Source organism: Myotis daubentonii, chromosome 2, assembly GCF_963259705.1.
Source record: "Myotis daubentonii chromosome 2, mMyoDau2.1, whole genome shotgun sequence".
In the NCBI taxonomy this organism is placed as follows: Eukaryota; Metazoa; Chordata; class Mammalia; order Chiroptera; family Vespertilionidae; genus Myotis; species Myotis daubentonii.
Window position 1 is genome coordinate 143,082,478 of NC_081841.1, and position 144,179 is coordinate 143,226,656.

The 144,179-nt window shown below is 40.0% G+C and overlaps 2 pseudogenes; one reads left to right on the plus strand and one right to left on the minus strand.

The window, feature by feature from the left end:
• Positions 1 to 15,656: 15,656 nt before the first annotated feature.
• Positions 15,657 to 114,712, plus strand: LOC132226707 (NEDD8 ultimate buster 1-like; annotated as a pseudogene).
• Positions 112,157 to 112,570, minus strand: LOC132226354 (mitochondrial import inner membrane translocase subunit TIM16-like; annotated as a pseudogene).
• Positions 114,713 to 144,179: the final 29,467 nt, after the last annotated feature.

Consider the following 144,179-nt stretch of genomic DNA (forward strand, 5'->3'; position numbering starts at 1 on the left):
CTACGTGCAAACTTAATTCCATCTACAGCCTTAATTCTCTTTCAATATGAAACCTAAACTATTCACATATTTTGAGAATAAGGACATGCACATCTCTCAGAGAAACATCTCTGCCTACTACAAATACCTAAGAACCTGATTATGGTGTAAACAAAAGTTCCAGCAATCCTTCTGTGAAATTAAAAGAGAGTTCATTATGATTTGAAATCAAGGAATATAGCCTTTGATATGAACTGAAGGTGCTCTCCAAAGTGGGGAAGATAGAGTAGGTTTTTTAATTTTTTGTAATTTTAAAGATTTTAAAATTGATTTTGAGAGAAGAGAGAGAGAGAGAGAGAGAGAGAGAGAGAGAGAGAGAGAGAGAGAGAGAGATAGATGTTAGAGAGAAATATCAACCAGTTCCCTCCCTCACCTGCCCCAAATGAGGATCAAACCCACAACCAGGGTATGTGACCTGACTGGGAATTGAACCTGATGTACAGACAATGCTCCAACCAACTGAGCCACACCAGCCAGGCCAGGGCAGGTTTTTTAAAAACACAACTTGCAAGGGGTTGACTAACAAAGAGATGGGTTGCTAGGGAAACAAGGTCATAATCTTAGGTCACACATTTTCTCATTGGAGGGGCAATTGGTCCTTCAATGTTCAGCTGACTCAGTGGTCAGTAAGTGGGGTTCTGAGATAAGAAGAATGAGTAAGATATGATTGTGTATTCATCAATGTCCTAGTTTCAATTCATTAGTCATCAGCCCAGTAGTCATCTCATTTGTTTAAACAGTTTATTTTGGGAAATAAAATTGCTTAGGCACAGTCCAAAGGTTATTTTGCCTTGTTTTCATATTGCAAAAGTTTGATAAAAACAATATGCTCTGGCCTGGCAACTCTGGTTCCATTTTAAAATGGCTCCATTTATATATTGTTTACAATGGTACGGCATGTAAAACTTAGCTTATAAGAGAGTTGGTTTTTAAAAATTTCTGAGGAAACATAGAGTTTTAAAGTAAGATTTGGGGCAAGTTGCCCTTCCTTAGAGGAAAATAATTTAAGCCAGACCCTTACTTCATGAAAGATCTTTTTTAAAAAGAAAAAGTACAAACAAACAAAAATCACCACATAGTATTTATATGGAAAAAATAAAACAAGAATACAGACAGAGAAGCATCAATCGGATGCTCAAACCTCAAAGGGAAGGTAGGGGAGGGTGGGGGTAAGGGGAAGAGATCAACCAAAGGACTTGTATGTATGCACATAAGCCTAACCAATGGGCACAGACAGTAGGGGTGAGGGCATCAGTTGGGGGATTGGGGGGGCAATGGGGCAATAAGGGCACATATGTAATACTTTAATCAATAAAGAAAAAAAGAATACATTTATAATACTAAGAATTGAACAGTACAGTATATTCAAAACATACAAATTAATCAATGAAGCATAAAGAGAAATTTTAGAGTGGATAAGATAGAAATGCAAACAATCACCTGCATATCAACAATTAAAAGGCACAATCACAATGGGAAGTACAGACAAGATGCTGAAACTTTTACTTTGTAAAGAATTCTTGAAGTCTATGAGAAAAATACTAAAAATAGAAAACCATTACCAAAAAGGAAAAGGTCAATTATAGAAAAATAAAATTTAAAAGCATTAGACTAATGAAGAAATTATTTTAATGGTTTAAAAAATCAAAAACAAACAAAAATAACCTCTTCTTTATGATCTTTATCTTATAAAAAATTAAATATGATAATACTATGCAATCATTAGGTTGTAGTAAAACAAAAACTAAGAATATTTTTAAACATGTAATGAGAAATTTTAAGTGGAATTTCATGATATATTTGAATTATAAAAACATTGCAAAACACAGTTTTTCAAACCAGCTGTATTTCTTTTATGCCACCTGGTAAATTGTTATCATTATGGTAATTACTGTTACCATAAATTTCTACCAAATACATGGGATAGTGCTGGGATGGGAAGGGTTCTGGATTAGTATTTATACTGCTCTCTATTCTGGGAAATTGCCTTCAGAAAACCTTCAGAAAATCTATTACAATGATAATCCTTAGTAGACAAAGAACAAGAAGGATGTAAAAAGAGAAAAGAAGCAGTGTGGATTTTAGGGGTTATACCAGGAACCCTGGGCTTTGGGGCCGATTTGGCACGCTTCCTCCAAATGTACTATCAAAGCTACCAGCTTGAGCAGCATAATAGGCTTGTGATACTCACTGCTAAGCACCAAAATAAGTATAATTAATTTTTAATTAAAGTTATATAAAATGTATACCTATAACTATTGAATTCATAACAATGTTTCTAATTCTTTTAAGATTCTTTTAATCTTAAAAAATAATTCAACTGATTTTTTTCACTTCTGTTCGACATATTACAGAGTCTACAGAGTCTGAGATGGTTATTGTTGGTCTTTTGTTTTTTGAAAAATAGCTCATTTTAATCTAGCTCTATAAAAATGATGAGATGTTGATAAAAAGTAATTTCCTGAATCAAATTCATTCCAGGCACTTCCTAAAATGTCACTTATTATTGGAAAAAAAAAGGCTGCTTCTATTCAAGTCAGATATGACCTGAAGAAATAGCTGATAAACTTCAATTACCTTAATAACATCTGTCTAATGCCTCTTGCATTTTTCCTTCTTTCTCTGTCTAGTACCCTTTATTCCAATTGTGAAATCTATCCTTTCAGTATCACATTTTTTTTCCCTTGGCATCTGTGAAGGATTGAAATTCATTTTGAGAGCTCAGAATGCCTAGAAGTCATAGGTAGGTTTAGATAAGTGAGGTGTTTTGTCATTTTCCCTGTTATTTATTATTTTGCCCTTATCTCCCTTAGTAGAATAAAGTGCATTGCTTCTAGCTTTTTTAGATGCAATAGGAATGAAAAAAGCTTTTAAAATAATATGTTCCTAAAATCACATTATAATAGATTTGTAGGGTTTGGGGTTTTTTTGTTTGTTTATATGGGATAGGGGGTATTATTTTTGTTATTTTATGTTTGTTAATAAAAAAATAAATGGCAAGAAATCATAAACAAAATGACTTTAGGACGAGCACCCAGTCAAAACAGTTACAGTTAGGGAGCATCTTGATTCATCTGAACATGATCAGTTGTCTGTGTATGCCTGTCTGTGATATATATTCAGCTGACTATTCTATACATATAGTACTTTGTAAATTCTTAATAAGTAGGTCGATAAATATTTGTAGTCACCACTAATTTACTTTCATTTTGTCTTTTCATTATCTGCAATAGTTCATCAGGAATGTGTAGCTTAGTTCTATATTAGTCCTAATTGAGCTTCTTAATCTTTACACTTTCTGGGATTTTCTAAGATGCAATATTAAGATTGCACATGAAATCAAAAAGAATTGAGGGCACTAGTTATGTGATAGATGTAGGATAAATGTCCTTGGAGAGCAATGTCTTATGGGGGCCAGGGAAGTTCTGACATTACCTATCTTATGGGCTTTTGTTTATATTTATAACAAATAAAGGTGACAAAGAACTACTTTTTCTTATAAATATAAAAGAATTCTTCAGTTTTATTCCCATTTTATTCCAAAAGGAAACTTGGATTTTCTTCATATTACACATACATACAAAAGCATCATTTTAACAAAAGCCACCTATGAGTGTTTTCAGGTAATGTTTTTTGTCTGAAAGTGCTTTATAGGTAGTAAACATAATGATCAGGTAGGAGGATTTCTGCACACTCTCTGTGTGACTATTCCCCCATGTTCAAAGGGTTGTGACACTCCTAACCAATTGATCTTGTGGTACTTGACTTATGGACCGGCACCTCTCCCTTAATTAGCCTTCTACCCTGCAGACTTTTCACTCCCATCCAAGTGGGCTAAAATAATCATTATTATATATCACATTGACTTTGTTACACATGTCTTTAAATGGGTTTGTATTCTCCAGAACTTCAAATCTGATTTGACTTGGTCACCGGAGTGTCAAGGCCGCCTGAGTGGCTATTTCTGCCTACCTCATCTCCTCCCATGAGGCGCTATCCTACCTTTCAACTTGAAACAGTATAATGATTATGATACCTAGACCTCTCTGCTCTTTACTTCTGTCCTCTCAGTCATTTTTTATCTTCTCTTATACAAAGAGCAAAAGAACAGTTACTAGTAGCCTGTTGTCCAAATTATTTTATAATCTTTGCTATTTTCAGGGAATTACATTCATTCTTCAGAGAAGAGCTGATAATACTCTCTGCATTCTTTCTCTTAATAATAATATTAAAATTTGTCTTAATATCAAATTATTGAACAATGTTCTCTTTAAAAAGCTAATTTAATAAGTTTCTTTATGTGATGCACATAATTTAACTTAATGCACACACAGGTATCCTATCCATAGGTCAAGAGATGACTTTACTTTGCAAAGCCAAGTTCCCCCTGACCTAGCACTGAGAATCTTTTTGGGTCATTTAGGAACAGTTAAAATGTCAATTTTCCTTTTATTTTTTTCTATGTTTCAGTAATGCAAAGGTCAAGTTACCTCTTCATTTAAGCAAAATAAATAAACCACTGTACCCATTATGTTTATCCTGATGAAACATATAGCCTCTAAAAGCATTAAGATAAGAACAAAAAAGGTAAAGAAGATCCTAATGAAATAATATCTATTCATTAGGGTTGTTGTTGTTGTTGTTGTTTATAATTTTATACATGAAAAAGCATAGGCAAAAGGTGCTGAGACTTGCTGCAAGACAGCATGGCTACTTAAAGGCCAGCAGGGGTGCATTCTGCAGTGCACTGACTGCAAGAGGAGCAGTCCTGGAGGCCAGCTGCTGCAGTTGGAATCATGACTCCTGGTATAGCAGACAGTCTTTGCTAATATAATTTTAGACCAGTTCTGTAACCTCTCTGTGTTAGTTTCTTTAGAAAATGGGCATTGCAGAAGCACATTGCTTATTTTGGAATCTGAGGAGAATTAAAGGTGTGGAATGTTGACTCTGTTCTTGGCCTTCAGGGCCCACCCTCAGGACTGTTTTCATTCGTTCTCCTTTCATCTGAGTCTTATCCACTCTCTGCCCCTTTAAAGCATGCAACATCTCTATGTAGTTATACTTTTGCAAGCCAGTCATCTAGAGCCCAAAGAGGATCAAAATATTGACTTAATCAAATTCCCCAAAGGTGTTATTTAACATTTAATAATAGTAATCTCTTTTCAAATGACATTAAGAGAAAGACAAATCCCATATGATTTTGCTTATATGTGGAATCTAAAGAACAAGATAAATGAACAAAAAAAAATTGAAACAGACTTATAGACAAACTAGAGGCCTGTTGCACAAAAAGATTCGTGCAATAGGCTTTCCCTTCCTCTGGCTGCCGGCACCGGTTTTCCTTCAGCACCCAGGACCCAGGCCTTTGCTCCAGCAGGAGCCACCTTCAAGCCTTCGCTGCCTGCCCAGCCACCCCGGGTCAGGTTGCACACAGGATGCCCAGATGGTGGCCAGGCGGGCCAGCCAATTGCTGCTACACTGCCCGGCTGCCCCAGGTCGGGTCGCACATGGGATGCCAGCCACCCCAGGTCGCAGATAGCAGGCCTGGATGGGAGCAGGGAAGGTGGGATGGCGCTGTCCCACCCTGCCTGCAGTATGCAAATTAGCCACCATCTTTGTTGGAAGTTAATTTGCATATTGTGCTGATTAGCCAATGGGAAGCATAGCGAAGGTAAGGTCAATTACCATGTTTGTCTATTATTATATAGGACTAGAGGCCCAGTGCACAAAAATTGGTGCACTTGGGGGGAGGGAGGTCCCTCAGCCCGGCCTGTGCCCTCTCACAGTCTGGGACCCCTCGGCAGATAATGACCTGCTGGCTTAGGCCTGCTCCCAGGTGGCAGAGGGCAGGCCCAATCCCTAGGTGCAGCCCCTGGTCGGGCTCAGAGCAGGGCTGATTGGGGATTTGGGGTGCCACCTCCTGTCATGCACAGAGCAGGGTGGATCGGGAGGTTGAGATGCCACCCTCAGTCATGCTCAGGGTAGGGACCATTGGGGGGTTGGGGCACTGCCCCCTGTCACACTCAAGGCAGGGTCGATGGGGAGGTTGCAGGGCCACCCCCTGTCACGCACAGAGCAGGGCCCATCAGGGGGTTGGGGCGCTGCCCCCGTCACGCACAGAGTAGGGCCGATAAGGGAGTTGGGGCACCGCCCCCTGTCACACACAGAGCAGGGTGGATCAGGGGGTGAGGGCGCTGCCCTCTATCATCCACAGAGCAGGGCCGATCAGGGGGTTGGGGCGCTGCCACGGTCACACTCAGGGCAGGGCCCATGGGGAGGTTATGGCGCTACCCCATCACACACAGAGCAGGGCCCGTGGGGTGGGGTTTAGGGCGCCGCCTTCTATCACACACAGAGCAGGGCTGATCAGGGGGTTGGGGCGCCGCACCCTGTCACACACAGAGCCGCAGGGCAATCATGGAGTTGGGGGGCTCCCCCCTATCAGGCACAGAGCAGGGCTGATCAGGGGGTTGGGGCATCTTCCCCTGTCAGGCAGGGAATGTTGGAGTCCTCCGTCACTGAAGCAAGCATGCTTCATGTTAGTTTCAAGCTGCCTGGCTGCCGGCCGCCATCTTGGCTGGCAGTTAATTTGCATATTGCTCTGATTAGCCAATGGGAAGGGTAGTGGTCGTACGCCAATTACCATGTTTCTCTTTTATTAGTGTAGATGGTCTGATGGTTGCCAGAGAGGTGGAAAATTGGGTGAGAGAGGTGAAGGGATTAAGAAGTATAAATTGGTAGTTATTGGGTACAAAACAGGCCACATGCTAATCTGACTAGCTCAGGGAAGGCTTGATTGGCAGGAAAAAAATCTTGCGGGGTGAAATAGGAAGGTTTAGGAAATTTTAAAAAATTAAGGGGTCCATGGAAAAAACACAGGGCTACAGAGTTGCAAAAGTTACATTTCCATAAGACAAGAGAGCTTCAGAAGTTACATTTCTGTAAGACAAGGGAGCTGTGAGTAGCAAAAGGTACACATTTACAGAATAAAGGGAAGGAAGCCCCTCATTCAAATAGGGAGGAAGAAAGCCCAGAGAGAATAAAACAATAAGGGAGAAGAAGGAGGAAACCTCCGGTACTTCAAGTGAGGCTTGAGTTTAGGAGTTGCTATAGTGACCAAATCGAAGGGGACTAGTGTCCAATCAGAGGGATATTGAAGCACAAAAAAACTGCAGCCTTTATAAACCTTAGGGAAAAGGGACTTGGGGGACTATTTCCCCCTCTCCACGTGGGAGTCTGTACTTGTTTTTCAATAAATTTCCACCTTTACTATACCACCTTCCATCCATTGTTTCATTCTTCGACTCTGACAGACAAAGAGCCTGGGAAAAACCATCCTGCCTGGGGGAACACTGCATTTTCCAGTCCAAAAATCCGTATCAGCAGTCTTGCAAACTCAGAGACATAAAGTGACCACAAATGATGGTCTGAAATTAAAGCTTCAACTAAAAGCAGTTTATGGTGGGTAGTCACATCCTAGGCCTGTATCTTCCCTGACAAAAATAAACTTTGATCTTAACTGAGCCTATGGCCTTAAAAAAAAAAATCCTATATAATAAAACCCTAATATGCAAATAGACCAAATGATGGAACAACCAGCAGAATGACCAGTCACTATGATGTGCACTGACCACCAGGGGGCAGACCCTCAATGCAGGAGCTTTCCTCGGTTGGGGGCAGCTTCTGCATTGAGCATCTGCCACCCCTAACCCCGCAGAGGGAGGTGACCGTCAGTGGTGATTGGGGGGCGGGGCCCGATCACCCCACCCACCAGTCACCCCATAGATAGCTCTGATCGCCAGCCAGGCCTAGGGACCCTACCCTATATATTGGGAACAGTCTCTTAGATTTAAAATTAAAACCTGGCAAGGCTACTCTAATACTGAAAAAACAGGATGATGCAGTGGTGATATGCATGAACTCTGGCTTGCACATTTTGTGTGGTCAGCCCTGATTCTGACACTTATAACGGTGTGACAAAGCCAATTACCTAACTTCTCTCTGCTTCAGTTTTTCCACCCATAAGATGGGGAAAATGGTACTACTGCCTCAGAAGGATCATGTTATGTACTACTTTTTATAATCAGGGCAAAAAATGTAGCTGCCCATACAACAGCAAGATGCCTTTCACCTGAATGAAAAGTATGGTCACTGGTGCATGCAGCGTCCCAGATTGCGAGAAGGATGTCTGACTGCCGGTTTAGGCTCAATATCCCATGAAGGTTCCCAGATTGCAAGAGAATACAGGCCAGACTGAGGGACCCCCCTCTCTGTGCATGAAAATATATATATATATATATATATATATATATATATATATATATATATATATATATATATATATATATATATATATTTATTTATTTTTATTGATTTCAAAAAGGAAGGGAGGGGTAGAGAGAGAAAGATAGAAACATCAAGGGTAAGAGAGAATCATTGATTGGCTGCCTCCTGCACGCTCCCTACTGGGGATCAAGCCCACAATCCGGGCATGCGCCCTTGACCAGAATCAAATCTGGGACCCTTCAGTCTGCAGGCGATGCTCTATCCACTGAGCAAAAGGAGCTAGGGTAAGCCTATTGTCTTATTATATCTACTAGGGGCCCGGTGCACGAAATTCGTGCACTGGGTGTGTGTGTGTGTGGGGGGGAGTGTCCCTCAGCCCAGCCTGCCCCCTCTCACATACTGGGAGCCCTCAGGTATTGACCCCCATCACCCCCCAATCGGAGGATCGGCCCCTTGACCAAGCCTGAGGCCTCTGACAGAGGTGTCAGGCCTGGGCAGGGGACCCTCATTTCCCCCCATCACTGGTTCTGCCCCCAGCCCAGGCCTGATGCCTCGGCCAGAGGAGTAGATCCCCATCACCCTCCGATCGCCTGATCAGCCCCTTGCCCAGGCCTGATGCCTCCACCAGAGGTGTCAGGCTTGGACAGGGGACCCCCATCTCCCCCTGATCACTGGCTCTGGCCCCCGCCCAGGCCTGAGGCCTCTGGCCCAGGAATCAGGCCTGGGCAGGGGACCCCCATCTCCCTCTGAACGCTTGCTCCACCCTCTGCCCAAGCCTGACGCCTCTGACCCAGGCTTCAGGCCTGGGCAAGGGGACCATCATATCCCCCCTATCCCCGGCTCCGCTCCCCACCCAGGCCTGATGCCTCGGCCAGAGGAGTTGACCCTCATCACCCCGATCACCAATCACCGGATCGGCCCCTTGCCCAGGCCTGAGGCCTCCGGCAGAGGTGTCAGGCCTGGGCAGGGGAACCCCAGCTCCCCGCGGTTGCAGGCTCCGCCCCTGCCCAGGCCTAACACCTCTGGCCTAGGCGTCCGGCCCAGGCAGCGGGGACCCGCAGCTGCAGCGGCCCCGCAATCGTGGGCTTCACTTTAGGCCCAGGCAAGGGACCCCTAGCTCCCGGGACTGCCAGCTTCGACCGTGCCCAGCTCCCATCGCTGGCTCCACCCCTACTTTCTGCTATCACTGGCCAGGGCGGCAAAGGCGCCTGATTCTCTGATCATGGCTGGGGGGCAGGGCAAAGGCGGCCCCAGGGCCACCTTTGCCCTGCCCCCCAGCTCTTAGCTCCCCCCTGGGTTTCCAATCACTGTCAGTGGCAGGGGGCTTCTTCCTGCTTTCCCTTTCGCCTCCCTGCATTGTGCCTACATATGCAAATTAACCGCCATCTTGTTGGCAGTTAACTGCCAATCTTAGTTGGCAGTTAACTGCCAATCTTAGTTGGCAGTTAACTGCCAATCATAGTTGGCAGTTAATTTGCATATAGCCTTGATTAGCCAATGAAAAGGGTATCATCGTACGCCAATTACCATTTTTCTCTTTTATTAGATAGGATGATAACATGCCTTGGAATGTCAAGGTAACTTCTCTTTTTCTGGACCCCTCATGGACCAACCAATGCACCAGGGCAGAGACCATAAATTCCCTCATTGCTATTGTTATCCTGTTAATTGTTGATGAACTGCCCTGTAACCACCTATGTAAAAGAAGTATGAGTCTGTCATTTTATTTTTTATCCAATCCTAGAGGTCTCCCCCTATGTTTCTTTCTCCTGCCTCCCTAGTCTATCACCAGTGAATTTTATGTAACCCACTTAAGTCTCTTATTTTCATTGTAATGAAAAAAAGAAAAGCAAGGTGAAAAGCTTCCAGTCTCCAGAGCATTATCTCAATCCATTGAGATTTGGCTTCCCTGCAATTTTCTACAGTTTGGCTCAAATAAACTCACAAAAATTCTTTACAGGTTTGAATGTTTCTTATGTTAATATTATGAAATATTCACAGAGTGTAAAGTACAGCATAGGGAATATAGTCAATAATATTACAATAACTATGTATAGGACAAGTGGGTATTGGAAATATCAGGGGGAACACTTTATAAATATATGATCATTTAACCAGGATGCTGTACACCTGAAGCCAATACTATATAATAAAAGCCTAATATGCAAATTGTCCCCTCGGGTGGTAGTTTGGGAGTTTGGCTGCTTACTATGACGTGCGCTGACGACAAGGGAGTGGAATGGGACATGGAAGGCATTGGCAACACGGTGCTGGCAGCAGGGGCAGATGGGCTCCCAAAAGAGTGGGACCATGGTGGGATAGCAGAGCAGGTCAGGGGGTGCCAGGCCAAGGTTGGGTGCCAGGCAGGGCTGCTGGGGTGTGAGCTGGGGCCCTGATTTCTGCAGGCCACCCCGAGGGACCCCACCCATGCACAAATTCATGCACCAGGTCTCTAGTATAAAATAATATTGAAAGTAAACTGTAACTAAAAAGAAAATAAAAAGAGAAATTACTATTTTTAGTAAAAAAAAACTTATTTTACTATTTATTATTATTTTAAATAAATTTTTATTGATTTCAGAGAGGAAAGGAGAAGGAGGGTGAGAGAGAGATAAAAACATCAATGATAAAAGCGAATCATTGATCGGCTGCCTCCTGCACACCCCACACTGGAGATGGAGCCCACAACCCGGACATGTGCCTTAACCAGGAATCAAACGGTGACCTCCTGGTTCAAGGTCAACACTCAATCATTGAGCCATGTCAGCTGGGCTAAAATTCATTTTAATAATAAATAATTTTTAATATGTTGTTGGTTTTATATTATATCCCAAATCAATAGCTTAATTTTATCTATTTTAAATATTTGTTGGAAGAGGTTTACAATGGTCAGAATCAGCATGAATTACTGTTATATAGAGTGATAATTTCTAGGTTCCAACCTGATTATCTAAGTGTATCTTTTTCATTCTCTCTTTGCCAGCATCCTTTAAAATGAATAATGCCTTCTCTAAGGCAACATTTCTACATCTAAAGTCTAATAGACCTTTCTCTTTACTTTGTATTCTTGTTAAGCCTTTATAATGGAGAATGCTTTCCTTTGTGTCCTGCATTTTCCCTTATCTGAGGAGAAAGCTGCCTTCTGGCAGTTCCTTTAAATTCTAGGAGGTTGCTGTAACCTTGTTTGTGATTAGGTTGCTGGCAATCTGCTACTTTCCTGCATAATGCATTTCTAAAACACTAATGAAAGAAAAATGAACCAAACAGTGATTTCTCTTAGGTTTGGATGGGGTGGCAGGTGGATCTTTTGGTTCTCAGGGAGAAAACAAGTACACTCCTTCACTTTCAGTTCATATTATTTTGGAATATTATATGTGCTTTTATTTGAGTTTTGTCCACCCCCCCCCCCGCCCCCAACACACACACTTATTTCAGGAAACACAGTGGACTAGCTTAAAAAGAATGCCAAATTAAACTACAAGGGGGCCAAAGTTTTCTGAAGCTATTAATTTTTATTTTTGACAATTATATATATTAGTTTGTGGATTTACTGTAGCATTTGTATCATCACTGCTTAACCTTTTAAAATGTTTCTCTACTACTTGGTAAGAGTTAAAGAATGAAGTGCAATAAAATACACAGAATTTAACAGATCACTGCTTTTTTGAAATAAGAATTATTTTGAGATGGTTATTTTTAAGAAAGAGTAGACACAGGGACAGCTCTGAAAACCAGTAAGTTACTCTTTTGTAAGAGACAATTACATGTATAAGAGAAATCTCCATTTAGTCTTCCCAATAGCTATGTCAAGTTTTAAATTATTGTTTAAGAAATGAACACACTGCTGGAGAGTATTGAAACGTGGGGTGCGGGGGGGGGGCAGATCTCCCCCTTGTGAGTTTTTGTCTCACGAAACTTGAAGAATAAAATTCATGAACTAAAAGAACTTGTTAGTAAAAGGGTAGAAATTTATTGGAAGCAAATACAGACTCCTGTGTAGGGAGGGGGTCCCAAGGGGGTAACCCTCTAACCCCCTTTTTTCTCAGGCTTATAAAGGCTGTAGTTCTTTGTCTCTCATGCTCCCTTCTACTTGGACCCCTTCCCCATTTTATGACTGTGCTTTTCTAATTGGTCAGTCTTTTCAAAACCCAAGTGGTGCCCTGTACTCTCTCCCCCCCTTAATTGTAGCATTTCTCTATTGCCTGTGAACACATGTTTCCGTTTTCCCAGCATTTGTCAGCATTTCTCTATCCTCTGGGCAAGTATGTTTCCTTTTTCCTCATACTCTGTGATTTTTCCCTGTCTTCTGTGAATGTATGTCTTCCTCTTCCCGGATTTATCCTGGGGAACCTTTCTATTCTCTGTGAATGTATGCCTTCTGGTGGCTCCAAGCCCTTACCTATGCATTCCTCCCCCATGGGCCCTCTTTATTCCTAAAGTTCCCTAAACCTGCCTATTTTATCCCTAAAATTCCTTTCATCATTATGCTAAGTGAAATAAGCCAGAGAAAGACAAGTACCAAATGATTTCACTCATATGTGGAATTTAATAAACAAAATAAACTAACAAACAAAATAGAAAAAAACACATAGATAGAGAACAGACTAACCGCTGTCAGAGGGGGGTTGGGGGCTGGGTGAAAGGTGAAGGGATTAAGCAAAAAAAGAAAGAAAGAAAATTCATGCACACAGACAGCAGTATGGTGATCACCAAAGGGAAAGTCAGGTGGGCAGAAGGAAGTAGAATGGAGTATAGGGGGAATAAATGTTGATGGAAGGAGACTTGGAGTGGGGAACACACAGTAAAATATACAGATGATGTATTATAGAATTGTACACCTGAAACTTACATAATTTTATTAAGCAAAGTCACTACAATAAAGTCAATAAAAAAGGAAAAACAATTAAACATACCAGCAACTAGAACATTTACTTAACTTGAAAATGGAATGGATTTTTGGCAAATTAGCAAGCAATAATCCCTATAAGACAATCCAAATATACATAGTTTAACTCGTTTTTTTCTATGGAGAAACAAAATGTATTATAATTTTATATATCTCTTTAAATATGTATTAGCTATACAGGGTTTTAACTCATTGGTTAGGTACATAATTATCAAACTTTTATATATAAAATATATCTTTAATTTATCAAAGGGAAGCTATTTACATTATTAATTTGAATTATGCTATAGGCATTTCTTATACTCTTTGAGATTTCTAAAATTAAACAATTGGAAACCATATTTTTTTTTTTGAAATTAACAATCTGAGATTCAGAGAAATTAACTATATGTATATGTGCTGTGGAATGGCTGAAGGATAAATTCCTCTGTAAATCTGAATGACTGTGCCATGTATGTTTCTGCAAAGCATTTTACATACTAGGTAATTTATTTTCTACATTAAAAATAAATAAAAAAAAGGTATTAGAAAATTTGTGTGTGCGACCCTAATTAGAATTCTAAAATACTCAGGTGGTTGTTGGAAAATCATTGAAACTTAATAAGAAAGAATCAGTTTTGTAAAAATATTGCCTTGATTTAGATATGTATGTGTTGTTTTTTTTTATATTATTATTCTCCTTTGGTAATGGTAATATTTAGCATAAAAATATTTACTTTTATTTCTACTGAGGTTAGGTTGTTAAACACACTAATTAAAATTGTTTTTGTTGCTTCAAATTAGTCTATAATAGTTTAACATCAATAAATCCAATAATATGTTTTATTGTTCAGGAACAACATTGGCACCTATGCTATGAAAATTAACCTACAAAAAGAAAACTCTGGCCTTTGCCCTGGATGACTGTGGGGTAATCTCTAGACCCCTGAGAGGTTTTGCCTGACAATTGTCTTTTGCCTGGTGATTGTGACCACCAGATGGTCTTATAATATGAATTATGATTAATTAAATATCAAAATATCAGTTCTGACCTTCTGAGACACTCGTGACTAAAGGTATTTGCCCTTCCTCTGCAAGGGCGTGGGGAGCCATGTAGACAGTGTGCAATTGATCCTCAATGAAAACTCTTTGCGTGGAAGCCTGGGGTGAGTTTCCCTCGTGTGTAGCACTTACTCGGTGAGTATAGTCACGCATCATGTACAGGAATAGGTAACACCATCCAGTGCTATACAGGGAGAGTATGATCAGAGCCGCTACTTTTGGACCCTTCCCAGACTTGGCCCTATGCGCCTTTTCTTTGGTCTGGGTTGAACTTTTAATTTTTCTTCATAATAAACTGTAACTATGAGTGTAATAGCTTTCTTTGCGTTCTGTGTGACCTTCTAATAAATAACTGGAAATAAGGGGGTTTTGAAGCCCTCTGCAATGGCAAATAATGTCGTAAGTGTCAAGCAAGGGCGGTCTTAAGGGAACTGTAGCTGCACTCTTTATAATTTGGCTAATTTTGGTTGACTCCCAATTTAGGCCATCTATACTAATAATAGACTAGGGCCATCACAACCAGACGGAGGACCAAACTCCACCTGGATTGGGGCGTGGCCAGCCTTCAAGCCCCAGGTGACCTCTAGCCCAGGCTGGCCAGTGCCAGGATGGGGGTGGGGAGGGGAGCGTGGGATTCCAAACCGCCAGTGGCCCTAGCCCAGGCCGGCCAGGGCCCCAGAGGAGACCCCGCCAGGATCGGGGTCATGGCTGGCCTTCAAACTGCAGAGGGCCCTAGCCCCAGGAGGCATCCTAGCTGAGGACGCCTGAGTCTGTTCTGGACCTAAGGCCAGGCTCTCCCTGTGAGCGACTTGGAAGCCACCAGTGTCTAACTGCCAGTCTCTGGGAGGTGGGAGTGCGTCCACTGTCCACCAAAAAGTAGGACCTTCGAACCGTTCACAGTCTCAGTGCAGGCACTGGTGAGTGGCTGACAGGATGGAGGCCAGACCAAAACAAAACAGCAGAATCACCCTGCCCACCTCGGCGGGTGCAGCTGCAGTCCACGAGGGCCTGAGCAGTGTTTAAAGTGCTACCTTCTCCCGGGTCCTGTGCTGGCACTGCCGCCTTGCTCACCCTCAAGCTCCCCTGAGTCCTGACAGCAAAGTGTGTAGGGCATCCTGCAGGAGTTGTGCCGTTCTGGGTGCTTTTGCCCAAAGACACCCTTTGGGATGAATTCAGAGCCACATCTCACTTGCCATGAGACTGGATGAACCATGTAAAAGGAATTCGACAAAAGCTTTCCACATCTCAGTTTATTCTTTTGGATCCATAAAACGACCTTAAAAATAGCATTCAGGCCACCGAAGAGAGAATGCACTTTCTGGCCAGGCATGCAGGATTCTTTTGCCCAACAGGTTAGAGGAAGCAGAGAGCTGGCATAGTGAAAATGGCCCTGGTGCCCTATGAGGAGACCGCGGGAATGGGGTTGCAGAAATTCCACAAGACTCTTGCCACCTTCTCCTTCGCAAACCACACCATCCAGATCCACCAGGACTGGAGGCAACTGGGAGTCACAGCCGTGGTTTGGGATGCGGTAAGCAAATCCTGGGGGGCCTCTGAAAACATCTGCAATTGATTATAAGACTGGTCTTTATTTAAAAAGAAATAAAAGAACAGTTTTGTTGAGACATAATTCATATACTATACATGTCACCTAAAGTGTACAATGTACTGGTTTTTTTTAAGTAAATTCAGAGTGGTACAACCATCACCATGCTCAATTTTTAAATATTTTCACGACCCCATCCCCTCCAAAAAAAAACTTCTACCCACTAGAATCACTTTCCTGATCATCTTCCCCAAAATAGATTGCATTTTAAGGGTGGGTAAAGGAAAGTTGAGGGAAGTTAGAATACTGCACAAAGGATATCGTAAAACGACAAAGCCCAAAGTGAAGATCATGTGTTTTCTTTTCATATATATATATATATATATATATATATATATATATATATATATATATATATATTTCATAGAGAAAGGGAGAGGGAGAGATAGAAACATCAATGATAACAATCACTGATCAGCTGCCTCCTGCAGGCCCCCTACTGAGGATTAAACCCTCAACCCAGGCATGTGCCCCTGACCAGAATCAAACCTGGGACCCTTCAGTCCACAGGCCGATGCTCTCTCCATTAAGCCAAACCAGCCACGGCCATGTATTTCCTTTAAGTTCTGCATGGTTGTAATGGTACACAAATCTATACTAATAAAAGGGTAATATGCTAATTCGAGTGGTCGTCTTCCAGACGTCCTTCCAGACAAAGCTGTAGTAGCTGTGAGGGCTGAGGCTCAGGTAGCTGTGGGCAGCTGGGAAGGGCTGAGGCTCAGGCTGGCAGTGGCAGCAGCAGGGATAATGGGGGTGGAGCCTTCCCCTGATCTGCCAGGTCGCCTCCTTCAGAGGGAGGCTAGACTGGGGGCCAAGGCACAGGTAGTTAAGGGTGATCAGGCCAGTAGGGGAGGGCAGTTGGCGGCTATTGGGCTGGCAGGGGAGGGCAAGGTAGGGGTGATCAGGCAGGCAGGCAGAGGGGTTAGGGGCAATCAGGCAGGCAGGCAGGCGAGTGGTTAGGAGCCAACAGTCCTGGATTGTGAGAGGGATGTCCGACTGCCGGCAGTTGAACATCCCCTGAGGGGTCCCAGATTGGAGAAGGTGCAGGCTGGGCTGAGGGACAACTCCCCCTCCCCCAGTGCACGAATTTCATGTACCAGGCCTCTAGTGGTAGTATAATAATTTTATTTCTGATGATTTGGAAGCTTAAGTTCAATAACATTGTATAATAAAGTGGGCCCTTGACTCACTGATTAAAAATAAATATATCTTTCATTAGTAAAGTATATAGCATTTGATATTTAATGAATTCAAAAAATTTAAGGTATTTATGAATTCAGTGAGTAGAAACTAGATCCTTTTAAGACTATAACATCAGTTTTGAGCAGTTCAATTTAAAATATCATTGATGAGAAATTAAGATGTAGCCTAAAATATTGAAGCAACTTTGATGCTGTGCAATAACTTGGTTTTCTATGCTCAAAATTAAACTTTGTCAAATTATTTACGACTTTTTTACAAATATTTTGCATATTATGTTTTACTAAATTATCAAAAATAATGGGAAAAGATTATATTGACTGTGTACCTATAGGCCTCTTCTCAAGTAATTATTGTATCAACACTGTGAGAGCTCATACTCTCTTCAGTATTTAGAATTCAGAATAAATTTAGAGAAGTATAGAATTTCGCTAAATCTATATAACTTGTAAGTGGCTGATCTAGGACTTATATTGAGTTAGTGAGATCAGAACAAAGGAATGTTTATAGCATTTTGATAATCCAATTAAATTATATATTTCTTAGTTGCTATCTGTTTGCACTCAGCTATTTCTCCACCATTTTTATCTTCCCTTCTTTATCTGGGCTACACACTCAGAAACAACATTTCCTTAAAATTCTTAATATCAAGATTTAAGATTATATTCTTAAAGGAATGATACTGCATAAAATTGGAAGACAGAATAAGAAGCAAAAGCCATCATTTTCTCCTTCAAACAACTATGGGTTAGTACAAAGGCAAATGGCATGTGGGAGGTTCTGCCATGACTAATGGCAAATTCTGTGAAAATCATATTTTTAAAATGCGGTTAGCTGAGATCACTGTGGCAAATTTCTGACTTCCTAAGAGCAAGTAATGGTTTTCCCAAATTTTTGTTTCCTTTCCCCTTCCAGTAGTTCCAGTACCTAATTCCCTATGTGAAATTTCTTCTTAATAAAAAAAATCTGGACTGATTTATTTTATCCTGATCAAACTGTGACAGAGGTTTGTGGAAAACCTATTATTTTTATCATGTCTCTATACAGCAGGAAATAACTATTTATATATTAGTAGGAATAGATTGTAACCAGTTGGTCTTGGAAAACTTTGCCAAGTCAAGTACCCAGAATTTGAAATAATTCTGGCTTCACAATATTATAGTAATAGAAGCTTTCTAAGAATGGCAGAATTTGGGGTTATTAGAAATCTAAACTGTAATAATATAAACCCATGAATAACTGTTTTTTTATGTTATCATTGATAGATATCCATACAAATTCTGCTTTAACATTTGGAATAATCTACTCATTTTGAATCTAGATTGGAAAGCTTGATACAAAATGCTTTAAATGCTAGTCTAGAAATCTTTCATTTTATATATTGTCCTTCAATACCTACTTGACTATTTGGGAACACATTATTTACTGTGAGAAATGAGCATAAACCAAGAATCAGAGGTCATTATATTAAATATAGTGTAGATATAGGTTTTTCATACTCTTTTAAAATTTTATCTTTATTGTTGAAAGTATTACACATGTCTTCTTTTTTTTTTACCCATTGACCACTTCTAGCTCATATCTGCCCCCAGCCCAGCCCTTCATCACACTATTGTCTGTATCCATGCATTATGCATATAAGTTCTTTGATTAACATATACTAGTAAGTTCTTTGGTTAATCTCTTCCCACTCACCCGCCCCCACCTTCCCTCTGAGATTCCACAATCATGCACTTTTTAATTTTTTTAGCTCTGATTATCCTACTTAGTTTCTTCTAAGTAGCATTATATGGATTAGTAACAGCAATACAGAGGCAAACAAACAAAAAGAAGGCTAGAGAAGAAATTGAAGATGCTCCTGCCAAAAAGAAAACATTCCCACAGGATATTATAATTTAGATCACTCAAATCTACTTCAGATGAAGTCAAACTGATGCACTCCATTGCCAGTAGCTTAACATTTATCAACAAAACTGGTAATTTAATAACAGTAGCAGCATCTCTCAATCACAGATATTTTTGTCATTAAATAAGCAGTTCTATTTCTATTTAATAGCAAAAATGGAGAGTGAATGGAAATTTGTCTGAATATTTCTTTCATGACTGATACAGGCTTTTTAAAAAAATATATTTTATTGATTTTTTACAGAGAGGAAGGGAGGATAGAGAGTTAGAAACATCGATGATAGAGGAACATCGATCAGCTGCCTCCTGCACACCCCCCACCGGAGATGTGCCCACAACCAAGGTACATGCCCTTGACTGGAATCGAACCCTGGACCCTTCGGCCCACAGGCCAACACTCTATCCACTGAGCCAAACAGGTCAGGGCTGATACAGGCATTTTTAATTGAGGTAAACCTGGGAGGATTTTGCCCTCTTTAACATTTTTTTTTTTCAAAATTGAGAGAGACTATTTCAAATGTATATGAAAACCAAAGAGCCATTACTAAGAACTATCTGTGATTCTACATTATTATTTTCTTCAATTGGAATCTGACCAGTATTTATTATAACTTAGAAACTGCATAAAACCTTGGGGATACTAAGACTAACAAAACATTGCTTTTTCCCACCTGGAACCATTTATTTACTTATTAAATTTATGGGGTGACATTGGTTGATAAGGTTATATGGGTATCAAGTGTACATTTCTATCATGATCTTCTGTCACCATATATTTGACCCTCTTTACCGTTTATCCTACCTTTTCCTTCTGATAACCACCATATTGTTCACATTGTTGGTGTCTGTGAGTTTTGACTTTTTTGTTTTTCTTGCCTATTCATATGTAGTTTTAGGTTTTATATTGCACATATGAGTAAAATCATGTAGTTCTTAAATTTTCTGTATGACTTATTTCACTTAGTATAATATTCTCCAAATGGCAGTCCTTCAACTTTTTTTATGTCTAAGTAGTAGTCCATTGTATATATTTACCACAACTTCTTTATCCAATTATCTGTCAAAGGACATTTTTTTCTTGTCTTGGCCACTGTGAATAATGCTTCACTGAATATAGAGGTACATATATCTTTGTGAATAACTTTTAAAATTTTGGCATAAATACACAGAAGAAAGGTTGCTGGGTCATATGGTAATTCTATTCTTAATTTTTTGAAGAACTGACATACTATTTTCCATAGTGGCTTTACCAGTTCACATTCCCACCAGCAGTGAATGAGTCATAGCAAAGGTTGACAATTCACCAATGGCCTTCCAAATGCACCAATGAGTTAACTTTTTGTGCTATAAAGTATGTTAAACTATTTCTCCTACCATTTTTTACATCATTTATTTTGGTTGACTTTTTAACCCTCAGGCATATCTTTAGTAGTGTCTTTTGTAGATTTCTTAATACATTTCTGTTGTTTAGCCTCTGCAAACATCATGACATATCACTGTAAAATATTGGAGAATATATATATATATATATATATATATATATATATATATATATATATCATGCAAGCTATTTGCTGCCTCCTTCTGTGGACATGGTTGGATTGTATTTTATGGCTTCCTTTTGATTGTTTGACTATCTATATATATATATATATATATAATATATTAGGGTGACTTGGGTTAATAAAATTATATAGATGTCATGTGTACAATTCTATAACAAAGCATCAGTGTATTGTATTGTGTGTTCACCACCTAAAGTTAAGTCTCCTTCAGTTCCATCACTATTTACCCCTTTTCCCCTCCTCTGCCTCTCTCCACTTCCTTTTTGCTCTAGTAATCACCATATTGTTGTCTGTGTCTATGAGATTTTTTGTTTGTTTGTTTTCTTTTGCTCAGTCCCTTCCATTTTTTTCACCTGCTCCCCCACCCCCCTCAGCTCTAATAACTGTTAGCCTATTCTCTGTATCTATGAAACTGTTTCTATTTTGTTTCTTAACTTATTTTCTTCATTAGATTCAATGTATAAATGAAATCATATGGTGCTTGTCTTTTTCTGACTGGATTTTTCACTTAGCATAATGCTCCCCAGATCTATCTATGTTATCACAAATGGTAAGACTTCCTTCTTTTTTACAGCTGAGTAGTATTCCATTGGGTACATGTATCACAGATTTTTAATCCACTCATATACTGATGAGCACTTGAGCTGCTTCCAAATCTGACTGTCTTAATAGTTGTGATAAGGAGAAACATGGTACTCAGGAATTTTGAGGTATTTAATTGCTGCTGTGATACCCTGCAGAGCTCTTTTCCCTCTAACATAATAACAAGTAATGTTTAAGATGGCACATGCTCTAGGCAGAGGTCTCTGAGAAACCAAGATGGGCATAGCCCTCAAAGACACACGATGGATACTTACTAGTAGTGTGAGGGAATAAGCAATGAAATTGAGAAATACATACTGCACATTATATATTATCTACATATAATATTTGTATAAGCTATTTGTACATATGATTTTGTATATATATTTAAAATCAGTGATGTTATACTTTCATTAACACTGTCCTCAAAATTATAGCTTTTTCAGATTCTGATTTCAAAGTTTTCCCCACATTTTAGTCTTTTGTGGGTTTTGGGGCATGATTCAGCATTCATGTGCCAATTCTGTATTATTTGTTTACTAGAGGCCCACTGCACAGAATTTGTGCATGGGGCAGGGGGAGGAGGATCCCTCAGTCCGGCTTGCACCCTCTCCAATCCAGGACCCCTCAGGGGATGTCTGACTGCCGGTCGAGGCCCAATCCAGGACTGCTGGCTCCTAACCGCTCTCCCCTGCCGGGCTGGTCACCCCCAACTACCCACCCTCCCCTGCAGGCCTGGTCGACCCCAACTGCCCTCCCCTGCAGGCCATTCTTGTGGTGGCCATCTTGTGCAAGGGTGTGACAGTCAATTTGCATATTACCTCTTTATTATGTAGGATTACTCTATAATAAGTTACATCAGAACTTAACAGCTTATAGAGCACTCATTTATTCTTTTCACAGTTAATATTAATCAGCTATCTGGTTCAGCTGATATTATTGTTTCAGGTTCGAGAATTCTGTCAGGGTGGGCTTTGAATTCTTTTGAAAGCTCTACTATAAGGATGTCAATCCTCTTCCAATTTGACCCATGTGGCTTTTTGCAGGTGATAGTACTTTGTCTCAGGCATCTCCACCAAGCAGCCTTACAGCACAACAGCTGGCTTCTGTCAGGGTGAGTGACCCAGACAAAGCTAGAGAGTATATGCAAGGTGGAAGACACAGTGTTTTGTTTTGTTTTTAAATGGTTCTTTATTGTTGAAAGTATTACATATGTCCCCTTTTCCCCCATTGCTCCCCTGTCCCACCCCCTCGCCCCAGGCCTTCAACACCCTATTGTCTGTGTCCATGCATTATGCATATATGCATACAATATCTTTGATTGATTATCTCTCACCCACCCACCCTCCCCCTCTTATGGCAACCTAAATATTAGAAAGAGCATACAACATGACCTCACAACATTCATATTGTACTAGTTAAAAGTGTGTAAGTCCAGCTCATACCAAGGTAAGAGGGTTGCATAAATGTGTAAAGATTAGGAATTGGAGATCTTTGAGGGCATCTTAAAGGCTACCTACAATAATCTTATTATAATTTTGATTATAAACTTAATTTATAAACCAATTATGGGAACACTGACATCTTAAAAGTATTTTTTCTTCCATCTAAAGGTAAGAATTAATGAATCAGGGAACTACTTCTTAAGTTCTCTGTAATTTCCTAATTCATTTTTTAGAAACAACATTTGGGAACTCTTATTAATGCTACACAACTCCAAAATCCCTCATTCTCCAATCTTCCTCATTACATTGCTCATGTAGACTACAGGTACTAGTTTTATAGTACTCTCCCACTTTCATTTTTCCCTATAGCTATTGAGTTTCTAAGCTTTATTCCAGTCCTGTATGAGAAACCTAGAATATAGACTGCACCATGAGCTTCTTCTAATTATGTGGAAAATGTGCAATGTGAGCAAAGGAAACATCTTAAACATTCAGAGTGAGCCATGGTTGCAATGTTTCCTTACCAGTAAAGGCCTACCTGTATTTTCATAGCTTCCAACATACTAAGAAATAAAGTATGTCTTTATATGAGAGAAAATAAATTTATTTTAAATTATAAGGGTCAAATAAAACCATGGCTTGGTAAGCCTCATTAATGAATTACCTTTCTTGACAGCATAGATGGACCTGGTAGTTATTATGCTAAGTAAAATAAGACAGTCAGAAAAAGACAAGTATAACATGATCTCACTTATAAGTAGAATCTAATGAACATAATAAACAATGAATAAAAATGAAACAGAGACATGGATACATGGAACAGACTGACAGCTGCCAGAGGGCAGAGATGTTGGGGAACTGGATGAAAGAAGGTGAATGGATTAGCCAAAAACATATATACACTAGGGGCCTGCTGCACGAAATTCATGCACTGGTAGGGTCTCTAGGCCTGGCCAAAGATCAGGGCCAATCGGGGCCTTCCAGCTGCCGGCCCGGGCCTTCCTTCATTAAGCACCGCCCCCTGGTGGTCAGCGCATGTCATAGAGAGCAATTGGTCTCCCGGTTGAACTTCTGGGGGGACAATTTGCATATTAGGCTTTTATATATATATAGATAATCCATAGATATGGACAACAATGTGGTTATAGTCAGGGGGGTGGGAGAGTGGGAGGTAGGTGGAAGTGGGCAAAGTGAAGAGAAATGGGGACTGGAGATGGAAAGGGACTTAGCCTGGGGCAATGCACACACCATGCAGTATGAAGATGATGCTTTATTGAGTTGTACACTTGAGACCTGTATGGTTTTGCAAACCAATGGCACCACAATAAATTCAATTAAAAAAAAAAAAAGAAGAAATGATTTCAGCTAACCATAAAATAAATTTATAACACTGAGAAGATGCCCATTAAAAAGGTGTAATATTTATTTACTGACCCATCAAAATGTCATTATTATTGTGATCATTTATAAAATATAGGATATACAACTTATGTACTTTACATCTTGAAAGGGCATATCCAAAATGGCAGGCTATTTTGTTATTCAATCCCTAAAAACTACTGAGGTTGAATTCAACAAATTCTCCTTTTTTTCATTTTAGTGTTGTAGTATTAAGTAAAAATTAATTATAAGCAAAATCTGTTCCTTAGAATACATTTGCAATTTGATTTATGCCACACTTTTCTAATTTTTAAAAATGACTTTTTAAAACTATCTTTGCCTGGGGATATTTTTCCATTGACTTTTTAGAAAAGGTGGAAGGGAAGGAGAGAGATAGAGAGAGAAACATTGATGTGAGACACATTGATTGATTGCTTCTGGCATGCGCCAACCAGGGCCAGGGATTGAGCCTGCAACCAAGGTACATGCCCTTGACCAGAATGGAATCTAAGACCCTTCAGTCCACAGGCAGACACTCTATTCACTGAGCATAACTGACTAGGGCTAAAAATGATTTTTAAATTCTGCCTTTTCTAAATCATTTGAAATCAGTTTTCCAATATAAGTGTAATCCAGTAAAAATTTTGGAAGAAATAATTATTTCTTTAAGCAGCATTTTTTATTTAAATATGAAAGACCCTTTAAAGCTCATTATACAACTGAATCCCAGGGAAGTTCCATGACTTTGACAAAGTCACATACAGAATTAACATAACTAATACTGAAACCATAACCTTTTATTCATATAGTTATTCCTAATACATACTGCTGTGTATTATGTGTAATTATTATCCTGTATAATAAAAGCCTAATATGCAAATTGACTGAATGGCAGAACAACCTGTGGAACGACCGGTTGCTATGACATGCACTGACCACCAGGGGGAAGATGCTCTACGCAGGAGCTGCTCCCAGTCCGCAGGCTCCAGGCCGGTCAATGCAGGTGCCAGAGGGGGCCCTCTAATCACCCCGCCAGTCACCCCACAGATTGGCCCTGATCACAGGCCAGACCTAGGGACCCTACCCATGCACAAATTTTGTGCATTGGGCCTCTAATTAGGAAATAAGTATAAAAAGAAAAAGGTTCACAAATTATTTCATACCATCAGCTGGCAAAATATTCAATTACCTGTGAATAATGAGAGATAAATGTTAGTGGGTGACACCATTTAATACAGAAAAGCATGAAGTGTCTGAAAGACCCTATTATTGTTTGTAACATAGGCCATTATCAGCCAATCCAGAGACTACAATTAATGATGGATTCATGGATATTAGAAATTTTAGAGACTTGCTTGATTTAAAAGTATGGAGTTCATCATATTATTCTATGTACAAATTCCAAATATATTAGCATATGAAACTATAACCTACTGACTATAAACACTATAACCTATAGACTTTAAAAAGTAAGCACTGCAAATATTATATTTATTATGGTGTTATAACTGAAGGCAGTATTTTAAAAATAAGTTATCAGACTATGTATTAATCCTGTGTGCTTATTGAGAATAATTCAAGACATGGCTTAAGTTCTGATAATTAATAAGTTGAAGAATTAAGTAATGAGTCTCAATGTTTATATTAGTTCTCACTCAAGGATATGTTTTTCATTGATTCTAGAGAGAGAGGAAGGAAGAGGGAGCGATAGAGAAACATTGATTGGTTGCCTGTAACCCAGGTATGTGCCCTGACTCGGAATTGAACCCATGCCCCTTTGGTGCATGTGTGGACTCTCTAACCAACTGAGCCATTCTGGAGAGCCACTTTATATCTTCTAATATCTTTAAATACTTGATGATTTATGGAGATATGTGGTAACCTTTGCTAACTTAGTAAAATTTCCCTTAGAAAAGAACCTGTATTTTGCCTAATAATACATAAATAAAAAAATGAAAGACTTTGCTATTTAGAACAGTCAAGTAATAGCTTTCTTTAGTTGAGAGCATAATACACAACTTCTATATATTTTTTTGCCCAACTTAATACAAAGGGTATAAATACTTTATTTTTACCTTGGGAAAATTAGAGATATTTGCTACTCATTTGCACCCTAAAGCTTCATTGTCCTGTCTGATATAATATTAAAATACTTCTCACAATGCAGATTCAGAAGCACCTGGTTTTAATATACACAAATCAGTGGGTGAAAGATGTAAAGCATGATTCAGTTTCAAGGAAAGTATCTCACTTGTTCCCATGTCAGACACTCAGCTCTTCTAGCATTTTAAAGTTTTCAAATTGTACCCATTGATTGGACAAAATGAAATATTTTCTGTTAAGTTGGTTTAATAAACAGAGGATGGACTTTTATTACACTCAAATGATGTGTTTACTTGTTACACTTAAAGTTCAGCTGGCATATTTAGAGATATTTAAAACAAAGCTTTTTTAGAAAGAAAATTCCAGTTAACATCTGAACAAGAAATGATATTCATTCTATCTAAAATAAATTCACTGAATAAAATAGGCATATCTTATATACCTTTACTTCTTAAACTTTCTCTGCCTCTTGAAAACTTTCTATAAGTTAATGTCAGCACAAATCCTTAAAATAAAAATAAATGAATAATTTGGCTCTATAAGTTCTGTTGATTTTGTTCTGCTTTTGATAGGCTTACAATTGAGCTATAAAGAGGTTTGTTTGTTTTTTAAATATATTTTTATTGATTTCAGAGAGGAAGGGAGAGGGAGAGAGAGATAGAAACATCAATGATGAGAGAGAATCATTGATTGGCTGCCTCCTGCACGCCCCCTATTGGGGATCGAGACTGCAACCAGGTCATATGCCCTTGACAGGAATCAAACCCAGAACCCTCAGTCTTCAGGCTGAGGCTCTATACCACTGAGCCAAACCAACCAGGGCTATGGAATTTTTAAGCTCCATTACAAGTTATAGCTTCAAGTTATGTCCTCCATGGAAGTCAGCTTCAGGAAGGGAACATAAACTGAGAATTAGAGAGAGTTCAAGAGCCAAAGGAAACATGAAATGAAGATTAGAGATAAATAAAAACTTACTTAACCAAAGAAGAAACTGTGATAAAGCAGTTTTAATGAATAAGATGAGAAGTTCCATGGAAAGGAGATATAAAAGGAAAGAGGTTTAGAACAGCTGAAAATTCCTTTAGTAGAATGATGAAACAGCATTAGCTAACTAGTTCTTACTAAAGCTGCATCAGTCTTTGTTTAGGAAGTTGTTCAATGGAAATTCAGATTAATAACAACAGATAATTAAGAGAAAGAGTTAATAAGATTCGGGTGATAAAGGCTGGGTACTTCTATTACGTTTTGATGACAAATTGAAGCTGCTAAAAGATTTTAAAGTTTGTATGTGTTTTGAAGAATAATATTTATATTTACATTTTAAAAATCACATATTTAGTTTTTATGAAATTGATACACAAATGACATTAAAAACAAGATTTAACTAATAGCTTTATAATGGACAGTATTAGCATTCCACCCTATACATATCACCTCTACTTTGTTGCATGTTTTCTTTTTTTTTTTTTAATTAAATCTTTATTGTTCAGATTATTACATTTGTTCCTCTTTCCCCCCCCCCCCCCCCCATAACTCCCCTCCTCCCAGTTCCCGCCCCACCCTCCGCCCTCACTCCCCACCCACTGTCCTCATCCATAGGTGCACGATTTTTGTCCAGTCTCTTCCCGCATCTCCCACACCCCTTTCCCCCCCAGGAATAGTCAGTCCATTCCCTTTCTATGTCCCTGATTCTATTATAATCAACAGTTCATTCTGTTCATCAGATTATTTATTCACTTGATTCTTAGATTCACTTGTTGATAGATGCATATTTGTTGTTCATAATTTGTATCTTTACCTTTTTCTTCCTCTTCCTCTTCTTAAAGGATACCTTTCAGCATTTCATATAATCCTGGTTTGGTGGTGATGAACTCCTTTAGCTTTTCCTTATCTGTGAAGCTCTTTATCTGACCTTCGATTCTGAATGATAGCTTTGCTGGATAAAGTAATCTTGGTTGTAGGTTCTTGCTATTCATCACTTTGAATATTTCTTGCCACTCCCTTCTGGCCTGCAAAGTTTCTGTTGAGAAATCAGCTGACAGTCGTATGGGTATTCCCTTGTAGGTAACTGAGTTTCTTTCTCTTGCTGTTTTTAAGATTCTCTCTTTATCTTTTGCTCTTGGCATTTTAATTATGATGTGTCTTGGTGTGGTCCTCTTTGGATTCCTTTTGTTTGGGGTTCTCCGCGCTTCTTGGACCTGTAAGTCCATTTCTTTCACCAGGTGGGGGAAGTTTTCTGTCATTATTTCTTCAAATAGGTTTTCAATATCTTGCTCTCTCTCATCTTCTGGCACCCCTATAATTCTGATGTTGGTACGCTTGAAGCTGTCCCAGAGGCTCCTTACACTATCCTCGCATTTTTGGATTCTTTTTTCATTTTGCTTTTCCGGTTGGATGTTTTTTGCTTCCTCGCATTTCAAATCATTGACTTGATTCTTGCGCTCCTCTGGTCTGCTGTCGGGAGTCTGTATAATATTCGTTATTTCAATCCGTGTATGCTTAATTTCTAGTTGGTTCCCCAATATAAGATCGAGGGTCTTATTAGTTTTCGTGTAGATCTCATTAAGTTTATGGGCAGCTTCTAAACAGTTCTTGAGAGACCTTAAAAGTGTGGTTCTGAACTCTATATCTTCCATTGACAATTTTGTCCTGTTTCTTTGTCTCCGCATTTTGTTATGCTTCCTTGGTGTACCCCCTAGTGGTCTTTGTTCGCAGTCTTATAGTTAAATCTTGATTGTTGTAGCTAATTCCAGGGAGGGTTTGACCTCCAGGCCAAGTGGCTATGAGAATCAGCTGTGTCAGCAGTGAGAGAACTTCTGTCCTCTAGGGAGGTGCTAATCTAGCCTTTGCCTGAGGCTATCCGGCAAATGCCTCTGTGCAGGGCTTGGGCAGGGCGGGTTGCACAGGATCAACAGGGTGGGCCGGAGAGAGCAGTTGCATGTTTTCTTAATTATCTTATGGTTATTTTTCCCATTACCTTTATTTTAGTAAATAATATGCTTTACCATTATACATTTACTGTGTGTTACAATAATTAAAATTTCGCTTATTTTAAAAAATTTCAGCATATCCAGCCAACATATTTTTCAAGATAGATATATGATTAACTTTGTATCTTATACTGTCTCCTTTGTAAAGTTAAGGAAACTGAACATTAATATTAGTTTCTCATAGCTACAATACTATCTGGTCTTGTTTTATTAACCAGAGAATTGCCTGGTGCAAAATAATCCTATCTAATAAAAGAGAAACATGGTAATTAGCGTACGACCGCTTCCCTTCCCATTGGCTAATCAGGGCAATATGCAAATTAACTGCCAGCCAAGATGGCGGCCGGCAGCCAGGCAGCTTGAAACTAACATGAGGCTTTCTTGCTTCAGTGACAGAGCACTCCAACATTCCCTGCCTGCTGCTGCAGGCCTCCGAGCTGCAACTCCAAGCAAAACAAAACCCCCAGAAACCTGCTTTAGTCCGCCGGGCTTCAGCCAGCAGGATCGCAACATTGTAAGCAAAGGCCAGAAACCTACTTTCAGCAGCTGAGGCCTAAGAGCTGGAGCCAAGCCTCAAAGCTAAAGCTGGCCCAGAATAAGAAAAAGAAAAAAAGGAGCAGTTGGGAGCTTCAGTCACCCCCAGCCTGAAAACAGCCCTCAGCCCCTGACCCAGACTGGCCAGGCACCCCAGTGGGGACCCCCACCCTGAAGGGGGTGTGACCAGCTGCAAACAGCCATCATCCCCTCACCCAGGCTGACCAGGCACCCCAGTGGGGACCCCACCCTGATCCAGGACACCCTTCAGGGCAAACCAGCTGGCACCCACCCGTGCACCAGGCCTCTACCCTATATAGTAAAAGGGTAATATGCCTCCCAGCACCAGGATCAGCAGAGCCGAGAGGCCTCCGGGCACCTGGATCAGCTCCCAAACCCCCTGATCGCCCTGCGGCTCTGTGTGTGACAGGGGGCGGGGCGACAACCTCCCTATCTACCCTGCTCTGTTTGTGACAGGGGAAGGTGCCCCAACCCCCTGCACAGCCCTGCTCTGTGCCTGATAGGGGGGAGCTCCCAAAACCTCTGATCACCCTGCGGCTCTGTGTGTGACAGGGTGCGGAGCCCCAACCCCCCCCCACCCCACAGGGTCTGCTCTGTGTGTGACGAGGTAGAGCCATAACCTCCCCATCGGCCCTGCCCTGAGTGTGAGAGTGGCGGCGCCCCAACCCCCTGATCAGCCCTGCTCTGTGGGTGATAGAAGGCAGCCCTCCAACCCCCTGATTGTCCCTGCTCTGTGCATGACAGGGGTTGGCGCCACAACCTCCCCATCAACCCTGCTTCGAGTGTGACAGGGGACGGTGCCCCAACCCCCCAATCGGCCCTACCCTGAGCGTGACTGAGGGTGGCATCACAACCTCCCAATCCGCCCTGCTCTGTGCATGACAGGGAGCGGCGCCCCAACTCCCCAATCAGCCCTGCTCTGAGCCCAACCAGGGGCTGCACCTAGGGATTGGGCCTGCCCTCTGCCACCTGGGAGCAGGCCTAAGCGAGCAGGTCGTTATCTCCGGAGGGGTCCCAGACTGTGAGAGGGCACAGGCCGGGCTGAGGGACCCCCTGCCCCCCCCCGAGTGCACAAATTTTTGTGCACGGGGCCTCTAGTTGCTTTATAAACTTCTATAACTGCTTACTTTCCCTCTTTATGCCTCTGTTTCCTTATTTGTGAAGGACAATATGAATAGAACATAGATTATAGAGTAGCTTTAAGAATTATGTGAGTTCATGCATTAAAGAAAACATAAAAATTGGTACAGAGGATATACATAATATGTGTTAGTTATTGTGAGAATATTGACTCTTCCATCAATTGTAATATGCACTCTTTACTATTGATTGTGGATCATATGTTAGCTGCTAGTGTTTTTCTCTGTGGCATGTGAAATAATGGTGTATATGACAAAAACTGATCCTTGGATTCCATGAAAATTTAATGGGTGAATCTTACAATCAATTCACTCTTAGATTTTATGAAACATTTTTGTCTTATTTTATTTATATTATTAAAGCTATGAATTGAATCAAATTTCAAAATAAATGGTATTAATGCCAAATGTAAATGTAATTTGCATATTACATTCATATAATTTGTGCAGTTATTTAAAATATTATGACTGAATTTTCTATCTTTATTATTGTTTTTTTAAATCTTTTTAAGTTATTTAAAACTTTGAATATTTAGATTGCCCAATTCCTATGGAAAGCTTTCTCCTGGAATTCCTCCATTGTTCTGATCTAATATTAACTGAGTTCTCATTAGGAGAGCACCAAAGATATTCACGAGACATCATTTTACTGCTTTCCTGATTTGGTCATTTGTTACTTCAAGTTTATAACAAAATTCTTATTTTTCTGAGTCAATTCAGGCATAACATGTCAAGAAATAGATTGTGAAACAGTTTTTTAAAATATATTTTATTGATTTTTTTTACAGAGAGGAAGGGAGAGGGATAGAGAGTTAGAAACATCGATGAGAGAGAAACATCGATCAGTTGCCTCCTGCACACTCCCCACTGGGGATGTGCCTGCAGCCAAGGTACATGCCCTTGACCAGAATCGAACCTGGACCCTTGAGCATCCGCAGGCTGATACTCTATCCACTGAGCCAAACTGGTTAGGGCAATTGTGAAACATTTTTGAAGACTGTTTTATATGTACAAAATGTCTTACTTAGCCCTTATTATTATTCAGTAATTTAGCTGAATTCTATAATTGTACATTAAGTAATAATTTTCCAGATATTTTTATTGATTTTTATCATCAATATGACTGATAAGATGTCTGATTTTAGCCTGATTAGCATTTACTTTCATTTACTCTATTGTTTGTATGGATAATTTTGGTGATTCCTTTGGTTAGTTTTGTTTTTGATGTATTCTTCCAAGAAACTTTTATAATCATCCTTCATTTGTGTACTGAGATGTCACAGTGTATGTGTAGTGTTTTTGTTGTTGTTGTTGGCATATATGTGTGTGTGTGTGTGTGTGTGTGTCCCAACCCAGGTTTTGTTGACTGCCATAATGAAAGTGAAACTCATGAGATAGGAGCTGGTTGAAAGGAAAGAGGTTTATTCAAGTGCCAGCATCTTGAGAGGATGGGGGGCTCCTATCCTCAAAAAAACCATCTCCACATCTCAGTCCAGGCAGAGGTTTTTATTAAAAGGGAGAGGGAAAGCAGAACAAAGAGATCAGGGGGAGTCTGTAGACATTCAGGCAGGGCAGTGTCCTTGCAGGTCCCAATATGAATTTCCATAGTCAGCATCCTTGAGTTGGCCATCTGTTTTTTTGTCAGTGAATTCCTGTATCTGGCTGGTCAGCATTAGCCAGAGCCTTGAAGATCAGGCTGCTCCTTAGGTTCACACAGAAACTAAAACTGCTGGATTGGGAAGTATACTAAAAAAAAGTTTGACATCTAAGCTGTAGTTTTGAGAAAAATCAGTTTAGAGTAACAGTTGGGTTTAACATTTACTAAGATTAATATGGGTAGCTTTATATATATTCATTCCCCAGTACATGTATAAGTGTGTTCTATAAATTGATTGATATTTTTAATTTATAGAATTTTATCTTTTGGTGCTGTGAAATTACCCTGCATTATTTCTTTGGTATTTTCTTCTCCTATGTTTTTATCTTGTTCTTTCTTTCTAATAGCATACCTATTTTATTCTGTTGGACCAGATAGTTTTGTGTTATATACATATTATTTTAAATATATTTTTGTTTTCTTGACTATTTGATTCATTGTGAGGAAATATAATTAACTGATGGGTTTTAAATAGAGGAAGAAATGATCAAATTTGTGCTTTGGTGGGGGGAAGGAGGAGAGAACAACAAAGGACTTGCATGCATGCATATTAGCATAACCAATGGACACAGACACTAGGCAGTTGAGGGCACAAGCAGAGGTGGGGGTAGGGGGTCAATGAGGGAATAAGAAGACATGTAATACCTTAATCCAGTGGTTCTCAACCTGTGGGTTGCAAACAATGAAAATACATCCTGCATATCAGATATTTACATTAAGTTTAATAACAGTAACAAAATTACAGTTATGAAGTAGCAATGAAAATAATTTTATGGTTGGAGGTCACCACAACATGAGGAACTGTATTAAAGGGTTGCGGCATTAGGAAGGTTGAGAACCACTGCTTAATCAATAAAGAAAAGATAAACATATTAAAAATTAATTATAAAAAAATTAAAAATCCAGTGTAGAAAACTGTTACTACTACTTTCTCTAAAGGTCTTAGCAAGATAATTGAAGATAACCAAAAAATATGCTCAGATTATTTTTTTTCCATTTTTTATACATCTTACTTCTTTCCTTTATTTAAGAACATTCATTCTTACTCGAATGAAAATTTTATTGAAATTCAATTTATATAAAATGCTTCTGACAGACCTAAAATTACCATTTTATCTTAAGCTACAAATGGTCTGTTAATGCTGTTAAAGGTGTATATCTATACTAACAAAAGGGTAATATGCTAATTAGATTGGACATCTTCCAGGGGACCTTCTGGACATCCTTCTGGACAAAGCCATGGTGGTGGGACCAAGGCAGAGGCAGTTAGGGGAGATCTGGCTGGCAGGGGAGAGCAGTTAGGGGGATCAGGCTGGCAGGCAGAGAGGTTAGAGGTGATCAGGAAAGCAGGCAGAGGCAGTTAGGGGCATCAGGCAAGCAAGCAGAGTGGTTAGGGGTGATCAGGCAGGCAGGCTGGTGAGCAGTTAGGAACCAGCGGTTAATGGATTGCAAGAGGGACATCTGACTGCTGGTTTAGGCCTGATCCCACAGGCATCAGGCCTAAACCGAAAGTCAGACATCCCCTGGATTGGAGAGGGTTCGGGCAGGGCTGAGGGACACTCCCACCACTCTGTGCACAAATTTTGTGCACTGGGCCTCTAGTCGATACATAAACTTGTAGGAAATGTGTGGCTGATAATTATATTATTTAAAAATAACAGTTTGCATCTATATAGATATTAAAGTAAGGAAGAGGAATGCATTTTATTGGAAATCTGAAATATGTAGCATTATATTAAGCTGGGAATAAAATAAGTATAGATCTCAAGGAGTTCATGCTATATTCATGCATTGAATATGTGAACAAATAGATTTAATGTAATATTTAAGTGCTGTAAAAGAGATATGAAAAAGTAATACTAACATTCAGGGAATTAAAGCAGATGATTCCCAGACTCAGTTTGTAAGGGTTACTGAGGAGGCGAATAAGTGTTTCTTAGAAAAGGTAACTTATGAATTAATTAGTCCTTTATGGGTTGGTAGTGTTGTACATGAAGCTGGAGACCAGAAACCATGAATCATACATATAACTCCTATGGTAATCATAACCCCTATTATTTGAAAAAAAGTATAACAAGCTCAGTATTTTAAAAAATATTCCAAGGTTCTTCCATTGATGGATTTATGGAAAATAATGTTGAAAATTGTGTTTGAAGAGTAAAGGTGAGATGAAATGGTAATTAGCCTTGAATGTCAGGCTAAAGAATGTGAATTTTATAAAGTTGGAAATGTTCCGGTGAGTTATAGTATGCATTTTTTTAAAGAAGAAGTATGGTATTATAAACTGGAGATGACAATTAAGAAATTCTTAAAATAACTCATATATCCTAAAAATGTTTCCTATATTATTTAAGCATACTATAGAACACATATAATTAAAATTCCTATTAAGATATGATCTGCCATTCATTCTTTTTCTACTACTAACTCTAGGGAGACTAATAAATACAATCTGGATTTATGCACATTTTTGTTTTCAATTTTGATCCTTAGCTGGAATTAGAAAAGTGATTTTTATTGTTAGATATTTTTTAATAGAGTTAGGTAGGAACCATAGCAGGGATACCTAAGATTATGTAACTTTATTGTTGCCCATATAGTCATAGGGAGTTTCATTGTTTGTTCTCTGTAGAATTGAACACATTAGCATTATTTTCCTAAGTATATTTTTTAACAGAGTGTTGCCATGTAAGGCATTTTGCTTTGCTGGACTTAATTTCTAGAGAAGAGAAATATGGACCAAAATGCTATCATATTTACAGAACAGGAAGAAAACATCATTGTTCAATATGTTATTGACTTATTTTACCAAGAGATTTCATATGGAGATATGAAAAAATATAATCTACTACAATTTTATAACTGTATGTCAGGTGGCATAAATTGGGCTAATCAAGTATGATTTTCAATTTTTGTCTGCCTACTATTTGTCACATGCCTACTCATTGTTTGCATTTTGCCATATATTTTAGCATGTAAAAGCCACTTACATTATTTTTTTAAGGTGTAACATTTATTTTTATATGTCTTTGCAATTATAAACTTGAAGGGTTACTGAAATACTGTAGATTAATTCTCAGTGAATAATATTAAACAAAACAATATTTTATAACAAATTTAATGGGTAATTCTGTATTTTCACTCTTTGAATGATATCACTCACTAGATGCCCTCTGGCCATGGAGAGTCCAATATCCTTCAACTCAAGCAATAGCCATTTTTAGTGGCATCTGACAGGGGGAGGGGGAGGGAAGTTCACCATTTTACAGATGTGCTAGGGGTCTGCAGGCCTGAAGGATGTAGGAGTGACACGGGATATATGTCAGTATTGACTTCAGCCTGCTCCGGAGAAATACTGATTATGGCTGTTGAACATTTTCTCAGCTGCTGACCCTCCTCAGTTAGGGAATCCACTAAATATTTCTAGTTAAAAAATCCTAGAGGAGTATTTATAGGGGTTATTATCCACCAGCAGACAGTAGAGAAAGCTCATCCAACTTTAAAGTATATGCAATTTTTAATATTTAGAGTCAGTGCTAATTACCAATGTTATTTCTGTATTTGGTTATTTTATATATGCCTATATACTCCTGTTTCAATTTATTATGTTCCAGTTTTATGTCTATTTTTAAAATGTTTTTAAATTGTTATTATAGTTGACATTCAATATTATATTAGTTTCAGGTGTACACAGTTATTAGACATTTTTATAACATATTAAGTGATCACTCCAATAAATCTAGTAGCCATCTGATACCATAGACAGTTATTATAATACTAGGGGCCCGGTGCACGAAATTCGTGCACTGGGTGTGTGTGGGGGGGAGTGTCCCTCAGCCCAGCCTGCCCCCTCTCACATACTGGGAGCCCTCAGGCGTTGACCCCATCACCCTCCAATCGCAGGATCGGCCCCTTGCCCAGGCCTGACGCCTCTGGCTGAGGCGTCCGGCCCGGGCAGCGGGGACCCGTAGTGGCAGCGGGGGGCACCGCGATTGCGCGGGCTCTGCCCCTGCCCCTGCAGGATGCCTCTGGCTGAGGCGTCCGGCCCGGGAAGCGGGGACCCGCAGCTGCAGCGGCCCCGCGATCGTGGGCTTCGCTTTAGGCCCAGGCAAGGGACCCCCTAGCTCCTGGGACTGCCAGCTTCGACCGTGCCCAGCTCCCATCGCTGGCTCCACCCCTACTTCCTACTATCACTGGCCAGGGCGGAAAAGGCACCTGATTCTCCGATCATGGCTGGGGGGCAGGGCAAAGGCGGCCCCAGGGCCGCCTTTGCCCTGCCCCCCAGCTCTTAGCTCCCCCCTGGGTTTCCGATCACTGTCAGTGGCAGGGGGCTTCTTCCTGCTTTCCCTTTCGCCTCCCTGCATTGTGCCTACATATGCAAATTCGCGGCCATCTTGTTGGCAGTTAACTGCCAATCTTAGTTGTCAGTTAACTGCCAATCTTAGTTGGCAGTTAATTTGCATATAGCCCTGATTAGCCAATGAAAAGGGTAGCTCGTACGCCAATTACCATTTTTCTCTTTTATTAGTGTTGACTAGAGGCCCATTGCACAAAGAGATTTGTACAATAGGCCTTCCCATCCCCTGACTGCAGCCACCGGTTTTTCTCTGGCACCTGGGACCCAGGCCTTCGCTCTGGCCGGAGCCTTCCGTCTTTGCTGCTCCGACCCAGAGCCTTCCGTCTTCGCTGCTCCGACCCAGAGCCTTCCATCTTCGCTGCTCCAGCCCGGAGCCTTCCGTCTTTGCTCCACCACTTTGCGCCTATGTATGCAAATTAACCGTCATCTTTGTTGGGTTAATTTGCAGACTCTCCTGATTAGCTGGTGAGTGTAGTAGAGAGATGGTCAATTTACATGTTTGTCTATTATTAAGTAAGATCACCTATCTTTCCTATGCTATAATTTACATTCATATAACTATTTTATAATTATCAACTTGTACTTATTAATCCTTTCCCTGTTTGACTTACCCCTCAATCACCCTCAGGTCAGGCAACCATCTATATCTATTAGTTTGTTTCTGTTTTGTTGATTCATTTATTTTATTTTTTAGATTTCACATATAAATGAAATGATATTGTATTTGATTCTTCTGCCTGACTTAATTCATTTAGCAAAATACCCTGTGGGTCCATCCAAGTTATTGTAGATGGTGAAATTTCATTCTTTTTATGGCTGAGTAATATTCTATTATGCATATGAATCACTGCTTCTTTATCCATTCATCAATCAATGAACACTTCAGTTGCTTCCACATCTTGGTTATTGTAAATAATGCTGCAATGAGCGTATGGATGATATGTCTTTTCAAATTACTGTTTGGGATTTCTTTGGATAAAATCCCAGAAGTGGAATATCTGGGTCCTTCTTTGTCTCTTGTTATATAACCTTTGTTTTAACGTCTAAAATCACTTTGTACTTAAAGTCTATTCTATCTGGTTAAAGTATTGCTTCCCCAGCATTTTTGTTTTCACGTTCATGAAGTATCTTTTTCCATCCCATTACTTTTAGTCTGTGTATATTTTTCAATCTGAAGTGAGTTTGTTGTTGAAAGCATATGTAAGTGTCTTAAGTTCTTACCCATTCAGCCACTCTATGTCTTTTGATTGGAGCATTTAATTTATTTACATTTAAAGTACTTATTGATAGAAATTTATTGCCATTTTATTGTTCATATTTTTTTTCTTTTTAAAAAATGAACCTTTTACATTTTATATAATACTGGTTTGGTAATGATGAATTTGTTTAGCTATTTCTTATCTGCAAAGCTTTAAAAAGAAATCTTTATTGTTGAGAGTATTCCTCCCCCAATTTTTCTCCTTCACCTGGTTCCCACCCTGCCCCAGGCCTTTAGCACCCTACTGTTTGTGTCCATAGGTAATGCATATAAGTATGTTCTTTGGTTAATCTCTCCCTCCCCCCTTCTCTCTGAAATTTGTCAGTCTGTTCCATGTTTCCATGCCTCTGGTTCTATTTTATTCAACAGTTTATTTTCTTCATTAGATTCTTTGTTCATTTATTTTGATTTTTATATTCAATTGTTGATAGCTATGTATTTACCATTTTTTTGTTCATAATTTTTAAAACTTTTTTCTTGTTCTTCTTGTTCTTGTTCTTTTTCTTCTTAAATAATATCCTTGAACATTTCGTGTAATACTGGTTTGGTGGTGATGAACTCCTTTAGCTTTTTCTTCAATTCTAAATGATAGCTTTGCTGGGTAGAGTAATCTTGGTTATAGGTCCTTGCTATTCATCACTTTGAATATTTATTGCCACTCCCTCTAGCCTACAAAGTTTCTGTTGAGAAATCAGCTGACAGTCATATCTCTCCTTCAATTCTAAATGATAGTTTTACTAGGTCAAATAAACTTGGTTGTAGGTGCTTGCTTTTACTCACTTTGAAATTTCTTGCCACTCCCTTCTTGCCCACAAAGTTTCTATTGAGAAAGTAGCTGATAGTCTAAGTACACATCCATTGCAGGTAACTAACTGTTCTGTGTTTTTTGTTATTTTTAATTTTTTTTATTGATGAGAGTATTACAGATATCCCCTATTTTCCTCAATTCCCCCCCTTCACCTGGCTCCCACACATTCCAGGCCTTCCCCAACTATCATTGTGACCATGGGCTATGCATATATCCATATAAGTTATTTAATTAATCTCTCACTGACCTCCCTTCTACCTTCCCTCTATGATCTGTCAGTCTGTTCCGTGCTTCCAAGTCAATGGTCGTATTTTTTTTTTATTTTTAAATATATTTTTATGGACTTCAGAGAGGAAAGGAAAGGGAGAAAGAGACAAACATCAGTGATGAGAGAATCATTGATTGGCTGCTTCCTACACACCCCACACTGGGAATTGAACCCACAACCTGAGCATGCGTCCTGACTAGGAATCAAACCCTGATCTCTTGGTTCATAGTTAACCCTCAACCACTACTGAGGCAGCTGGGCTATGGTCCTATTTTGTTGGTCAGTTTATTTTGTTCATTAGATTCATATATAAGTGAGATCATGTGATATTTGTCTTTCTATGACGGGCTTATTTAGCTGTGCATAATACTCTCCAAGTCCCTTCATGATATCTTGAATGGTAAGAAATCCTTCTTTTCACAACTGCATAGTATTCCATTGTGTAAATGTACCCTTGCTTTTTTTATTCACTCATATACTGATGGGCACTTGGGCTATTTCCAGATCTTAACTGCTATAAATAATGCAGCTATGAACATAGGGGTGCATATATTCTTTCAGAATGGTGTTTCTGAATTCTTAGGATATATTTCCAGAAGGGGGATTGCTGGGTCAAGGGCAGTTCCATTTTTAATTTTCTGAGGAAACTCCGTACTGTTTCCCATAATGGCTGCACCAGTCTGCATCCCTACCAGCAGTGTACTAGGGTTCCCTTTTCCCCACATCTTTGCCAACACTTATTATTTGTTGATGTATTGACGGTAGCCATTCTGGCAGGTGTGAGGTGATACCTAATTGTGGTTTTAATTTGCATCTCTCTGATTATTAGTGATGTTGAGCATTTTTCAATATGTCTCTTGGCCATCTATTTCTCCTCTTTGGAGAAGTGTCTATTCAAGACCATTGCCTATTTTTAAACTTGAATTTATTTGTCTTCCTTTTGTTGAGTTGTATGAATTGTTTATATATTTTGGAAATTAAAATCTTATCAGATGAATCACTGGTGAATATATTCCCATATTTTGGGTTCCCTTTGCATTTTGAGAATGGTTTCCTTTGCTGTGCAGAAGCCGTTTAGTTTGATATAGTCTCATTTATTTTTCCTTTCTCTTGCCCTAAGACATGTCTTGATGTATGGACAAAAATTCTGCTATGTGAAATGCTGAGGCTTTACTGCCTATATTTTCTTCTAAGACTTTTATGATTTCATTACTTATATTTAAGTCTTTTGTCCATTTTGAGTTTATTCTTGTGTATGGTATAAATTGGTAGTCTAGTTTCATTTTTTATATGTACCTGTACAGTTTTCCCAACATCATTTATTGAAGAGACTGTCTTTACTCCATTGTATGCTCATGCCTCCTTTAAATGACATAGAGACTAAAACAAACAAATGAACAACAAAAATACAAAATATCACTGAAACCAAGAGCTAGTTCTTTGAAAACATAAACAAGATTGAGGAACCTTTAGCCAGACTCATCAAGAAACAGAGTTCCAAAATAAATAAAATCAGAAATAAAAGAGGTGATATAACAACAGATGTAATAGAAATACAAATAATTATAAGAAAATATTATGAGCAACTCTATGGACAACTTGGGTAAAATGAAAAAAAAAAAAGGATTCTAGAAACATACAATCTGCCAAAACTAAATCAGGAGGAATCAGAAAACTTGAATAGGCTGATAACTAAGAGAATTGAAGCAATAATTAAAAAAATAATAATAATAAAAATAAAACCATCAAGCAGAAGTCCTGAACTGGATGGATTTACAGGCAAGTTTTAGCAAACATTCAAAGAAAAATTAACACCTATTCTCCTCAAATTATTTAGAAAATTCAAGCTGAAGGAAGAGTCCCAGCCTCTTTTAATGAGACCAGAAGTATCCAAATTTCAAAATCAGATAGAGACACTACAAATAATGAAAATTATGGGCCAATATCACTGATGAACATAGATGCTAAAATACTCAAAAATATTAGCAAATAATACCTAGCAATCCATTAAAAAGATCATACACATGACGGAATGAAATTTATTCTGAGGATGGAATGCTGGTATGATATTCACAAATCAATAAATGTGATACAGCACATAAACAACATAAAGGAGAAAAATCACAGGATCATATCAACAGATACAGATAAAGCATTCAACAAAATAAAGGCCATATATGACAAACCTGCAGCCAATATCACACTTAATCAGCAAAGACCAAAAACATTTCCTTTAAGAACAGGAACAAGACAGGGTTGTCCACTTTCACCACTCTTATTCAACATGGTACTGGAAGTCTTCAGAAAAGAAGAAAAAAATAAATAAAAGGCATCCAAATTGGAAAGGAAGAAGCAAAACTGTCATTATTTCCAGATGGCATGATAATGCATATAGAGAACCCTAAACACTCCAGTAAACAACTATTAGATTTAATAAATAAATTCAGTAAAGCAACAGGAAACAAAATTAATATCCAAAAATTGATGGCATTTTTATACACTAGCTAGAGGCCGGGTGCATGAAATTTGTACAGGGGTGTGTGTGTGTGTGTGTGTGTGTGTGTGTGTGTGTGTGTGTGTCCCTCAGCCAAGATTTCACCCTCTCCAATCTGGGACCCCTCGAGGGTCTAAATGGGCAGTCGGACATCCCTCTCACAATCCAGGACTGCTGGCTCCCAGATGCACACCTGTCTGCCTGCCTGATTGCCCCTAACCGCTTCTGCCTGCCAGCCTGATCACCCCCTAACCACTCCCCTGCCAGCCTGATCAACTCCTAACTGCTCCCCTGCCAGCCCGATTGCCCCTAACTGCCCTCCCCTGCCAGCTTCTTCACCACAAAATGCCCTCTCCTGCAGGCTTGGTCACCCCCAACTGTCCTCCCCTGCAGGCCTGGTCATCCCCAACTGCCCTCCCCTGCAGGACATCTTGTGGTGGCCATCTTGTGGCCATATGGGGGTGGCCATCTTTGACCACATGGGGGAGGCCATCTTGTGTGTTGGAGTGATGGTCAATTTTCATACTGGCCATGACTAATTAGCATATCCAGGCTAATTAGCATACCCCTCTCTTATTATATAAGATAATGAACTCTCAGAAATAAAAATTTAAAAAAAACCTATGCCATTCACCTTTGCAATTAAGTCCTTTTACTTTCTGCTATTAAGACTCCTTCTTGGTCTTCAACTTTTGGCATTCTAATTATGATAAGTCTTGGTGTGGCTATTTTGAGTTCATCTTGTTTGAAACTCTGCACTTCCTGGCTTTATATATTTATTTACTTCACCAAGTTAAGAAGTTTTTTTTTATTATTTCTTCAAATAGGTTTTCAATTTCTTTCTCTCATCTCTGGTACCCTAATGGTGTGAATGATGATAACTTGATGTTGTTGAAGAGGCCCCTTACATTACCCTTTTTTTTTCCTTGTTTTTAATTCTTTTTTCTTTTTGCTATTCTGATTGGGTGTTTTCTGCTACCTTATCTCAAAATTGCTTATTCAATCTGTTGTTTCATCTAATCTACTGTTAGTTATTGTATTCTTCATTTCTGACTGAATCTTTTTTATGTTTGTTTTCTATCTCTATTTTTATGTTTCATATCTCTGTTGAAATTCTTGATGAAATTAGTGAGCATCCTTATAACCAGTGTTTTGAACTCTGCATCTGGTAGATTGCTTGTCTCCATTTTTAGTTGTTTTTTCTGTAATTTTATTCTGTTCTTTCATTTTGGATGTATGTCTTTGTCTCCTCATTTTTGCTACTGTGCTGTGGTTTTTGTTGTTTATTTTATAGAGCTGCTATGTCTGGTAGAGTTGCCTTATGCAGTAGAGGTCCTGTGGGCCCAGTGGCAGAGTCTTCCTGGTCACAAGAGCTGGGTGCTCCATGTGTATCCCTTGTGTGGTTGACCCTTGATTGCTGTTGTCCCATAAGTAGGAGGGATTAACTGTCAGGTTGATTGGTTGTGAGGTCTGGTTGTGACTACAGTGGAGGTGCTGTTGTGTAGGGGCTGAGCTATGGAATATGTTCACTTCACTAGCACTCTGGTGCCTGCTAAGTCTGTCCTTTGAGTGTGTTGTTTGTGGAGGTTGGGTGTTACTCTGTTGTAGTCTGCACCTAGCCACTGGGGATGTTGGTTCTGGGGTCTCTTGGGAAGGGCTCTGGTGTAGGGCAAGCTTAGCCACTGCCTGTGCCCTGCCAAGGGGCACTTGGTATAAGCTACTAAGTTATCTTCAGATGGTTGCCACTGTGCTGGCCTTGGAGAGTTCTTGAAGAGACTTGGCTGTGAACTGAGGGTGGGTGATGCTAGTGCTGGGGTTGGTCTTCTTAGCAAGGGGTCACACTGAGGCCAAATTCTGCTTGTCTGGGGTTTGTAAACCTTTGAGAGTTTTTAGGCGAGTCCACAGCAGGAGCAAAGTCTGGCCATTTGTATGGAAAAGCCACTGGAAATAAATTAGGGGGGGGGCGGCTTACATGTTGGGTAAGATGGGGGTCTCAGGAATCACCAACAAGGCACTAATGGTATTAACCAGGCAATGAAGACTCAGATATGGCACCCATGCCTACACATGCAGGATGGGACGGGGAAGGGATCAAAGGAATAATGGCTTTTGCCAGCACTTCTGTCTGGGAGAATGCTGCTCATCCAGCCCTCACCCTGAAGTCAGACAATTCAGTTCCTCCCATATATTCCTGGTGCCTTTCGAGTTTCTGCCCTAGCAGTGGAGCTCAGAGCAAGTGAGTCTGAGTATGCTTATACATGGACCCTTTAAGAGGAACTCCTGGAAGTCCAGAGCCCTCCATCTCACTCAGCCACAATCTCTGTTGTTTTCATAACCAGAAGTTATTGGACTTCTCTTCCTAGAATTAGCTGGGACCCAGGTGTAGGCCTGGGAGCCCTAACTTTCCAGAAGGGACTTTGGCAGCCAAGAAATCCCTCTGAATTTTTTAAAAAATGTTTTTTTATTATTATTATTATATTTTAGAGAAGGAGATAGGGAGAGGGACAGATAGAAACATCAATGAAAGATAAACATCAACACCCATCAGCTGCCTCCTGCATGCCCTACTGGGGATTGAGCCTGCAACCCAGGCATGTGCCTTGACCAGGAATCGAACTGGCAACCTTTTGGTGCATGGGCCAATGCTCAACCATTAAGCCACAGCTGCCAGGCTACCACCGAACATTTATGGCCATGTGTGTGTGTGAGATTAGTCTGTTCTGCCTCTCCACCTGTCCTCCCACCCTTGAGGTGGCTTCTTCTGTCTCTCTCAGTTATATGATTGTTGTTCGACTAGACTTCATGCAGGTCTCAATGATGGTTGTTCTTTAGTTTATTTGTTATTTTGATGTGGTGATTAGAAGAGGTGAGTTCAGTTTTTATCTACTCTGCCATCTTGATCAGAGGCCTCTTTTATTCTTAACTATATGGAAAATATATTAAAATAATATTTATTTAGGCATTAAATTTGCATTTCATACAATTAATGTATAACTGTGGTTTGTTTGTTTGTTTTTGGCCTAAGTCTCCCAATATTAAGTTTTTTGAGCTATTGTTTTACTTTCATATTTGAAAAGGGAAGCTATATTGATAAGGAATTATCATCCTATAGATTGAAAGATAGATGGAAGAATAAACACTTTCTGGATTCATTTTCTTGAAGTTATCATATCTTTAAATGTGAAATATGTTAGTATTTATCTCAGCCGTGGGCAAACTATGGCCTGCGGGCCGGATCCGGCCCGTTTGAAATGAATAAAACTAAAAAAAAAAAAAAAAGACTGTACCCTTTTATGTAATGATGTTTACTTTGAATTTATATTAGTTCACACAAACACTCCATCCATGCTTTTGTTCCTGCCCTCCTGTCCAGTTTAAGAACACATTGTGGCCCTCGAGTCAAAAAGTTTGCCCACCCCTGATTTATCTGTTTAAAGGGATAATTTTCCAAGAAACGTTTTTAAGAACATTAAATATAGTTATATTTATTGTAATATTTTAACAATGTTGAATATTTTCAATTGACCAAATACTCAACTAATTTCTATGGAAGACACAGGAAAATGTCCTGCTTAGCTAATAGTATCTATCTATCTATCTATCTATCTATCTATCTAATCTATAATTTATCTATCTATTTATCATATACCTATCTATCATTTATCTATTTATCTATCATCCAACCATTTTATATTCATGGACTTGGAAGATGGAATTCTGTTCATTTAATAATTTTCATGTGAAAGGATATCAGTGTGACTCTTTGCGTAATATAGTTGAAGGATGACAGCTGACATTTCTAACATAAATGACATCTCTTTTCACACAGAATTCTCTTCACAAAGATTTTTTCTATAGAGCTTCTAATTTTCTCATTTTTTTCTGATGAATAGGAAACCACGTTTAAGATACATTTATAAATTTATTTTTTATTCAATAGACTCAGATTATAGATCCATGCAAATTTAGAGAGGAAAGACTTCAAATTTAAACCTCTACATCAGACTAACCTTGAACTACTCATTTAATCTTCCTAAGCCTTGGTTTCTGCCTCTATAAAATAAGCAAAGTAATAACTGCATTGCAGGGTGCTTCAGAAGTGTGCAATTAATGTGCTACATAGCGGGTGGATAAAGTCTTATGCAAAGTAAGTGTTCAACTCTTGTTATTTCCCTCTTTTTGTTAATAGTTATAAATAAAGTAGAAATATGTCATAATTAAGCGACAAAGAGGAATTTGTTTATCTTGATTTTAGGGCGTCTAAATGGTGTTGCATGTCCTTCATGTAAAAATACAACATAACCACTTAATAGAAAAATGCTGATTTTATTCTTATTTTATAAGAAAATGAACTGCTTTGTTAGGTTTTAGTAGCATCTCACAGAAAGGAAAAATAAGTTTGGTATATTTCTGAGCTATTTTAGATTGATTTAAGGTGGGTTTTCAAATTAGGGGTTTTATTGTGTAAGGATCAAAATATAATGGTTTAGGATTGCAGGGCACACCAAAGTTTGGATTTTGTTTGGATTACTTCAAAGAGACCAGTAAAGAAAACAATTATTTGATGATATTGAATAACTGAGTTAAATAGTTTGATGTTTAATATGGGGGAAAAGAAGAATTACTGGAAGGAACAGCAGTAGAATTATTCTCAACATTTTTCAACCTGGACAAGAATTTTTCTATAATAATAAAGATATTTTGTTAGAGATAGTGGATACAGTAAGTCTTCTGTTCTGGGGTGGATTCAGGTCTCATTGTCATCCCTTATGGTTATTTTTCAGCCTGACCTAAATGATGCATCATTAATATATAGGGTCTTGATTAATCCAGATCACAGCAACATGAGTTATAGCATGCTTTCATGTCGAGTTTACTGTTATGGTTGTTTAAACCCCCATATATACCAGGATCTCACAGATATCAATAGATAGATGATAGATAGATAGATAGATAGATAGATAGATAGATAGATAGATAGATATATAGATAGATAGATGATAGATAGATAGATAGATAGATAGATAGATAGATGATAGATAGATAGATAGATAGATAGATAGATAGATAGATGATATATACATGATAGCTAGATGATAGATATCAGAACAGCAGTGAACATGTGAAGATCACAAGCTAAACAGTCCAACAGAGACATAATAATAAAAAAAAAGGATTATTATCAGAGTTTGTAGTTCACTGCCAGGCTATTAATATGTAATGGTGAGATCATTAGGCAGATCTAGAGCAAAGAGAAGTTTGTTTTACTTGTAGGATCTGTGAAAAATGAGACAGACTTCAAATATGCACCATCTGTTCCTTCACTTCTAAGTTCTACTTCTTAAAAGTTCAGTTATAGAAGCTAGTTCCCACATAAGCTACTGAAGTTATATTCCATGGCAAAAACTAATCTTTTCTATCTGAGATGTGATTTTTAGGTTTTTATACTTCAGGATATCAGCCCATGTTGTGTTTTCCATCTAAAAAGTTTTGCATAGGTTGAATCCTGTTGACCAGATAATCAACTGATACCAGGCAACACAAGAATCTCATTCTAGTGCCCTCTTCTAACAGGGGTACTCTTTTTATCAGAATGTTGTTACAAAAACTATAAAGCTTTGGAATTTTGAGAAAAGTAGGAAGAACTAATGTTAATTCTGAGATGAAAAGTAACAAAACTTGTTGGGGGCCAGATGTAAGCTGGCAAGGTCCTTGCACCTGAAGGTGCTAGCAAGGCTGGGACCCTTACCCAAACAGTTTTCCCAGACTTGTTTGGATGGCGATTATCAGTAGAATGGGAGTAACATTTGTAGAATGAGAACAGCCTTTCATAGCTTGCCCAGAAGTCTGTAACCATTTACTGAGATATGCTGTACTGAGAACTTGTCCTTCTGCTGTATCTCTCCCTTAGAGATTAAGAGGAACAAAGAATACATTCCTCTTGACAGACCTCTGATTCAGTGTGTTGTGTATAAATAGGATTGTATAGCTAATAAACTCGCTTCAGTTCATCAGGAGAACTGGGGTCCTCCCAACCCCGCTTTCCTGTCTTTCTTTCTTTTCTCAATTCCCACCTCCCTGCCTCAGCCCGGCTCAACCCTGTCAGGCTGGCCCTGACAAAAACTCTCTCGAAATCCTCCAACTCCCATGCATTTAAGCTATTAGCATCGGACTAATGACAATGCCATCGATTCCTTTGGGTGTCACCAATTCTCCTCGTTTCTATGTGATAGTGACAGGCGGGAACATGTGTTGTGATACATCATCTCCGTTCCCAAAGAATATATCAGTGCAAGAAGACATTGCCAAAATTACATGAGACTTAAGCGATGTACCGAGTGCCATCACCAACAGTTATGAGAAGCTTTCCTCATTTTTTTTTTTCCCCAAAACAAACTACATGACTTAAAACCAGGATAACCTAGATCTTGATTGATAGGAGTTTACATCTTCCAATTAAAGAGGCATATAGCATCCATGAATCACTGGAATATAATGTGTCTTCCCATTGAAGATGACTAGGAAAACTTCAGAAGCATATCAGATATTTGTAAGGAAATAGATTCCACCCAAGATGTTTAGATCAAATCAGCAACATAAGATGTAGATAGCTTTCAATGAAGATTCACAGAACAAAACCTTAGATTATTGCATTTTACTTACATTCTTTTATTCTTCATTTTTCTACCTATCTTCTCTCCAGTTTTATTGATTTAAGGCTACCTTTAATTTTGTTAATTATAAGCAATTATAATTCTTAATATTACTTTTTACCTTCAATACATTCTTCAATATGAGTTCAAAATTTAGTTGCAAATGGTATGTGAACTGGCTAACTCACACAACAAACTGACTTGGATTTGTGCACACATTTTTTTTGAGAACCACCTAACTTTCATTAATACTAGTCATTTGTCACTTTTAATTTTATTTTTAATTTAACTTTTTACCAAATAATTCTTTTAACATGCTCTCAGGCAATGAAAGTATTCCATGCATCCTGAGAATAAGAAAACAATGAAAGTCACATATACATAAGATATTCATGCGATAAATATATGAAATAGAGTTAATCATAGGGTTACTGAGTTGTGGGCTTACTTAGCCTTACCTGGCCTTTTACCAAAATTATGCTGGTGACAAATAATGAACAGGATCTAAAATTTTAACACATTTTTTTTCTCACCAATGTTGTGTGAGTGTAGTAGTAGCTTTACCTTTTGTTGTGGTAGACAATGTCATGTCTAGGTGTATGCTGCCATTTGTGGTACTCCCGTGTTCCTAAGCAGCCACCTTTGTAGCTTATTCTCATGCAGACAGCATTCATATTTCCACAGCACCTTTCCCCCTGTCCCCCCCCCCCACGACTGGCATTATTTGCTGCTATGTGATAATACCTTTTGAAACTTTTAAAACATTCTTTTCTTTGAATATATGTTGGGTCCGAGCTCCTCTTCTCGGGACTGGACCTCTTTAGCTGCCAGGAACTGGGAGAAGACACAGCAGCCTCAGGGATATGGAACATGTTTTATTGCAAAAAAAGCAGCCATGGCAAACAAGGTAGCCATTGCTAACAAAGCAGCCATGGCAAACAAACAGCCAGCCACCGGCTGCTCAGGCGCATGTTTTATACTAACTCAGACACAAGAGGCTGCTTACCAAATAGTAGTATCAGAGTTACATAAGATAAAGGTGCACCTGCGCAGTGTGTACAGCAAAACTGCCCTGTCATTGCCTTTGCACAGGATTACAGAAAATGGGTCTTTAACACCCTCATACTCCAATCAGAGCCCCCGCAGTATATAACTGGGATGTCAGGTTACGGGCAGCAGAGGCATTGTCCCCACTCTCTAAGCTGTTCCCTTATATCCACCTTTAAAGAGAACGTTAGAGCACACAAAAGTTCTCTAATGTTTCTACTACTTTTGGATGAGTTTGAGAAATCTCCTGGTTTTTAAAGAATTCCCAAATTATAGCCTACTCCCCACGGCTTATCCATTATCACTGTGTACGTAAGGTCTCTATTTCCAGCTAACTGAAAAGCTCTGGTGAGAGCACTGATGTCTGCCTTCTGGGTAGATCTTGACTCTGTCAAGGTGCCATATTCTAGGGGTGAGGTCACATCTATCAGAGGCCACGTCGAGGGTGTTTTTTTTTTTCTTCAGTATCAAGTTACTACAAATCACTAAATAAGATTAATAAGAAAATAAGATTACATTCTCAAGATTTTTCCAATAAATCTACCTGAAATAGTTTATGAATAAGAGTTTAGACAATTATGAGTTTTTTCCTTTTTCATTAATGAAATAAGAGTAGCAGGATCCAAAACATTATAATGATGAATGGAAATGTATGAGGGAGAAAATGGGATTTCATAGGAAATAAGTCTGTTTTCTAAAAATGTGTATTTTTTGCCCTGGCCCATATGGCTATTATCCTTGCTTCATCAACCTATGAATCAGGAAGTCATGGTTCAATTTCTGGTCAGGGCACATGCCTGAGTTGTATGTGGAGGGCATGCAGGAGGCAGCCCATCAATGATTCTCCCTCATCATTGATGTGTCTCTCTACCCCCTCTCCTTTCCTCTCTGAAATCAGTAAAAATATCTTTAAAAAAATAAAAAAAGTGTATTTTTAATGAAAAAAAAACATAGTAAAACATGAAGAATGATTAAGTTTAAAGGAGACGCTAAAGTCAAATTTGCAGGAACCTCTGCTTATTTATCTGCTTTGGCTATTATCTTTAGACAAAGTGGATAGGTTTTTGGCATGAGGTCAAGACAGAATCTACAGTTAGGTATTGGTCTATACACTATGATCATTTCTGCAACATTAATCAAGAACATTAAGGACTTGTCCAAAGCTCTCATGGGTGAATTGGCAGAAAGGTTTATGATGATTAGGTAAGACCAAACCGGATGTTTAAAGAAAAATTTTACTCGCATATGTTTTCAAGGAAGAGTCTCACCTACCAAGGATTTGGTTAAGTTGTACAGTGTTTTGGTGATTTCAGAAAAATTAGGCTTATGGCCTGTAAGAGTCAATAACATTAAGGAATTCCTTCAATTGTCTTTTCTATTGATCTGGGAAAGTTTTAAATGACTTGTAGTCAGTCAGCAACAAAAGATCTGTCTCCTTGGGATATATTATGCTCTAGATAATGGACTTCCCTTAAGAAAACATTTAAATTCTCTTTGGAAATCTTATGCTCTTTCTAAACTTTAATAGTAAGTAGATATAGTGAATCAATCTTAGAATTTTCTTTATCATTAAAACAAAACTAATGAGCATACACATATTGAATAAGAGTAGAATCACAGGGAAGTGCAATGTTTCCTTAAGGTCTTGGTTGGGGACTTGTGAAGAGTGCTGAATGCCCTACACTCCTGGGGTATGTTTTGTTCTATGATGTTTTTTGTTTGTTTTTTTGTTTGTTTGTTTTTTATCCAGGAGAAGGTGCATATTGCCTATATTGATCTGATTTTAAAAGGACACTAAATAAAGTAGCACAGAGATCTGCAGGTTCAACTAATTCCAGTTTACAATGTAGTTGGGGGGAAAGACTCTTCTATTTTTATGGCTCTCAGATTCTAAATAAATGTATATCCTTGCTTCCTGTATTTTTGACAGGGGGGATTGGAGGACTATGAGACTAGTAAAGGTATGCTGAGCACTTTCTCTATTATTAGGGTTTTATTATTGGTTTTAGTCTGTTTTTACATTCTTGTTTAAGAGCTAATTTATTAGTTTGAATAGAGGTTGACATGGGACACTGGGCACATAAACTGACTTAGACACCAAAATCCAACCTATAGAATATTTTTTCTAAGAAGTGAGCACTTCTCCTAAGTATTTAATTTGGACTTATTTTGGACAGAAGGGTACTCATGAATCAGTGTCTAAAATAGCTATTACTTATTGTGAAAAGAGATGACCTTAGGGAGCTGAAGAAGACTGCCAGGAGAGGATTTAAACGGGCAATTCCATTTGCCACTAAAAGCCTCACAATTAAGTTAGTGGGTGTGTTCCCCAAAAGCAGGAAGAATGTTCCTTGTTTATCGGTATGAGGTAATAAGTTTGGACTGGGCCAGAGAGAATGTCTGAGGACTGTGATTACTAGAGATATCTACAATCAGAATAATTTGTTGACTCTGAGGTGGGTGATTGTATAACATTGTTGAGATTTAAAGTGATAATGCATTGCCCATATCAAACTTTTTCAAAGTTGTCCTTTAAAAAAGACACTTTTACTTTTACTTTAAGGTTTTATTGAGATACATTTTATATACCATATAATACTACCATATACAGTGTACAGTTCAGTGTTTTTTTTTATTCACAGAAAAAAATATATGTATATCATCAAAATCTAGAACATTTTAACATAATTACCACCAAAAAACATGTGTATATTAGATTTCATTCCAAATCCCCTCCCCCTCCAACACCAGGTAACTGCTAATTTATTTTAGGTTTCTATCGATTTCCTTATTCTGATAGTGATATTATATATAATATTTTATAGATTATATTTGACATAATAATACTTGTAAAGTTTAATGGATAAACCCATTTTTTATTTCCATATGATATTCTATTGTGTGGATATACCACATTGTTTAATCCAATAATCAGTTTACAGGCATTTAGGTTGTTTCTATTTATTTGCTATTATGAGTAATCCTGCTATCTACTTTTGCACACACAACAATTTGTTTATGTGTATGGATTTTGCCTGGACATGTTTTTGTTTCTTTTCGATGTAAATTTAAAAGTAGAATTGCTGGATCATTTGTAACATTATATTTAAGATTTTGAGGAACTGACAAACTGTTTTCCAAAGTTTACATTCACACTAAGAAATTGTATGATTGTTTCAATTTCTCTCCACATTATTGCCAACACTTCTTATTTGCTGTCATCTTTTCTAGGCACCTAATGGATATAAAGTGACATCTTATGGTGGTTTTGATTTGCATTTTTGTACTAATGATAGTGAGCATCTGTTCCAGTATTTAGTGGCCATTTGTATATTTTTTGGGGGGGAAAGTCTTCAAATGATTTGCTTATGTTTTAATTGGTTTATTTATTCTTTTATTGTTTATCTGTAAGAGTTCTTTATGTTCTGGGAAAAAATACCCCTTGTTAGATATGTGATTTGCAAATGTATTTTCCTATCCTGTGTGTTGTCTTTCACTTTCTTGATGATATCTTTTAAAGCAGTTTTTAATTTTGATTAATTCCAATCTGTGTATTACTTCTTTGACTGTGTTTTTTGGTATCTTACCAAAGAAACCACTACCTAAATATAAGTCAGAAAGAATGTATTATATGTGGGTGTTTTTTTTCCCTAGAAGTTTTATTCATTTAGCTATTACACATAAGTCTATGATCCATTCTGAGGTAGTTTTTCTGTATGGAGTGAGAGAGAATAGGGTGTAAATTTAAACCCTGTGGGGATATCTGTTTGATTCAGCATCATTTGTTAAATAGACCATTAACTCCTCATTGGGTTATCTTGGAATTCTGTTGAAAATCAACTGACCATATATTTAGAGTTTATATCTGCACTCTCTATTGTAATACTTTTATCTATATGTCTATCCTTATGCCAGACTGCACTGTCTTTATTACTGAAACTTTGTAGTTTATTTTGAATTCAAAAAGGATGAGTCCTCTAAATATATTCTTTTTAAAAATATTTGGCTATTCTAGGTCCTTTACATTTCCATATGAATTTTAGATTTAGCTTGCCATTTTGCTAAAAAGAAAAAAAAAATTAAAGAAAAAAACAGCTTGGATTTTAATAAGGATAATATTGGATCTATACATCAGTTTGGGTACTATTAGCATCTTAATAGTATTAAGGCATCTAAACCAGGTACATGGAATTACTTTTATTTGTTTAGATATTTTTTTTAGTTTCAATGATGTTTTATAAATTTCAGTGTACAAGTATTGTAGAAGTTTTTTGTTAAATTTATTCCTAGTATACATAAAGTTGGTATTTTTACTTGAATTTTGGATTTTTATTGTTAACTAAAGGCCTGGTGCACAAAAATTCCTAGTGGGGTCCCTCAGCCCAGGACCCCTAGGGGGATGTCCACCTGCTAGCTTAGGCCAGGGGATCGGGCCTAAGCTTGCAGTCAGACATCCCTCTGGCAGCCCAGGAGCCCTCAGGGGATGTCTGACTGATGGCTTAGGCCCGCTCACCACGGGAGCGGGTCTAAGCTGCAGTCGGACAGCCTTAGTGCTGCTGAGGAGGCAGGAGAGGCTCCCACCACTGCCGCTGCGCTCATAGCCATCAGCCCAGCTTGTGGATGAGCAGAGCTCCCCCTGTGGGAGCACACTGACCACTGGGGGGAATCTCCTGCATTGAACATCTGCTCCCTGGTGGTCAGTGTGCATCACAGCGACCAGTCATTCCTGGTTATTCAACCATTAGGGTCAATTTGCATATTACCCTTTTATTATATAAGATAGATAGAAATACAATGAATTTTTGTACCAAAAATTACTATACTTGTTTATAATTTTGGTACATTCATCATGATTTTCTATGTAAAGATTATGTCATCTATAAATATAGTTTACTTTTTCCTTTCCAATATGGTTCTTGCCTAATTGCCCTAGATAAAACCTCTAGTACTGTTATTGAATAGAAGTCGTGAGAGAGGGGTTTTTTGCCTAGTTTCTAATTTTAAGTATAAATCATTCAGCTTTACACTAGTAAGTGTGCTGTAAGTTACCACTTAAGAGTAGATATCCTTTACTGGTTTAAGTTTTCATTTGTTTATTTATGTTTAATCATGAAAAGGTGTTGGATTTTGTGAAATAATTTTTCTGTGTATATTGAGATGATCATGTGTTCTCTTTCCCTTTATTCTGTAAAAATGGTATATTATATTGATAGCTTTTTATTTGTTAAAGGAATATTGCATGCCTACAATAATTACCACTTGGTCATGGTGTATAATCCATTTTAATTGTTTCTGGATTCAGTTTGCTAGCAATGTGTTGATTTTCATGACTACATTCATAAGTAATATTGCCCTATAGCTTTATTGTGATGTGTTTATTTGGTTTTTGTTTCAATATAATAATGTCCTCATAGAATTAGTTTGGAAGTATTCCCTCCTCTTCTATATTTTGAAAGAAATTGTGAGGTTTTGCTATTAATTCTTAAAATATTCCACCGGGCCCTGGGCCAGATGTTTAAAATTATTAATTGAATCATTTTGCATGTTATAAATCTACTTAGATTTTCTGTCTCTTCTTAAGTCAGTTTTGTTAGCTTGTCTCTATGTAGGAATTTAACCATTTTATCCAAATTATCTAATTTGTTAGCATACAATTGTTCATAATGTTATTTTATTATTCTTTTTTATCTCTCTAAGAGTAGTAATAATGTTTCCTCTTTTATTCCTGACTTTAGTAATTTGAATTTTCTCTCTTGTTTTCTTGGTTGATCTAGCTAAAAGGTTTTTATTTCACTCTTTGAACTTTTCAAACATTTTATATTAAATTGATTTATTTTATTTTTTCTATTTTAATTTGAAATATAATCTTTACTATTATTCATTGTCATTGCATTATATTTAACTTTCTCTTTGTTTTCTAATTCTTGAAAGTTTATTATTGATTTTATATCTTTATTAAGATTTCAATAGACATTTACAGTTATAAATGCCCTTATAAGTACTTTTTTTTCTTTCTTATTTATAGTTTTCACTTATTTGTTTGGTTTTTTTTTAAAAGTATCTTTATTATTGAAAGTATTATAGATGTTCCTGCAATTTTCCCCATTAACCCCCTCTTTCCCACTCCAGCCCCATCCCCAGGCCTTCACTGCATTATTGTCTATGGGCTATGCAAATATGCATATAAATTATTTGATTTATCTTTTTCCCCTCTCTCCTGAAATTTGTCAGTGTGTTACATGCTTCAGTGTTTCTGGATCTATTTTGTTCATCAGTTTACTTTGTTCGTTAGTTTCCAAATATAAGTGAGATCATGTAATACTTATCTTTCTCTGACTGGCTTATTTCACTTAGCATAATTCTCTTCAAGTCCCTCCATACTGTCTCAAAGGGTAAGAGATCCTTCTTTTTCACAGCTGCATATTATTCCATGTCGTAAATGTATCACATCCTTTTGGTCCACTCATCTACTGATGGACAAAGGCAGTTTCCTGATCTTGGCTGCTATGAACACAGGGGTGCATATATTCTTTCTGATGGGTGTTTCAGGTTTCTTAGGACATATTCCTAGAAGTGGAATCACTGGGTCAAAGGGGAGTTCCATTTTTAATTTTTTTAAGAAACTCCATACTGTTTCTTATAATGGCTGCACCAGTCTGCATTCCCACAAGCCGTGCACTAGGTTTCCCTTTTCTTCACATCCTTGATAGCACTTGTCATGTACTGAGTTGTTGATAGTAGCCATTCTAGCAGATGTGAAGTGATACCTCACTGTCATTTTAACTTGCATTTCTCTGATGATTAGTGATATTGACACTTTTCCCTATGTCTCTTGGACATCAGTATGTCCTCTTTGGAGAAGTGTCTATTTAGGTCTTTTGCCCATTTTTAAAAATTTGATTATTTGTCCTAGTACACTGCTGGTGGGAATGCAGACTGGTGCAAACACTGTGGAAAACAGTATGGAATTTCCTCAAAAAATTAAAAATAGAACTCCCATTTGACCCAGTAATCCCACTTCTAGGAATATATCCCAAGAAATCAGAAACACCAATCAGAAAGATTATATATGCACCCCTATGTTCATAGCAGTACAATTTACAATAGCTAAGACTTGGAAATATCCTAAGTGTTCATCAGCAGATGAGTGGATTAATAAACATGAGTACATCTACACAATGGAATACTATGCTTCTGTAAAAAGAAGGAACTCGTACCATTTGCAATATCATGGATGAACTGGAGAGCATTATGCTAAGTGAAATAAGCCAGTCAGAGAAAGATAAATATCACATGATCTCACTCATTTGTGGAATATAATGAACATAAACTGATGAACAAGAACAGATCCAGAGACAGAGAAACATTGAACAGACCGTCCAACCTCAGAGGGAAGGCAGGGGAGGAGGGAATTAAGAGATCAACCAAAGGACTTGTATGCATGCATATAAGCATAATCCATGGACACAGACAACAGTGGGGTGAGTGCATGTGCTGGTTGTGGGAATGGCCGGGGAGAGATCAATGAGGGGAAAAGGAGACATATGTATGTAATACTTTAAACAATAAAGAATTTAAATTTTTAAAAAATGTCCATACTACCAAAAGCAATCTATAGATTCAATGCAATCCCTAGTAATATATTAATAGCATATTTCACAGATTTATAACAAATCCTCCAAAATGTATATGGAATAAAAAAAGACCCTGAATAGCTGCAGCAATCTTGATAAAGAAGAACAAAGTTTGAAGAATCACAATACTAGATGTCCAGTTATACTACAAAGCCACTGTAATCAAAACAGCCTGGTACTGGAACAAGAACAGACATATAGATCAATAGAACAGAACAGAGCACCCAGAAATCAACCCAAACCATTATGCTCAGTTAATATTTGACAAAGGTGGCAAGAGCATACAATGGAGTAAAGACAGTTTCTTCAATAAATGATGCTGAAAAAATTGGACAGGCACATGTAAAAAAATAAAACTAGACTATCAACTTACACCATACACAGGAATCAACTCAAAATGGATAAAAGACTTAAATGTAAGTCAGAAAACCATGAAAATCCTAGAAGAAACCATATGCAGCAAAATCTTGGGCATCTGTCATAATAGTATGTTTGCCAATACATCTCCTAAGGTAAGGGAAAGAAAGGAGAAAAATGAACAAATGGGACTACATCAAAATAAAAAGCTTCTGCACAGGCAAAGAAACCATCAACAAAATGAAAAGGGGTCCCACTGTATGGGAGGACATTTGTAAATGGTACATCTGATAAGGGGTTAATTTCCAAAATATATAAAGAAGTCATACAACTTAACAAGAAGAAGAAAATCCAATTTAAAAAAAATAGGCAAAGGACATAAATAGACACTTTTCCAAAGAGGATATACGGAAGGCCAAGAGACATGAAAAAATGCTCAAAGTCACTAATCATCAGAGTGATGCAAGTTAAAACCACAATGAGTTATCACCTTATACCTGTCAGAATAGTTATCATCAAGAAATCAACAAATAACAACTTCTAACTAGGATATGGAGAAAAGGGAACCCAAGCACGCTGTAATCAGAACAAGCTGGTACTGGCACAAGAAAAAAAAATTAAACTGGTGAAAATTCAGACTAGTGCAGCCACGATGGAAAATAGTATGGAGTTTCCTCAAAAAATTTAAAATGGTACCAGATTTGACCCAGTGGTTCCACTTCTAGAACTATATCCTAAGACATCAAAAATACCAATCAGAAAAAATATATGCATCCGCATGTTTATAGAAGCACAATTTACAATATCTATGATGTGGAAACAGCCTAAGTGCCCATCAGCACATGAGCGGATAAAATAGCTGTGGTACATTTACACAATGGATTACTACGCAGCCATAAAAGAGGATCTCTTTCTCTTGAGACAGCATGGAAAGACCGGGAGAGTATTATACTAAGCATAATAAGCCAGTCAGAGAAAGATAAGTACCATGTTGTCTCACTCTCATGTGGAATCTAGTAAATAAAATAAATTGATAAACAAAATAGATCTTGAGACATAGACATATGGAACAGTCTGAGGCATCTCATAGGGAAGGGTTAGGTGGTGAGTGGTGAGAGATTAACCAGAGAACTTGTATGCATATATGCATAGCCCATGGGCACAGACAATAGTGTGGCAAAGGCCTGGGAGGGGTGAGTGCTGGGTGGAGGGTACCAATGTGAAAAAAAAAATGGGGGACATCTGTAGTACTTTCAATGATAAAGATAATTTTTTTAAATGGTACAATATTGACATTTTGATTTTGAGATGTACAAAAGGGAAGGAAACTTTTTGGATACTGTGACAATGGGAAAGATTATTTCCCAAGGGAGAACAAAGTAGAAATCATTAAAACATGACAGCTTGCATGTGATTCTCTACAGATGTGCTATTGGTTTTGGATAGAACAAACCTTTTCTATTTTGTTGATCCCACGTCTCAGACCATTTAGTTTGTTATCTCCTACCCCTCTAAATGCCAACAACATTGGTGGGGAGCGGCTGGCCCGTGGGCTGTATAAGGCTCACAAAATCATTTGGTCTGGCCCTGCCAGGGCATTAGGGATGAGTTAATTAAATGCTTGACCAAATATAGCAGGTTAACTTTTAATTTGATAATTTTGTATGGCTATAAATTTTGCTATAAATATCCAAATGGCCCTTGGCAGAAATAAGGTTCCCCATCCCTGACCAAGAGTGACCCCGTCCCCAGTCATTTTGCCAACCTAAAATACCCACACATTTATGTTGGAGAAACATACTTCCCAGGGTTAAGACCCTTGTTAAAGATTATATGGAAGATATTTACCAGCTTAAGTGGTAGTCTGGGAAGAGTGAAATGTGAGTTCTGGAAGGATTTTTATATTGGACTAATAATACATTATTTAAAGCAAAAAATAAAATGAAAATCCCTTAAAACAGGGATTCAGGCTTTAGGCTAACTTTCTCTTAATAGAAGAATGATAATGGGATACCCTGAATAATAAGAGTAGTTTTAGTGAAAATTCTGTGAAGGTGGGTATCATGGGGAGAAAAAACATAAAACACAAATATTAAAAGAAAGACAGAGCTATGGAGGTTGAGGCAGCATTGTTATATATCTTTCCGCCTTGGCTTGATTAGCTCAGTGGTTAGAGTGTTGGCCTTCACCCTAAAGGGTCACGGTTTGATTCTTGGTCAAGGGCATATTCCTAGGTTGCAGGCTCCATCCCTGGTCCAGTAGGGGAGCATGCAGTAGGCAACCAGTCAATGTGTCTCTCTCACGTCAATATTTCTCTTTATCTTCCCCCTCCCCCCTTCCATTCTAAATACAAGCAATGGAAAAATGTCCTCCAGTGGGGATTTAAAAAATTAATAAATAAAATATATATCTTCCCTGCTACAATATACAGTCTTCATGAGGGCAGGCAAATATTCTAATGTACTCACATTTGTATATCTAGGGAATACCAAAATGCCCTAAACATTGTAGGTGGCCAATTAATAACATGTTTAGTAAATGAATATGTGACAATTCAGTATCTAAGCAATTAATAGGTTTAAATCAATGGTAATACTTTATATGAATGCTCCCATTTTCAAGGATTATTTTTTGCAACTTAACTCCATCCCTATAAAATAAATTATTTTTATTTCCTTTATTTTCTTCATTCTTGTTTTAGGCTTTGGAAAAGCTACATACTATGCCAAGTTTACCTACTAGTGGCCTTTGGTGTCTGATCTTTTGGTACTTGGATCAAGTGTTGTTCTACTAGCTGCCTAGAGACACTTTCTGAAGTTCTAAGAAGTCGCTCATGATATTAAGGATATGTTCGTTTTCATTACTACTGAGTCCTAAAGCTTAGCTATTCAATTCAACTGTAATGGAAAGCTACACAAAAGTTACACTTTATGATTTTTCATTTGTTTTTTGTTTTTTTAAATATATTTTTAATGGATTTTTTACAGAGAGGAAGGGAAAGGGATAGAGAGTTAGAAACATTGATGAGAGAGAAACATCGATCAGCTGCCTCCTGCACACTCCCCACTGGGGATGTGCCCGCAACCAAGATACATGCCCTTGACTGGAATTGAACCTGGGACCTTTCAGTCTGCAGGCTGACGCTCTATCCTCTGAGCCAAACTAGACAGGGCTCATTTGTTTTTATTTATATAAATTGATTCACTGAGCCTTTCATAAATATGTGAGGAAAGAGATTGCAGAGAGCAAGAAGCTCAGAAGTGAAAAAGGAGACTTGAAGAAAATTTAGTTGTCTAGTTAGTTGTGAATATATATCAGCCTTTTTAGCTTCTAAAATAGATATCTTTTTTAAAAACTGATAATATAAAAACAATTGTACAATGTAGCAAGACAGCTGCTTGCTTTCAAATTAAATACCACCCAGGACCTAGTTTGGAGAGTGGAGGCCTGTATAAGTAGTTCCCCTAGCACAGGTAAAGGTGTTATTTGGTCAAAAAATAACTCTTATCCTTAAACAAAGCTACTAAGTGATAATTTATGTATCTTGCTATTTCCAAATGTATTATAAAGAGTGGAAGTACAAAGAACATTTCATATTGAAAAATTAGCATGAAATAATTCTACATTATCTGGATTCATTAACATAGCAGTTGCTACTTATTTAGTGTAATTAATATTTGTTAGCTTGTCATATAGCCAGGTATTCAGTATTTTATTTTATTTTTCATTTTGTTTACATTTCTCATACAGTTGCTACTGAAATATGTTCTTAATTTAATTATTAGTATTAAGTCTATACATTTAATCTATATTATAGTTAATTTATATTCACTATGTAAACTGTCTATTTCATTATAAAGTGTCTGAAATATTTTATTTTAATTAATGATTAACTTCTAAATCTGTCTATCTTTATTTCTCATCCCATATTTCAATTTTCTCAGCCTGAAAAGACAATACAGCAGGTTTATAAAAAACATTCTTGTGGAAAATTTCAAGTAATTATAAATGAGTAGTCCAATTCAGTGAAATAACTGATTCTATAAAAAGGGAATTGCTGCATACATTATTTACTATTATCCACAACTCATTGCAGGTTTGGGTGTACATATGAATTCAGAATTATACATGTTCATCAATCATCAATTCACTGTTGTGAAGTCATAATATTGGAGTACTGCTATTTATTGTCTATCATATTTATTTATAAATCTAGAATCAGATTTACTTATTAGCTCTGATCAGATGCAAAATCCATTTCAAAATGAGTCATGTTAGATAAAGACCTAACATATTGTCCTAGAAGCCTGGATATCTCATTTGGAAGACCTATTGTGAAATGAATATCAAATTATTTCTCGCTTACACTTTTTATGCTTCTGATGAATGGAATGAAGGGAGTTTTCTCTTAGCAGCTAGATATATTTTGGCATATTTCTGACATGCAACAAAGGTATGTTAGCATATCTATAGTTAGTATGATTGTTATTATGAGGCTGTTGAAAGTATTATAAAATCATAAGAAGCTGGAAATGTTTTTGAAGCTTATTTTGAAGTAATTTATCTGACAAAAATATCCCAGAAAATAATTGACTAATTAGCTAACGAAAATATTCACTTTCTGAATTTTATAATATAATTTTATGTATTTGGCTATCGCAGAATACATAACGATTTAAGTATTCAGTTAGTATTATAGTACATAACATTATCATATACAGTAATCCTAATCATCTTAATTTTTCTACAGTGTTTGAATTATGGGTTTCTAAAAAAAAACTTAGTCTCAGAACATCTAGATATGAATCTTTCCTTGGTCAAGAGAAATATGAGACATTTAAATACTTCAGGATGGGAAGTATTTTTTCTTTCTTTGGTGATACTATATAATGTCATGCATAAAGAATATATATAAATTATGAAAAATTGAAATATTAATTCATTTTTAGTATTTTGGATATTTTGCTTTTTATTTCTTAAGGTTTAGTAGGTTCACAAAATATAATCCTTTAGCTTCAATGGAACTCTTTTTAGGTGTGTTTTTCTCAATACAATGTACATTTTTATCCCATTTATTGCTCAATCAATTGTTGAGGTACACTCTGAAATATGTTTCATTTCCTTAAACTTATATATTTTATTTGCCCTTGAAAGGTAACTAAAGAGTATCTTTTTGAAGATATTTGTGAAAATATAGCTAAATTACTCTTGGTATTCTGTTGTAGCAGAAATAGAGTTCAGTCTATTAGAGATCGATATCCATGTAATTATTTGCACATATCCTGTCTTCAGGCTGAGTTAGAGTGTTTTGGGTCCTCATATTTCTTTGCCCATGTTTCTGACTCTTTCAGTGCTTAGTACCAGAGAAGGACATCTTTTGGCATGAAGGAGAGTTCTTGTGTATCATTCTTCCAAGAAGAGTAAAACACCTCTAGCTGGGAAATTACAGCCCTCCCTACTACATAAGCACAGTCTACTGCCTATAGTGAACTATGGGATCTACCTAGGGAAGACCCATGTTCTGTGCTGGCATATGCAATATCTGGTGGAGAGGAGAAGAGAATGGGACAAAAACCATGGACATTCGGGAATTGCTGGAAAATGTCATAATTTTAATTTTTTATAACAGCATCTATATATATAAAAGCCTAAGCAACCAAACGACTGCTATGACACGCACTGACCACCAGGGGCAGATGCTCAATGCAGGACCTGCCTCCTGGTGGTCAGTGTGCTCCCACAGTGGGAGCGCCACTCAGCTGACCAATGGGTGCCAGACACTGGGCTCATGGCTGGCAAGCGCAGCTGTGGCTGAGAGAGCCTCTCCCACCTCCACAGCAGTGCTACTACATCTCTTGGGCTGGCCTGCGTGGATAACGCCAAACTGGCAGTCTAACATCTCCCGAAGGGTCCCAGATTGTGAGAGGGCGACGCCAGGCTGAGGGACTCCACTGGTGCACTAATCCATGCACTGGGCCTCTAGCTTTTTTATATCAGGCTAAGACAAAAGCATGAAAGTTAATTTTTTTCCAATCTATCTGATGAAGCTTTACTCCTTCTTTTGATGGTAAAGCAATCTATAATAATAAAAACATAATATGCTAATTAGATCAGACATCCTTCCAGATGACCTTCTGGAGGAAGCGGGGGCTGCAAGGGAAGCCCGGGTACTGGGTGCTTGCTGGCAGCTAGAGGGAAGGCTGGGTTCTAGATGCCAGAGGGAAGCTGGTGCCAGCAGCTGGGAGAAGGAAGGCCTACTCTTGCATGAATTTCATGCATCGGGCCTCTAGTTATACATATTAACTCCAGTGTAAGTCTACCTTATACATTAGATTTAACATTTTTAACTCTGTTATCTTTGGCAAATTATTTACTCTTTGTGTACCAGTTTCTTAATATGAAAACAAAGAGAATAATAACCACTATGCAATAGTGTAATTTGATTTATTACATGTGTTATTTAAGGTAGACTACTCAGTAGCTGACACATTGTTATTATTCAATAAATATGAGTTATCATAGGTTATGGCTGTCCCTTGAAGCTTGTACAATTCCAAAGGAACAAAGAATATTATGTACTAGTAAGTCACTTCTGTTAATAAAATGAATACCGTAATTTCAAATCAATGTCAATATGGAATCACAACAAACTTAAAGTAAAAAAAAAAAAATACAAGAGAATATTTCAAACTCTTATTTAAATAGTTTGCTAGAACAAAGAATATAGGGTACTGAAAAAGAATTAAGATAGAGTAAATATGAGTAAATATATAATATCTATATACAACACACTATAATCATGTATTTCACATGATTGCATTTATTTTGGCACTATTTTTTGTCTTATGAGCAAGAGTATTAAACACCAAAAATATGAATCCTGTATATCCCTCTTATATTTTAAAAGTTGGAAAATATTTGTTCATTCTCTAAACATTTTGAGACACTACTGAGTCAGTCACCTTGCTACTTTGCTGGGGCATCAGCTAGAAAAAAAAAGTTAAAAACCCTCTAAATTTATAAAGGTAGCATTCATTTTTTTGATTAATATATCCATATCTACACTAATAAAAGAGAAACATGGTAATTGGCATACGACCGCTACCCTTACCACTGGCTAATCAGGGCAATATGCAAATTAACTGTCAGCCAAGATGGTGGCCGGCAGCCAGGCAGCTTGAAACTAACATGAGGCTTGCTTGCTTCAGTGACGGAGGACTCCAACGTCCCCTGCCGGCCGCTGCAGGCCTCTGAGACTGCAGTTTCAAACATTGTAACAAATATAGATGCTAAACAAAACCCCAGAAACCAGCTTTCAGCCGGCTGGGATCTCAGAGCTGGAGTTGATACAGAGTTTCGAGAACCGAAACAAACCAGATACCTGCTTTCAGGAGCGGAGGCCTAAGAGCTGGAGCCTCAGAGCTAAAGCTGGCCCAGAATAAAAAAAGAAAAAGAAAAAAAGGAGCAGTTGGGAGCTTCAGTCCCAGCCTGAAAACAGCCCTCAGCCCCTCACCCAGACTGGCCAGGCACCCCAGTGGGGACCCCCACCCTGAAGGGTGTGTGACCAGCTGCAAACAGCCATCATCCCCTCATCCAGGCTGGCCAGGCACCCCAGTGTGGACCCCCACCCTGATCCGGGACACCCTTCAGGGCAAACCAGCCAGCCCCCACCCATGCGCCAGGCCTCTATTCTATATAGTAAAAGGGTAATATGCCTCCCAGCACTGGGATCAGCGGAGCCAAGAGGCCTTCTGGCACCGGGATCAGCGTGACAGGGGGCAGCGCCCAAACCCCCTGATTGCCCTGTGGCTCTGTGTGTGACAGGGGGCAGGGCCACAACCTCCCTATAGGCCCTGCCCTGTTCCTGACAGGTGAAGGTGCCCCAACCCCCTGATCGGCCCTGCTCTGTGGGTGATAGAGGGCAGCGCCCCAACCCCTCCCCTCCACGGGCCCTGCTCTGTGTCTGATGGGGTAGAGCCATAACCTCCCCATTAGCCCTGCCCTGAGTGTGACAGTGGCGGCGCCCCAACCCCCTGATCGGCCCTGCTCTGTGTGTGACAGGGGGTGGTGTGCCAACTCCCCTATTGGCCCTACTCTGTGAGTGAAAGGGGGGAGCTCCTCAACCCCCTGATGGGCCCTGCTCTGTGCGTGACAGGGGGGAGCTCCCCAACCCCCTGATTGGCCCTGCTCTGTGGGTGACAGGGGGTGATGCCACAACCTCCCCATCGACTCTGCCTTGAGTGTGACAGGGGGCGGTGCCCCAACCCCCCAATCGGCCCTACCCTGAGCGTGACTGAGGGTGGTATCGCAACCCCCCAATCCGCCCTGCTCTGTGCATGACAGGGGGCGGCGCCCCAACTCCGCAATCGGCCCTGCTCTGAGCCCAACCAGGGGCTGCACCTAGGGATTGGGCCTACCCTCTGCCACCTGGGAGCAGGCCTAAGCCAGCAGGTCGTTATCTCCCAAGGGGTCCCAGACTGCTAGAGGGCACAGGCCGGGCTGAGGGAACCCCCCTCCCCCCCGAGTGCACAAATTTTTTGTGCACCGAGCCTCTAGTCTACACTAATAAAAGAGAAAAATGGTAATTGGCTTACGAGCTACCCTTTTCATTGGCTAATCAGGGCTATATGCAAATTAACTGCCAACTAAGATTGGCAGTTAACTGCCAACAAGATGGCGGTTAACTGCCAACAAGATGGCGGTTAATTTGCATATGTAGGCACAATGCAGGGAGGCGAAAGGGAAAGCAGGAAGAAGCCCCCTGCCACTGACAGTGATCGGAAACCCAGGGGGGAGCTAAGAGCTGGGGGGCAGGGCAAAGGCGGCCCTGGGGCCGCCTTTGCCCTGCCCCCCAGCCATGATCAGAGAATCAGGTGCCTTTTCCGCCCTGGCCAGTGATAGCAGGAAGTAGGGGTGGAGCCAGCGATGGGAGCTGGGCACGGTCGAAGCTGGCAGTCCCGGGAGCTAGGGGTCCCTTGCCTGGGCCTAAAGCGAAGCCCACGATCGCGGGGCCGCTGCAGCTGCGGGTCCCCACTGCCCAGGCCGGACGCCTAGGCCAGAGGCGTCAGGCCTGGGCAAGGGGCCGATCCTGTGATTGGAGGGTGATGGGGGTCAATGCCTGAGGGCTCCCAGTATGTGAGAGGGGGCAGGCTGGGCTGAGGGACACCCCCCCCACACACACACACACCCAGTGCACGAATTTCGTGCACCGGGCCCCTGGTATATATATAATGAGCAACAATACTGTACCAGATATGCTTTGGATACTGGATATATAAGTGAATATGAATACACATCTTGCTCTCCTATAACTCATAGACTAATTGCCCGTACACAAAGTCATACTAAAATATATTTCAGCAAAATTTAGCAATATACTTATTCACCAAATGTAAAGTTGAACAAATACAGCAAGAATTATTCCAGGCTGAGAAGGTTATAAACAATTTCACAAAATAGTCAAGAAAAGAGATATAAAGTCTCTTAAGGAAAAAATAAAATGGTCCAAATAGGAAACCACCATAGAACAGTACTATAATGTTAAAAATATATATAATAATGACTGAATTAAAATTAAATGAAGAAAAACTAGTAAAAAGAATTGACAGTATTGTAATAAAGATGGAATTTAAAAACCTAGGCATCAAATTCTCTTTCTGGTCAATTAACAACTCTAATTAAAAAAAGAAAAAGAAAAGAAATTACCTATGTATGTATATCTTCTAGTTTTACAAAGGATTTTTGTAAATCCTGGTTGAAAAACAAGGTACATTCTTCTTAGATTATTCTCTTAATAAGTTATTTCATATCAAGTTCATGACACTGTTATTTACTATAGCAATATTTTGATTGCCACAGTGTGCGAACTATTGTCATAGATATTTTGACCACAAATATTAAAGCATATAAGTTCTTATGTCTCTCCAAACATTGAGATTTAAAAACTAGTAATACATTTAATGATTTAGCTATTTTCATTTACAACTTTTAATTTTATGTTTATTTAGTTTATTTATGTCTTAATAAATAGTGACTCTTTCTAGTTTAAATAGCATTTAAAAATATAATTATTTCCATTCAACATAATGCAAAGACATAGCAACCTCTTTGTGAATTATACGAATAAAATTACCAATACAAATATCATATTTAAGCCAAGTGCTTGTGAACCATTTTGAAAATTGTATCATCTGAAGGCACATCTTTATCAATTTGTGTGAGTCTTCTGTAGACATAGGTATTCTTAAATAATAAGAAAATGACACCTCAATACTATCTGATTTTTTTATGGCTAAATCTAATGCCCATACTGCAGGGTAAAGTCACACTGGTATAATACCAATGCTGACTTTGTTCATAATACTGCTAGAGATCAATACTTGTTTGGTGTTCTGTAAAACACCTATATTTCTTTCACAGAATATGCCAATGACTGTTTATTTCACAATGGAGAGTTGAGTGTTCAGTTATTTCTTATAAAAAATTATTATGATTTCACTATGCTCAGGGAGATTTGTAATTTTTACCTTTAGATTATACATATGATGGATTGAATATTTTGTCTGAGGTAAATATAGTCACATTGATTTAGAAAAAAAATTAAAACATTAAAATTTAATACATATTTACTTTCTTGATCTTTCATAAAGAATGTACTTAAACGATATTTGTCTTTGTGAATATATGTTTATAAGACAGGATTCTCAGTTGCATGAAACAGTATTGATTCTGACTAATTTAACCAGTAGGAGATCTGACATCGGCTTTAATTTGATCAGTGAACATATCTATAGTGGGGATCTGTGAAAAGAATTCATGTCAGAGAAGAATACCCTTACAAACCAAGCCTGTTTTCAGTAGTTACCCTCAAAACATTGTGCTAGTCTCCTTTTCATTACTCTTGCAATCTTATCTCCTCCAAGCCCCTGTTCAAAACCATTATGTAGTCACTTACAGTGCATTAGTATAGATCCTTATCTCAATTCTCTTTATTTCCAGAAAACTAACAATAATATACTCTGTGCACATTTATGCCATCTCCATTTATAGATAACCTTTGCATTGAATTGAACCATAGCAACAATCCTCTTCCAGCTGATTTTAGCATTTCAAAAAGATCGATCTGTGAACCATATTCTAATCCCTTTCCATCCCCCACGCCCACAAGTCAACTAGTCATAGGCAATTGCCCTATGGAATCATTTATAGGAGAGGATGCAAATTAATGGGCATCAACTTGATGATGGAATGCCAGTAGATATTGTTATACCTCATATAAATTGGACATATCAAATAACACCCAAGTAGATCAGATACCATGGGCCTTAGCATTCCATGACTGGCCATTCAATCTTTAAGTTCTATTACTAGACCAAGAGCTGTTTTTCAAAAAGAACGCAGTTCTTTTCTAGAGACTTAAAAACCTAGTGGACACCATTGTAGTTCTGTTATCAGCGATTTCTATAGCCTCTTTACAGCATTCTTATCCATCACAGACATGTTGATATTCAGAGCTTCAAGAACTGAGTGGCAATGCTGCTTACAGTTTTGCCCAAACCAGTTGGAATGAATTGTCTGAGCTGAAAGTCATCCAAAGCTACCAATCTTTTAAGCAGTTTAGGAGATGAATGAGAGCACTGGAATTCTTTGATTTCAAAATGCTAGGAAACTCACTTGTTTTACAACTTTCTCAGTACTAGAGGGTATAAAATGTGGGATGGTTCTTTACTTTGGAGGGAATATCTAATGTGTCACAGAGAAATAAACAACCAGAAAATTCATTAAGATGGCTGCCTCTAAGTATTATCTTAAGCATCTAGCATATATTTTGTGAAAGCATTTAGGAACAGTTCTACAGGAACATATAACACTATTTAACATAAACAGTCAATTGTAATACCATGCTTTGTATAATTTTGATATTACAAAGATACCTAAATTTAAAATGCTTTAGAGGCAGGTAAACATTAGGACAAAACAGGATATGTGTATTGCTATCAATTTCAGATAAAATCAGTGTGGGAACCATGCCAGAGTACGCTGGATGTCCAAGGCCACTCCTTGAATGGAAATCTTTTTTTAAAATATATTTTTATTGATTTCATAGAGGAAAGGAGAGGGAGAGAGAGGGATTGAAATAGCAATGATGAGATAGAATCATTGATTGGCTGCTTTCTGCATGCCCCCTACTGGGGATTGAACCTGCAAACTGGGCATATGCCCTTGACCAGAATCTAACCCAAGACCCTTCAGTCCACAGGCCAACGCCCTATACACTGAGCCAAACCACCTACGGCTGAGTGTGGAAATCTTAATCAGAATGTTCAAGGCTAAAGTGCTATACACAGGTGCAAGGACACAGCAACCTCAAAATATACTGCACTAGCATGCCCTTCAATAACCCAAATGATTGATGTCACTATTTGGCAGACAGGCTCTTTTATCTAAGTAGTTACTATGACTAGAGGGCTCAGGGAGCTCAGATATAGATACTATGCTGGGGAGAACTCCGATGGGGCTACTATGAGAGGCTGTGGGTCCAGAGGCAGGGTGCGGCTGTGCCGATAATAGCTGCTATGTTGGAGAACTGCTTTGTCTAATGGCTCCTTGTTAGAAATGGCTACCGGGCCACTTCAATAAAGTTTCTACAATAAAGACTTTCTTATACATCCACAACCTCTCATGGCTTCTCTGTTTACCACCCAGCATCCAAGAAGTTCCAGACCCTGGCAGAGGGGCTTGCCTCTGATGTCAGCTAATTGTTGTGTTTTTAAAATATATTTTTATTGATTTCAGAGAGGAAAGGAGAGGAAGAAAGAGATAGGAAACATTAATGATGAAAAGGTATCATTGATTGGCTGCTTCCTGCATGCCCCCTACTGGGGATCGAGCTCACAACTCGGGCATGCGCCCTTGACTTAAATGGAACTCAGGACTCTTCAGACTGCAGGCTGATGCTCTATTCACTGAACCAAAACAGCTAGGGAAAAGTCAGTGAGTTTTGATATTTTCTGACCCTTGTCCTAGAGATAAAAGTATTTTCCATCCTAAAAATTGTATACTGATTGTCAGGGACTGATGTGCTCAAGGAATAAATTCACTTAACAAACAATAGCTGTGATTGCATTTGCAGGTAATCAATTTTCAAACAATCCAATTGACATTTTCAAATATAATCTATACATATACTGAAGAGTGAAAATGTGGTTGGGATAAGCATCAATATCCTTGAAACTTACAGTCTTTAAATATGACACTATTCTTGTAATCCCCTTCAAATTATAGTATTAGAATCAATTTGCTCTTTATTATTTTGTTAAAGAGTGGGAGTTTCAAATCTTTCTACCAGACTTTTTCTACCATCATAATCATTATCTCTGTGCCAAGATGACATTGTGTGTTTTCTTTCAGATGGCAAAAAAATCCTATCTAATAAAAGAGTAATATGCAAATTAATCATCACTTTGTGATAAAGATGGTGGCGCCCACAGCCAATAAGAAGGGGATATGCAAATTGATGTGACAAAGATGGTGGTGGCAGATGGAGACATGGAGCCAAGCTGGCTGGATAGCGGGCATGGGAGACTTGGCTTCCTTGGTCTCCCAGCCAGCTCCATCGTCACCACCCAGACAAAGCCATAGTGGCAGGGCTGAGGCAGAGGTGATTAGGGGCCATCAGATCAGGAGGGGAGGGAAGTTGGGGATTATCATGCCGGCGGGGGGGGGGGGGCAGTTGGGGGCAAGCAGGCCAGCAGGAGGGCAGTTGGGGGTGAGAAGGCCAGTGGGAGTCAGTTAGGGACGAGCAGGCTGCCAGGCAGAGTGGTTAGGGCAGGGGTGGGCAAACTTTTTGACTCGAGGGCCACAATGGGTTCTTAAACTGGACCGGAGGGCCAGAACAAAAGCATGGATGGAGTGTTTGTGTGAACTAATATAAATTCAAAGTAAACATCATTACATAAAACAGTACAGTCTTTTTTTTCAATAGTTTTATTCATTTCAAACGGGCCGAATCTGGCCTGCAGGCCGTAGTTTGCCCATGGCTGGGTTAGGGGCAATCAGGCAGGCAGGCAGGTGAGCGGTTAGGAGCCAGCGGTCTTGGATTGCGGGAGGGATGTCTGACTGCCGGTTTAGGCCTGTTCCCTGTGGTCCCAAGGGGTCCCAGATTGGAGAGGGTGCAGGCTGGGTTGAGGGACACCCCTCCATGCATGAATTTCATGCATTGGGCCACTAGTCTATATATATAAAAACCTAAGCAACTGTTTTGGCAGAACCACCAAATGACCAGAATGACCGGTCACTATGACGCCCACTGACCACCCCAACCACCTAATTAGGGCCTGCTGGCCCACCTCCTGGTCCCCCCCCCCACCAGCCAGCAGGCAGCAATCACCTGATGGGGAATGGGGGACAGGGAGTGGGTGGCAGTAGACATGGGTGGTGCAAGGCCAAGTCAGGTGCACATGGGGGTGGGGCCACCTGCCGGCAGCTAGGGGAAGGAAGGCTCCAGCCAGCCAACCTCCTGGTTCCTGAAGGCTTTTGAAAAACCTCTTTTTGGGGAGGCTTTTGTTTTCCCCCCTGCAGTGCACAGTTCAAAGGTGCTAGCCGCAGAGCCCCTCAATCTCTCCCAGCACCCAGTCATATTGAGTCTGGTGCAGTGGGGCGGAGCACTCCAAGCCACTGCCCACAGGCAGGAATCTGGTGTGGGCGGAGCATGGATGCAGGGTCTTGGAGCTGGACCACGGACCCTCAGTGCAATCAGTGGTGGGGTGGAAAGTGTCCCGGGAGGGTGAGGAAATGAAACTTGGGGCAAGTACCATGGGTGCAGTCCTCATGGCTTTCCCCTCCCAGGATAATGCTGCGCTTCCAACCTTCCACGTGCCAAGAGATAAATGTGGATTCACAAAGGCAGGCCCCCGAGGAGCTTCAGCTGGGGGGAGGAGAGGAGTTACTCACTCCTGACACCCCCACCCTTTGCTTTAAGGCTGCATTCTCCTTCCCTGATACATGTTGCTTAAAGTACACAATGGTTTGTGTTTAGACATGTGATAAACATGGGGAAAGCAAAGTTTTCTGCTTTAGAACAAAAGAGTCTGGAGTCTTTAAAGGTCTCTCTCTCTCTCTCTCTCACACACACACACACACACACACACACACACACACACACACACGCACTCACTCCTTCCTCCTCTCTTCCCTGGCCTAGAGAATCTTCACTCAGAAAGTTAACCCTAGTTCCTCAGAGCCCACCCTTGCTGGAGTGGCCTCTGTTTTGTTTTGATTTTTTCTCTCATAATGTTTTTTTCTAACCTCTAAACCGGCAGTCAGACATCCCCAGAAGGGTCCTGGATTGTGAGAGGGCACAGGCCGGGCTGAGGGACCTCCCCCACCCACCCGTGCATGCATTTCATGCACCAGGCCTCTAGTTGTTACATAACAACATTTAAAACAATGTTAAATAAGATTTAATTAATTTTATAATTAACATTTTTGCATATATTAAAAACACATAAAATTTTATATCAAATTCCACATCTATTTGGTAAACATTGATTTGTAGCTATCTGACGGTTCTGAGACTGAAAAGTCTATGAATCAATGAGTCATATGAATAGAACATTTGAGAGTTAGAAGCAGCAGTCACAGTACAATAAACCCATAGTTGGTCTTATTATACCATCTTGCCACTATGGTATTATTCTATTAGAAGTTGAATATCTACTTGTTTAGAGTACTTTAAATATGGAATTCATTTATTAGTAACTGAGATAATTTTGTTCAATTACCAAAACAGAATATTCATAATTCCAGACTTGTTTTTATGCCTAAGTAAAATAATAGACTTTATAGAGTATTTTGTGTACATTCCTTTATAATTGCCTGGTCAGGAAAATAGGTTCCATTTTTGAGATGACAACCTAAAATTAAAATACATTAAGTAATCAATTCTAATGTTGTGAGAATTGGAGTTTGTGATGTAGTTCTTTCAAGGGAGGTAGTTTCTCCCATTTCTGCACCATGAGCAAAAATAAACATGCTTTTAAAATGCTAATTTAATCTTATTGAAGTTTTATTTAAAATGAAGTTTTGTTTTGTCATTCATGAAACAACTAATAAAGTTATACAACCTATTTTATTTACCCCAAGGAACAAAAACATGGAATGAATATAATATTCATTGAAGTGGACTTGGAGTTTTAAATAAATTTTTTAAAAAGTATATATATATATATAGCTTTAGTCCTTCCCCTAGTGATAACTACCCAGTGTAATTATAAATTATAATGCACTCACTTATTCATCACTTAAATAAAAAGGTATGAGAATGTGCATTCAGTTGGGAAATCAAATTGATTTTATAACACCATAGTGAAATAGTGGAAAATGCTACATATTTGCTCTTTTGAAAGTATATTTAAATCTAAGTGTTAATTTTGGGAAATATTCATTTCATCTCTCTACATGTTTAATAAAAGCAATGTATTCCCAAAATAAATCATTTTGATCTCATTCTGAAATCCTAATAGCTCAAATTTAATTGATGTTTTAATATGGGAAACAGGTATGATGAAATTAACACAAGTTCAATTTTGCTTGTGCCATTTATTTTCATGGATTTATTTTAATGTTTATGAAAATATTATAACATAGCGTTTGTTACACTGCATTATCTTGTCCTATCCAAATATACCATGCAGACATCCATGCATGCTTTTACATGTTAAGTATCTAGGATATAATATTCATATATAGTTTAAACAGTTATAGTTAACATATTTGAAAATGATCTCCTGATCCTTTTCTTTTAAATTTATGCCACAGAGAATTATCCAATTATGTCAAGGGCCACTCTATCCTCCCACTATTTTTTTAAAAACAAAAATATATATACAGTGGGGCCTTGACTTATGAGTGTCCCGACTAACGAGTTTTTTGAGATACCAGCTGTCTGTTGACTGATTTTTTGCATTGAGTTGATAGAGTAATTTGAGTTAACGAGCTCCTTAACGAGCTCGGTCTTGGAACAAATTAAACTTGTAAGTCAAGGCCCCACTGTATACCTATATCTATCTATCAACCTATTTATATATCTATCTATCTATAATTTATAATTATCCTTGACTCCTCTCACACACCTTTCCTATTAGTGAGAAAATCATGTTGACTGTACCTCAAAATATATTTAGGATCCAACATCTTGCCACCACTTTATGGATGATCACATATAGTTATCATTACAAACCTCTTAGTGCCCTAAACAGGAAGTCTGACCAGTTTAGGATGGGAAAGTAAAGTAACATTTTATAATATTATTCAGAAAATAAAGATCATACTTAGCCATAAAATTTACTGTATTTTTTATGCTTTAAGTAAAATGACAGATGAAATTCAGAAAGAACTCTTTCCATATTTATGTAAGCACCTGACTGATTTGTTTACAATATGATCTCAGTGCATATTAATGAATATATTTTTAACTCAATTTTGTGGTAAACATCTATTAAACATTTAAACATGCACTAATATTGGCACTAGGGTACTTTTTACATAATGGCTTTTCTGATTATCACAGTAGCTCTGCTATTCTCTCTTTATCTATCACCCATAAAAACTATTTTCCTGCATGTACACATGATCCTCCATAAGAAAGTTAGGCAATATTTTTTTGTATAGAGACAGATAATAAATGTTTTTATTATTATGGCTATTTGGTCTCTGTTGCAAATATACAACCCTTACATTCTAGAAAGAAAGAACTCATGGATATAAATGAATGAATGGGTCGGCCTGTGTTCCAAGAAATGTTATTTACAAAAGCAGGTGGTAGATCAGATTTGGTCAATAGGCTGTTGGCAGACAGTTCTATACCACAGAGGTTATGACAATTCCAAGTATGTAGACAATACTCAGCAAAAAACTGTTGAATTGAAATCTACATTACATTAGTGAATTTATGTAGTTTTATAAATGTGGATGAATTATGATTTTTTAAAAAAGTATGCTATAATTAATCTTTTATTATATCAGTAATTAAGTAAATACAGCAAATATTTACTTAAGCCTCCTGAAGGATTATGCTCAGTAACATATACCATAAATATATCTCTATAAGAGATTAGTTGTTGAAAACTTAGTTTATAGTACCTTAAATTTATTTTAAAATACATCAGCATATGCAGTGGGCTTATGGGAGAATCTTTAAATTGACCTAATGGCTATAAATCAGAAAAACAGTCTGATATGTTAAAAGATCAAATGAGTTTCAGAGAACCAAGATGTAGGCATAGGTGATCTCGGGTACTTGCCACCTCCCACAACCACATCAAAATTACAACTAAAATACAGAACAACCATCATTCAAAACCACCTGAAATCTGGTTGAATGGAAGTCCTATGACTGGAGAAGTAAAGAAGAAAGTACATTGGATTAGTAGGAGGGGTGGAGGCTCTGAACAAGGTGGCCGACACCCACATTTGGCATTATTTTAATTATGAGAGAGATCTCTAAGGCCTCCTGTGAGAAACAGGCGTTCCTAGCCCCACAGCAGACTCCCAGTCCAGGGTTCCAGAGTTGGGAAGAAACGTCCCCTTAACTATGGGCTGTAAAAGACTATGTGGATTGTGTCTGAGTGACAAGAAGGCTCCTGGAGACCCAGAAACTCCTCTGAAAGGGAGCTCACATGAACTTACAAGGTCCTATTTCCTCTGAGCTGTAGCTCTGGTCTGTGGATTTGGGGAAATCCAGGGACATATGGGAAGGAACTGGACTGTCTGGTATCAGGGAAGGAATTGGGGGTAGCTTTCTTTCAGACTGGGGTGCTCAAAGGGGTCATTGTTCCTGTGCTGTGACCTGCCCCCTTCACAGAACTGACTGGCAGCCATATCTGAGTCTCCGTCATCCTGGTTCACACTGTTCACCCCACCCTGGTGATTCCCTGAGAACCTGCCTCATGCAATTTGCAGCTCCCACCCAAGATATTTGCAGTGGTTTTTCCATATGAATGGCCTGTCCTGGCTCAGGCTTCAGACTTTCCTAAAATTTCTCAAAAAAGATGCAGTTGGTGTCAGCATACCCCAAAGCTATCAATAAAAGGTCCCAAACCTGGCACTACCACCAACCTGTCTTGCATCATAGATAGGCCTGGCCTGGGTACTTTGAATCTAGCCCAATATAAACAGCAGCCATATGCAGATTTCTGTAGCTCCTACCAGGTGGCCCCAGGAACTTTTTGACTTTGAACCTCCCAGAAAGCCCCAGAGCCTGAACACCCAGTGTACAGCTTCAGACCCCATGGGATTACAATTCAACATATCCACAAGTGACACACTCAAATGGCAGACTAAGTGAGCACCAAGCCCTATTAAAGCAAGTCCTGTTCCATCAGGGTGTCTCCTACACAGCAGCTCTTCCATTATAGACAACTGGTCCTCATGCCAATTGGCCTGAAGGTTAATTCCTCCTAATAACACCAACAGCAATCAAAGCTAAGCTACACCAAGATTATACACACAGCCCACACAGGTGAGCACCTAGAGAACCCAGCTCAAGTGACTGGGTAGGCTGAGCCACTGGGCCCTAAGGACACCTAACACACAATGCCACTCTACCAATTTCAGGAGACATACAGCTCTACCTAATACATAGAAACAAACACAAGGAAGCAGCCAAAATTCTGAGACCAAGAAATATGTTACAAATGAATGAAATGGAAGCAAGCAAACTACTTGATACAGAGTTCAAAACAATGGTTATAAAATTACTCAAGGATCTTAATGAGTGCTACAAAGGACTTAATGAGAGCTGCAAGGGACTCAGTGAGACTTTCAAGGATCTTAATAAGAAGTTCAAAGACATGAAAAAGGGCCAGTCGAAAATTAAATAATTCCACTTCTAGGAATATATCCCAAGAAACCAGAAACACCAATCAGAAAGGACATATGCACCCCTATGTTCATAGCAGCACAATTTACAATAGCTAAGATTTGGAAACAGCCCAAGTGCCCATCAGCAGATGAGTGGATTATAAAACAGGATATTTCTACACAATGGAATAATATGCTGCTGTAAAACAGAAGGAACTCCTACCATTTGCAACAACATGGATGAACCTGGAGAGCATTATGCTAAGTGAAATAAGCTGGTTGAAAAAAGATAAATATCACATGATCACACTCATTTGTGGAATATAATGACAACATAATCTGATTAACTTAAGTGGATCCAGAGACATAGAAGATTGAACAGATCATCCAACCTCAGAAGGAAGGCTGTGGGGGTGGGGGTGGTGGTTATAGATCAGGGGTGGGCAAACTTTTTGACTCGAGAGCCACAATGGGTTCTTAAACTGGACTCAGAAGAAGGAGCTGCGGCCGTGTTTCCCGACGTTGCCATGTTAACACTGCTGCTGGTGAAGGAGCGGAGGGGAGAGCAAGAGAACCCTCTGCTCTTTCGACTCCGCAGGCCGGATAGAACAGCCGAACGGGCCGGATCAGGCCCGCCGGCCGTAGTTTGCCCACGGCTGTTATAGATCAACCATATGAGCATAACTCATGGGCACAGACACTAGGAGGGTAAGGGCATATGCCAGGAGTGGGGGGGTGGGGGGTGGGAACAACTGAAAAGAGGTCAATGGGGGGAAAAGGAGTTTTAAACAATAAAGAATTTTTTTAAAAAGTATTAATGAAAGTTACAAATATCTAAGCAAAAGAATATAGCAAATCAATTCCAAATAAACTGTTAAAAAATTTCCTTTAAAAGAAAAAGAAATTAAACATACACTAACTGAAATCTCTCTATATAAAAGCCTAAGCAAGTGAATGACCGAACTACTGAACAACCAAATGATCATTCGACTGGTTGCCATGACGTTCACCGACCACCATGGGGAGGTGCTCAATGCAGGAGCTTCCCCCTAGTGGTCAGTGCTCTCCCACAGCCAACCTCCTGCAGTCCTTCCCACTGGCTGGCCGAACCTCCTGTGGTACCTCCCCCTGGCCGGCCAGCCACATCAGCCCAGATTGGGGCAGCCAGCCAACCTCCCACAGACCCTCCCTCTGCCAGCCAGCCTTGATGGCCCCGATCAAGCTGGTTGGCCAACCTCCTGTGGCCCCTATTGGCTCCGATCACTGGCCAGGCTGAGGGACCCCACCTGTGCACAAATTTGTGCAGCGATTCTCTAGTAAATAATTACAGTTTTCAACAGTAGAGTAGAGGATTCCAATAATCAAATCAATGATTTGGAATTTGAGGAAGAAAAAACACCCAATCAGAAGAGTAAAGTGCCAGAAGGAGATGAGAGAGAGCAAAATATTGAGACTCTATTTGATGAAATAATGACAGAAAACTTCCCCTACCTGGTGAAAGAAAAAGACTGACAAGTCCAGGAAGCGCAGAGAACCCCAAACAAGAGGAACTCGAATAGGCCCACACCAAGACACATCACCATTAAAATGCCAAGAACTAAAGACAAAGAGAGAATCTTAAAAGCAGCAAGAGGAAACCAGTTAGTTACCTTCAGTGGAGCACCCATATGACTGTCAGTGATTTCTCAACAGAAACTTTGCAGGCCAGAGGGAGTGGTAAGAACTATTCAAAGTGGTGAACAGCAAGGACCTACAACCAAGATTACTCTGTTCAGCAAAGCTATCATTTAGAATTAAAGGTCAGATAAAGAACTTTACAGACAAGAAAAAGGTAAAGGAATTCATCACCAACAAACTAGTATTACATGAAATGTTGAAGAGTATTCTTTAAGAAGAGGAAGAAGAAAAATATATATAAAAATATGAGCAATAAAATGGCAATAAATACATATCTATCAATAATTAAATCTAAAAATGAAAATAAAGGAACAAGAACTCTAATGAACAAAATAAACTGGTGAATGAAATAGAATCAGAGGTATGGAGACATCAAACAGGCTGACGAATCTCAGAGGGAATGAGGTTGCGGGGAGCCAAGAGATTAACCAAAGATCTTATATGAAAAAATGCATTATCTATGGACACAGACAATAAGGTGGTGAAAGCCTGGGTGGGATGGGAACCAGGTGGAGGGATGTAATGGGGCTTAAAAAGGGGAACATCTGTAATACTCTGGACAATAAAGATTTCAAAAAAATAATAATAAAAGATCAAATGAGTTTCTTTAATTTTATGTATGTTTTAGAGTAAATATAACACATTTTCATAAGCTATGTTCATGCCACACCTTTGTTTTCTTTTTAACTATTAAATAAAAGAATAGTTCTAGAGTTTACCTGGACGTAAAACATGACAGAGATATTTTACATATTATTTTTTTAGCATACAGTATTATTGACAGAACATTCTACATTCTTTAATAGCTGAGTGTATTTAATATGATTATTTATGTGCTTAATATGACATAAACTAGGGGCATGTATTTATGACAATTATCTAGTTTTGATTACTGAGGATGTTATAAGAACCATATTTTTAAATGTAAAAAACAGAACAGCTAAATTCAATGCTTATAAACTGTGAAAAATAAGCCAGCTGTTCATATACCCCTGGGGTATGGATTAGTTACTATGTATTTCAGTCCTTTAATTTTGTATATGATTTGTATCAAAAATCCTGGGTATTAAATTGATTTTATTCAAGGATTACAGGTCATCCAACTTCAAAGTTGTTATCTTGGCTATCTAAAAATTCTAAAATTACTTGCCAAGTTCTAAGAGCAAACTGTTTAATTCCTGATCTGTGCATTATTCAACAACAAAATTGGATAGAGTATAATATTGGCAAATTAAGTCTCAGAATAAACAATTTTATGTACATGGAGATTTATAACATATTTAATTGTTAAAAAGCCTTTATTTTTAATAATTGTTTTCTAATTTCATCTTTAACATTTTAAGCTTAATAGAGTTTATGCCATTTAAAATGCTTCTTAATTAATTTAATAACAAGTATTCATTAATTAACATGATGCTACATTACTAATTTATATTTCAAACTAGGGGCCTGGTGCACAAAATTCGTGCACTGGGTGTGTGTGTGGGGGGGGGGGGGGAGTGTCCCTCAGCCCAGCCTGCCCCCTCTCACATACTGGGAGCCCTCAGGCATTTACCCCCATCACCCTCCAATCGCAGGATCGGCCCCTTGCCCAGGCCTGACGCCTCTGCCAGAGGTGTCAGGCTTGGACAGGGGACCCCCATTTCCCCCCGATCACTGGCTCTGGCCCCTGCCCAGGCCTGAGGTCTCTGGCCCAGGAATCATGCCTGGGCAGGGGACCCCCATCACCCTCTGATCGCTTGCTCCACCCTCCGCCCAAGCCTGACGCCTCTGACCCAGGCTTCAGGCCTGGGCAAGGGGACCATCATATCCCCCCAATCCCCGGCTGCGCCCCCCGCCCAGGCCTGATGCCTCGGCCAGAGGAGTTGACCCTCATCACCCTCCGATCACCAATCACCGGATCGGCCCCTTGACCAGGCCTGAGGCCTCCGGCAGAGGTGTCAGGCCTGGGCAGGGGACCCCCAGCTCCCCGCAGTTGCAGGCTCCGCCCCTGCCCAGGCTTAACGCCTCTGGCTGAGGCTTCCGGCCCGGGCAGCGGGGACCCGCAGCTGCAGCGGCCCCTCGATCTTGGGCTCCGCTTTAGGCCCAGGCAAAGGACCCCTAGCTCCCGGGACTGCCAGCTTCGACCGTGCCCAGCTCCCATCGCTGGCTCCACCCCTACTTCCTGCTATCACTGGCCAGGACGGAGAAGGTGCCTGATTCTCCGATCCTGGCTGGGGGGCAGGGCAAAGGCGGCCCCAGGGCCGCCTTTGCCCTGCCCCCCAGCTCTTAGCTCCCCCCTGGGTTTCCGATCACTGTCAGTGGCAGGGGGCTTCTTCCTGCTTTCCCTTTCGCCTCCCTGCATTATGCCTACATATGCAAATTAACCGCCATCTTGTTGGCAGTTAACTGCCAATCTTAGTTGGCAGTTAATTTGCATATAGCCCTGATTAGCCAATGAAAAGGGTATCGTCGTACGCCAATTACCATTTTTCTCTTTTATTAGTGTTGATATGCTTGTGCCATTTGCTACCTGGGTCATCCTAATAAAGTTAGGATCCCAAATAAGCCCTGTGTTTCCCATTTCTGAAAATGGGAAAAATAAAACTGGTAGAGTGTGATAGTGTGCATATTAAGTAAGTATGCGTTATTGGTAACATCACAGAGTAATCACAGAGTAGCTGCAGCAAATTCCTGAAAGTCAGGCTACCAGCCACATAAAAAACATTAATTTTATTTCTCTCCACCAATTTCTAAAATGTTAAAGCCACATCTGAAGGCAGCCTTTAGTCCACTGAGAATTTAGAAGTATATGGCTTTCACTTTCCCTAGGTCCTATGTAATTTATCGTTTAATTCCTATGGAATTAAATAAAATGCAAGGACGAGGGGCCAAACTGTTAGGTATATTGCATCATGAGTGCAAAACTTATCTTACATGCAGGATGTGGCTGTGATTTGAAATATGACACTAAGCAGTAATGTGGTGTGTTTTCTTAATATGAATCGTCCCCAAGAAATTGTGGCTTTGATACATTTCTGAGTTCCTAGATCAGTGGTTCTCAACATTGGTTGCACATAAGAGTCACCTGGGAATCTTTTTAAAATCCTGATTTCTGGGCCTCATCCTCCAGAAATTCTGTTTCTTTGTTACTAATATTGTGACCCCGCCCCATAACAAAGAAACAGAATTTCTGGAGAATGAGGCCTAGAAATCAGGATTTTAAAAAGACTCCCAGGTGATTCTAATGTGCAGCCAAGGTTGAGAACCACTGTCCTAGGTGAAGATTAATGTTTGTCATTGTTTAATTTGAACAGATTTGATATTACTGCTTTTAAAGTTTAATGTCCCATATTTATACAATTGTTATAATATGACAATCTTTAAAAAGTAAAACTTTTTTCTCTTTTAAAGAAAAATTTTTGTAACACACGTTGCATGACTGCCTCCCTGAAACTCTTTGTATGCTTACATTGTACGTATTGTTCTAAATGTAAACTGGTTACATCAGAATGAGTTCAAAGCTGCATTTACTTTTCATGTATTTAGTTGGTTGCTTTATTCATTTTAATAAGCTAGCATCCTGAGTAGGGATAAATGCTAAGCATTTGAAAGTCTGATTAATTTGCTTTAATTTTTAAAGACTTGCACATATTTAGATTGGCTTGCAGTCTCCTAAGTTACTGAGGGACCTGGAGGATCATTTCTTCAAGCAGGATGGATGCTCACCCTGTTTGGGATGCAGGTAACATGGCAGCGGCCCTGACAATGTAAGAGACCTCTCTCCGTGTGAAAGGCTCAAGTGTATACATAGATTAATGAACTTCTTCAGAGAGTGATCACTGGACAGATTCTTATTAGTCAACCTAATCACTTGATTAAAGATGACTAATCATATTGTATTTTGAAGAACTCTCTTAATTATTAATTTGAGCCAAAGGAAACAGGAGAGCCAATTCACTTTAGCTACTGAAACTGTGTGCGGAGAATTGGACATTTTGCATTGCCATGCATATACTCTGGGTAAGTGTAGAGAAGGAATATAAATTTTTGGCTGTTGTGTTCTGTCTAGGTGCAAGTGGAAGTAAGCCTTTGAGATTTAAGGCTTATAGAATCCGTAGTTAATTGATAGAAAATTTACCTTCTTCCAGAGTGTATTTTGCAAAGTGATTGTAAAGGTGCTTGCCAAATGCAAAATAGATTTAATGAATAATCTGGATTGTGTTGACTTTAGAAACACTCTTAGTTAAACAAAAACTAACTCTAGCAGCATTTTATTTTAACATTCTGTTACCTACTGAATATTTGAGTTGATATTGATATAGAAGTATTTATTTTTCAAAGAAATGTTCAATGAATGTAGCATGCTTAATTTGAACTGCAGTCCTTTTTTGCTGGTTAGCTATTTGAACAAAAAAGTATAATATACATAAGATAAAGATTTTTAAAATATGAAACTCTTAAAAAATGAGGTTGATTCTATCAAATTTCTAACAAATTATTAGTTAAACTATTGTAGCTCTAGAATGTCATATAGGTGTGGGTTAGGACCATTATCTGAGGGTAATTTGTCTTAAATCTGCTTTCAGAAGGTACACTCTGTTTTGCTTCTTAAGAGAGTCAGAAAAAAATTTTTCTAATTTAAATCATATACTTCTTTTAAAAATTAAGGAAATGCAGTAAACTAACAAAATTTAAAAATAAGCCCCACTCAGCCGGTGTGGCTCAGTGGTTGAGCATCCATTTCTGAACCAAGAGATCACGGTTTGATTCCTGGTCAAGGGCACAGGTCCAGGTTTCTGGATAGACCCCTAGTAGGGGGCATGCAGGAGGCATCCAATCATCGATTCTCTCTCATCATTGATGTTTCTAACTCTCTCTCCCTCTCCCTTCCTCTCTGAAATCAATAAAAATATAAATATAAGACCTAATTCTAACTCTCAGGGAAAATAATAGATTGCATTAAGATAATGAGGTATCCTATATAATAAAAGGCTAATATGCAAATCGACTGAACGGCAGAACAACCCGTCACTATGATGTGTACTGACTACCAAGGGGCAGAAGCTCAACACAGGAGCTGCTCTCTAGTGGTCAGTGCACTCCCACAGGGGGAGTGCTGGTCAACCAGAAGCCAGGCTCATGGCTGGCGAGCTCAGAGGTGATGGCAGGAGCCTCTCCCACTTCCACCTCCACAGAAGCACTAAGGATTTCAGTCAGACATCCCCAGAGGGCTCCCAGACTGTGAGATGGTGCAGGCTGGGCTGAGGGACTCTCCTGCCCCCCACTGCCCCCTCCCCCAGTGCACAAATGTCCTGGACATGGGGCCTCTAGTCTCAACCTCTCTCTCTCTCTGTCTCTCTCTGTCTCTCTCTCTCTCTCTCTCTCTCTCTCTCTCTCTCTCTATATATATATATATATATATATATATATATATATATATATATCTCCTATCTAATAAAAGAGAAACATGGTAATTAGCCATACGTCTGCTACCCTGCTAATAAGGGCGATATGCAAATTAACTGCCAGCCAAGATGGCAGCCGGCAGTCAGGCAGCTTGAAGCTAACATGAGGCTTGCTTGCTTCAGTGAAGGAGGAAACCAACGTTCCCCGCATGCCTTGCCAGCCTCTGAGCTTGCAGTTTGAAACATTGTTACAAATATAGAAGCTAAACAAAACCCCAGAAACCTGTTTTCAGCCAGTCGGGATCTCAGAGCTGGAGTTGATACAGTGTTTCGATTATAGAACCCAAACAAACCAGATACCTGCTTTCAGTAGCAGAGGCCTCAGAGCTGGAGCCAGAGCTAAAGCTGGCCCAGAATAAAAAAAAAAGAAAAAAAGGAGCGGTTGGGAGCTTCAGTCATCTGCCAGCCTGAAAACAACCCTCAGCCCCTCACCCAGACTGGCCAGGCACCCCAGTGGGGACCCCCACCCTGAAGGGTGTGTGACCAGCTGCAAACAGCCATCATCCCCTCACCCAGGCTGGCCAGGCACCCCAGTGGGGACACCCCCCCTGATCCAGGACACCCTTCAGGGCAAACCAGCTGGCCCCCACCCATGCACCAGGCCTCTAACCTATATGGTAAAAGGGTAATATGCCTCCCAGCACTGGGATCAGCAGAGCTGAGAGGCCTCCCGGCGGCACCTGGATCAGCGTGACAGGGGGCAGCGCCCAAACCCCCTGATCGCCCTGCGGCTCTGTGTGTGACAGGGGGTAGGGCCATAACCTCACTATCCTCCCTGCTCTGTTCGTGACAGGGGAAGGTGCCCCAACCCCCTGATCAGCCCTGCTCTGTGCCTGATAGGGGGAGCTCCCCAACCCCCTGATCACCCTGCGGCTCTGTGTGTGACAGGGTGCGGCGCCCCAACCCCCTGATCGGCCCTGCTCTGTGTGTGACAGGGTGCGGCGCCCCAACACCTCCCCACGGGCCCTGCTCTGTGTGTGAGGAGGTAGAGCCATAACCTCCCCATCGTCCCTGCCCTGAGTGTGAGAGTGGCGGCGCCCCAACCCCCTGATCGGCCCTGCTCTGTGGATGATAGAGGGTGGTGCCCTAACTCCCCTATCGGCCCTGCTCTGTGAGTGACAGGGGACAGCGCCCCAACCCCCTGATTGGTCCTGCTCTGTGCATGACAGGGGGTGGTGCTGCAACCTCCCCATCGACCCTGCCTTGAGTGTGACAGGGGACAGTGCCCCAACTCCCCAATCGGCCCTACCCTGAGCGTGACTGAGGGTGGCATTGCAACCTCCCGATCCGTCCCGCTTTGTGCATGACAGGGGGCGGCGCCCCAACTCCCCAAGCCCGACCAGGGGCTGCACCTAGGGATTGGGCCTGCCCTCTGCCACCCAGGAGCAAGCCTAAGCCAGCAGATCATTATCTCCCGAGGGGTCCCAGACTGCCAGAGGGCACAGGCTGGGCTGAGGGACCCCCCTCCCCCCCCGAGTGCACAAATTTTTGTGTACCAGGCCTCTAATATATATATATGCATGTATAGAGGCCTGTTGTACGAAGAGATTCATGAAATAGGCTTTCCCTTCCCCTAGCTGCCAGCACCGGTTTTCCTCTGGCACCCGGGACCCAGGCCTTCGCTCTCGCTGGAGCCTTCAGTCCTTGCGGCTCCTAAGTGACCTGTGGACCAGCCTGCTGCAGGGATTGGGCCAAAATTGGCTCTCCAACATCCCCCAAGGGGTCCCAGATTGAGAGAGTGAAAAGGCCAGGACGAGGGACCCCACCAGTGCATGAATCTGTGCACCAGGCCTCTAGTATTTTTATATATTTATTCTACAGATTGACAGAAATACTTTATGAAAACAGACCCAAATTATATACGTTATACTTAGTTTTACCCATGATGAACAGAAAGGTGGTTCAGGGAACACAGCCTCAGCATCTTGAATGCATGCCTGCTGTCCTTGGTCTGTTACTAGCTGGAGTCTCAGCATCGCTTCAGATGTATCATCGTGATGTGGGCAAAGTCATGGGCTCTGCTCTAGACTAAAAGGGGATGGTTGTCACCAGAGGACCAAAGCTAGTGACCAACTGTGTAAAGCCCTAAAGGAAGAATAAGAGCATTTCTGGAGATATTTTGTCCCTTGCGGACAGCTACGAACAAGAACGACTCTAGTCTGAAAGAAGGACCTGCTGATATCTCTAATCCCAGTGGTCACGGGGCTGAAAAACAGGAATTGTTGGCTCTCCCCCTGCAGCTGCTGCCAATGGGAATTTGCAAGGGAGAAGACCAAGGAACAAAGGCAACCATTTTCACTACTATTAAGTATTCCCCAAATATTTATTCATTGCAATGTGTGAACATTTTCGTACGTGGTCCATAATTATGACAGTTTATATAGGATACATATTTAGAGTTAAAGAGATTTCTAATTTCCCTCTAATATCAATCACCCTCTTTTTTTAAGGTAGAATGTGAATTGCTGATATTTAGCTGGCATATGGTCCATCCGAATAAAAGTATAATTTATCCTAATTTGTATTTATATGTAACTAAGTACTGGCCAAGGAAAATGAGATCATGTATTTTCTTGTCAAATTAGACTCAGACAAATTGGAGATCTTACTGAGTATTAACCTTCACTAGTGAAATCAAGTCCTTAAGTAATAAATTACAAGGAATTTTAAAAAGTCATCCAGGATTTACAATGTGGCTTCCTGGGGTATTGCTCACTGCATCAGACTCACTCTATCACCATTTTGTTTTATTTTGTTCTTTTAAAAAAATTTTAATCATCTTTATTTTTTTTCATATATTTTACTGATTTTTTACAGAGGGGAAGGGAGAGGGATAGAGAGTTAGAAACATTGATGAGAGAGAAACATCAATCAGCTGCCAAGGTAAATGCCCTTGACCGGAATCGAACGTGGGACCCTTCAGTCTGCAAACCAACACTCTATCCTCTGAGCCAAACCGGTTAGGGCTCATCTTTATTTTTTAAATTTTAAATTTGACCTCCTCCATATTGCCTCCCGTCGCCCAGGTACACCTCCCAGACCTTCACCACACTATTATCTGTGTCCCTGGGTTGTGTATATCCTATCTACTAAAAGACAAAAAGGGTAATTGACAATACCTTTGCTACACTTCCCATTGGCTAATCAGGGTGATATGCAAATTAACCACCAACAAAGATGGCAGCCTGCCACGCAGCTGAAGCGAGCAGGAGGCTTGCTTTCTCCAGTGATGGAGGAAGCCAAGGTTCCCCGCCTGCCGCGGCCCAGCTCTGAGTTCTGAAAGCAACAAAGTTTCAATTATAGAAGCTAAACAAACCCCAGATACCTGCTTTCAGCAGGCCATGGCCTCAGAGCTGGAGCAAGTAGGAGCCCGGCTCTCATCTCCAGTGACAGCAACAAAGTTTCAATTATAGAAGGTAAATAAATCCCAGAATAAAAAGAAAAAAGAAAAAAAGGAGAGGCTGGGAGCTTCAGTCACCAGCCAGCCTGAAAACAGCCCTCAGCCCCTCACCCAGACTGTCCAGGCACCCCAGTGGGGACCTCCACCCTGAAGGGGGTGTGACCAGCTGAAAACAGCCATCATCCCCTCACCCAGGCTGGCCAGGCACCCCAGTGGGGACACCCACCCTGATCCAGGACACCCTTCAGGGCAAACCAGCCGGCCCCCACCCATGCACCAGGCCTCTATCCTATATAGTAAAAGGGTAATATGCAAACTGACCATAACAGCAGAAAGACTGAGAATAACTGATCACTATGACACACACTGACCACCAGCGGGCAGATGCTCAATGCAGGAGCTGCCCTCTGGTGGTTAGTGGGCTCCAATATGGGGGAGCTCCGCTCAGCCACAAGCCAGGCTGATGGCTGCCAGTACAGCGGTGGTGGTGGGAGCCTGTCCTGCCTCCTCAGCAGCGCTAAGGATGTCCGACTGCAGTTTAGGCCTGCTCCCCACTGGCAAGTGGACATCCCCTGAGGGCTACCAGGCTGACAGAGGGATGTCTGATTGCCAGCTTAGGCCCAATTCCCCAGGGAGCAGGCCTAAGTCAGCAGGTGGAAATCCCCAGAGGTGTCCCAGACTCTGAGAGGGCACAGGCCGGGCTGAGGGATGCCCACCCCCCTCCGAGTGCACAAATTTTTGTGCACCGGGCCTCTAGTATGGATATAAGCTCCTTGCTTAATCTTTCCCCTGCATTCTTCACCCTGACCTTCCCTCTGAGATTCTTCAGTCTGTTAAATGTTTTGATTTCTCTGGATCTATTTTGTTCATCAATTTATTTTGTTCACTAAATGCCACATATGAGTAAGGTCATGTGATATTTGTATTTTTCTTACTGGCTTATTTCACTTAGCATAATACTCTCCAGGTTCCTCCATGCTATTTAAATGTGTGATATTAAGTGATGTATGCACACACATTTCTTACACAGAAGAGAGTCATCTCAGTTATGAAACATTTTCACTTTATATTCAGATAGTGATAGAACTTTAGTGATAATTTCCAGAGAGCCATTTCCCATAAATCCATACATTTTGTGTCTGTATTTTATAATCAATCCCAGACAACCTGTTAAATATTGCCTGCTAAATGTGTCCCATCTATACAGACTTTTGCTAGCAAATATCATTAGTTTGCCTGCCAGGAAGTCTGGTTAACATGCTTAAAAGGACATTAAAGCAGGTCATCTGCTTTCTTTCTTTTCTTGAATGAAAATTGGATTCTTAACTCTTTCTTCACCAGATATATAAATAAGCAGACTTTCAACATTTTTGTCATTCTCTTTAACATTAGAGATTATTCTCCGTCCTTCCTCATTTTAAGTGGAGTCTGCGTATAGTGTATGGAAATCCACCAGCCATTTTGGTCTTTGATAGGACCCTGAGAATGAAAACTTTGCCAAGTAGAGAAACACTAACAACTGTCTATATTCCTGTGCTTTTGGAGTGACATGCCAGTGCTAGCATGCCTACTCTGGCCTTTTTAAATAAGAGTAAACTTCTATCTTATTTAAACTCATGTTACTTTACAAGTGACTCTAATGATAGCCAAAAAAAAAAGGCATCTAGAAGTGGAGTGCCGTACATGGCAGAACCAAACTATGTGACATTGAAATAACAGCAGCACATGGTTTGCAACTACTAAGTACTCAAGTGTTGCCCATTGGCAATCTGAAAATGCTTGTTATATAATGGAAATTGTATCAGCACATTATTGGATAGAGTTAAAAGCACCTTTAAGGAGAAGAGTTGGTCTTGGTTGTCCATTTTTTGTCACTTCTAATAAAGTCCTTCAATAGAGAAATACTCAGCTAGAATTAGACAGACTTCCAGTGGAGATAGAAAGGAATGAAGGCTTGCTAAAGAAAGCATACTCTGTGGCTAAACATAATGTAATTTGAATCCTTGATGATTGATAAAATGGCTTCTGTTTCCCAAACCATATTATTATAAATTTTTATTATAAATCAGAAGCCTTAGCTGATAGATAAATGGAATATTTCTGACTTACTTGTAGCTAGTTGTCACTCAATTTTGCCAAAAAATTTAATTCGATATAATATGTGCATTTTCTGGGAACTAACCATAAGTAAAAATGTCATTAAAATGTATTTTTCTATTTTCTACTCGTTGAGTATATATACAATTGCTAGAGCTCCCAGAAAAGTTTTCACAAAATTAAAAGTCATAAACAAATATACACTAAAAGGACAATTAATATCAGAATAATTTGAAATATATGTAAGTTTCCATCAGTATTTTTGATTAGCTAATCTAGAAAAAATTAAAAACCTAAAAATTCGAGTAATACCTATCATTACAAGAAATTAAAAACAAAGTGAAATTAGAAATTTGGGGAGACAATTAAGTATTCAAACTAGCTTTTACTATCTTTCTAAAAATTTTAATTACTTAATTAATGTGTTAAGCCTACCCCTGGGATTTTTATTTTATTTTATTTTTTGAGAGAGTGGAGGGGGAAAGAAAGAGAGAGAAAGAGAAACACCCATGTGAGAGAGACACATAGATTGGTTGCCTCCCACACATGCTCCGGTTGGAGCTCCAGATCAACCCTGCAACAGAGGCATGTGTCCCTGACTGGGACTGGAACCCAGAGCCTTTTGGTAGGTGGGCCGATGCTCTAACCATTGAGTCATGGTTGCCATGGCATTTTTCAAAATATATTTTTATTGATTTCAGAGAAGAAAGGAGAGGGAAAGATAGAAACATCAATAATGAGAGATAAACATTGATCATCTGTTTCCTGCACGCCCCCTACTGGGGATTGAATCTGCAACCTGAGCATGTACCCTGACCAGTAATCAACCATTACCCCCTGGTTCCTAGGTCAACACTCAACCACTGAGTGACACAGGCCGGTATTTTATTTTTATTAAAATGTTTAATGTTGACATTATTGTAGGTGTCCCCTATTTTTCCTCCCCTTTGCCCACCTCCACCCACTCATCCTTCCTCTCCCTTGGCCCTCACCAAACTATTGACACTGTCAGTGGAATATGCATATATGTTCTCGAGCTAATCCCTTCACATTCTTTATACAGTCATCCCTCGGGCACCAGCCAAGCTGTTTCATGTGTCCATGTCTCCATTTCAATTTTGTTCATCAAATTATCATGTTCGTTAGATTCCACATATGAGTGAGATCATATAGTATTTGTCTTTCTCTGACTGGCTTAATTTCACTTAGCATAATACTCTCCAGGTTAATCCATGCTTTTACTCTCATTGTGTCTGCTGAACCCTAGTATATTGAGCTTTTTATTTTCATGGCCTCACAGGTCCGGAAGAGAAAAAGTCTAGAGCTCACTCAAGTTTGGGATTCTAATTGAAAACTAATCAGAATTTAGGATACAATGAGTTATCCCCTTTGTGAAAGGTAAATAAAAATGATGAAGGGATTAGCCAAAGAACAAAGATGCATAACCCACAAAAATAGACAATAGTGTGGTGATGGCCAGAGGGAGGGGACAGTGGTGGCTGGGTGGAGGTGGCCAAAGTGGGTGATGGGGACATCAGTAACAGTATCTACAGTACAATAAACATAAAGTTAAAAAAATAAATTCATAATACAAGGATAGAAAGGAAACTTTCCCTTCTCAATGGTTTTCTATGGATTGGTGCTGGAGACTATCTTAACAGGACATTTATAAACAAGTCAATCCTCAAATGCGTTTATGTCCTAAATCCATGCTACCTTGTGGATGAAGGGACTCATGGGGTAGAATTTAATTGAAAATATCCCTGAGTTAGAAAGGCCTGAATGTACATACTTTCAAGAGGAAAATAAACTTCAGCACACTGTCAAAATCACAAAATCAACATAGAAACAAGGAGAATGTCCCTACCATAAAGTTAGTTTATATATCAGACAAAAACATTATTTTTATAGCTTTTATTTATATTGATAATCTAATAAATATTATAAAATAAGCATATTAAGTTGCTTTAATGAAAGTGTACCTTTATAAATTGAACAATAATCAAGAGATAATAATGATAATAGAAATGTATTTAAAAACAAATCATTTAAAGCATTCAAGAAAAAAAATGTAATAATAATTGAAATATAAAACTCAGTGAAAGAGTTAGAGAGCAGATAAATCAGCAGAAGATAGAGATAAAGCATTGAAAATAGATTGAAAAATTATCCAAAGCACATTACAGTGAAACAAAGGGAGAGGAAACAAGAAATAAGACACTGAGTCACCAATGGTAAAATGGAAAATTAGATTGATGTTCCATTTATTAGAGGTATCACAAATGGTGAAAGAGAAAAAAATATTCATTGTGGTGATGACTAAAAGTTTTCAGATTAAAGGCACTGTGCTCATACCAAAAAAGTCCAATAACCTCATACAGAATAAATTAAAAGAATAAAATCTGGATATCTCTATCTATCTATCTATCTGTCTATCTATCTATCTATCTATCATCTATCTATCTACCATCTATCTATCTATCTATCTATCTATCTATCTATCTATCTATATCTATCTATCATCTATCTAAAATCAGAAGAACAAAGATAACTAGTAAGCAAAGATCACCTACTCACACAGAAAAATGACAATCAGACACATGGGTAACTTCTTAGTATCAACAATGTCAGTAAAAACACAGTAAAATAATATTGTCAAATTCCTGAGAGGAAACAAATACCAAGCAGCCAATATAAAGTATTTTGATATTTTAGGAACCACTGTTTTCATTTGATTGGTGTATGCAATGAATCATATTAATGAATTCCTAGGATTTTATTCTTTTTTTATATCTTAAGATTAACTTGTTAAAATTTAACTAGGTATTGTCCATAAGTTAGATGGTCTGTACTTGCATTTTGAGTTATTTATTTTTTTCCTATCAAGTTTTGAAATAAAAATGGAGTTTATGTTATAAATGTATTGAGATTTGTTGTTGTTGTTGTTCAAGGCCTGGTATAGATATAATACTGCCTACACATACTTCAGTAAGTCGATCATTTTTTCACTACTAGCCAATTACAATGAAATAATTGCTTCTCAAAAATATATTTTGTACCTATCCTACATGTATTCTATATTTCAAATGTCCCAGATGATTCTATCATAAGCCCATGTCTAGTATTCCTGGGATGTCTTTAGTGCACGTAATGTCTTTAATCTGAAGAATCATCCCAAATGCCATCTCCTTAACAGTAATGTCTTTAACGACCACATCCAGACACATACATGCTACTACCATAGCAATCCACATCTCCTCCCATTAGTATGTCCTATTAGAGTTCCTTGTTTACATGTCTGTCCAAGCATCTGAGTGTTAGTGACACTATTGGATCCTCTGTGAGTTTTGCATTGTGAACATTAGTGGGTAAATAGACAGGAGCTTCAGACAGCAGGAGAGCTAATGGATTCTTTTAGCACTGTGCTTCTAAGGTTATGAAAACACATGCAGAGAAAAAATTCAGAATCACATTCCTGATAAACAGAAGCTGACTACTTTTACATAATTAACATATTTATTCTCCCCTGTCAAGAATACTTAACAATGTCATGTTTACAATTTTGTCTATTACCAAACTAAATAATAGAGCGTGTACACAAAATGTAAAATAAAAACTGATTTATACTAAACAGGGAACTCTTGTTATAAGGCCAGGAACAGGAAAAAAAAAATTCACATATTTTTTATTCAAGTTCCTTATATTCATTTTGGAGAAGCAGAGCCATTTAAGAACATTCCATTAGGTTTACTTTTAGTTTTAAACTAAATTTAGCTACTAGGTAGGTAAAACTACCCCCTCCCCCCGTTTACTTTTTTAAAAAATATATTTTAGTGATTTTTTACAGAGAAGAATGGAGAGTTAGAAACATCGATCAGCTGCCTCCTGAACACCCCCTACTGGGGATGTGCCCGCAACCAAGGTACATGGAATCAAACCTGGGACCCTTCAGTCCGCAGGCTTTATCTACTGAGTCAAACCAGTTAGGGTTCCCCTTCCGATTTCTAAACAGTTGGTACTCTTGAGGTTTTGAAGTGGTGAATATTAAAAACAATTACAGACACGATTTGTACGTTTTTACATTAGTATACAACTTTGAAACGGTTGACATTGTAGTTAGAGTCAATTATTTATAGACATATTTTTTTTTCACTGAAGTTTTGATATTTCACTGTAAATCATAAGCCCAGGTCCAATCTAGGTATTGATAAAATGGGTTTAAATGAGTCTATCTCAGTACTGTCTAAGCAATAAATAACACCTGTTATTGCTGCTTTTATTTATACTTGAATTTGAAATTATATTCCCTTCATAGCACAGATGTCAAAACTAGATCCTATAAAATATCTAGGTGAGGAAATACTTTGTTAGTAATTTTTATTCTCAATCAGGACCTGTCTGAGCATGTCATAGTTCCAATATAATGTGTTTGGTTCTGTTAATAGACTGATGTCAAATGCCTTAAAAATTTTAATTTCCATTTTCTTTCAGTCTGAAGGGGTGGGGCTGGGTGGAGGGTGGCAAAAGGGGGGAATAGGGGACATCTGTAACACTGTCAACTGTAAAAAAATAAGCAAATCCCTTTAAAATGCATTTTATCTTACTCTTAAAACATGCTAAGATAACACCTATTTTATTTTGATATCTGATATGTACAGCGTATTTATTATGTCAGACCACAACACTGATTGAGCTCATTATTTGTGAGTTGTGGACACCTTTTGTTAACACTGAACCCCCATGGAGGAAATTCAATCTGGAGGCTTTTTGACACTCCCAGGTGATTGTGCTGATGAAGACCGTCTTATACATTGAGAATTACATGTCTAGGAGTATGAAAAAATTGATATAAATAATAAGACATAAAGCAGCTTATTATCTCATTAAGCGAACCAAACAGTAATGATGACCATGGGTTAGCTCGTTGTTAATATGCTATAACAATGAGTTAACCTCCGAGAGTTCTAAATACCTGCATTCTGCAGTTATATTGTTTATTTTGTTTGTTTCTTTTGACAGTTGATATCTAGTTACATTTATGAAGTAGCTTACATTTCTGAGACATTTCTTTTGAAAGTGTAGGCTTTTGACTTTATAAACTTATATATATCTTCATTTCTGTACTTGAAAGATGGTTCTGCTGAAGCTAATAACTAAAAATATCAACAAATGACTCTTAATAATGTCAATCAGAGCTAGATTGACTGGACTGTAGAATTACAGTATTTAAATTTGAAACAATTTAGTTTATACTATATCCAGTAACTCTGAGATATTGATAGGTGTGATTTTATGGAAACAATGGAACAATTCCAGAGAAAATAAATTAATTGTGGATAGATGAATTGTTTGATGAGAAAACAATTTGAGGTGACCACAAGGTACCGAGGGCCTGGACTACATCTATTAAAAAAAAAGTATAAAAGCAAGATATATTAGAAAGATACCATTTTATGCCAGAAAACACCCAAGTCAATCACTTATAAACAAGCTCTGCATGAATTAAAATATATAAAAATGCAAGCAATAAATATAGTTGTATCATTGCTTTATGTTTTACAGCTATACCCTGTATTTGCAAAGTCTACTTCTAAATTTTCTATGTTTCTTTCATTTGGATTATCTGATTGTTGTAATGTACCCCACGAATCACAAAAGGACGCCTCAAGAAGTCGAATTAAAGCGTCACATTTATTGCAATCCGGGACTATGAGGGGCCATTCCCCAAATCTTATAGTGATAAGATGGTGGCAAAACCAGACTTATATAGGCAAAGATCACAAAGATATTGATTACAACTCAAGGTTTGGAATGAGGAACCTGGTTTACAAAAAAGCAGTTTACAGAAGCAGAAGCAGCATGTTATCTAAATTACAGTTTTGGGTCTCTGGATCACTGAATTGACAGAAACACATAATCTAGAGCCCTCCGGTCTTGAGACCACTGAGTTGCCAGGAACTCATTAAATTTAGAGTAATTGCACTGTCCTGGTCTTGGGACCACTGAGTCAACTGGAACGCATTATTTGTGGCCACTAAAACAATTTAGGATAATTGTGCTGTCCTGTTTCCCAGGTACAGAAGAATGTGCTTTCTAAAACCAGTAAGATAACAATCAATGGGATAGTCATTCAATCGAATGGGATGATTTATATAATTTAGAAAATCAAAATAACCTGTCCATTGTTAAACAAAGCAAATAGGTACCATACTTCATGATGTCTTTACTCAGATGAAGTCTCATTTCTGTTTCTAATATGTTTTTAAATAATTTGCTTACCTATATATTATACTTAATTTTATTTTTCTATTATTCAGTGCTCATTGGTTTCAGTATTTTAATAATAAATTGTCTTTAAAAAGAGAAATAGAAATGAGAGATAGGTAGATGGATGGATAGAAAAAGAAAGAAACAAAAATCCAGTTACAGAGTAGAAGAAAGGAAAATATATGTCGAAAAGATGACATTCAAACCTTGGTAGAAGTTATTTTAAGACATTCACAAAATGAATCTTAATAAATGCTTTTGATTCATGCAAAATGTGAGAATGGGAGACATGCTAACAGCCTCCATTTTCAGACATGTGCTAATGATTTAACTAATCATCTTCTCTTTGTGAAGTTGAGTTAATTTAAAATAATGAGATCACTGTCTCCAGTTCCTGCTTTGAGCCTTTTTACAATAAGCATTGAAATTGCAAATGAAATTGAAAAATGATGGCATCTTAGTTCTTTTCAAAAAATAAATACACAACCTGAGTGTGTAAGCCCACTGTCACTTCATATAGTAACAATCTAGACTAAAATGAAGATGAAACAGCTTTCCTGGCTGGAGTAAAGATATCAACTGCACTAAATTGGATTTTTTGGTTCTTAAGTGAAAGACAGTTTTTCCAGTCTCCGAATTACCTGCCTCAAATCAGTTCACAAATTGGACTAAACAGTATTGAGTTTTGGGGTTGTTTTTCTATTCTCGTTGGTTGACACAAAGTTCAGTGCTTCATATCTTCTTTAACTATTAGAAGAGCTGTAATAACAGAGACTATCAGTACTGTAGAAATAAAATGTTTCAAATTGCATTTGTGTCCCCAGTGCCTACTTCAGACATCTCATAAAAGCACATATTTTGAAGTAGTTTTAAAGGGCTCTCCTTTTGAATGGAAATAATTTATTTCATGAGATACACATTTTACCTTTTGAAAATAAGAGAAATATAATTACTCTTTGTTCACTTTTCAGTATAATTGTCTAGAGAATATTGGCACTTACTGATTATTTCAGTTTCCACAGTGTTAGAATGTATATTTTAAACACACACATACACACACACACACACGCACACACACACACACACGCACACACACACACACACACACACACTTACCATTAATAATCTTACTATTATCATGGTGATAGCTTTGTAAGTTCAAATTTATTGGTCTTATATAAGGTATGGAAGTAAAAAAAATAAATTTCTACTCAGAATTCTTCAATTATGAAAGCATTATATGTACACAGAGAAACAGTTATAAATATACCCCTTATACACAGAAAAATAGTTCTATAAAAATGAAAAAAAGCATAAATAGTAGAGTTGTAATTCAACATTTATATCATCTGCTAGACAATATAGGAAATGCTTTATAATATATTTTGAATAACAAAAGGAATTTTAAAACCTTATTATTGATGGATTAAATTAATTTTAACCTTTTAATATAAATATCAAGGCTGGTTGAATAAGATACTCCTTATAAAAAATTAAAAAAAGGATACTCCTTGCAGTCAACCTTATGTCATAGGAACTAGAATATTACTTAATTCACATAAACCTTTTTTTTAAATTAAATCTTTATTGTTCAGATTATTACAGTTGTTCCTCTTTTTTCCCCCCCATAGCTCTCCTCCACCCGGTTCCCCTCCCACCCTCCTCCCTCACCCCCCACAACTGTCCTCATTCATAGGTGCACGATTTTTGTCCAGTCTCTTCGCTCATCCACCACACCCCTTTCCCTCCCAAGAATAGTCAGTCAACTCCCTTTCTATGCCCCTGATTCTATTATAATCACCAGTTTATTCTGATCATCAGATTATTTATTCACTTGATTTTTAGATTCACTTGTTGATGGATGTGTATTTGTTGTTCATAATTTGTATCTTTACCTTTTTCTTCTTCTTCCTCTTCTTAAAATATACCTTTCAGCATTTCATATAATCCTGGTTTGGTGGTGATGAACTCCTTTAGCTTTTCCTTATCTGTGAAGCTCTTTATCTGACCTTCAGTTCTGAATGATAGCTTTGCTGGATAAAGTAATCTTGTTTGTAGGTTCTTGGCATTCAGCACTTTGAATATTTCTTGCCACTCCCTTCTGGCCTGAATAGTTTCTGTTGAGAAATCAGCTGACAGTCGAATGGGTACTCCCTTGTAGGTAATTGACTGTCTTTCTCTTGCTGTTTTTAAGATTCTCTCTTTGTCTTTTGCTCTTGGCATTTTAATTATGATGTGTCTTGGTGTGGATTCCTCTTTGGATTCCTTTTGTTTGGGGTTCTCTGCGCTTCCTGGACTTGTAAGTCTATTTCTTTCACCAGGTAGTGGAAATTTTCTGTCATTATTTCTTCAAATAGGTTTTCAATATCTTGCTCTGTCTTCTTCTGGCACCCCTATAATTTGGATGTTGGTATGCTTGAAGCTGTCCCAGAGGCTCCTTACACTATCTTCGTATTTTTGGATTCTTTTTTCATTTTGCTTTTCTGGTTGGTTGTTTTTTGCTTCTTCGTATTTCAAATCTTTGACTTAATTCTTGCGATCCTCTGGTCTGCTGTTGGGAGTCTGTATAATATTCTTTATTTCAGTCAGTGTATGCTTAATTTCTAGTTGGTCCTTTTTCATAACATCGAGGGTCTCACTAGATTTCTTGAGGGTCTCATTGTTTATCGGCGGTTCCTAGAAAATTCTTGAAAAACCTTAAAAGTGTGGTTTTGAACTCTATATCCAGTAGTTTGCTTTCCTCCATTTCTGTCATTTATGTCCTGTTTCTTTGTCTCCGCATTTTTTTATGCTTCGCTGTGTCAATAGAGTGGCTTTCTGTGCTAAGTGTCCTATAGGGCCCAGTGGCTCAGCCTCCCCAATTACCTGAGGTAGACACTCTTAGTGCACCCCCTTGTGGGCTTTGTGCACAGTCTTGTTGTAGTTATGCCTTGATTGTTGTAGGTAACTCTGGGAGGATTTGACCTCCAGGTCAATTGGCTGTGAGAATCAGCTGTGTCTACTGGTGGGAGAACTTCTGTGCTGAAGACACCCTTCTGGGGCAAGACTTGCTTCATTGGGGCTTTGGTGCTCAATGAGTCTGCCCCCTGAGTGTGTCCCTTATGGATCTGAGGAGTTGTAATTGGATGGTCCCACTCTGACCACTGGGTACACTGGCTCTTGGATATAAGGAGGTGCTAATCTAGCCTCTGCCTGAGGCTACCCCGCAGAAGCCAGCTGTAAAGCAATGCAAGTTGCCCTGGGGCCTTGGGGCAGCTGCAGTTTGTTAAGTAATTTTCAGATTACAAAGGGCTGGGCCTTTCATATGCAAAAGCCTCCGTGCACGGCTTCAGCGTGGTGGGGTCCCAGGGGATCAACAGGGCGGGTGGAGCAAGCAGTATGGCTGCTCTCAGTCCTGCCCTCAGAGGCCCCGACAATCGCTGGGAGCACCTCCCAGAGAAAGTTGCCCTTGAGTTCCGACTGATGCCAGACAGTCCAGTTTCTCTCCGTATGAGTCTGGGTCCCCAGGGACTCGCCTGGAACTGGAGCTCAGAGCCTGAGACACCCTCCCAATTGAAAAAGACAATCGTGTCCTCAGCCGCCAGCCCTCTCCTCATGCACCTCCACACCTTTGTATTTTACTTCCACACCGCACCTCTTCTGAATCTCGGTATGCTTTTCTCTTTCCTTCTAGTTGTAGAATTTCCACTCAGCCAGCCTTCCTGTGGTTCTGGATGATGTCCATTCCGTCTTTTAGTTGTATTTTTGAAGTGGTTGTTCAAGGCAGCCTATGCTGCCATCTTGGTTTCTCTCTTAATTCACATAAACCTTGTATTTTCAGAGTCTACTAATCTTCTTAGAATATGCAAGTAAGTAGTTTCTCAATAAATAACTACTGAATTGAATTTATGGTAAAAACTGGCTGTTAGTGAAATTAAATAATTACTACTAAACTGTCCTGTTTGTTTTTTTGCCATGCATGCTGACACTAACTTTACAATGTCATAAATTATACCTTTGATTTTTTAAAATAATCTTTATTTTTAATTAATTTAAAATTAACTCTAGGTTTTTAAAATTAAAATTTACTTAACATACAATTTTAATTTTAGGTATATAATATAGTTATTTAATATTTAAATACCTAATGAATTGATCACCATGGTAAATCCAATACACCTATGTTGGATTTTTAAGGATTTAATAGATTGATGTTAAGCCACATGTATTTTCCCCTTACATTAGGATTTTGCAAAATAAAATCGATACCTGACTATCCAGCTGTATCTTTATAAGAGTTAAGTAATATTTAAATCAATAATATTCTAATTAAAAGAAGCTACTTGACTTTAAATTCATTAAAATAAAGGTACATTCTATTAGCTACAATAATCTGAATTTGGGTTCACCAACTGAATCATTTTGATCATTTATCAGATCATTCCCTTCTGAAGATTGTTGATTTACTTGTTCCTTATAATCACACACTACTCACAGAACATCAAACACTTAGTGATTGCATGCATAATTATAAAACAAATAAAAGCATGAATGCCTCCTAGTTTCATATTGGGTGTATGTAAATACACACATATACACACAGTATTTTTGTCTGAGACTGTAAATATTACTAATCCCAGAATCCCATCTTGAGCTTTGTGTATTTCCATAATCCAGACTGTCTCTTAATGATTTTGCAATAATGAAAATGGCAGTTATGGCAGTTACTTTTTAGAAAATGACTAGTGACCTGGTGCACAAAATTCAAACACATTAAAGGGAATTAATTAGAGGAAATATTTTAATTTTGATATTTGCCCTTTCTCTATAATAGAAGTGTCAGAGATGAAAGAAAATTAATAAAATGTATATGAAAATCTCCCTCCTGTCAAAGTCTGGGGTGCACCATGGGACCCAGAGTCAAGTCCCCACCCATCTCCGTGCACCTTGAAATCTCACAAGACCCAGACCTGGCTGGCACAGCCTTAGGTCCCCTGTCAAGCCCTGCTGGGTGGGAGGGTGTGGCCTCAGGTTCCCTGACCCAGCTTCAGGTCTCCCAGCCCCAGTGTTAGGGTGGGAGGGCATGATAACATGACGGCGTGACAACCATTTGCATGTTAGCTCTTTATTATATAGGATGTCACTGCTTAAGACTCTTAAGATTAAATAATAAATTAAAATTAATTTTATTAGGCATTATGCAATATTAATTTTTAAGATAAAAATAGTAAAGATTTATGGGTTATTTCTTAGAATGTACATGTTAGCAATAACAAACAAATAAAATAAAATGCCACCATCTGGAAGCAACCAATATAGATTATTTTTTAATCATGTAATATGCATGGTTGTCTTCTTGCTACCACATAGGTCAGTTTCTCTTCTCCAGGTTCTCTCTGTTCTTAGGTATTTTTATTTATCTCATTCTTTGCCAATCAACAGGAAAAAATAAAAACTTGTTAGGTTGTTCTTTTGAATATTTTGAGAAAATATATGTTTATGTGTAGATTAGTGGCCATTTGCATTTTTTTTCCTGAAGCTTCTGTTCCTTTCTCCTACAAGATACGTTGCCAGTCTCATGACTAATGTTTTTGATTTTCACAATGATATATCCTAAAATGATTGCTTTAGTGTCCTGAAGACCTAAAACAAATTGCACATGAATTTAATGATTCATATTCAAAGTTTTTTTTATTGAACATACTCATGTGTCAGACATTATTGAGAAAACAGAGGATAAAAAAACAAGCATCATAGTTTGGTCCTTCTAAACATGGGGCTCACAGACTAGTGAGGGAAGAGACATTACAGATTTAGAAATGGTAACAAATACTCTGGAGTAACCATAAAACCAGAAGCCATATAAATACTACGAAGATAAAACTCCAACATTTTTGATGATTTTATTTGTTTAAACTTAAAACGTTCTCTTCAGCAAATTTTCCAGAGTGCATTTATAATTGCTGTGATATTTATGTTAATAAATTTGGCCTTCCTAGTGAAGAAACAATATGTCGATATTTAATGAAACAATAAATTACACACCTGCTCCCTTTTCTCCTCACTCTCCTACTCAAGTTTATATTTGAAAAGAAGATAAAGGAATAAGTACAGATCCCTGATATAGCAATTTAGAGAACTTGGCATAGGACTCCATCAGTTCCGTAATATTCCACTGCAGAATTAAATTGACTTATTAGTTTCCTAGGGCTTCCATAACAAATTACCACAATCTGGATAGTTTAAAACAACAGAAATTCATTCTCTCAAGAGGACTGGATGCTAACAACCCCAAAATGAAGGTGTCAGCAGAGCTAAGCTGCCTCTGAAGGTTTTAGAGAAGAATCTCTTCCTAGCTTACAGTGGTTGCCAGCAATCCTTGGCCTTCCTTGAGTATAGCTGCATCAGTCCCATTTCTGCCTTATCTTTGCACTTTTCTTCCAGGATTATACAGTATTTATCTTAATAAAACTAATGATATGTACTAATAGAATCTATTTAAACAAAATAGCTCATGTGTGTGCCTTAACATTCCCTGACACAACGATTATTTCGTAAGTAATAACTTTCATTTTCACCACCTTCCGTACAATAGCCCACAATAAACTGAATTCAGTCAACAACCACTTACATGAGCATGGAAGCAGATTCACCTTCAATAAGGTCATTTCAGCCTTGGCGAATGGTTCAATTGCACGTGTGAGAGGCGCAGTCAGAGGATCCACGTAATCTATGCTCACATTCTCAACCCACAGAAATTATGACATAGAGTTGTTTGTTTAGCCCTATCTGGTTTGGCTCAGTGGATAAAGCATCAGCGCAAGGACTGAAAGATCTTGAGTTTGATTCTGATCAAGGACACATACCTCGGTTGCAGGCTAGATCCCAGGGCTAGGTCAGGGTGCATGCTGGAGGCAACCAATGGATGTGTCTCTCTCACATCAATGTTTCTCTCTGTTACTCCTTGCCGGGAGCCGGTCCATCCTTGCTGTTTCAAGGGACCTGGCATATATGGCATACTGTTCTTAATATGTTTGCTCACCTTCTTGGCGCTGTGTTTTAACCAAGGTCACCTCTCCGAGAAAGGTTGAATCCCCAGGTAGGGATTTTCCCCTGAAGTTAGGGAGGGAATAAAACCCCTCAACTAAGTGCCAGGCGGGTAATTAATCCCTTTAACTACGAACAATCATGCTTAAACTACATAATCTTTTCTCCCTGGAATGGAGATAAGAAACGCCCTAACCTTTGTAATAGAGATTGATAGGATTGAATCAACTGGTATAAATACAGTTGTAACAAGACAGAAGAACTCAGAACTCAGAACTCAGAACACAGAACTAAGGACACAGGGCTTGGAAGACAGGACCAAGAGAGACAGAGCCTAGGCACAGAACCTACACAGAACGTTCTCTAGAGACAGAAGAACTTCGCTGGCGAGAGCATGCCGGAGGATCCTGGACAGGGACTGGCCTCGGAGCCTGGAGGCGGAGCCTGGCGAGAGAGCATGGCAGGGATCCTGGACTGAACCTGACTGCGGAGATTGGCAGGAGAGCCTGACTAGAACCTGGTGACTGGACCTGCCTGGAGAACCTGGACAGAACCTGGCTGGAGATCCTAAGCAGAACCTCTCTGGAGATCCAGACCAGAACTTGGCTGGTGATCCTGGCTAGAGATCCTGGCTAGGCTGCTGATCAACTGAATGCTGCCTCCATGTCATTCCTTCTTCGCCGACTCCGTCCACACCTTTGGGGACCCCTGGACCTGCTGGGGTTGGACCCCGGCAACTCCTTATCCCTCCCCCTCTCTTTAAAAATCAATGGAAAAATATCCTTGGGTGAGGATGAACAACAAAAGAAAGTTGTTTAAACACTATGAATTATAACACTTTGTCATGAAGCATATGCTAGCTAATGCAAAGAATGTAAGAATGGATTAATTTTGTTGGATTTAGTGATTATAATTTAAGGTAACCAAATACACATAGTTTAATGGAAAGGGCAGAAAATGAGACCAAATAAAAGTATAAAAGGGTAGTTAGGAAATAGATACAAAAAATAAGAATATTCTTCAGAGCTGAATACTTAAAAAATGACAGCAATAGCATAAGGGAGCATGGGAGCTTGAAAAAAATGTAAGTAAAATGATACATTCCAGGTGTGGCTCAAGTGGTTGAGCATTATCCCATGCACCAAAAAGTCACTGGTTTGATTCCCCCTGTTGGGTGTTTACAGGAGGCAACACATCAATGTTTCTCTCTCCCTCTTTCTTATTCTTTGTCTAAAAATATCAATAAAAGCATATTTAACATATTGCTACCAGAGATATTATAGATTTTGTTACCTATTGAAGCAGGAATTTGGGGGGAACATAGGCAGGCTTAGGGATTTTTTAGAATTGGGGTCCATGGAAAAGCATGGGGCTGCAGACTGGGAGAAGGTGCATTTCCATAACACAAGGAACCAGGTGCAATTACATCTCCATAAGACAAGGGAGCAGCAAAGGGTATATTTCCATAAGACAAGGGAACTGGAAGAAGCCAGAAAAGGTCTATATTTACAAAAAAAGAGAAGGAAGCCCTTACTTAATTCAGATGGAAAAGAAGAAAGCCCAGAGGAATGGAAGGACTATGAGAGAGGAGGGCCTTAGGAATCACTATAGTAACCAATTCGAAGAGAAATATTGACCAATCAGAGGGGATATCAGGCACCATGATCTGCAACTTATATAAACCATGGAAACAGGAATTCAGTGTGACCTTTTCCCCCTCCCTACTTGGGAGGCCATTCTGTGGAACTCTTCCCTCTCCCCATGTGGGAGTCTGTAATTGTTCTTCAATAAAGCTCCACCTTTGCTATAACACTTTCTGTCCGTGGATTCATTCTTTGATTCTGGCAGACAAAGGATCTGGGTTCCAGTCCAAAAATTCAGTATCATGATAATTTATTTTTTTATTTTTTATGGTTTCACAACTTACATTTAAGTCTATTATCTATTTGGAGTTTATTTTTGTGTATGGTGTAAGTTGGTGGTCTTGTTTCATTTTTCACATGTACCTGTCCAATTTTCCCAACACCATTTATTGAAGAGACTGTCTTTACTCCATTGTATGCTCTTGCCTCCTTTGTCAAATATTAATTGAGCATAGTGGCTTGGGTCAATTTCTGGGTCCTCTGTTCTGTTCCATTGGTCTACATGCCTGTTAGTTTGCCGGTACCAGGTTGTTTTGATTACAGTGGCTTTGTAGCATAACTTGATATCTGGTACTGTGATCTCTCCAACTTTGTTCTTTCTTAAGATTGCTGAAGCTATTCAGGGTCTTTTATGATTCCATATAAATTTTTGGAGGTTTTGCTCTAGATCTGTGAAATATGGCATCAAGATTGCATTGAATCTAAAGATTGCTTTGGGTAATATGGACATTTTAATGATGTTAAGTCATGAAGCCATAAAAATCCTAGAAGAAACCATAGGCAGAAAAATCTTAACCATCTCTCTTAGCAATGTGTTTGCTGATAGATCTCCTAAGGCAAGGAAAACAAGGGAGAAAATAAACATATGGAATTGCATCAAAATAAAAAGCTTCTGCATAGCAAAAGAAACCATCAGCAACAACAAAAAAGGGAATGCACTTTATGGGAGAACAATGAAATATCTGATAAGGGGTTAAATTTGACAGCATATAAGGAACTCATACAACTTAATAAAAGGAAGACAAACAATCTAATACAAAAATGGGCAAAGGATCTAAATAGATACTTTTTCAAAGTGGACATATAGATGGCCAAGAGACATTAAAAAAATGCTCAAAATCACTAGTAATCAGAGAGATACAAATTAAAATGACAATGAGGTATCACCTCACACCTGTCAGAATGGCTACTATCAACAAACCAACATATATGACAAATGCTAGCAAGGATGTGGGAGAAAGAGAAACCTAGCACACTGCTGGTGGGAATACAGACTAGTACAACCATTATGGAAAACAGTATGTAGTTTCCTCAAACAATTAAAAATGGAACCACCATTGAACGCAGTGATCCCACTGCTAGGAATATATCCTAAGAAACCTGAAACACCAATCATAAAGAATATATGCACCCCTCTTTTATAGCAGTGCAATGTACAATAGCTAAGATCTGGAAAAAGCCTAAATGCACCCATCATTACTAGATAAGTGGATAAAAATGCTGTGGTACATTTATACCACAGAATAGTATGCAGCTGTAAAAAAGAATGATCTCTTAACTTTTGAGGCAACATAGAGGGACCTGGAGAATATTATGCTCAGCAAAATAAGCCAGTCATAGAACAACAAGTATCACATGATATTACTCATGTGGAATCTCATGAACAAAATAAACCAATGAACAAAATAGATCCAGAGACATAGAAACATGGAACAGACTGTCGAATCTCAGACGGAAGGAGGGTGTGGGAAGGTTGGGTAGGGAGAGATTAACCAAGAATTTATATGTATATATTGAATAAACGATGGACACAGACAGTGTGGTGAAGGCCTAGAGGTGAGGTACAGGGGAGGGCGTCAATGGGGAAAAAAGGGGACATATGAAATACTTTCAACAATAAAGATAAATTTAAAAAACATATTTAAAAGAAAATGGAAAAAATGTAAGTAAAATTAGTGAATGATAAACTATAAAATTATAATGATTATTTTTAATAGTTCCTTCTTATTAGTTGCATCTTAATGAAAAGATATCCTATCTAATAAAAGAAAAACATGGTAATTGTCGTATGACTGCTACCCTTCCCGTTGGCTAATCAGGGCAATATGCAAATTAACTGCCAGCCAAGATGGCGGCCAGCAGCCAGGCAGCTAGAAACTAACATGAGGCTTGCTTGCTTCAGAGACAGAGGACTCCAACGTTCCCCGACTGCCGCTGCAGGCCTCTGAGCTGCAACTCTAAGCAACTATGTAACAAATAAAGAAGCTAAACAAAACCCCAGAAACCTACTTTCGTCCACAGGGCTTCAGCCAGCAGGATCGCAACATTGTAAGCAAAGGCCAGAAACCTACTTTCAGCAGCGGAGGCCTAAGGGCTGGAGCCAAGGCTCAAAGCTTAAGCTGGCCCAGAATAAAAAAGAAAAAAAGAAAAAAAGGAGCAGTTGGGAGCTTCAGTCACCCCCAGCCTGAAAACAGCCCTCAGCCCCTAACCCAGACAGGCCAGGCACCCCAGTGGGGACCCCCACCCTGATCCAGGACACCCTTCAGGGCAAACCAGCTGGCACCCACCTGTACACCAGGCCTCTACCCTATATAGTAAAAGGGTAATATGCCTCCCAGCACCGGGATCAGCGGAGCCGCGAGGCCTCCCGGCACTGGGATCAGCGTGACAGGGGGCAATGCCCAAACCCCCTGATCCACCCTGCTCTGTGTGTGACAGGGTGTGGCGCCCCCCCTCCCCCACGCCAAGGGCCCTGCTCTGTGTGTGATGGGGTAGAGCCATAACCTCCCCATCGGCCCTGCCTTGAGTGTGACAGGGGAAGGTGCCCCAACCCCCCAATTGGCCCTACCCTGAGCGTGACTGAAGGTGGCATCACAACCTCCCTATCACCCTGCTCTGTGCATGACAGGGGGTGGCGCCCCAACTCCCCAATTGGCCCTGCTCTGAGCCCAACCAGGGGCTGCACCTAGGTATTGGGCCTGCCCTCTGTCACCCTGGAGCAGGCCTAAGCCAGCAGGTCGTTATCTCCCGAGGGGTCCCAGACTGCGAGAGGGCACAGGCCGGGCCGGGCCTCTAGTCTTATTATGATTGTGTCCCATCCACTCCCAAGACAAATGTTTTGGCAAATAAAATATACATAAATCCCAAGTTTTAGCTCTAAAACAAACAAAAACTCATAGACATAGACAATAGTATGATGGCTACCTGAGGAAAAGGGGTTGAGAGGGTAGTAAAGGGTAGAGGGGATCAAATATATGGTGATGGAAGATTTGACTTTAGATGTTGAGTAAACAATGCATTCTACAAAAGATGTATCATAAAATTGTACACTTGAAACCTAAATAATCTTTTTAACCAATGTCCCCCGAATAAATTTAATTTAGAAAGAAAAAAGGAAAGATGATTTTTATATAAGTGTAAAAATTTTAATCAGTATAAAAGAAATAGTTCATAAAATTTATATATGTATTCTATACATGTAGTAGGTCACAGAAATCTACAATGCTATACAAAGTACACTATCATTCTTATTATTGAACATATTGAATTTTCAGTCTCTTCATTTTTTCCCTGACAGATGTTTTTGGAATATAGGAATACATTTTTTAAAAAGGAATCAATTTTGAAGAATTGATAGTAAAATCAATATTTTAAAAAATGAACTGCACATGAATATTGTTTCAATGTGATAAAAGGCCTTCAGAATCAAGTTTTTTTCCTACCTACTTGTGTTAACAGATAAATTGTGCTCAAATCAGCTGTTCATACTCAAAATTAGTTTGTGGGGCTCTGAAAAAATTAACAGAGTGTTCATGATAGAGAAGCAATAAGGATTCTCTAACCCTAGCTCATCACTGTACAGGTAATTGAGTTACAAATAAATGAAGTCACCTGTACTCATTAAGCTAAACTTTGGATCCCGAATTTGCCACTCAAGAGCCCAGTGGCCATGGGAAAATTGTTTTATCCATGGCTGTGTCTTCTATTATTAATCTCCATGCATCCCAGCCTTCACTAGAGCACACTCCATGGTTACTTTTTTGGCCACTTCTAAAAACCTAAGACTCATAATTGTCCCATGAACAGCTATACTACATGTTCCCCATAGACACCTAAAATTTAATACCATTAGAATTGTATGTTTCATCTTGTTAGACTATATCTCTACCATCGCTTATGTCTCTCAATCAGTGTAGTAGATTGCCTAAGGTTTAAAAACATCAGTTTTTAATGAACCTATCCCATTACTTTCTTGACATGATCTTTGATTATATTATTAAAATTTTGATATTGAAATATGTCTCACTCAGTGAATACTTACTGTATGTCAAAATTATTCTAAATAATATTATACATATGTGTATGCATATCTATGTGCTATATATATGAATATATATATATATATATATATATATTTTTTTTTTTATCTTATTTTTGAAACAACCTTATAAAGTAGAAACTATTACACTTAATTTTATAGCCAAAATAATTAATGCATATAAAGTCTAAGTAACCTACACAAGATATCTATCTAGTTTGTGAAAAAAAAAAAACAAAAAAAAAAAACAAGACTCAAATTCAAGCAAGACTTCTCTTCACAGCTGAGAAACAATGTTGTTGTATTAAGATTATCGATCTGTTTTTAAATTTTCTCTTATTCTCAAATCCTATCAAATGAATTATCTATAATTTTCTGTATTAAATATATAGTTTTTAAAAATGTTTTTCCATGTTTCCTTCACTATCCTGATTGCATTTTGTCTGTTCAAATGCTGATTGTCTCCTTTAAAAATTGAGACAGATTTTTCTTTGATCCAATCCACGCCTTTCTCTGAAGTTATAACTTTTCCTTTGAACTCATAACACTTGTTGTAGTGTGTTTATCAATTTGTGTTATAACTAAAATGTGTAAGACACTAAGTAACATATATTCTAAGCATAATGCTCAAACTTCTCCATATATTTATTTATTTACTAGAGGCCCAGTGCATGAAAATTCATGCACTGAAGGGGGGGTCCCTCAGCCCGGCCTGCCCCCTCTCACAGTCTGGGAGCCCTCAGGGGTGGGAGGCAACCCAGTGATCAGGGGAAGTCGATGCTCCATCACACCTCTACTGCTACCACTGCCGGCAGTGCAAGCCTCGGCCGGCCCTGGTTACCTGAGCCTTGGGTGGCCTGGGAAGCTGGGGGACTGAAGGGACTGGGGGACCCCGGAAGCAGGCCTGAGGAGCAGCTGGGCCCACCTGGGTGTGGGCTGGGCCTTGCTGTGCTCCTGTTGCCCCAGAGGGGCTGAGGGAACTGGGTGCTGCCATCTTGTGACTGTGGGCACCACCATCTTTGAGGATGTGACAGTCAATTAGCATATTCCCTCCTTATTGGCTGTGGGCACAGCTATCTTTGCAATGGCATGAGGGTCAATTAGCATATTCCTTCTTTATTAGATAGGATTTGTCTCATCCTATTAGGTACTATAATTATTTATACTTTATGGATGAAAAAAAATAAAGTTTAAAGTTAAATAATTTGCCTATAGTGGTGGAATCAGGATTTTAACAGAAAGTCCAATGCAATCAACTATAAAAATTCATTTTCATTGGAGTTGCATGGTCCTTGTCCAGAAAATTGTTTTTGTTTTTTTTTTTTTTTGGTAGATGATAAAATAGATAAAAGTCTTATAAGTAGAGCAAATGTAAGTAAAATAAACTTTCAATATGTAATTTATTATTTAAACTTAGGACACTTTCATTTATTTTTTATTGTTGACAGCATTACACATATTCCCCATTTTTCCCCCTTTTACCCTCTTTCACCAAGCCCCTGTCCCACCCCTGGCCTTCACCGCACTTTTGAGAGTAAATTTATCTAATTAATAATTGTACTTAGTCAACATGTTTATATACAGACTCTGGTTTAGAGTCACCTTATATAAATAGAATTCTAAAATATTTCAGTGTAAATACATAAAAAGTGGAGTTGCTGCATCCAAATCACCCTCAACCCAAATTTCTGAATCTCTACAGAGGCAGAAAATATTTCCAAAAGCCCCAGATTCCCTAGCCTTATATCCATCAGGGATATTTTGTTCCATTCAGAGTTTCTGAACTTCTGTACCAATGAGTCACCTTAGGTAATGAGACAGTGTTTAGTAAATCTAGAGAAAATTATTTCATTTGCAATTGTTACAAATTCAAATTTCACCTTATCAGTCTGTTTTATCCACATTTTGGCAAAGTATTTCTAGGATTAAATGTCTCCTTTTTCCCTTATTTCTTGCCCAGTCCCTTCATTACCTCTTGCAGTTTATAGACCTAACCTGAAGCCCCTGTGATCAATTCTTTCTCTTTCATAACCACACCTTGTGGCCTACATTCATAGACTGGGATATTGTTAATAATAAATGTTCACCATTCAACAGGTAATGTTTGAAAAATGCTTCTATTTATTTTAGAGAGAGAAGAAAGGAGAGGAAGAGAGAGGGAAACATCAATGAGAGAGAAACGTGGATGGGGTGCTGCCTGCACACCCCCTAATGGGGACAGATCCCACAACCTGGGTATGTGCCCTTCACGGGAATTAACCAGCAAACACTTGGTGCATGGGTCAATGCTCAACCAACTGAACCACACTGGCCAGGGAAATTATCAACAAGTAATTTTTAGTGATCACCTCAACATTGTGAAATCTGGTGATATAAAAGCAAATAAAATGTAACCCCCAGTAACAAGGAGCCATAGCAATCAAGTGGTAAAGAAATATAGGTGTTAAGAATTAATCACTTCCTTGACCAAACCTCCTCTGAAAGGCTGTACTTTAAGAAAAAAAAACATTTGTAGCTGTGTCACTTTTCTTTGTGCCCATATTGTCCTGAGTGGTTGAAACCCAATTGTTGTAAGTTAAATGACAAAAGCTCTTTCCTTCTGCTGTCATTCTGTTACTCAAAGAAAACCAAAATATATTTGCTGAAATATGAAAACAGCACAATAAAAAAGTCAAGGATCTTAATGGTAGAAAGAAGAAAATCATGTGTGAATATCCCCAGTCTTACAACTTTATTATCATCATAAATTTCAGGAATCTCATTCTCTAAATAACTAAAATTATTGTATTTGCTTTTGTGTTTTCTTTTGTTTGTTTGTTTTTAGTGTAATCAGGCAATGTAAAAACTCAGTGGAGCATTTGTTAGAATCACTGACATATAATCCAAGTACATTGAATGGGGGTAGGGTTGGGGTCAGGCTCACCCAGAATGAAAACAGTGACCTATCTGCTCATACAGGTAATTGTTGGGTCATGGCAGATGCCCTGATGCCATAGGATGACAAAAGAGATGTCTTCAAGCAAAATTGTCGCAGTTTGTTTGTTTGTTTTTGTTTTTGTGGAAAAGAGGTTCATTACAGAGCTATAAATTAGAGGTGGGGGGTGGAGTGGGGTGGGAGGAGCAAGTGGTCCTATTTGGAGCCTCTGATCTTTCTCTCTGTCTTTCTGGGCCTGGATATGAGCACCTCCTCCATGCAGTCCTTTGCTCTGAGCACCTCTTACTGCAGAAGAAGGAGCCATCCACAGATTTATCCTTCACCTTGAATAGGTGTTCCTAGCTCTGCAGAGGAGGGGAAACAGTGCAGGTGTGCTGTCTCTGGATTAAAGAGGCAGGGGAAGCTTCTGGGTCTCATCTGGTTCAGCTTGGAGACAGTGAGAATCTGCTGTGCCTCCTGGAGGCTGAGACCAGAGATTGAGAAGCAGCTGCAGACTGGTGTCCAGCACATCCCTGGTATCAGCTGCTGCCCACCTGGCTGCAAAATCCTGGTGCAGGTCCCAGGCAAAGGTCTTGCCCATGACTCATGCCCCCATCACAAGAATCTGAGTCAGGTAGTTGGCCATGGTGGATGCTCTGCCTCAGGCTACTTCTTCCAGGCTCCAGGTCCAGCTTAAGAACAGTCAGTGGGTCTAAGGTCAAGGGAGCCTGCTGGAGCAGGCCGTTTTTTGTTGTTGTTTTTTTTAATGGAGAACCTAAATTGGTTCTATTTTTTTAAAATATATTTTTATTGATTTCAGAGAGGAAGGAAGAGAGAAAGAGAGATAAAAACATCAGTGATGAGAGAGAATCATTCATTGGCTGCCTCCTACACACCCCCCACTGGGGATCCAGCCCACAACCTGGGAATGTGCCCTTGACCAGAATCCAAACTGGGACCTTTCAGTCCACAGGCCAATGCTATATTCACCAAGCCAAACTGGCTAGGGCAGTCCCAGTTTTTAAGGGAAGACAGAATTCAACTTTGGGAATCTCCATATGTAGATTAAAATAAAGAGGCTGGTTTAGAATTGAAGGACCTTGCTAAGTACTTTGACAAGCTAGATAGAATGTTGTGAAAATTAAGTAAAAAGATAGTAGAAAAAACATGTTGCAAAGCAATTGAGTGTGAGTAATAACATTAAAATTATAAAATAACAGAAAATTTTATAATTGAAGTATGTTTTTACCTCCAAGACTAAGAAAAGATAGAAAAAAAAACATGTTGGAGACCTGATTGTACATCACAGCAAATAATTATGGTCTAAAATTGCTCAAATATTTGGATATCAAGAAAATTATATCAAAATTGTCATAAATAAGAAAAAAAATCAACTACAAAAAATACTTGAAGAACAGTGTAAAAGCTATGGTGCTTCAACTGAAACAATTTGAAAAAGATGTGAGAGAACTGCCAGGTTGTAGAAAAGCAACATGAGGCCTAAGTCAAAAAAAAAGAGCCGAAACCGGTTTGGCTCAGTGGATAGAGCGTCGGCCTGCGGACTGAAAGGTCCCGGGTTCGATTCCGGTCAAGGGCATGTACCTGGGTTGCGGGCATATCCCCAGTAGGAGATGTGCAGGAGGCAGCTGATCGATGTTTCTCTCCCATGATGTTTCTAACTCTCTATCTCTCTCCCTTCCTCTCTGTAAAAAATCAATAAAATATATTAAAAAAAAAAAGAAAGGAAGGAAGGAAGAAAGAAGAAGAAGAAGAATTCAGAGGACCAAGACTAGAGATATGGCAGAGAAAGTTGAGAGAGTGGTGAACCAAGAAACTACACATAGCTAACCAGATAGGCAGATAAATCAGAATCCCTCAGCACATGGAAAAGCCTTTATGTTAACTGTGGGATATCATGAGAAAGGCAGAACATTCCTAAAAAGAAAAGATTATGGAATAGCCTTTCCATTCCATGTCCGTTAGAATCTGACAAATATTTCTGAGTCTTGTATAGAGCTATTAGGCTCAGTAGATTACTATGTGGTGCTAACAGCTGGACATAATATGGTGTTTTTTTCTGCTTGGAACAACTGAAATGCCTTGACAATGCAGAAAAAGAAATTAACATGGCCCAGAAATGCTTTAAAATTGTTGTGGAGAAAATCATCAGAGACTGTTTCAAATAAAAGGAAACTATGGGAAAATTGCTTCAAGGTATTTAAAATTATTACAGTGGAAATGATGAAAGGGCTTGTATCTCAACAAGGCTTGTCAACATTTAAATAGCTCTATATTGATCCATCAAAAGTTTACAACTTGTTATAGTTGCAAGTTACTTTCCGGGAAGCCTGGTTTGGCCTAAGGGTGCATGACAAGACTATGGATCAGGTAATCACCCATATTATCAACTGCAGAGAATTAGCCTAAATAAGGAAAGGGGCGGGGGCAGAGGAGATTCTGCCTAAAGAACACTGACTCTTTGAAAAGAATGGGCCACTCCATGCACACAGCCAAGCAAGACCCTCCATCAAACCAGTGGGAACCTAGACAAAGCCCTGAAGATTATTCCCAGTTCTCTTCAGATGTGGTGGTTAAATGATTCAGATCCTGAAACCAACAATCATCAAGAGAGTCCTTCTCTGGAAAATAATAAAGAACTGGTATACATGAGTTTTGATGTGTTAGTGGCCAAGCTGCCCTGAGACCATACAGGAGAAATGTCCAGCTTGCCCAGACCCTTGCTCATAATGGAGAAAGTCTCCCTCCTGACCTACTGCTCTTGGGGTAGGTTCTTTATCAATGTCATTCATTTTCCCTTCAGATTCCTCAGGATTGTCTAGTGCAGTGGTTCTCAACCTTCCTAATGCCGCGACCCTTTAATACAGTTCCTCATGTTGTGGTGATCCCCAGCCATAAAATTATTTGCGTTGCTACTTCATAACTGTAATTTTGCTACTGTTATGAATCGCAATGTAAATATCTGATATGCAGGATGTATTTTCATTGTTACAAATTGAACATAATTAAAGCATAGTGATTAATCACAAAAACAATATGTAATTATATATGTGTTTTCCTATGGTCTTAGGCGACCCCCGTGAAAGGGTCGTTCGACCCCCAAAGGGGCCGCGACCCACAGGTTGGTGACCCACAGGTTGAGAACCACTGGTCTAGTCCCTCAAGAAATGAAGATATGTACCCAGAGACCATCAAGGGTATATTGGAAGATATTTCAGAATATGAAGAGGATTATCTTGATACAACTCTGGAAGACAAAATTATTATTATCCTATGTTGAAAATACAAAGTCATTTAAAAAGAAAGACTAAGTAATAAAAAGAAATACTCAGTTTCTGCTTAGAAAGTATATCATTATTAAAAGTCTAAACTAAATACATCATATGTAACTATTATTATGATGTTAAGCTTCACTTAAAACTTCAAAATCAATTTTACTTACTTTTTACTATATGAACTGGTATTTACATGGTCCTAATGAGTATAAAGAGATAATGATTAAAGCTAGAGACTAAAAGTAAGTAACTTCAAAGGCCTGAAATTTCTTGGTTGAAGTAAATTTCACAAAATCACCCATTATTTTGCCTAAACACATGGAAACAAATATATATGCATATAATTCCATCCTCTGTAAAAATAAGTACTCAACTTTATGCAATTAATATTTATGTATTTATTCAAAACATGCATTTTAGGAAAGCTTTTCAACATATTTTGATTCTGTGAACTTAGAGAAATACAAATGAAATAGTTGTCATGATTTTAATTTCCAGTTGTGTGATATGTAGTTGAAAAACTAAAGACTTGTGTACCAAACAATTAAGTGCAAAATCCTATATTATTCTTCTCAAGAAATAATGAAATAAATATTTTTTAGAAATTCAACAGTAAAGAAAAGAAGACCAACCAGCAAAGTCCCTGAGAAAGAGGTAGAATTCTAACTAGAGTTTTATTTACTTTTAAATATGTTTTTATTTTTTTTTTTTAATATATTTTATTGATTTTTTACAGAGAGAAAGGGAGAGAGATAGAGAGTTAGAAACATCGATGAGAGAGAAACATCGATCAGCTGCCTCCTGCACATCTCCCACTGGGGATGTGCCTGCAACCCAGGTACATGCCCTTGACCGGAATCGAACCTGGGACCTCTCAGTCCGCAGGCCGACGCTCTATCCACTGAGCCAAACCGGTTTTGGCTAAATATGTTTTTATTGATTTCAGAAAGAGGAAGGGTGAAGGAGAGAGAGAAACACCAATGATGAGAGAGAATCATAGATCTGCTGCCTCCTGCACACCCCCCACTGGGGATGGAGCCTGTAACCTGGGCATGAGCCCTGACCAGGAGGGAACTGTGACCTCCTATTTCATGGGTCGATGCCCAACAACAGAGACACACCGGAAAGATGGGCCTAACTGGAAGTATTGAATGTATGACAGGTAAATACTGATCCTATCTAATAAGGAGAGAATGCTAATTGACTGCCTGTCTTCAAAGATGGCAGCACCCACAGCCAATAAGGAGGGAATATGCTAATTGACTGTCACTCCTTCAAACATGGTGGTGGCCACAACCACAAGATGGCAGTGCCCAATCCCCTCACTCCCGCTAGGGCAGCAGGCACACGGCAAGGCTGGGCCTGCCCCGCACACCTACCTCCGGAGTTCCCCAGTCCCCTCAGCCACCCAGACGCCCAGGGCCAGCCCAAGGCACAGGCAAGGCACAGATGTCACCGGCCCAGCTGCCCAGGGCCGCCCGAGGCTAAGGTAACCAGGGCAGGCAGAGGCTTGCAATGCCGGCAGTGGCAGCAGCAGAGGTATGATGGGGCATCGCCTTCCCCTGATCTTTGGGTCACCTCCAGCCCCTGAGGGCTCAAAGACGGTGAGAGGGGGCGGCCGGGCTGAAGGACCCCCCCTTCCCCCAGAGTGCACAAATTTTTGTGCATACGGCCTCAAATATATATATAATATCAGAAAATCTTGAATTATGTATATATATATATATATATATATATATATATATATATATATATATATATATATATTCTCCTCAGAAAATTTTAAAATACATTCAGACAGGAATATATAAGGTTTCATTTCTAATGGCTAAGGTAACATATACCCATTGTAAAACATTTGGAAAATGTTTAGAAGCTTAAAGAATGATTTTTTTATAATTCATAGTCAATTCAGAATCACTGTTGAGTAGACATTTTTATATGTACGTTTTAAAAGATTTCTTTTTTTGAGAGAGAGAGAGAGAGAGAGAGAGAGAGAGAGAGAGAGAGGGAGATAGGGAAATATCAATGTGAAAGAGAGTCATTAATTGGCTGCCTCCTGCACACCCCCTACTGGGCACTGAGCCTGCATCCCAGACATGTGCCCTGATGAGGAATCCAACTTGCAAGCTTTAGCTTCATGGACGATGCCCAATCAACTGAGCATACTGGCCAGGTCCTTATATGTACTTTTGCATGGTTTTTAATGAATGTAGATCTCCTATCTCTTGATATAATTATCTAAAGCAATAGGTATGCAACTAAAATGTTACTAAGTCACAGACATGATTTACATATTTCAAAACATAATTCTATTTTTTCCATCCTTTTGCAAACATTCATAATGTCAATAATACGCGGATCCTATATAATCAAAGCCCAGCGACCAAAATGGCGAAATGACCAGAACGACCAGAGACCAGAACAACCGCTGCCCCTCACCCCAGCCAACCCCGCATCTCGGTGGGATGTCCCACAACCTGGCCAGGGGTGGGGCCGCCAGAAAGCTGCCTCTGGCCCCTGCAGCAGGGACTCCCACACCGATCCGGGGCCCCCATCAGGGAAGGCCAGCCAGCCCCCACCAGTGTACCGGGCCTGTATCATCATGGATAATCAAAGGCTAACACTCAAATTGACCCTAACAATGGAACGACCAGAATGACTGCTCAACCACTCTCTATGACAGCCATGGCGAGCCTTTGGAGCAAGGCGTGGCAAAATTTTGAAAAATCCTAATTTAAGTCTGGTGCCGTGTCACATACAGAAATGCTCAAAAGAATTTTTATTTGGTATTTGCAACCATACCAAAAGACAAAGACTTATATTTTTGATATTATTTTATATATTTAAACGCCATGCAACCAAAAAATATCGAGCCAAAAAATGAGTTCCAGTGTTACGTCTGACACGCTTTGCATAGGTTCGCCATCCCTGGTTTAGACAGTCGAAAGCAATCTGCTAGCTATTTATCTCATTAGTAACAATATGGATGCCCCGATGTAACTACTGCCGAAAATACACGATTATATTCTATGTGTTTAATTCAATGTTATCCTTTGTTATACTACTCTTTGAGCAGTATTGACAATGATGTTATGGGTGTGGATGTTGGTTTTATTTATCATATGTTCAAATCTGGATAAAAAATCCTGCTCTCCCCCTGGCTGATATGGCTCAGGTGGTTGGAGCATCATCCTGTGCACCAAAGGACTGCAGGTTCAACTCATACCTCACATGCTGACAATGGAGCCCAACTGAGCCTGGAACCCAGGTAACCAGGCAGCCACATTCTGTACCTGCCCCTCCCAGCTCACTCGGATAGAGACATTGGAGAAGACACCATGTTTTCCTGTTGTCTGCCCTTGTCCCGAGGCCAATGCCTCAAGAGAGGCAGCGATGAGAGTGTGTTTAGTGGTGGTCGCTGCTGGATGCGCACTCAGAGGAGAGGACGCCTGTGGCCCTTTTCCCGGCGGGATCAAGAGGTAACACAGGGAGGTTTGGTTTGGGCCAGGCCACCCCTCTGTTCCCAACTGAGCAGCCCTATGTCCCCTCCCCGTGTGTTTGGGGGCTTGGGGGGTGAAGGGAGTGTTCACGTGGGGAGGGTCCGTCCAGAAGATGGAGCAGGCTGGGTTCGGGTGTCAGGACCAATCATGTCCACACCCCAGGTCAAGGCTAGATGGGTGGACGTGAAGTGTGGGTGGCACCCTATGCCCGAGGTCTGTCCTGAGCCCTGGAGGTGAGTCTCCTTTCCTCTCGGTGGATGTCTGTGTAGACACAGGCCTGGTCTCAATCCAGGAGCAGAAGGTCCAGTGGGCAGAAGCAGCAGTGACTAGGGCCCGGCTTGAGTCCTCCCAGTCAGCTGCCGGTCACTGTCATTGCAGACCTCCAGCCAGGCCAAGAAGAGGTCTCAGCTGGTCAAAGAGGAACAGCAGCTGGTCCGTGAAGACCCCCGCCCCACGCCCATCAGGGAGGGGCCGGTGAGCCACACCACTTCAGGCCAAAGCAGGCCTGAAGTGAGTGTGGCCACCTGGGCGTCTGGGGAACCAGGGCCCATGGGGGCACTGAGAAGGCCTCCTCCACCAGAGCCACCCAGGCGCCACAGGCCTCCAACCTCGAAGCCGCTCCGTCCCCACAGGCGGATGGCCATTGTCAGCCTGGCCCTGCAGTGCTGGGGCTATGGTCATCGCAGCAGGCGACAAGTCCTGGAGCCCCAGGAGGCCGAGCCGAAGGGTGAGAAGTTGGGATGGTGGGGTGGGGTGGTTGGGGAGGTCCACGTGAGCTTATGGGGAGGGATTGTTGCCAGACACACAGGGAGCACCCCAGAGCCTGGCCGGGAGCAAAGACTGGCCTCAGACCACCCAGCTGCTGGACTGTGGGCTGGGAGGTTGTCCTGTGGTGGATCCTGAACTCTAGCTGTGTGCTGTGTCTGGGGGGCACAAGGGAGTCCTGGCATGTGGGTGACTTTTTCTCCTCTCACAACTCCAGCACCAGCCCAGGGGTTAGGTGAGGCTCCTCTTGGAACACCGAGAGTCCAACCTGAGGAGCCAGAGGCGGAGCTGGAGGCGGGTGAACCTTCAGAGCCCTTGTCAGCTCCATCCACCTGTCCAGCTGCAGCGGAGGAGCCAGGGACAGCCGCGGACAGAACTGAGGCCCCACCAGCAGAGGAGGAAGAACCCTCCCCGGGACCCGTGCAGGGTCCTGTGTCAGAAGAGGAGCTGCCTGTGCAGGGACCAACTCAAGGGCCTTCTGGGAAAACGGCCCGTGCTGTCCCAAGGGAAAATATCATTTCCCTCGCACTCCTTGAGATCTCCCTTTTATTTGTTGTTCTTATTTTGTTTGTATGGTCTCGATGGCGTAATTTCTCTTTTGATCGTTTTCTTACTTTAGGGTTTGGGGCGAGTTTCGCTTTAATTCTTTTCTTTTGTCTGGTGTTGGCCCTCATCATTCCTTGGTATAATCCCTTTTAAATAATAAAATTATTGTTTTTTATTCAAACCAGTGTCAGTCCTGATCAGGAAACACATTCTCAATGATGATCAAGCATCACCACTCTCCTTGTAGAGGCAGTGCCCATACCAGCACATCTCAGAGATGCCCTATGTCCCCAAACTGGAGCTATACACTGTGAACTCTGGGGAGAGAGCACTGTTACCATTAGACTGACAGGCTTCTTGTCTCCTGGGGACCAGTCCTGGGGACAAAGTGAGGCAGCAGAGGGGTTAGCAGATTTACTAGGGAGCATGTCAAGAAAGAAAGAAAAAAAAATAGCATCTATATATACATATACATATATATATATATATATGTAATCTCAGTAAATGTTGAAACTCCATTCAGAGAGGAATATTTAAGGTTTCCTTTCTAATGGCTAAGATAACATATACCCATTTTAAAACATTTGAAAACTGTTTAGAAGCTCAAAGAATGATTTTTTTTTATAATTCATAGTCAATTCAGAATCACTGTTGCGTAGACATTTTTATATGTACCTTTTAAAGGATTTTTTTTGAGAGAGAGAGAGAGAGAGATAGGGAAATATCAATGTGAAAGCGAGTCATCAATTGGCTGCCTCATGCACACCCCCTACTGGGGATTGAGCCTGCATCCCAGACATGTGCCCTGATGAGGAATCAAACCTAAAGCTTCATGGACGATGCCCAATCAACTGAGCATACTGGCCAGGTCCTTATATGTATTTTTGCATGGTTTTTAATGAATTTAGATCTCCTATCTCTTGATATAATTATCTAAAGCAATAAGTATGCAACTAAAATGTTACTAAGTCACAGACATGATTTACATATTTCAAAACATAATTCTATTTTTTCCATCCTTTTGCCAACATTCATAATGTCAATAATACGCGCATCCCATATAATCAAAGCCCAGCGACCAAAATGGCGAAATGACCAGAACGACCAGAGACCAGAACAACCGCTGCCCCTCGCCCCGGCCAACCCCGCATCTCGGTGGGATGTCCCCCAACCTGGCCAGAGGTGGGGCCGCCAGAAAGCTGCCTCTGGCCCCTGCAGCAGGGACTCCCACACCGATCCGGGGCCCCCATCAGGGAAGGCCAGCCAGCCCCCACCAGTGTACCGGGCCTGTATCATCATGGATAATCAAAGGCTAACACTCAAATTGACCCTAACAATGGAACGACCAGAATGACTGCTCAACCACTCTCTATGACAGCCATGGCGAGCCTTTGGAGCAAGGCGTGGCAAAATTTTGAAAAATCCTAACTTAAGTCTGGTGCCGTGTCACATACAGAAATGCTCAAAAGAATTTTTCTTTGGTATTTGCAACCATACCAAAAGACAAAGACTTATATTTTTGATATTATTTTATATATTTAAACGCCATGCAACCAAAAAATATCGAGCCAAAAAATGAGTTCCAGTGTTACGTCTGACACGCTTTGCATAGGTTCGCCATCCCTGGTTTAGACAGTCGAAAGCAATCTGCTAGCTATTTATCTCATTAGTAACAATATGGATGCCCCGATGTAACTACTGCCGAAAATACACGATTATATTCTATGTGTTTAATTCAATGTTATCCTTTGTTATACTACTCTTTGAGCAGTATTGACAATGATGTTATGGGTGTGGATGTTGGTTTTATTTATCATATGTTCAAATCTGGATAAAAAATCCTGCTCTCCCCCTGGCTGATATGGCTCAGGTGGTTGGAGCATCATCCTGTGCACCAAAGGACTGCAGGTTCAACTCATACCTCACATGCTGACAATGGAGCCCAACTGAGCCTGGAACCCAGGTAACCAGGCAGCCACATTCTGTACCTGCCCCTCCCAGCTCACTCGGATAGAGACATTGGAGAAGACACCATGTTTTCCTGTTGTCTGCCCTTGTCCCGAGGCCAATGCCTCAAGAGAGGCAGCGATGAGAGTGTGTTTAGTGGTGGTCGCTGCTGGATGCGCACTCAGAGGAGAGGACGCCTGTGGCCCTTTTCCCGGCGGGATCAAGAGGTAACACAGGGAGGTTTGGTTTGGGCCAGGCCACCCCTCTGTTCCCAACTGAGCAGCCCTATGTCCCCTCCCCGTGTGTTTGGGGGCTTGGGGGGTGAAGGGAGTGTTCACGTGGGGAGGGTCCGTCCAGAAGATGGAGCAGGCTGGGTTCGGGTGTCAGGACCAATCATGTCCACACCCCAGGTCAAGGCTAGATGGGTGGACGTGAAGTGTGGGTGGCACCCTATGCCCGAGGTCTGTCCTGAGCCCTGGAGGTGAGTCTCCTTTCCTCTCGGTGGATGTCTGTGTAGACACAGGCCTGGTCTCAATCCAGGAGCAGAAGGTCCAGTGGGCAGAAGCAGCAGTGACTAGGGCCCGGCTTGAGTGCTCCCAGTCAGCTGCCGGTCACTGTCATTGCAGACCTCCAGCCAGGCCAAGAAGAGGTCTCAGCTGGTCAAAGAGGAACAGCAGCTGGTCCGTGAAGACCCCCGCCCCACGCCCATCAGGGAGGGGCCGGTGAGCCACACCACTTCAGGCCAAAGCAGGCCTGAAGTGAGTGTGGCCATCTGGGCGTCTGGGGAACCAGGGCCCATGGGGGCACTGAGAAGGCCTCCTCCACCAGAGCCACCCAGGCGCCACAGGCCTCCAACCTCGAAGCCGCTCCGTCCCCACAGGCGGATGGCCATTGTCAGCCTGGCCCTGCAGTGCTGGGGCTATGGTCATCGCAGCAGGCGACAAGTCCTGGAGCCCCAGGAGGCCGAGCCGAAGGGTGAGAAGTTGGGATGGTGGGGTGGGATGGTTGGGGAGGTCCACGTGAGCTTATGGGGAGGGATTGTTGCCAGACACACAGGGAGCACCCCAGAGCCTGGCCGGGAGCAAAGACTGGCCTCAGACCACCCAGCTGCTGGACTGTGGGCTGGGAGGTTGTCCTGTGGTGGATCCTGAACTCTAGCTGTGTGCTGTGTCTGGGGGGCACAAGGGAGTCCTGGCATGTGGGTGACTTTTTCTCCTCTCACAACTCCAGCACCAGCCCAGGGGTTAGGTGAGGCTCCTCTTGGAACACCGAGAGTCCAACCTGAGGAGCCAGAGGCGGAGCTGGAGGCGGGTGAACCTTCAGAGCCCTTGTCAGCTCCATCCACCTGTCCAGCTGCAGCGGAGGAGCCAGGGACAGCCGCGGACAGAACTGAGGCCCCACCAGCAGAGGAGGAAGAACCCTCCCCGGGACCCGTGCAGGGTCCTGTGTCAGAAGAGGAGCTGCCTGTGCAGGGACCAACTCAAGGGCCTTCTGGGAAAACGGCCCGTGCTGTCCCAAGGGAAAATATCATTTCCCTCGCACTCCTTGAGATCTCCCTTTTATTTGTTGTTCTTATTTTGTTTGTATGGTCTCGATGGTGTAATTTCTCTTTTGATCGTTTTCTTACTTTAAGGTTTGGGGCGAGTTTCGCTTTAATTCTTTCCTTTTGTCTGGTGTTGGCCTTCATCATTCCTTGGTATAATCCCTTTTAAATAATAAAATTATTGTTTTTTATTCAAACCAGTGTCAGTCCTTTTGAGGAAACACATTCTCGATGATGATCAAGCATCACCTCTCCCCTTGTAGAGGCAGTGCCCATACCAGCACATCTCAGAGATGCCCTATGTCCCCAAACTGGAGCTATACACTGTGAACTCTGGGGAGAGAGCACTGTTACCATTAGACTGACAGGCTTCTTGTCTCCTGGGGACCAGTCCTGGGGACAAAGTGAGGCAGCAGAGGGGTTAGCAGATTTACTAGGGAGCATGTCAAGAAAGAAAGAAAAAAAAATAGCATCTATATATACATATACATATATATATATATATATATATATATATATATATATATATATATATATATATATATATATATATATGTAATCTCAGTAAATGTTGAAACTCCATTCAGAGAGGAATATTTAAGGTTTCCTTTCTAATGGCTAAGATAACATATACCCATTTTAAAACATTTGAAAACTGTTTAGAAGCTCAAAGAATGATTTTTTTTTATAATTCATAGTCAATTCAGAATCACTGTTGCGTAGACATTTTTATATGTACCTTTTAAAGGATTTTTTTTGAGAGAGAGAGAGAGAGAGAGAGAGAGAGAGAGAGAGAGAGAGAGAGATAGGGAAATATCAATGTGAAAGCGAGTCATCAATTGGCTGCCTCATGCACACCCCCTACTGGGGATTGAGCCTGCATCCCAGACATGTGCCCTGATGAGGAATCAAACCTAAAGCTTCATGGACGATGCCCAATCAACTGAGCATACTGGCCAGGTCCTTATATGTATTTTTGCATGGTTTTTAATGAATTTAGATCTCCTATCTCTTGATATAATTATCTAAAGCAATAAGTATGCAACTAAAATGTTACTAAGTCACAGACATGATTTACATATTTCAAAACATAATTCTATTTTTTCCATCCTTTTGCCAACATTCATAATGTCAATAATACGCGCATCCCATATAATCAAAGCCCAGCGACCAAAATGGCGAAATGACCAGAACGACCAGAGACCAGAACAACCGCTGCCCCTCGCCCCGGCCAACCCCGCATCTCGGTGGGATGTCCCCCAACCTGGCCAGAGGTGGGGCCGCCAGAAAGCTGCCTCTGGCCCCTGCAGCAGGGACTCCCACACCGATCCGGGGCCCCCATCAGGGAAGGCCAGCCAGCCCCCACCAGTGTACCGGGCCTGTATCATCATGGATAATCAAAGGCTAACACTCAAATTGACCCTAACAATGGAACGACCAGAATGACTGCTCAACCACTCTCTATGACAGCCATGGCGAGCCTTTGGAGCAAGGCGTGGCAAAATTTTGAAAAATCCTAACTTAAGTCTGGTGCCGTGTCACATACAGAAATGCTCAAAAGAATTTTTCTTTGGTATTTGCAACCATACCAAAAGACAAAGACTTATATTTTTGATATTATTTTATATATTTAAACGCCATGCAACCAAAAAATATCGAGCCAAAAAATGAGTTCCAGTGTTACGTCTGACACGCTTTGCATAGGTTCGCCATCCCTGGTTTAGACAGTCGAAAGCAATCTGCTAGCTATTTATCTCATTAGTAACAATATGGATGCCCCGATGTAACTACTGCCGAAAATACACGATTATATTCTATGTGTTTAATTCAATGTTATCCTTTGTTATACTACTCTTTGAGCAGTATTGACAATGATGTTATGGGTGTGGATGTTGGTTTTATTTATCATATGTTCAAATCTGGATAAAAAATCCTGCTCTCCCCCTGGCTGATATGGCTCAGGTGGTTGGAGCATCATCCTGTGCACCAAAGGACTGCAGGTTCAACTCATACCTCACATGCTGACAATGGAGCCCAACTGAGCCTGGAACCCAGGTAACCAGGCAGCCACATTCTGTACCTGCCCCTCCCAGCTCACTCGGATAGAGACATTGGAGAAGACACCATGTTTTCCTGTTGTCTGCCCTTGTCCCTAGGCCAATGCCTCAAGAGAGGCAGCGATGAGAGTGTGTTTAGTGGTGGTCGCTGCTGGATGCGCACTCAGAGGAGAGGACGCCTGTGGCCCTTTTCCCGGCGGGATCAAGAGGTAACACAGGGAGGTTTGGTTTGGGCCAGGCCACCCCTCTGTTCCCAACTGAGCAGCCCTATGTCCCCTCCCCGTGTGTTTGGGGGCTTGGGGGGTGAAGGGAGTGTTCACGTGGGGAGGGTGTGTCCAGAAGATGGAGCAGGCTGGGTTCGGGTGTCAGGACCAATCATGTCCACACCCCAGGTCAAGGCTAGATGGGTGGACGTGAAGTGTGGGTGGCACCCTATGCCCGAGGTCTGTCCTGAGCCCTGGAGGTGAGTCTCCTTTCCTCTCGGTGGATGTCTGTGTAGACACAGGGCTGGACTCAATCCAGGAGCAGAAGGTCCAGTGGGCAGAAGCAGCAGTGACTAGGGCCGGGCTTGAGTGCTCCCAGTCAGCTGCCGGTCACTGTCATTGCAGACCTCCAGCCAGGCCAAGAAGAGGTCTCAGCTGGTCAAAGAGGAACAGCAGCTGGTCCGTGAAGACCCCCGCCCCACGCCCATCAGGGAGGGGCCGGTGAGCCACACCACTTCAGGCCAAAGCAGGCCTGAAGTGAGTGTGGCCATCTGGGCGTCTGGGGAACCAGGGCCCATGGGGGCACTGAGAAGGCCTCCTCCACCAGAGCCACCCAGGCGCCACAGGCCTCCAACCTCGAAGCCGCTCCATCCCCACAGGCGGATGGCCATTGTCAGCCTGGCCCTGCAGTGCTGGGGCTATGGTCATCGCAGCAGGCGACAAGTCCTGGAGCCCCAGGAGGCCGAGCCGAAGGGTGAGAAGTTGGGATGGTGGGGTGGGATGGTTGGGGAGGTCCACGTGAGCTTATGGGGAGGGATTGTTGCCAGACACACAGGGAGCACCCCAGAGCCTGGCCGGGAGCAAAGACTGGCCTCAGACCACCCAGCTGCTGGACTGTGGGCTGGGAGGTTGTCCTGTGGTGGATCCTGAACTCTAGCTGTGTGCTGTGTCTGGGGGGCACAAGGGAGTCCTGGCATGTGGGTGACTTTTTCTCCTCTCACAACTCCAGCACCAGCCCAGGGGTTAGGTGAGGCTCCTCTTGGAACACCGAGAGTCCAACCTGAGGAGCCAGAGGCGGAGCTGGAGGCGGGTGAACCTTCAGAGCCCTTGTCAGCTCCATCCACCTGTCCAGCTGCAGCGGAGGAGCCAGGGACAGCCGCGGACAGAACTGAGGCCCCACCAGCAGAGGAGGAAGAACCCTCCCCGGGACCCGTGCAGGGTCCTGTGTCAGAAGAGGAGCTGCCTGTGCAGGGACCAACTCAAGGGCCTTCTGGGAAAACGGCCCGTGCTGTCCCAAGGGAAAATATCATTTCCCTCGCACTCCTTGAGATCTCCCTTTTATTTGTTGTTCTTATTTTGTTTGTATGGTCTCGATGGCGTAATTTCTCTTTTGATCGTTTTCTTACTTTAGGGTTTGGGGCGAGTTTCGCTTTAATTCTTTTCTTTTGTCTGGTGTTGGCCCTCATCATTCCTTGGTATAATCCCTTTTAAATAATAAAATTATTGTTTTTTATTCAAACCAGTGTCAGTCCTGATCAGGAAACACATTCTCGATGATGATCAAGCATCACCACTCTCCTTGTAGAGGCAGTGCCCATACCAGCACATCTCAGAGATGCCCTATGTCCCCAAACTGGAGCTATACACTGTGAACTCTGGGGAGAGAGCACTGTTACCATTAGACTGACAGGCTTCTTGTCTCCTGGGGACCAGTCCTGGGGACAAAGTGAGGCAGCAGAGGGGTTAGCAGATTTACTAGGGAGCATGTCAAGAAAGAAAGAAAAAAAAATAGCATCTATATATACATATACATATATATATATATATATATATATATATATATATATATATATATATATATATATATATGTAATCTCAGTAAATGTTGAAACTCCATTCAGAGAGGTATATTTAAGGTTTCCTTTCTAATGGCTAAGATAACATATACCCATTTTAAAACATTTGAAAACTGTTTAGAAGCTCAAAGAATGATTTTTTTTTATAATTCATAGTCAATTCAGAATCACTGTTGCGTAGACATTTTTATATGTACCTTTTAAAGGATTTTTTTTGAGAGAGAGAGAGAGAGAGAGAGATAGGGAAATATCAATGTGAAAGTGAGTCATCAATTGGCTGCCTCATGCACACCCCCTACTGGGGATTGAGCCTGCATCCCAGACATGTGCCCTGATGAGGAATCAAACCTAAAGCTTCATGGACGATGCCCAATCAACTGAGCATACTGGCCAGGTCCTTATATGTATTTTTGCATGGTTTTTAATGAATTTAGATCTCCTATCTCTTGATATAATTATCTAAAGCAATAAGTATGCAACTAAAATGTTACTAAGTCACAGACATGATTTACATATTTCAAAACATAATTCTATTTTTTCCATCCTTTTGCAAACATTCATAATGTCAATAATACGCGCATCCCATATAATCAAAGCCCAGCGACCAAAATGGCGAAATGACCAGAAGGATCAGAGACCAGAACAACCGCTGCCCCTCGCCCCGGCCAACCCCGCATCTCGGTGGGATGTCCCCCAACCTGGCCAGGGGTGGGGCCGCCAGAAAGCTGCCTCTGGCCCCTGCAGCAGGGACTCCCACACCAATCCGCGGCCCCCATCAGGGCAGGCCAGCCAGCCCCCACCAGTGTACCGGGCCTGTATCATCATGGATAATCAAATGCTAACACTCAAATTGACCCTAACAATGGAACGACCAGAATGACTGCTCAACCACTCTCTATGACAGCCATGGCGAGCCTTTGGAGCAAGGCGTGGCAAAATTTTGAAAAATCCTAACTTAAGCCTGGTGCCGTGTCACATACAGAAATGCTCAAAAGAATTTTTCTTTGGTATTTGCAACCATACCAAAAGACAAAGACTTATATTTTTGATATTATTTTATATATTTAAATGCCATGTAACCAAAAAAAATCGAGCCAAAAAATGAGTTCCAGTGTTATGTCTGACACGCTTTGCATAGTTTCGCCATCACTGGTTTAGACAGTCGAAAGCAATCTGCTAGCTATTTATCTCATTAGTAACAATATGGATGCCCCGATGTAACTACTGCCGAAAATACACGATTATATTCTATGTGTTTAATTCAATGTTATCCTTTGTTATACTACTCTTTGAGCAGTATTGACAATGATGTTATGGGTGTAGATGTTGGTTTTATTTATCATATGTTCAAATCTGGATAAAAAATCCTGCTCTCCCCCTGGCTGATATTGCTCAGGTGGTTGGAGCATCATCCTGTGCACCAAAGGACTGCAGGTTCAACTCATACCTCACATGCTGACAATGGAGCCCAACTGAGCCTGGAACCCAGGTAACCAGGCAGCCACATTCTGTACCTGCCCCTCCCATCTCACTCGGATAGAGACATTGGAGAAGACACCATGTTTTCCTGTTGTCTGCCCTTGTCCCGAGGCCGATGCCTCAAGAGAGGCAGCGATGAGAGTGTGTTTAGTGGTGGTCGCTGCTGGATGGGCACTCAGAGGAGAGGACACCTGTAGCCCTTTTCCCGGCGGGATCAAGAGGTAACACAGGGAGGTTTGGTTTGGGCCAGGCCACCCCTCTGTTCCCAACTGAGCAGCCCGATGTCCCCTCCCCGTGTGTTTGGGGGATGGGGGGTGAAAGGAGTGTTCACGTGGGGAGGGGGTGTCCAGAACAGGAGCAGGCTGGGTTCGGGTGTCAGGATCAATCATGTTCACACCCCAGGTCAAGGCTAGCTGGGTGGACGTGGAGTGTGGGTGGCACCCTCTGCCCGAGGTCTGTCCTGAGCCCTGGAGGTGAGTCTCCTTTCCTCTCAGATGGATGTCTGTGTAGACACAGGGCTGGACTCAATCCAGGAGCAGAAGGTCCAGTGGGCAGAAGCAGCAGTGACTAGGGCCGGGCTTGAGTGCTCCCAGTCAGCTGCCGGTCACTGTCATTGCAGACCTCCAGCCAGGCCAAGGGGAGGTCTCAGCTGGTCAAAGAGGAGCAGCAGCTGGTCTGTGAAGACCCCCACCCCACGCCCATCAGGGAGGGGCCGGTGAGCCACACCACTTCAGGCCAAAGCAGGCCTGAAGTGAGTGTGGCCATCTGGGCGTCTGGGGAACCAGGGCCCATGGGGGCACTGAGAAGGCCTCCTCCACCAGAGCCACCCAGGCGCCACAGGCCTCCAACCTCGAAGCCGCTCCGTCCCCACAGGCGGATGGCCATTGTCAGCCTGGCCCTGCAGTGCTGGGGCTATGGTCATCGCAGCAGGCGACAAGTCCTAGAGCCTCAGGAAGCCGAGCCGAAGGGTGAGAAGTTGGGATGGTGGGGTGGGATGTGTGGGGAGGTCCAGGTGAGCTTATGGGGAGGGATTGTTCCCAGACACACAGGGAGTACTCCAGAGCCTGGCCGGGAACAAAGACTGGCCTCAGACCTCCCAGCTGCTGGACTTTGGCCTGGGAGGTTGTCCTTTTTTGGATCCTGCACTCTAGCTGAGTGCTGTGTTTTGAGGGCACAAGGGAGTCCTGGCATGTGGGTGACTTTTTCTCCTCTCACAACTCCAGCACCAGCCCAGGGGTTAGGTGAGGCTCCTCTTGGAACACCGAGAGTCCAACCTGAGGAGCCAGAGGCAGAGCTGGAGCCGGGTGAACCTTCAGAGCCCTTGTCAGCTCCATCCACCTGTCCAGCTGCAGAGGCAGAGCCAGGGCCGGCCGCGGACAGAACTGAGGCACCAGCAGCAGAGGAAGAAGAACCCTCCCTGGGACCCGTGCAGGGTCCTGTGTCAGAAGAGGAGCTGCCTGTGAAGGGACCAACTCAAGGGCCTTCTGGGGAATTGGCCTGTTCTGTCCCAACGGAAAATATCATTTCCCTCGCACTCCTTGAGATCTCCGTTTTATTTGTTGTTCTTATTTTGTTTGTATGGTCTCGATGGCGTAATTTCTCTTTTGATCGCTTTCTTACTTTAGGGTTTGGGGTAAGTTTCGCTTTTATTCTTTTCTTTTGTTTGGTTTTGGCCTTCTTCATTCCATGGTATAATCTCTTTTAAGTAATAAAATTATGGTGTTTATTCAAACCGCTGTCATTCCTGATCATGAAATACATTAACGATGCTGATCAAGCATCACCACTCTCCTTGTAGAGGCAGTGCCCGTACCAGCACATCTCAGAGATGCCCTATGTCCCCAAACTGGAGCTATACACTGTGGACTCTGGGGAGAGAGCACTGTTACCATTAGACTGACAGGCTTCTTGTCTCCTGGGACTAGTCCTGGGGACAAAGGGAGGCAGCAGAGGGGCTAGCAGATTTACTAGGGAGCATGTCAGGAAAGAATGAAAAAAAATATTATATATATATATATATATATATATATATATATATATATATATATATATAATCTCAGAAAATCTTGAAATCCATTCAGAGTGGAATATAGAATGTTTCATTTCTAATGGCTTAAGGTAACATATACCCATCGCAAAACATTTGGAAAATGTTTGAAAGCCAAAGAATTATTTTTTTATAATTCATATTCAATTCATAATCACTGTTGAGTAGAGATTTTTATATGTACTTTTTTTAAAAAATTCTTTTTTTTGATAGAGAGACAGAGGGAGAGGGAGATAGGGAAATTACAGTGTGAGAGCGGGTCATCCATTGGCTGCCTCCTGCACACCCCCTACTGGGGATTGAGCCTGAATCCCAGACATGTGCCCTGATGAGGAATCAAACTGGCAAGCTTTAGGTTCTTGGACGATGCCTATCAACTTAGCATACTGGCCAGGTCCTTATATGTATTGTTGCATGGTTTTTAATGAATTTGTTTTTCATATCTCTTGCTATGATTATCAAAAGCAATAAGTATGCAACTAAAATGTTACTAAGTTACAGACATGATTTACATATTTCAAAACATAATTTTATTTTTTCCATCCTTTTGCAAACATTCATAATGTCAATAATACGCGCATCCTAGATAATACAAGCCCAGCGACCGAAATGGTGAAATTACCAGAACGACCAGGGACCAGAACAACCGCTGCCCCTTGCCCTGGCCAACCCCGCAACCCAGTGGGATGTCCCCCAACCTGGTCAGGGGTGGGGCCGCCATTAAACTGCCTCTGGCCCTTCCTGCAGGTGCTCCCATACTGATTCGGGACCCCCATCAGTGCAAGCCAGCTGGCTCTCTTCCGTGTACTGGGCCTCTATCATCATGTATAATAAAAGGCTAATACCCAAATTGACCCTAACAGTGGAATACCATAATTACTGCGTAACCAGTCACTATAAGGTACACTGACCACCTCTTGGTTCCTTTCCCCTGCCTGAAGACTCCTATCACTCTGTGGCAAATGGGGACTTAAGGGTGGGTGGCAGGGGTGTGGCTGGTCCCAGGCCAAGGCCCCCACCCCACCGGTCACCCCACACCCATAGGGCAACCAGTGGAGTGGATGAGGCCAGCAAGCGGTGGAAAGGCTGACCTCTTGGCTCCTCTCCCTGGTCTGTAGGCTCCAATCACCTGATGGCAAACGGGGAACTGGGGTGGGTGGTGGAAGGGGGCGGGGCTGTCTGAGGGCAGCTAGGGAAATGTCCCTGATTGTAGGTCTGGCCTAGGGTTCATACCCAGGCATGAATATCATGCACCGGGCCTCTAGTATACAATAAAATTTAATGACTATGATTATCTAATCATATAGCATAATGCCTTAAACCAATTACCTTTTAAAGATTTGCTTATCTCTATTTTCTCTATGTTAAGTATAATAAAATTGTGATTAACAAATATTTTAAAATACTATATAAATTAAATTTGTGATGAATTTTCTGTGTATATATCTGATTAATTTTTAGAATAAATACTGAAAATTGGAACCACTGAGCCCTGGTAAGAGTGGCTCATTTTGGTAGAGCATCATTCCAGGAGTCAGTGGTTCAGTTGCTGGTCACAGCACATACCCACCTGCAGATTTAATTCCTGGCTCTGGTGCAATTTTTCTCTCTCACATCAGCATTTCTCTCTCTCTTATCTTTCCCTTTTTCTTGCTCTAGAATCAGTGAAAAACATATTCTCGGGGTAGGATTAAAAAAAAAATGGAACCACTGAATCTACATAAAATTGCATAAAAAATTTCAATATGGGTTTTCTACTACACAACAAATTTTTGTAATAAAGTGGACATAAATTGATTGCTGTGTACTATATAATTTATACAATATATATGTATTCACAGATTGATTTCAGAGTGAAAGGAAGAGGGAGAGAGAGATTGAAAGGTCAATGATGAGAAAGAATAATTTGTTGGCTGCCTTCTGCATGCTCCCTGCTGGGGACCAAACCTGCAACCCTGGCATATGCTCTGACCAGCATTTGAACCGTGAACTCCTGATTCATAGGTCAATGCTCAACCACTGAGCTATACTGGCCATGCTATTTTACACATTTCTTATAGCACAACATCGCTTAGATATAGTAATCAGTAGAAACTCACATTATCAAAAAAATTATTTGCCCCACAATACATATTGGCTATTATAATAATACTAGTGGCCTTGTGGATGCATTTGTGCACATTGAAAGGAAATTAATTAGAAGGTGGCCAGCGGGGCAGGACTGGGCAAGATGGGCCGGACACACCCTGGAGCCAGCCTCCTATGGTCCCTCCCCGGTGTCTGTGGAGTGAGCAGGGTCCTTCCATCAGGTGAGGACCCTCGGCCTGGCCTGTGGGATCTGGCAACAATAAGTTCTCTGACATCCCCCAAGGGGTCCCAGAGTGCAAGAGGGCACTCTGCAAAGTTTCTGTTGTACTGGGTGTGGAACGCTAATGCAAGTGTGCAGTAAACCAGATTCGGGCCAACAGTGCCTCAGCAACAACATGACCCATGGCCGATGGTGGAATCAGGTGGCCCTGCAAGGAATCGGGCTCCCTCCTCTCTGGTTTCGGGTTGCATCACCCAAGAACTGCCACTACCAAGTCACTGCAGCTAGGCAGCTCCTGCATTGAGTGTCTGCCCCCTGGTTGTCAGTGTGCATCATAGCGACTGTTCGGATGGGCGGAGGGAAACTTAGCATATTAGGCTTCTATGTACATAGATGGAATAAGGGCTGTTGATGTTTGAATAATGGGTATTAGCTATCTTGCCAATTATCATACTGGTGATGGTAAGAAAAATAAGTTTTGATAAAAAGAAAACTTGAAATAGAATTTGATATACTAAAAGAAAATATTGACTTACTGGAAGAAGTGCCTCTAATTTCTGACTATTTTTCTGATAATCAAGATGTTTATATAAAAAACATAAATTTTTTAATTCTTTCTTAGTCTTTTATGTTTTGATTTAGTTGGGTTTCAAGCCATAGTTCAAACATTGTTTATTTATTTGATAATGTGTATAAAATATATATATATGCAAAATCCTGTATTCTTTTCTGCTTATAAGTTTTTTTCCTCCTGTTTTAGTATGTCTGTAACTTTATACATCTGCTGGAATATGATTTTAGTTATAGGCCTGAAAACAATAAACAAGCTTTAGATTATAAAATATGGTAAGCATTAACTTGTTTTTGGAAGAAACTTTTGTTAAATAATTTTAAAATTTTTCAGAAGAAAAGGAATAGTCACATCAGATGGAAGTAATGACTGTTGGAAATAAAGGTTGACTTGGATTCTGGCTATTTGATGTATTTTAAGACATCTAAATCTCTCAATAATGTCCTTAGACCTACCTTCAGTGTTTTATTCTTTCCCTATCAAACCTCTGACACTTTTGATGCATTGTCATATTGTTAATTCAACCTACATAAATTGAAAACCCTTAGGATCAAGCTTTTAGTTTTATTTCCATCTATTTTATCCTAGAGGCAAAAAGAAATGAAAGATGCTGAAAATCTTTGGTTGCCTGTGTGATTATGAGCTGAGAATTTAGGACCTTGAACTTGTTACACATTTCCTTTAAGCTGTCCAACAAAATTAAAAGCAACCAGCCCACCCTAGAGCTTTGAATCCATCACACCCTTCACTCTCTTCTTTTTGAGAGATGACTCAATCTCTCAAAACTTTGTCATCAATAGACACTTTATTCTAGGTGACCACAGGTAACAATTTAATTAGCTATTTTGTCACTGAATATCATGGGCTGCCAGAATCCCATGTCTTAATCCAACCTGAATGTTCTCTGCCTTCAGCCTCAAGGAGATCAGATAACAAATACCAACTTCCCATATTGTTCCTAAAGTTTTCTTGCCCTCAATTTACCCAGGTATCAAATTATATATCAACTAGAGGCCCAATGCATGAAAATCAGCCCAAGAGCAGGCCTTCCTTCCTCTGGCTGCTGGCACCGGCTTCCCTCTGGCACCTGGGATCCAGGCTGGCTTCACTCGGGTCGCCCGAGGGCATCTGAAAGACCTCTGGTCTAATTAGCATATTACCCTTTTATTATTAGAGATGATCTGAGTTGTAAATAACCAAAATCTATTATGTGAGATTAAACAGATAACTTATTAAACATTGAGTAATTCAAGATATAGTTGAGGGCCGAGTATATACACTCTAGGCTAAGTTTCCAACAATAGTGCCTTCAAAAATAAGATGCTCCAAAATTTCAAGTACACTAATTTTGGATACCTCTGTATCAGGAAATTGATCCAGATACTGCCTAAACTATCACTAACAGGGATGAGGAATAGAGAGGAGCTAGAGGGATAGAAGGAGGAAAGGAAAGGGAGGGAGAGGATAAATATTTTTGAGTATTTTTTAAATTTAAATATATAGTTGGTATACAATCACATATTTAATTATATTAGTTGATTTGGCAGTTTTATATCTTACAAGGTAATCACCCACTAATTTTAGTAAACATCTGTCACTATGTAAATGTATCACAATCTTATTGACTATATTTCCTTCCCCTTTTCACACCCTCCCTTCTGCTAATCGTCGCTTTGGTTCTGTTTCTATGAGTTTATTTTTGTTTTGTTTTGCTTTGTTTTGTTTTTTAGATTCTGCATATAAGTGAACCCTTATAGTATTTGTCTTTTCCTGTCTGGCATATCATTTAGCATACTGAGAATATTAATGAATATGATTTCTGTAGAAAGGTTTTAATCCTGCAGAGCAAAAATGACTGAAAAAATGCTCACTACAGTGGTGATCCTTGTTCAAATTTAAGTCCAAGGCCATTAAAAAGTGGCTTATGAGTTGTGCATATGTTGGCCTTTTTGAAATTTTCTATTTAGATTGATACTGATACTGATACTGAAGAATAGCTATTGCTAGACTACCAATGTGGGAAAGTATTTGACAGTGAATTGATTCATTCCATTTATAGGATAGTTCAAATGTTATCTTTTGTCAGTTTTGGCTATTTCTTTGTATAGCAATTTGTTCACTTCATTTAAGGGTGATAGCACATTTTTATATCTAGTGTAGATTGTTTGTGCCTGACAATCACAGGAAAAACATCAGTTTCCCTATGCTTTGTTGTTGAATTTACATTTCAGAAAAATCTTTTAAAAAGAAAATATAAAAATCATCATGCATTAAGGAAAATAGAAAAAAAATGAATACTAGCTAAGTCATTTTTTGAGGTCTATAACAATTGTACTATGATGGTTAAATCTGTGTGTCAATTGACTACATCATGAGGTGCCAAGATATTTGGTCAGACATAATTCTAAGTATTTCCGTATGGGTGGTTTCGATAAGATTACCATTTAAATCTGTGGACTGAATACATCAGATTATCCTCTCTCAAGTTTGTGGGTCTCATCCAATCATTTGAAGATCTGAATAGAACAAAGTCTGACCCTCTTTCAAATAAGAGAGACTTATTCCTGCCTGATGGCCTTTGAACTGGGACACCAACTATTTCTTGCCTTCCGAATAAAACTGAAACAGTGGATCTTCCTGGGTCTCAAGCCTATTAGCCTTTGAAATGGAATATATCATTAGTCTACTGGTTGTCAGGCCATGAGCCTCAGATAGGAACTAAACCATCAGTATTCCTGGGCCTCCAGTTTACTGATTCAACCTGCAGACCTTGGGACATGCCAGCTTTCATAATTGCTTGAGTCACTTACATATAATAAATCTTTTATTTATTAAATCTCTTCATAAATATATATGAATAGTATATATGATTATACATAAATATACAGAGGTGGACAAAAGTGGGTTAACAGGTGTGATACAAAAAAATAATAAAATCTATAATAATAAAAATGTAATATGCTAATTAGACCAGACGTCCTTCTGGATGAAGCTGGGACTGTGAGGGAAGCCCAGGTCCTGGGTGCCAGAGGGAAGCTGGTGCTGGCAGCATGGGGAAGGAAGGCCTACTCTTGCATGGATTTCGTGCATCAGGCCTCTAGTAATTAATAAGTAGCAATACAATAATAAATTGTTTCATGTACTCACAACTGTAAAGCTACTTCACAGTATAAAAATCTGAGGATATCCTAAAAAAAACACTGAGAAATACCTATAGTGAAAGATAATAAACATGATATATTTAAGAGTCCTAGTAAATCATTATCAGGAAATCTAAAAAGAAAGAGCCAGAGTAAATTATAAGTAAATATTGATCTTCTAATAAAAAGTAGGTTAATATGAACTAGTTATAACTAGTTATCTCATCATTGCTTATGTTTCTAATGGTTTTAAGGAAAACTTAACTAGCTCAGGTGTCATGAACAAGGTTCTCTAATTACATATCATTTCTAATCATAGAGTATTTTTAAGTATAAATAACTTTCAGGTGTGAAATGTAAATGACCATAATTGAATGGTAATGGATGATAAAAATATATGCTTTATGTAGTAAATAAATGACAATACATTTTTCATAATAATTTGACAGCTTATAATATAGCACACCTCAATTAAGACTCTTTATTACTTCAGGTGCTGGAGGATCCATCACTATTTTGAGAGAAAGTGTTCACAATCTCTTACTTCTGGGTAATAAACTTAAATTAAAAATGAAAATGCTTTCTATAATCATCTGTCAGGAGGGCTTAACACCAAAATTTCTTCTGCTGGAGACCAACAGAACATTGAAATACATTCTGGAGATGTGTCAATATCAAATTTGCCAAGGGAAGTCTACACTGAGTGGCGAGATTATTATGACCACCTGACATTTGTAGGCAAATTAGCCGTACACAGCATCGTATGGGATATGGAAACTGAAGGCCTGTTCTAACACCTTTGCTGTCTGCAGTTACCAAAATAAAACATCTCCAATTAGCCCAGGAATACAAGGATTGGACAGTCGAGCATTGGAAAGAAGTCATGTGTTCCAATGAATCACATTTCCAGTTGCATCATGCAGATGGCAGAGTGAGAATTTGGCGGAAACAGCATGAAAGCATGCACCCCACATGCATGAGTACAACCCTTCAAGCTGGTGGGAGCAGTGTTATGGTTTGGGACATGTTTTCCTGGCATGATTTGGGCCCTTTAATTCGTGTGGAACAATGTCTGAATAGCACAACATACCGAAGTATGGTTGCTGATCAAGTTCATCCTATCATGTTGATGGCGTATCCCAATGGAGATGGCTTCTTCCAACAAGACAATGCGCCATGCCACGGTGCTCGTATTGTGCAGGAGTGGTTTCAAGAACATGAGGAGACTTTACCTTGCATAAGTGGCCCCCACAATCACCAGATCTCAATCCAATTGAGCATTTGTGGGATGAAGTTAAAAGAGCCATCAGGCAGCTGGTTCCACAACCATCAAATCTCACAGAACTGGACAGTGCTGTTCATCAGGCATAGTGTCAGATTCCTTGCATCACCTTTCAACATTTCGTGGGGTCAATGCCAAGAAGAATTGCCGCAGTATTGAAGGCAAAAGGTGGCCCAACAAAGTACTGATAGGGTGGTCATAATAATCTGGCCACTCAGTATATAACAAAGTGTGTTTGTGGTGCAATTTTTTATTTTGTTAATTTTTTTTGCTTTTAAAAGCAACTTGGAAAGATTTCCCGGCCTATTGCTTTAACTATTATGACTAAACTAGAGGCCTGATGCACAAAAATTGTGCACTCAGGGGGTGGGTGTCCCTCAGCCCGGTCTGTGCCCTCTCGCAGTTTGGGACCCCTCTGGGGATGACCACTTGCTGGCTTAGGCCTGCTCCCTGGGGGATTGGGCCTACACTGGCAGTCAGACATCCCTTTGGCAGCCCGGGAGCCTTTGGGGGATGTCCACTTGTCAGCGGGGAGCAGACCTAAGCTGCAGTTGGACATACTTAGCACAGCTGAGGAGGCGGGAGAGGCTCCCACCACCACCGCTGTACTAGCAGCCATCAGCCTGGCTTGTGGCTGAGCAGAGATCCCCTTGTGGGAGTGCACTGACCACCAGGGGGCAGCTCCTGCATTGAGCATCTGCCCACCGGTGGTCATTGTGTGTCATAGTGGCCAGTCATTCCCAGTAGTTCTGCTGTTAGGGTCAATTTGCATATTACCCTTTTACTATATAGGATAGAGGCCTGGTACACGGGTGGGGGTTGGCTGGTTTGCCCTGAATGGTGTCCCGGATCAAGGAGGGGTCCCGCTGGGGTGCCTGGCCAGCCTGGGTGAGGGGATTATGGCTGTTTTCAGGCTGGCCAAGCCCCCCAGCAGGTACCCTCACCCCATGAGGGTGTGGCCATCCTGGGTGAGAGGTTGATGGCTGTTTGCAGGCTGGCCACAGCCCCCAGCCACCCAAGCTCCCAGTGGAAGCTGGCTGGAAGCAGGTATCTGGGATTTATTTATCTTCTATAATTGAAACTTTGTTGTCTGAGCAGAGTCCACAGCCGGCCAGGGAAGGTGGGAAGCTTGCCTGCCTCCATTGTCGGGGCAACCAAGCCTCCTGCTTAGTTGGATTAATTTGCATATAGTCGCTCTGATTGGCTGGTGGGTATGACTTGGGAGCTTAGCGGAGGTGTGGTCAATTTGCATGTTTCTCTTTTATTAGATTATATACTAAGAGTGAACACATATAATAAAGTGGTTACTTTGTTTTTGTTATTTAGAAGATACAAAACACTACTTTGTTATTTAAATTTTCTTATTAAAAATATTCTAGAGGTAGGTAAAGAGAGTTTCCATTTACATATTAGGTTAGACCTGACTTGGTTTGATTCTGTAGTTTTTCTGTTTTTATCAGGGCTATCATTTTATTTAGTGAAAGATAAATAAAAAGTTAAAACAAACAAAGTCTGACCTAGTTTATTTGCTGACTGGCTACAAACATTTGGCTCACATATGGAGTATTTTTTATTGAACTTTAAAGGAGAGGATTAACATGGTAAGCAAATTTACTTATTAGGAAGTAATTTATATTTACTACTTAATCAAGAACATTTTTCTTTTCTTTTGAAATGACTAGTTAGCTTCTGTATTATTATGGACACTAAAGTTTTGACATAAACATTACTTGTAAATTTTGTCAGTTGTTAGAACCTAAATAACACATTCTGGTTTTTTTGAAGCACAGTTTCTAACCCTATCCATATTTCAAATAAAAGAATAAATTTTTCAAAACATAATCACATACACTATCACTTTATTATGCTATTTAACTTATTTAGTCTATAATCATTTACATAATGAGGATAAATGGATGTTTGACCTGAGGTTCTACCTCAAATTGTGTGTCTATGATAGAATGAATCTCAAGATATGATAGAGTTAATCCCAAGATATGAATTCTTTCTTTTCTACAAATAAGAATTATGTTACTTTTAATAGACATTTGCTGGGTATTAGAAAGTAATTTTTACTTAAATAATTTGATTTTTCAGTTATTAATAGGTAAACACTAAACATACATGTGTGCCTTCTAATCCCTTTTGTTTATGTCTTCATCTCTATCAGAAGTAGACATAATTAAGAAAAACCTTAAAAAAATGATTGTTTCACATAATTATACACTAGATTTAGCATATCGTCTCTTAACATATTTATATATGTATATATGAATATATATTTTTTATGAATTAGGCTAGTTATATTTTATTGTTAATGCTCAATATAAAAAGAATGTTTTCTTTTAATTGGTTAAGTGCTACTAAAACCAGCCTATTACACACCTATTTAATATATTACATCTTCAGTAGCAATATATAATTATTTCTAATGGGAAATGAGAAATTGTCTGAAAAATATAACTCTTCTTTCCTGCTAATTCATATCAAACTACTGAATTCTAATCAAGCCTGGCTGGTTTATTTTTATTAATAATGGTTTTATATAAGCAAGCTAAATACTAGCTCTTAGATAGCAACCTAGCACTTATACCAACAACCATGCCACAGCTGTTTTAACATAGGTTGTTTTTGTACACATACATACAGATGACAAAATATAGAGATGAGTTTTTTTCCTATAGAATCAAGAAGGGTATAAACATTGTTGGATTTATTCCAAAGGTTTTTATCAAAACCTAAGGTAGAAAGATATTGTACTAAGTGCTGTGAGTATCCTATATAATAAAAGCATAGTATGCAAATTGTCCCCTTGACTGGGAGTTGTCCAGGAGTTTGACCAGAGGTTGAGGCCAGCCAGCAGAAGGGAGGGAGGCCCCGACTGGCAGTGGTGGTGGCAGTGGCGGTGGCGGTGATGGTGGTAGCTGCAGCAGCAGCAGGTGGCTGGTGGCCCCAGCCGGAATCTGGCAGCTAGTAGGGACCCTACCAGTGCATGAATTATCTGCATTGGGCCTCTAGTACCAGGTAAAAGGAGTACACAGAATAACTTCAGTTTCTGGACTTGGACTTCTCAAACTCTTTAAACCAACTCTCTTATTGCCAGTGCAATGAATAAAAATACTACATTATAATACATTTCTATAATATTCTTAACATAAGAAAATTAGAACTTCCTCAACCAAATAATTAAGAGAAAAACAGAACCCAGAGAGGAGTGCACACACAGATGATAATTTCTGTCTTGATGGTATTTGTAAATACCCTCAAATTGAGAATTTTGACAACCTTAAAAAACAAATAAAGACATAAATCAAAATGGGGGACCCATTCAAGGTGAACATATCTGGAGGATATTACCGGCATAGTTAGCTATATATCTAAGGGACTTTACTTTCAGTTGTCCAGTGGTTGGTGTGTGTGGTGACTTTGTCATGAGCAGAGCAAAGAGAAAAGGTTTAAATATGGGCTAGTGCCTTCAGATATTTGAAGACAAACTTCATACAGTCTTTTGAATATGGTGACAGATCACTTGGCTATTTATATAAAACAATGATAATTTTGAAAATTACCTTCCATAATAAATTACCTTACACACAGTCATACTAAAAAAAAAGGAGAAAAAAAAAGGAAAATAAAAATGAATTTTTCCTAAATGAAAATGTATTGCTTGAAAAGGACACATATTTCTTAGATAAAACTAACAATAAATAATAAATTGAATTATAATTGACATAATCCCATCCCTGTTTCTGCTTTTTGGCTGGGTGGTGATAGGCAGGGTGAGCTCAGGACTCCTTTGACCTCCAATTACATAATCATTTATGTTTCATATAACTTAAATTATACATACAGACATATAGAAACTATATAAAATTATGTAGTAAAATGTTGCTCATAATAAGCTATCAAAAATGCAAATAAAAGCCTTAGAATTGAAAACAATATTTGCACTAGATATTCAACAAAGGACTCATAATCAGTATATATTGTTAAAGATGTGCCGGAGTTCATTCATTGTCTTCACTAGCTGAGTTTAGACAGAGACCCCCCAAAAGCTAGTAGCCCTTGAAAGTCCTAGTAAAGGTCAGGGCTTGAAAGTCCTAGCAAAGGTCAGGGCTGTGCACCACCCAGTTAATCCAGGAACCACTCAGTTAATTTAGGTAATAATAGTTGAAGCATCCCCACCTTAGTTCCCTTAATTCCTTAGATACTTATGTAGATCCTTGTTGATTATTGTTAATCAGATACTCCCAGAAATCTATTGATGAGCTAATCAGATACTCTGTCTACACTGGGAAATCTATTGATGAGTTAATCAGATACTTTGTCTATTCCTGGAAATTGTCTGCTGATCTGTGTGTCATTGAAACTTCCTTACCCTAAGGGCTACTCCAGATCAATAGAAGATTGGAGCAGCCTGAGCATGGGTGGAAGTCCTTCGGGACTTGCCCGCCTGGTGCCCCAATATTGCAAAATTATCTCGTGTCTTTTTCTCTCATGTGTTGTGCGGCTCCTCTTTCAGATACCAAACCCTACTCCACACAGAACGTGGAGGGAGTCTTACTCGACAAAGATGCATATGGTCCTATATACAGATTTTGTAAATTAGTAATCCACACATGTAACCTATATGTTCATGTAGACTAATGTCACCCCAATAAAATCCTATAAAATATAAAACAATAAATAATAAAAAATATAAAAAGTAATAGAAAATTGGAGAGAAAAAAGATTGAACAATTCAAAGAAGAGAATATTCAAGTTGGCCAATAAATATACAAAAGTGTGATCAATTTTATTCATTATCATAATTCAATGACTGCACTGTCATCCAAATAAGCAATGAAAACGGCAGAAAATAACAAATCTTAGGAAGGATGTAAACCAAGTGAACTTTTCATTTACTACTGGTGGGTCCACATACTAATGCTATTTCTGAGCAAGAGTCAAGTGATATATTTATTGTTGTTTTACTTATTAAATTTATTGGGGTGACATTGGTCAACAAAAGCATAGAGGTTTCAGGTGTGGGTTTCTATGTTACAAGTTCTGTATATTGCACCATGTGCCCACCACCCAAAGTCAGGTAGAGAGAAACTAGGTGTTGCCTATGGCCTTATGAAACTACTAGTTGAGAAATATTCTACAGTCTGTGTGCGGCTGCTCTCATTCTTAGAATATTCCCTGTGTCACTTCAGCTAGAGCAGTGGTTCTCAACCTTCCTAATGCCGTGACCCTTTAACACAGTTCCTCATGTTGTGGTGACCCCCAAGCATAAATTTATTTTCGTTGCTACTTCATAACTGTAATTTTGCTACTGTTATGAATCATAATGTAAATATCTGATATGCAGGATGTATTTTCATTGTTACAAATTGAACATAATTAAAACATACTGATTAATCACAAAAACAACATGTAATTATATATTCAATATGTATTTTCCGATGGTCTTAGGCGACCCCTGTGAAAGGGTCGTTCGACCCCCAAAGGGGTCGCAACCCACAGGTTGAGAACCGCTGAGCTAGAGCCTTGACCATGGTGCAATATACAAAGTCTGTCCAACCAATGCTGTGGAACGGTTGGAATTAAGGGGATTGCAGGCACTCTACTACTTCTCTGCTTTTTAGTCTCCCCTTTCCCACTCCACATATATATGAAACCAAGAGTGTGTGGTGTGGTGATGTGTGAGTATCTGACTCCACTGCATGGCAA